A 121,896-nucleotide genomic window follows, 5' to 3' on the forward strand; every position below is an offset into this window, starting at 1 on the left:
ACATGTCTATATTGATAAGGATGGCCTACTCCGATCCTAATCTATGTTTGTATTGATGAGGATGGCCTACCCCTAACCTAATCCATGTTTGTATTGAAAAGGATGGCCTACCACAATCCTAATCCATGTTTGTATTGATCAAGATGGCCCACCCCTATCCTAATCCATGTTTGTATTGATAAGGATGGCCTAACACTATCCTTTTCCATGTTTGTATTGATAAGGATGGCCTACCCCGAACCTTATCCATGTTTGTATTGATCAGGATGGCCTACCACTATCCTAATCCATGTTTCTATTGATAAGGATGGCCTACCCCTATCCTTATCCATGTTTGTATTGATAAGGATGGCCGACACCTACCTTATCCATGTTTGTATTGATAAGGATGGCCTACCCCTGTCCTAATCCATGTTTGTATTGATAAGGATGGCCCACCCCTATCCTAATCCATGTTTGTATTGATGAGGATGGCCTACCCCTATCCTAATCCATGTTTGTATTGATAAGGATGGCCTACCACTGTCCTAATCCATGTTTGTATTGATAAGGATGGCCTAACACTATCCGTTTCCATGTTTATATTGATAAGGATGGCCTACCCCTATCCTAATCCATGTTTGTATTGATAAGAATGGCCTACCACTGTCCTAATCCATGTTTGTATTGATAAGGATGGCCTAACACTATACTTTTCCATGTTTATATTGATAAGGATGGCCTAACCCCTATCCTAATCCATGTTTGTATCGATAAGGATGGCCCACCCCTATCCTAATCCATGTTTGTATTGATAAGGATGGCCTACCACTGTCCTAATCCATGTTTGTATTGATAAGGATGGCCTAACACTATCCTTTTCCATGTTTATATTGATAAGGATGGCCTACCCCTATCCTAATCCATGTTTGTATTGATAAGGATGGCCTACCACTGTCCTAATCCATGTTTGTATTGATAAGGATGGCCTAACACTATCCTTTTCCATGTTTGTATTGATAAGGATGGCCTACCCCTATCCTAATCCATGTTTGTATTGATAAGGATGGCCTACCCCTATCCAAATCCATGTTTGTATTGACAAGGATGGCCTACCCCCATCCTAATCCATGTTTGTATTGATAAGGATGGCCCAGCCCTATCCTAATCCATGTTTGTATTGATAAGGATGGCCTACCACTGTCCTAATCCATGTTTGTATTGATAGGGATGGCCTAACACTATCCTTTTCCATGTTTACATTGATAAGGATGGCCTACCCCTATACTATTCCATGTTTGTATGGATAAGGATGGCCTACCACTGTCCTAATCCATGTTTGTATTGATAAGGATGGCCTACCCCTATCCAAATCCATGTTTGTATTGATAAGGATGGCCTACCCCGAACCTAATCCATGTTTGTATGGATAAGGATGGCCTACTCTATCCTAATACATGTCTATATTGATAAGGATGGTCTACTCCGATCCTAATCCATGTTTGTATTGATAAGGATGGCCTAACACTATGCTTTTCCATGTTTATATTGATAAGGATGGCCTACCCCTATCCTAATCCATGTTTGTATGGATAAGGATGGCCTACCACTGTCCTAATCCATGTTTGTATTGATAAGGATGGCCGACCCCTATCCAAATCCATGTTTGTATTGATAAGGATGGCCTACTCTATCCTAATACATGTCTATATTGATAAGGATGGTCTACTCGGATCCTAATCCATGTTTGTATTGATAAGGATGGCCTAAAACTATCCTTTTCCATGTTTATATTGATAAGGATGGCCTACCCCTATCCTAATCCATGTTTATATTGATAAGGATGGCCTACCACTATCCTAATACATGTCTATATTGATAAGGATGGTCTACTCCGATCCTAATCCATGTTTGTATTGACAAGGATGGCCTACCCCTATCCAAATCCATGTTTGTATTGATAAGGATGGCCTACCACTGTCCTAATCCATGTTTGTATTGATAGGGATGGCCTAACACTATCTTTTTCCATGTTTATATTGATAAGGATGGCCTACCCCTATCCTAATCCATGTTTGTATGGATAAGGATGGCCTACCACTGTCCTAATCCATGTTTGTATTGATAAGGATGGCCGACCCCTATCCAAATCCATGTTTGTATTGATAAGGATGGCCTACTCTATCCTAATACATGTCTATATTGATAAGGATGGTCTACTCGGATCCTAATCCATGTTTGTATTGATAAGGATGGCCTAAAACTATCCTTTTCCATGTTTATATTGATAAGGATGGCCTACCCCTATCCTAATCCATGTTTATATTGATAAGGATGGCCTACCACTATCCTAATACATGTCTATATTGATAAGGATGGTCTACTCCGATCCTAATCCATGTTTGTATTGACAAGGATGGCCTACCCCTATCCAAATCCATGTTTGTATTGATAAGGATGGCCTACCACTGTCCTAATCCATGTTTGTATTGATAGGGATGGCCTAACACTATCTTTTTCCATGTTTATATTGATAAGGATGGCCTACCCCTATCCTAATCCATGTTTGTATGGATAAGGATGGCCTACTCTATCCTAATACATGTCTATATTGATAAGGATGCTCTACTCCGTTCCTAATCCATGTTTGTATTGATAAGGATGGCCTAAAACTATCCTTTTCCATGTTTATATTGATAAGGATGGCCTTCCCCTATCCTAATCCATGTTTATATTGATAAGGATGGCCTACCCCTATCCTAATCCATGTTTGTATTGATAAGGGTGGCCTACCACTATCCTAATACATGTCTATATTGATAAGGATGGCCTACTCCGATCCTAATCTATGTTTGTATTGATGAGGATGGCCTACCCCTAACCTAATCCATGTTTGTATTGAAAAGGATGGCCTACCACAATCCTAATCCATGTTTGTATTGATCAAGATGGCCCACCCCTATCCTAATCCATGTTTGTATTGATAAGGATGGCCTAACACTATCCTTTTCCATGTTTGTATTGATAAGGATGGCCTACCCCGAACCTTATCCATGTTTGTATTGATCAGGATGGCCTACCACTATCCTAATCCATGTTTCTATTGATAAGGATGGCCTACCCCTATCCTTATCCATGTTTGTATTGATAAGGATGGCCGACACCTACCTTATCCATGTTTGTATTGATAAGGATGGCCTACCCCTATCCTAATCCATGTTTGTATTGATAAGGATGGCCTACCCCTATCCTAATCCATGTTTGTATTGATAAGGATGGCCCACACCTATCCTAATCCATGTTTGTATTGATAAGGATGGCCTACCCCTATCCTAATCCATGTTTATATTGATAAGGATGGCCTACCACTGTCCTAATCCATGTTTGTATTGATAAGGATGGCCCACCCCTATCCTAATCCATGTTTGTATTGATAAGGATGGCCTACCCCTATCCTAATCCATGTTTATATTGATAAGGATGGCCTAACCCCTATCCTAATCCATGTTTGTATCGATAAGGATGGCCCACCCCTATCCTAATCCATGTTTGTATTGATAAGGATGGCCTACCACTGTCATAATCCATGTTTGTATTGATAAGGATGGCCTAACACTATCCTTTTCCATGTTTATATTGATAAGGATGGCCTACCCCTATCCTAATCCATGTTTGTATTGATAAGGATGGCCTACCACTGTCCTAATCCATGTTTGTATTGATAAGGATGGCCTACCACTGTCCTAATCCATGTTTGTATTGTTAAGGATGGCCTAACACTATCCTTTTCCATGTTTGTATTGATAAGGATGGCCTACCCCTATCCTAATCCATGTTTGTATTGATAAGGATGGCCTACCCCTATCCAAATCCATGTTTGTATTGACAAGGATGGCCTACCCCCATCCTAATCCATATTTGTATTGATAAGGATGGCCCAGCCCTATCCTAATCCATGTTTGTATTGATAAGGATGGCCTACCACTGTCCTAATCCATGTTTGTATTGATAGGGATGGCCTAACACTATCCTTTTCCATGTTTACATTAATAAGGATGGCCTACCCCTATCCTATTCCATGTTTGTATGGATAAGGATGGCCTACCACTGTCCTAATCCATGTTTGTATTGATAAGGATGGCCTACCCCTATCCAAATCCATGTTTGTATTGATAAGGATGGCCTACACCGAACCTAATCCATGTTTGTATGGATAAGGATGGCCTACTCTATCCTAATACATGTCTATATTGATAAGGATGGTCTACTCCGATCCTAATCCATGTTTGTATTGATAAGGATGGCCTAACACTATGCTTTTCCATGTTTATATTGATAAGGATGGCCTACCCCTATCCTAATCCATGTTTGTATGGATAAGGATGGCCTACCACTGTCCTAATCCATGTTTGTATTGATAAGGATGGCCGACCCCTATCCAAATCCATGTTTGTATTGATAAGGATGGCCTACTCTATCCTAATACATGTCTATATTGATAAGGATGGTCTACTCGGATCCTAATCCATGTTTGTATTGATAAGGATGGCCTAAAACTATCCTTTTCCATGTTTATATTGATAAGGATGGCCTACCCCTATCCTAATCCATGTTTATATTGATAAGGATGGCCTACCACTATCCTAATACATGTCTATATTGATAAGGATGGTCTACTCCGATCCTAATCCATGTTTGTATTGACAAGGATGGCCTACCCCTATCCAAATCCATGTTTGTATTGATAAGGATGGCCTACCACTGTCCTAATCCATGTTTGTATTGATAGGGATGGCCTAACACTATCTTTTTCCATGTTTATATTGATAAGGATGGCCTACCCCTATCCTAATCCATGTTTGTATGGATAAGGATGGCCTACTCTATCCTAATACATGTCTATATTGATAAGGATGGTCTACTCCGATCCTAATCCATGTTTGTATTGATAAGGATGGCGTAAAACTATCCTTTTCCATATTTATATTGATAAGGATGGCCTTCCCCTATCCTAATCCATGTTTATATTGATAAGGATGGCCTACCCCTATCCTAATCCATGTTTGTATTGATAAGGGTGGCCTACCACTATCCTAATACATGTCTATATTGATAAGGATGGCCTACTCCGATCCTAATCTATGTTTGTATTGATGAGGATGGCCTACCCCTAACCTAATCCATGTTTGTATTGAAAAGGATGGCCTACCACAATCCTAATCCATGTTTGTATTGATCAAGATGGCCCACCCCTATCCTAATCCATGTTTGTATTGATAAGGATGGCCTAACACTATCCTTTTCCATGTTTGTATTGATAAGGATGGCCTACCCCGAACCTTATCCATGTTTGTATTGATCAGGATGGCCTACCACTATCCTAATCCATGTTTCTATTGATAAGGATGGCCTACCCCTATCCTTATCCATGTTTGTATTGATAAGGATGGCCGACACCTACCTTATCCATGTTTGTATTGATAAGGATGGCCTACCCCTGTCCTAATCCATGTTTGTATTGATAAGGATGGCCCACCCCTATCCTAATCCATGTTTGTATTGATGAGGATGGCCTACCCCTATCCTAATCCATGTTTGTATTGATAAGGATGGCCTACCACTGTCCTAATCCATGTTTGTATTGATAAGGATGGCCTAACACTATCCGTTTCCATGTTTATATTGATAAGGATGGCCTACCCCTATCCTAATCCATGTTTGTATTGATAAGAATGGCCTACCACTGTCCTAATCCATGTTTGTATTGATAAGGATGGCCTAACACTATACTTTTCCATGTTTATATTGATAAGGATGGCCTAACCCCTATCCTAATCCATGTTTGTATCGATAAGGATGGCCCACCCCTATCCTAATCCATGTTTGTATTGATAAGGATGGCCTACCACTGTCCTAATCCATGTTTGTATTGATAAGGATGGCCTAACACTATCCTTTTCCATGTTTATATTGATAAGGATGGCCTACCCCTATCCTAATCCATGTTTGTATTGATAAGGATGGCCTACCACTGTCCTAATCCATGTTTGTATTGATAAGGATGGCCTAACACTATCCTTTTCCATGTTTGTATTGATAAGGATGGCCTACCCCTATCCTAATCCATGTTTGTATTGATAAGGATGGCCTACCCCTATCCAAATCCATGTTTGTATTGACAAAGATGGCCTACCCCCATCCTAATCCATGTTTGTATTGATAAGGATGGCCCAGCCCTATCCTAATCCATGTTTGTATTGATAAGGATGGCCTACCACTGTCCTAATCCATGTTTGTATTGATAGGGATGGCCTAACACTATCCTTTTCCATGTTTACATTGATAAGGATGGCCTACCCCTATACTATTCCATGTTTGTATGGATAAGGATGGCCTACCACTGTCCTAATCCATGTTTGTATTGATAAGGATGGCCTACCCCTATCCAAATCCATGTTTGTATTGATAAGGATGGCCTACCCCGAACCTAATCCATGTTTGTATGGATAAGGATGGCCTACTCTATCCTAATACATGTCTATATTGATAAGGATGGTCTACTCCGATCCTAATCCATGTTTGTATTGATAAGGATGGCCTAACACTATGCTTTTCCATGTTTATATTGATAAGGATGGCCTACCCCTATCCTAATCCATGTTTGTATGGATAAGGATGGCCTACCACTGTCCTAATCCATGTTTGTATTGATAAGGATGGCCGACCCCTATCCAAATCCATGTTTGTATTGATAAGGATGGCCTACTCTATCCTAATACATGTCTATATTGATAAGGATGGTCTACTCGGATCCTAATCCATGTTTGTATTGATAAGGATGGCCTAAAACTATCCTTTTCCATGTTTATATTGATAAGGATGGCCTACCCCTATCCTAATCCATGTTTATATTGATAAGGATGGCCTACCACTATCCTAATACATGTCTATATTGATAAGGATGGTCTACTCCGATCCTAATCCATGTTTGTATTGACAAGGATGGCCTACCCCTATCCAAATCCATGTTTGTATTGATAAGGATGGCCTACCACTGTCCTAATCCATGTTTGTATTGATAGGGATGGCCTAACACTATCTTTTTCCATGTTTATATTGATAAGGATGGCCTACCCCTATCCTAATCCATGTTTGTATGGATAAGGATGGCCTACCACTGTCCTAATCCATGTTTGTATTGATAAGGATGGCCGACCCCTATCCAAATCCATGTTTGTATTGATAAGGATGGCCTACTCTATCCTAATACATGTCTATATTGATAAGGATGGTCTACTCGGATCCTAATCCATGTTTGTATTGATAAGGATGGCCTAAAACTATCCTTTTCCATGTTTATATTGATAAGGATGGCCTACCCCTATCCTAATCCATGTTTATATTGATAAGGATGGCCTACCACTATCCTAATACATGTCTATATTGATAAGGATGGTCTACTCCGATCCTAATCCATGTTTGTATTGACAAGGATGGCCTACCCCTATCCAAATCCATGTTTGTATTGATAAGGATGGCCTACCACTGTCCTAATCCATGTTTGTATTGATAGGGATGGCCTAACACTATCTTTTTCCATGTTTATATTGATAAGGATGGCCTACCCCTATCCTAATCCATGTTTGTATGGATAAGGATGGCCTACTCTATCCTAATACATGTCTATATTGATAAGGATGCTCTACTCCGTTCCTAATCCATGTTTGTATTGATAAGGATGGCCTAAAACTATCCTTTTCCATGTTTATATTGATAAGGATGGCCTTCCCCTATCCTAATCCATGTTTATATTGATAAGGATGGCCTACCCCTATCCTAATCCATGTTTGTATTGATAAGGGTGGCCTACCACTATCCTAATACATGTCTATATTGATAAGGATGGCCTACTCCGATCCTAATCTATGTTTGTATTGATGAGGATGGCCTACCCCTAACCTAATCCATGTTTGTATTGAAAAGGATGGCCTACCACAATCCTAATCCATGTTTGTATTGATCAAGATGGCCCACCCCTATCCTAATCCATGTTTGTATTGATAAGGATGGCCTAACACTATCCTTTTCCATGTTTGTATTGATAAGGATGGCCTACCCCGAACCTTATCCATGTTTGTATTGATCAGGATGGCCTACCACTATCCTAATCCATGTTTCTATTGATCAGGATGGCCTACCCCTATCCTTATCCATGTTTGTATTGATAAGGATGGCCGACACCTACCTTATCCATGTTTGTATTGATAAGGATGGCCTACCCCTATCCTAATCCATGTTTGTATTGATAAGGATGGCCTACCCCTATCCTAATCCATGTTTGTATTGATAAGGATGGCCCACACCTATCCTAATCCATGTTTGTATTGATAAGGATGGCCTACCCCTATCCTAATCCATGTTTATATTGATAAGGATGGCCTACCACTGTCCTAATCCATGTTTGTATTGATAAGGATGGCCCACCCCTATCCTAATCCATGTTTGTATTGATAAGGATGGCCTACCCCTATCCTAATCCATGTTTGTATTGATAAGGATGGCCTACCACTATCCTAATCCATGTTTGTATTGATAAGGATGGCCTAACACTATCCTTTTCCATGTTTGTATTGATAAGGATGGCCTACCCCGAACCTAAACTATGTTTGTATTGAGAAGGATGGCCTACCACTGTCCTAATCCATGTTTGTATTGATAAGGATGGCCTAACACTATCCTTTTCCATGTTTGTATTGATAAGGATGGCCTACCCCGAACCTAAACCATGTTTGTATTGATAAGGATGGCCTACCACTGTCCGAATCCATGTTTGTATTGATAAGGATGGCCTACCCCTATCCAAATCCATGTTTGTATTGATAAGGATGGCCTACCACTGTCATAATCCATGTTTGTATTGATAAGGATGGCCTACCCCTATCCAAATCCATGTTTGTATTGATAAGGATGGCCTAACACTATCCTTTTCCATGTTTGTATTGATAAGGATGGCCTACCCCGAACCTAATCCATGTTTGTATTGATCAGGATGGCCCACCACTATCCTAATCCATGTTTGTATTGATAAGGATGGCCTACCCCTGTCCTAATCCATGTTTGTATTGATAAGGATGGCCCACCCCAATCCTAATCCATATTTGTATTGATAAGGATGGCCTACCCCTATCCTAATCCATGTTTGTATTGATAAGGATGGCCTACCCCTGTCCTAATCCATGTTTGTATTGATAAGGATGGCCCACCCCTATCCTAATCCATGTTTGTATTGATGAGGATGGCCTACCCCTATCCTAATCCATGTTTGTATTGATAAGGATGGCCTACCACTGTCCTAATCCATGTTTGTATTGATAAGGATGGCCTAACACTATCCGTTTCCATGTTTATATTGATAAGGATGGCCTACCCCTATCCTAATCCATGTTTGTATTGATAAGAATGGCCTACCACTGTCCGAATCCATGTTTGTATTGATAAGGATGGCCTAACACTATACTTTTCCATGTTTATATTGATAAGGATGGCCTAACCCCTATCCTAATCCATGTTTGTATCGATAAGGATGGCCCACCCCTATCCTAATCCATGTTTGTATTGATAAGGATGGCCTACCACTGTCCTAATCCATGTTTGTATTGATAAGGATGGCCTAACACTATCCTTTTCCATGTTTACATTGATAAGGATGGCCTACCCCTATCCTATTCCATGTTTGTATGGATAAGGATGGCCTACCACTGTCCTAATCCATGTTTGTATTGATAAGGATGGCCTACCCCTATCCAAATCCATGTTTGTATTGATAAGGATGGCCTACCCCGAACCTAATCCATGTTTGTATGGATAAGGATGGCCTACTCTATCCTAATACATGTCTATATTGATAAGGATGGTCTACTCCGATCCTAATCCATGTTTGTATTGATAAGGATGGCCTAACACTATGCTTTTCCATGTTTATATTGATAAGGATGGCCTACCCCTATCCTAATCCATGTTTGTATGGATAAGGATGGCCTACCACTGTCCTAATCCATGTTTGTATTGATAAGGATGGCCGACCCCTATCCAAATCCATGTTTGTATTGATAAGGATGGCCTACTCTATCCTAATACATGTCTATATTGATAAGGATGGTCTACTCGGATCCTAATCCATGTTTGTATTGATAAGGATGGCCTAAAACTATCCTTTTCCATGTTTCTATTGATAAGGATGGCCTACCCCTATCCTAATCCATGTTTATATTGATAAGGATGGCCTACCACTATCCTAATACATGTCTATATTGATAAGGATGGTCTACTCCGATCCTAATCCATGTTTGTATTGACAAGGATGGCCTACCCCTATCCAAATCCATGTTTGTATTGATAAGGATGGCCTACCACTGTCCTAATCCATGTTTGTATTGATAGGGATGGCCTAACACTATCTTTTTCCATGTTTATATTGATAAGGATGGCCTACCCCTATCCTAATCCATGTTTGTATGGATAAGGATGGCCTACTCTATCCTAATACATGTCTATATTGATAAGGATGGTCTACTCCGATTCTAATCCATGTTTGTATTGATAAGGATGGCCTAAAACTATCCTTTTCCATGTTTATATTGATAAGGATGGCCTTCCCCTATCCTAATCCATGTTTATATTGATAAGGATGGCCTACCCCTATCCTAATCCATGTTTGTATTGATAAGGGTGGCCTACCACTATCCTAATACATGTCTATATTGATAAGGATGGCCTACTCCGATCCTAATCTATGTTTGTATTGATGAGGATGGCCTACCCCTAACCTAATCCATGTTTGTATTGAAAAGGATGGCCTACCACAATCCTAATCCATGTTTGTATTGATCAAGATGGCCCAACCCTATCCTAATCCATGTTTGTATTGATAAGGATGGCCTATGCCAAACCTAATCCATGTTTGTATTGATAAGGATGGCCTAACACTATCCTTTTCCATGTTTGTATTGATAAGGATGGCCTACCCCGAACCTAATCCATGTTTGTATTGATCAGGATGGCCCACCACTATCCTAATCCATGTTTGTATCGATAAGGATGGCCTACCCCTGTCCTAATCCATGTTTGTATTGATAAGGATGGCCCACCCCTATCCTAATCCATGTTTGTATTGATAAGGATGGCCTACCCCTATCCTAATCCATGTTTGTATTGATAAGAATGGCCTACCACTGTCCTAATCCATGTTTGTATTGATAAGGATGGCCTACCCCGATCCTAATCCATGTTTGTATTTTTAAAGATGGACCTCCACTATCCTAATCCATGTTTGTATTGATAAGGATGGCCTACCCCGATCCAAATCCATGTTTGTATTGATAAGGATGGCCTACCACTATCCTAATCCATGTTTATATTGATAAGGATGGCCCACCCCTATCCTAATCCATGTTTGTATTGATAAGGATGGCCTAACACTATCCTTTTCCATGTTTGTATTGATAAGGATGGCCTACCCCGAACCTAATCCATGTTTGTATTGATCAGGATGGCCCACCACTATCCTAATCCATGTTTCTATTGATAAGGATGGCCTACCCCTCTCCTTATCCATGTTTGTATTGATAAGGATGGCCTACCCCTATCCTAATCCATGTTTGTATTGACAAGGATGGCCTACCCCTATCCTAATCCATGTTTGTATTGATAAGGATGGCCCACACCTATCCTAATCCATGTTTGTATTGATAAGGATGGCCTACCCCTATCCTAATCCATGTTTGTATTGATAAGGATGGCCTACCCCTATCCTAATCCATGTTTGTATTGATAAGGATGGCCTACCACTATTCTAATCCATGTTTGTATTGATAAGGATGGCCTAACACTATCCTTTTCCATGTTTGTATTGATAAGGATGGCCTACCCCGAACCTAAACTATGTTTGTATTGATAAGGATGGCCTACCACTGTCCTAATCCATGTTTGTATTGATAAGGATGGCCTAACACTATCATTTTCCATGTTTGTATTGATAAGGATGGCCTACCCCGAACCTAATCCATGTTTGTATTGATAAGGATGGCCTACCACTGTCCGAATCCATGTTTCTATTGATAAGGATGGCCTACCACTGTCATAATCCATGTTTGTATTGATAAGGATGGCCTACCCCTATCCAAATCCATGTTTGTATTGATAAGGATGTCCTAACACTATCCTTTTCCATGTTTGTATTGATAAGGATGGCCTACCCCGAACCTAATCCATGTTTGTATTGATCAGGATGGCCCACCACTTTCCTAATCCATGTTTGTATTGATAAGGATGGCCTACCCCTGTCCTAATCCATGTTTGTATTGATAAGGATGGCCCACCCCAATCCTAATCCATATTTGTATTGATAAGGATGGCCTACCCCTATCCTAATCTATGTTTGTATTGATAAGGATGGCCTACCCCTGTCCTAATCCATGTTTGTATTGATAAGGATGGCCCACCCCTATCCTAATCCATGTTTGTATTGATGAGGATGGCCTACCCCTATCCTAATCCATGTTTGTATTGATAAGGATGGCCTACCACTGTCCTAATCCATGTTTGTATTGATAAGGATGGCCTAACACTATCCGTTTCCATGTTTATATTGATAAGGATGGCCTACCCCTATCCTAATCCATGTTTGTATTGATAAGAATGGCCTACCACTGTCCTAATCCATGTTTGTATTGATAAGGATGGCCTAACACTATCCTTTTCCATGTTTATATTGATAAGGATGGCCTACCCCTATCCTAATCCATGTTTGTATTGATAAGGATGGCCTAACACTATGCTTTTCCATGTTTATATTGATAAGGATGGCCTACCCCTATCCTAATCCATGTTTGTATGGATAAGGATGGCCTACCACTGTCCTAATCCATGTTTGTATTGATAAGGATGGCCGACCCCTATCCAAATCCATGTTTGTATTGATAAGGATGGCCTACTCTATCCTAATACATGTCTATATTGATAAGGATGGTCTACTCGGATCCTAATCCATGTTTGTATTGATAAGGATGGCCTAAAACTATCCTTTTCCATGTTTCTATTGATAAGGATGGCCTACCCCTATCCTAATCCATGTTTATATTGATAAGGATGGCCTACCACTATCCTAATACATGTCTATATTGATAAGGATGGTCTACTCCGATCCTAATCCATGTTTGTATTGACAAGGATGGCCTACCCCTATCCAAATCCATGTTTGTATTGATAAGGATGGCCTACCACTGTCCTAATCCATGTTTGTATTGATAGGGATGGCCTAACACTATCTTTTTCCATGTTTATATTGATAAGGATGGCCTACCCCTATCCTAATCCATGTTTGTATGGATAAGGATGGCCTACTCTATCCTAATACATGTCTATATTGATAAGGATGGTCTACTCCGATTCTAATCCATGTTTGTATTGATAAGGATGGCCTAAAACTATCCTTTTCCATGTTTATATTGATAAGGATGGCCTTCCCCTATCCTAATCCATGTTTATATTGATAAGGATGGCCTACCCCTATCCTAATCCATGTTTGTATTGATAAGGGTGGCCTACCACTATCCTAATACATGTCTATATTGATAAGGATGGCCTACTCCGATCCTAATCTATGTTTGTATTGATGAGGATGGCCTACCCCTAACCTAATCCATGTTTGTATTGAAAAGGATGGCCTACCACAATCCTAATCCATGTTTGTATTGATCAAGATGGCCCAACCCTATCCTAATCCATGTTTGTATTGATAAGGATGGCCTATGCCAAACCTAATCCATGTTTGTATTGATAAGGATGGCCTAACACTATCCTTTTCCATGTTTGTATTGATAAGGATGGCCTACCCCGAACCTAATCCATGTTTGTATTGATCAGGATGGCCCACCACTATCCTAATCCATGTTTGTATCGATAAGGATGGCCTACCCCTGTCCTAATCCATGTTTGTATTGATAAGGATGGCCCACCCCTATCCTAATCCATGTTTGTATTGATAAGGATGGCCTACCCCTATCCTAATCCATGTTTGTATTGATAAGAATGGCCTACCACTGTCCTAATCCATGTTTGTATTGATAAGGATGGCCTACCCCGATCCTAATCCATGTTTGTATTTTTAAAGATGGACCTCCACTATCCTAATCCATGTTTGTATTGATAAGGATGGCCTACCCCGATCCAAATCCATGTTTGTATTGATAAGGATGGCCTACCACTATCCTAATCCATGTTTATATTGATAAGGATGGCCCACCCCTATCCTAATCCATGTTTGTATTGATAAGGATGGCCTAACACTATCCTTTTCCATGTTTGTATTGATAAGGATGGCCTACCCCGAACCTAATCCATGTTTGTATTGATCAGGATGGCCCACCACTATCCTAATCCATGTTTCTATTGATAAGGATGGCCTACCCCTCTCCTTATCCATGTTTGTATTGATAAGGATGGCCTACCCCTATCCTAATCCATGTTTGTATTGACAAGGATGGCCTACCCCTATCCTAATCCATGTTTGTATTGATAAGGATGGCCCACACCTATCCTAATCCATGTTTGTATTGATAAGGATGGCCTACCCCTATCCTAATCCATGTTTGTATTGATAAGGATGGCCTACCCCTATCCTAATCCATGTTTGTATTGATAAGGATGGCCTACCACTATTCTAATCCATGTTTGTATTGATAAGGATGGCCTAACACTATCCTTTTCCATGTTTGTATTGATAAGGATGGCCTACCCCGAACCTAAACTATGTTTGTATTGATAAGGATGGCCTACCACTGTCCTAATCCATGTTTGTATTGATAAGGATGGCCTAACACTATCATTTTCCATGTTTGTATTGATAAGGATGGCCTACCCCGAACCTAATCCATGTTTGTATTGATAAGGATGGCCTACCACTGTCCGAATCCATGTTTCTATTGATAAGGATGGCCTACCACTGTCATAATCCATGTTTGTATTGATAAGGATGGCCTACCCCTATCCAAATCCATGTTTGTATTGATAAGGATGTCCTAACACTATCCTTTTCCATGTTTGTATTGATAAGGATGGCCTACCCCGAACCTAATCCATGTTTGTATTGATCAGGATGGCCCACCACTTTCCTAATCCATGTTTGTATTGATAAGGATGGCCTACCCCTGTCCTAATCCATGTTTGTATTGATAAGGATGGCCCACCCCAATCCTAATCCATATTTGTATTGATAAGGATGGCCTACCCCTATCCTAATCTATGTTTGTATTGATAAGGATGGCCTACCCCTGTCCTAATCCATGTTTGTATTGATAAGGATGGCCCACCCCTATCCTAATCCATGTTTGTATTGATGAGGATGGCCTACCCCTATCCTAATCCATGTTTGTATTGATAAGGATGGCCTACCACTGTCCTAATCCATGTTTGTATTGATAAGGATGGCCTAACACTATCCGTTTCCATGTTTATATTGATAAGGATGGCCTACCCCTATCCTAATCCATGTTTGTATTGATAAGAATGGCCTACCACTGTCCTAATCCATGTTTGTATTGATAAGGATGGCCTAACACTATCCTTTTCCATGTTTATATTGATAAGGATGGCCTACCCCTATCCTAATCCATGTTTGTATTGATAAGGATGGCCTACCCCTATCCTAATCCATGTTTGTATTGACAAGGATGGCCTACCCCCATCCTAATCCATGTTTGTATTGATAAGAATGGCCCAGCCCTATCCTAATCCATGTTTGTATTAATAAGGATGGCCTACCACTGTCCTAATCCATGTTTGTATTGATAGGGATGGCCTAACACTATCCTTTTCCATGTTTACATTGATAAGGATGGCCTACCCCTATCCTATTCCATGTTTGTATGGATAAGGATGGCCTACCACTGTCCTAATCCATGTTTGTATTGATAAGGATGGCCTACCCCTATCCAAATCCATGTTTGTATGGATAAGGATGGCCTACTCTATCCTAATACATGTCTATATTGATAAGGATGGTCTACTCCGATCCTAATCCATGTTTGTATTGATAAGGATGGCCTAACACTATGCTTTTCCATGTTTATATTGATAAGGATGGCCTACCCCTATCCTAATCCATGTTTGTATTGATAAGGATGGCCCACACCTATCCTAATCCATGTTTGTATTGATAAGGATGGCCTACCCCTATCCTAATCCATGTTTATATTGATAAGGATGGCCTACCACTGTCCTAATCCATGTTTGTATTGATAAGGATGACCCACCCCTATCCTAATCCATGTTTGTATTGATAAGGATGGCCTACCACTATTCTAATCCATGTTTGTATTGATAAGGATGGCCTAACACTATCCTTTTCCATGTTTGTATTGATAAGGATGGCCTACCCCGAACCTAAACTATGTTTGTATTGATAAGGATGGCCTACCACTGTCCTAATCCATGTTTGTATTGATAAGGATGGCCTAACACTATCATTTTCCATGTTTGTATTGATAAGGATGGCCTACCCCGAACCTAATCCATGTTTGTATTGATAAGGATGGCCTACCACTGTCCGAATCCATGTTTCTATTGATAAGGATGGCCTACCACTGTCATAATCCATGTTTGTATTGATAAGGATGGCCTACCCCTATCCAAATCCATGTTTGTATTGATAAGGATGTCCTAACACTATCCTTTTCCATGTTTGTATTGATAAGGATGGCCTACCCCGAACCTAATCCATGTTTGTATTGATCAGGATGGCCCACCACTTTCCTAATCCATGTTTGTATTGATAAGGATGGCCTACCCCTGTCCTAATCCATGTTTGTATTGATAAGGATGGCCCACCCCAATCCTAATCCATATTTGTATTGATAAGGATGGCCTACCCCTATCCTAATCTATGTTTGTATTGATAAGGATGGCCTACCCCTGTCCTAATCCATGTTTGTATTGATAAGGATGGCCCACCCCTATCCTAATCCATGTTTATATTGATAAGGATGGCCTACCACTATTTTTTTCCATGTTTGTATTGATAAGGATGGCCTACCCCGAACCTAATCCATGTTTGTATTGATAAGGATGGCCTACCACTGTCCGAATCCATGTTTCTATTGATAAGGATGGCCTACCACTGTCATAATCCATGTTTGTATTGATAAGGATGGCCTACCCCTATCCAAATCCATGTTTGTATTGATAAGGATGTCCTAACACTATCCTTTTCCATGTTTGTATTGATAAGGATGGCCTACCCCGAACCTAATCCATGTTTGTATTGATCAGGATGGCCCACCACTTTCCTAATCCATGTTTGTATTGATAAGGATGGCCTACCCCTGTCCTAATCCATGTTTGTATTGATAAGGATGGCCCACCCCAATCCTAATCCATATTTGTATTGATAAGGATGGCCTACCCCTATCCTAATCTATGTTTGTATTGATAAGGATGGCCTACCCCTGTCCTAATCCATGTTTGTATTGATAAGGATGGCCCACCCCTATCCTAATCCATGTTTGTATTGATGAGGATGGCCTACCCCTATCCTAATCCATGTTTGTATTGATAAGGATGGCCTACCACTGTCCTAATCCATGTTTGTATTGATAAGGATGGCCTAACACTATCCGTTTCCATGTTTATATTGATAAGGATGGCCTACCCCTATCCTAATCCATGTTTGTATTGATAAGAATGGCCTACCACTGTCCTAATCCATGTTTGTATTGATAAGGATGGCCTAACACTATCCTTTTCCATGTTTATATTGATAAGGATGGCCTACCCCTATCCTAATCCATGTTTGTATTGATAAGGATGGCCTACCCCTATCCTAATCCATGTTTGTATTGACAAGGATGGCCTACCCCCATCCTAATCCATGTTTGTATTGATAAGAATGGCCCAGCCCTATCCTAATCCATGTTTGTATTAATAAGGATGGCCTACCACTGTCCTAATCCATGTTTGTATTGATAGGGATGGCCTAACACTATCCTTTTCCATGTTTACATTGATAAGGATGGCCTACCCCTATCCTATTCCATGTTTGTATGGATAAGGATGGCCTACCACTGTCCTAATCCATGTTTGTATTGATAAGGATGGCCTACCCCTATCCAAATCCATGTTTGTATGGATAAGGATGGCCTACTCTATCCTAATACATGTCTATATTGATAAGGATGGTCTACTCCGATCCTAATCCATGTTTGTATTGATAAGGATGGCCTAACACTATGCTTTTCCATGTTTATATTGATAAGGATGGCCTACCCCTATCCTAATCCATGTTTGTATTGATAAGGATGGCCCACACCTATCCTAATCCATGTTTGTATTGATAAGGATGGCCTACCCCTATCCTAATCCATGTTTATATTGATAAGGATGGCCTACCACTGTCCTAATCCATGTTTGTATTGATAAGGATGGCCCACCCCTATCCTAATCCATGTTTGTATTGATAAGGATGGCCTACCACTATTCTAATCCATGTTTGTATTGATAAGGATGGCCTAACACTATCCTTTTCCATGTTTGTATTGATAAGGATGGCCTACCCCGAACCTAAACTATGTTTGTATTGATAAGGATGGCCTACCACTGTCCTAATCCATGTTTGTATTGATAAGGATGGCCTAACACTATCATTTTCCATGTTTGTATTGATAAGGATGGCCTACCCCGAACCTAATCCATGTTTGTATTGATAAGGATGGCCTACCACTGTCCGAATCCATGTTTCTATTGATAAGGATGGCCTACCACTGTCATAATCCATGTTTGTATTGATAAGGATGGCCTACCCCTATCCAAATCCATGTTTGTATTGATAAGGATGTCCTAACACTATCCTTTTCCATGTTTGTATTGATAAGGATGGCCTACCCCGAACCTAATCCATGTTTGTATTGATCAGGATGGCCCACCACTTTCCTAATCCATGTTTGTATTGATAAGGATGGCCTACCCCTGTCCTAATCCATGTTTGTATTGATAAGGATGGCCCACCCCAATCCTAATCCATATTTGTATTGATAAGGATGGCCTACCCCTATCCTAATCTATGTTTGTATTGATAAGGATGGCCTACCCCTGTCCTAATCCATGTTTGTATTGATAAGGATGGCCCACCCCTATCCTAATCCATGTTTATATTGATAAGGATGGCCTACCACTATCCTAATACATGTCTATATTGATAAGGATGGTCTACTCCGATCCTAATCCATGTTTGTATTGACAAGGATGGCCTACCCCTATCCAAATCCATGTTTGTATTGATAAGGATGACCTACTACTGTCCTAACCCATGTTTGTATTGATAAGGATGGCCTAACACTATACTTTTCCATGTTTATATTGATAAGGATGGCCTACCCCTATCCAAATCCATGTTTGTATTGATAAGGATCGCCTACCCCTATCCTAATCCATGTTGAGATGGATAAGGATGGACAACCACAATTCTAATCCATGTTTGTATTGATAAGGATGGCCCACCCCTGTCCTAATCCATGTTTGTATTGATAAGGATGGCCTAGCACTATCCTAATCCATGTTTGTATTGATAAGGATGGCCTACCCCGAACCTAATCCATGTTTGTATTGATCAGGATGGCCTACCCCTATCCTTTTCCATGTTTACATTGATAAGGATGGCCTACCCCTATCCTAATCCATGTTTGTATTGATAAGGATGGCCAACCACTATCCTAATCCATGTTTGTATTGATAAGGATGGCCTACCACTGTCCTAATCCATGTTTGTATTGATAAGGATGGCCTACCCCTATCCTAATCCATGTTTGTATTGATAAGGATGGCCTACCACTATCCTAATCCATGTTTATATTGATAAGGATGGACAACCACAATCCTAATCCATGTTTGTATTGATCAGGATGGCCCACCCCTATCCTAATCCATGTTTGTATTGATAAGGATGGCCGAACACTATCCTTTTCCATGTTTGTATTGATAAGGATGGCATACCCCTATCCTAATCCATGTTTGTATTGATATGGATGGCCTACCCCTGTCCTAATCCATGTTTGTATTGATAAGGATGGCCTACCCCGAACCTAATCCATGTTTGTATTGATCAGGATGGCCTACCCCTATCCTTTTCCATGTTTACATTGATAATGATGGCTTACCCCTGTCCTAATCCATGTTTGTATTGATAAGGATGGCCCACCGCTGTCCTAATTCATGTTTGTATTGATAAGGATGGCCTACCACTATCCTAATCCATGTTAAAATTGATAAGGATGGACAACCACAATCCTAATCCATGTTTGTATTGATCAGGATGGCCCACCCCTATCCTAATCCATGTTTGTATTGATAAGGATGGCCTACCCCTGTCCTAATCCATGTTTGTATTGATAAGGATGGCCCACCCCTGTCCTAATCCATGTTTGTATTGGTAAGGATGGCCTACCCCTATCCTAATCCATGTTTGTATTGATAAGGATGGCCTACCCCTATCCTAATCCATATTTGTATTGATAAGGATGGCCTCCCCCTATCCTAATCCATGTTTGTATTGATAAGGATGGCCTACCCCGATCCTAATCCATGTTTGTATTGTTAAAGATGGACCTCCACTATCCGAATCCATGTTTGTATTGATAAGGATGGCCTACTCTATCCTTATACATGTCTATATTGATAAGGATGGTCTACTCCGATCCTAATCCATGTTTGTTTTGATAAGGATGGCCTACCCCTATCCTAATCCATGTTTGTATTGATAAGGATGGCCTAACACTATCCTTTTCCATGTTTGTATTGATAAGGATGGCCTACCACTATCCTAATCCATGTTTGTATTGATCAGGATGGACAACCCCTGTACTAATCCATGTTTGTATTGATAAGGATGGCCTACCACTGTCCTAATCCATGTTTATATTGATAAGGATGGCCTACCCCTATCCTAATCCATGTTTGTATTGATAAGGATGGCCTACTCCTATCCTAATCCATGTTTGTATTGATAAGGATGGCCTACCCCTATCCTAATCCATGTTTGTATTGATAAGGATGGCCTACCCCTATCCTAATCCATGTTTGTATTGATAAGGATGGCCTACCCCTATCCTAATCCATGTTTGTATTGATAAGGATGGCCTACCCCGATCCTAATCCATGTTTGTATTGTTAAAGATGGACCTCCACTATCCTAATCCATGTTTGTATTGATAAGGATGGCCTACCACTGTCCTAATCCATGTTTGTATTGATAAGGATGGCCTACCCCGATCCTAATCCATGTTTGTATTGATAAGGATGGCCTACCCCGAACCTAATCCATGTTTGTATTGATAAGGATGGCCTACCCCTATCCTAATCCATGTTTGTATTGATAAGGATGTACAACCCCAATCCTAATCCATGTTTGTATTGATCAGGATGGCCCACCCCTATCCTAATCCATGTTTGTATTGATAAGGATGGCCTATGCCGAACCTAATCCATGTTTGTATTGATAAGGATGGCCTAACACTATCCTTTTCCATGTTTATATTGATAAGGATGGCCTACCCCGAACCTAATCCATGTTTGTATTGATAAGGATGGCCTACCCCTATCCTAATCCATGTTTGTATTGATAAGGATGTACAACCCCAATCCTAATCCATGTTTGTATTGATCAGGATGGCCCACCCCTATCCTAATCCATGTTTGTATTGATAAGGATGGCCTACCCCTATCCTAATCCATGTTTGTATTGATAAGGATGTACAACCCCAATCCTAATCCATGTTTGTATTGATCAGGATGGCCCACCCCTATCCTAATCCACGTTTGTATTGATTAGGATGGCCTACCCCCATCCTAATCCACGTTTGTATTGATTAGGATGGCCTACCCCCATCCTAAACCATGTTTGTATTGATTAGGATGGCCCACCCCTATCCAAATCCATGTTCTTATTGATAAGGACGAGGTACGTGTGTTGCATGTGGGCAGCAGGGATGAGGGTGGGATTTCAGACAGGGTCAGCTCTTGATTATCATTAAAGGGCTAGATGATGTCATCAACAGTGCTGTCAAGCAGCACCTGCTCAGCAATAACCTGCTCAGGGATGCCCATTTTGGGTTCCCGCAGGGTCACTCAGCTACAGCCTTGGGTCAAACATGGACAAAAGAGCTGAATTCAGAGGAGAGGGGAGAGGGACATCCTTTGACATCAAGGCTGAATTCGACCAAGTGTGGCATCAAGGAGTGTTGGCAAAGCTAGAATCAATGGGAATCTGGGGGCAAACTGTCCACTGGCCAGAGAGGTACCTGACATACAGGAAGATGGTTGTGGTTGTTGTAGATCAGTCATCTCAGCTTCAGGACATCTCTTCAGGAGTTCCTCAGGGTAGTGTCCGAGACCCAACCATCTTCAACTGCTTCATTAATGCCCTTCCCTCTGTCATTATGTCTGAAGTGGGGATGTTCACTGACGGTTTCACAATATTCAGCAACATTCGCAACTCCTCAGATACTGAAGCAGTCCGTGTTCAAATGCAGCAAGATCTGGACAATATCCAGGCTAAGGCTGACAGTGGCAAGTAACATTCATGCCACACAGATGCCAGGCAATGACCATCATAATAAGAGACAATCTAACCACTGTCCTTTGGTGTTCAATGTTGTCACCAGCACTGAATCTCCCATTATCCCCAACATCTTTGGGGTTACCATTGACAAGAATCACAACAGGACTCACCACATAAACACAGTGGCTACAAGAGCAGGTCAGAGGCTGGGAATACTGCAGTGAGTAACTCCTCTCCTGACTCCCCAAAGCCTGTTCACCATCTACAAGACAGAAGTCCAGAGTGTGATGGAATACTCCCTACTTGCCTGGATGGGGGCAGCTCCAACAACACTCAAGAAGCTTGACACCATCCAGGGCAAAGCAGCCGCTTGACTGGTACCACATCCACAAACATCCACTCCCTCTACTACCGACGCTCAGTAGCAGCAGTGTATACTATCTACAAGATGCACTGCAGAAATTCACCAAAGACGCTCAGACAGCACCTTCCAAACTCACAACCACTTCCATCTAGAAGGGCAAGGGCAGCAGATACCTGGAAACACCACCCCCTGCAGGTTCCCCTCCAAGCTACTCATCATGCTGACTTGGAAATATATTGCTGTTCCTTCAGTGTCACTGGGTCAAAATCCCAAATTCTCTCCCTGCAGTGGTTCAGGAAGACAACTAGGGATAGGCAATAAATGCTGACACAGTCAGTGACACCTACATCCTCTGAATGAGTAAAAAAGAACTCATTTGTTGAGATGCTCCATTTTTAGTTTATTTAAATTTGCAAATATCCAGTAATGAATAATATTAAACAAAAATGAAGGTGTTACTATTAAAAATAATCATTTAGTTTGCTATTCAGCAGATTAAGTTCTTTCAAAGTTGTTTAAGTTGATTGTTAAGTAGACTTAGACTTCAACTCATGCACAAAGTCTGAGCAACGTAACTGTCAGAATGCAGCCTCACATAGTCCAAATATGCTTGTTCTTGTAAGTGTTACCTGTCCTGACACAGATCGATGAGCTGGTGTCTGAGTGTTCGAGTGAAAATGTGACTGATCCCATTGAGTCCCTCTGGAATCGGTGCCCAGTTAAATCCTTTGATATGTCCCAACAATTTCAGAAGGGTCTCGGATGCATTAACGTAATTGTTTTCTGGCCTGGTGCTTTTGTGTTCCTGAATTGGAAAGCAATTTAAGGCCAGGCTGAGTTCTTTCCTCAGTTAGAATTTAACTTGAGACTATCCAAACTAGTGTAATATAGAATTTGTCCACAGGCAGAAAAGACATTTCTTAAACTATTCCTTCAAACACATGTCCCATATATCAGACAATTTTAAAATTAAATTACTTTAATTAGTCCTTTACTTAATAACAACTGGAATGAAATCATGGCAATATGTTCCTGCTACAGTTTGAAATCTAAGTTCTATTATTACCCTGATCTCCCATCAGAAGGCAGTATATTATTTTAATGTGGGCTATATCTGGGCTATATCTGGTCCTGAAGGTGCGGTTATTAACTCCATTACATAAGACACATCCATTAGGAACTGGAGGAGACCCTAGGCCCTAAAGCCTGCTTTAGAATCATAGCTGGCCTGATTACTCAATATTCTTACGGACACCCGTTTGGTTATCTCTGCCTTAAAAATATTCAGTCCCTTTTGAGGATAAGTTCCAAACAACTAACGACCCTCTGAGAGAAAAGGTTTTTCCTTTTTCCTGTCCTCAGTGGATGACATCTTCCTTTCAAACAGTGTCCCCCAGTTCTAGGTTCTCCTACATTTGCCACAATTTAAATTAATTTTATATAAATTGGACATTGTTCGTGATTTCCCTTTTGTTCATTTCAGGTTCAAGGGCAGAAGAGTTTTCCGGTGAGGTGTTACCTTTAAACTTTTATCTAAATGCCCTTCCCTTTGTCTAACTCTATTGGACCACACTTGGACTGAGGCTATTAGAGACCTTCATTGCAAGTTCCCCGACAATATTTTTCTGAAGCCCTTGGCAGATGTGAATGATGACCCTTGATCCAGTTTCTCCTCAGTTCCTTTGCTAAATGTGCAAGGGACCTCTGAGCTACCTTGGGTTTAAGTTGAGACGGGAGGTGGTAGAAGGACAGATGATAGCAATGTTTACGAGGCATTTAGACAGACACACGGACAGGGAGCAAATAGAGAGGTACGGACACGTGCAAGACCAGGTTTTCAGGGAGAGGTGGGCACCACAGGGCATGGAGTGTTTGATTTCCACCTCTATTTTGATTTAATCGCTGTCCTCCCCTTCACTGTTTGATTGTGCAGCATTGTCTTTTGGTGAGAAGGGCACTGCTTGTCACTGGCCACTCGGGTGTTTCCTTTCTTCCTGGTGGTGGGGAATGAGTAAAGATCTGTACACCTGTTGTCTTTCACCTGCTGGGGGTGCTGGGGAAAATAAACACTACGGCAGTTAGGCAGTAGTGTGGGGGTCATTATAATAGAATTTAAAGAATATGGACCATGTGCAGGAAGATGGGGTTAGTTTAGAATGGCATCTCAGTCAGCACAGGCATGGTGGGCCGAAGGGCCTTTACTGTTCTATGTGCTGCGTACTATGATGAGAGAATTCACAAGAAGTCACATTATGGCACTCATTATAGTGCCTGAGCTGCTTGTGCACTGAACTGTTTGAAATATCATTCTATCAAAATCAGGAAAGAGGTATGTGTTCCTGAATCATTCAGAAAAATGCAACTTAATGTATTTACAGAGTTTCTGATCATGTCAGAAATATGTCCCTTTTTTGATAGTATTCTGTGGTAAATAATTAATCTTTTTATGAGTTTTTCCAGCAATTTTCTGTTTTATTTTTGTTTGGTTCAGATTTCCAGCATCTGCAGTTCTTTTAAATTTACGTTTTTAAACCACTAGTAATGTCATTTGTTAAAGAATACTGGAATCAAAGTACTTACGTTTACATCTTCAAGTTTGTGGCAACATTGATGAAATCATCGAAGCATAATTCTTCATAATTTTTTTAATCATTCACAGGATGAGGGTGTCGCTGGCTAGGCAGCATTTATTGCCCACCTCCCTAATTACCCAGAGGGCAGTTAAGAGTCACATTGCTGAGGGTATGGAGCCACATATAGGGTAAGAATGGTAAGTTTCCTTCCTTAGAGGACATTAATGACCCAGGTGGGTTTTCCTGACAATCAGCAATGGATTCATGGTCATCATATTTCCATAATTATATTGAAGTCAAATTCCACCATCTGCCATGGCAGGATTCAAGCCCAAATCCCTCGAACATTACCTGGGTTTCTGGATTAATAAGCAAATGATATTTCCATTTGGCCATCACTTAATATATCATTTCAAATACGAAGGGATGTTGGCTGGAAACTAAAAGAAAATAAATTACTTCTGTCATAATTCTTGCCAAGGAAGGAAAGTTACAATAATTATTATTTGAAGTTATCCCCCGAAGAAGTTAATATTTCTAAACATTTGTACAGATTTCTTGATAATATGGTACTTCCTAAAAATAATGTGCTCTTGTCCTAAATGTGTATATCAAAATATTAAGATCAGCAAAGACTTTCTGATTAAATGTCCTCAAGAAATATCAGAAACACAGAGGGCTGATAAACCTCCAGTGCGGATCACAGCCCAACTGGACAGCTGCCTTTGATGTTGCTGTTTCTTTGTGTAGTGAGAGCGAGCCTGTCTAAACCCACTGCAGGATCAAGGTGTTCCCTCCTATGGTTAGATGGCAAATTACAGAAACTCTTCAAACCCAATCCAGCTGCAAAAGCCTCAATGATTATTGTAATATCTTATTGCTCAGCCAGAATTTTCTTTCAAACTAAATGTTCAGTAATGTTCATTGCTGGTTCCCCGCATGATTACAAAGTAAACCATTTATAACTCCCTATGTAATATCAATTCCTAAGTCAGTCATATTTTTCTTTGATCAGCGTTGTAAGTAATGTTTGTGTATTTAAACTATCATCTCATGGTTATTATTCAGTGATGCTACTGAAGGGTTAAGAATCTCTGTTTTGGCTGCAATTCATATCCAAGTGAATTATCAAAGTGCTCAAGTGCCTGGTCATTTTTTATTTCAGTAAATGCAAAACCCTTCTTTGAACTCATGGAATTGAACAAAATTTTAGAAAGTAATTTCTTTTCAAAAATGGCATTAAAATAGTCCCTGATCATGTTGCAGTGAGAAATGACCACTTCTGGAGTCAGTGTGAATCGAGGAAGCAAAGATGGTTTTATTCACAGGATGTGGGTGTTGATGGCTGGGCCAGTGTTTATTACCCAGAGGACAGTTTAGAGTCAACCACATTGCTGTGGCTCTGCAGTTACATGTTGGCCAGACCAGGTAAAGTTGGCAGATTTCCTTCCCTGAAGGACATCAGCAAACCAGATGGGGTTTTCCTGACAACAGTCACCATTAGACTCTTAATTTCAATTTTTAATGAGTTTTTGTGAAGATTTGTAGCTCAGGTTGAGGTTTTGAATGTAGGTTTGCTCGCTGAGCTGGAAGGTTCATTTCCAGACGTTTCATCACCCTGCTAGGTAACATCTTCAGTGGGCCTCAGGCGACTGAAATTGAATTGAAATGCCACAATCCAATATGGCAATTCACCAGAACAGTACATGGATAAATGGATTAATAATCAAGTGACAATACCACTATACCATCTCGCCCCACCCCTCACCTCCCCCTCCCCAGCCCTGAGCATACACTAAGAAGATCATATCAGATTACAAAAGAACTTTTCAGTGAGACTGATTTTACAGCGCACATTGATAATGCTCAACGTAGTGCAAACCCCTGTTTATCTCAGCCTTTAACCTTGGGTTTGTTAGTTTCTATGGTAACATAACCTGGCTTTCAGTTCCTTTATTCCCTTAGCCTGTGTGCTACAGGATAATATACTTACACTATTGGCTGTTATTGCTACAAAATGGAAGAAATTAAGTATAACTACAGCACTGACTTCACCACGATCATGCACTTTAATGTTATTAACCTCTTCCCCCACAGCCTCTACTTCAGTCCCTCCTTCTGAGCCCCTGATCAATTGGGATAGTCTGAGATCCTGTCCCTGATAATTGTTCCATGGATGCTGCAGGAATCTGATGGATTTCTGGATAGGCTGGGACTTTTTCCCAGAAGCGTAGGAGACTGAGGGGTGATCCTACAGGGATCTGTAAAATCATGAGGAGTGTCAATTAGGTAGCAACGCCCCATTGTAGGGGAGTCTAAAACTAGAGGCCTCTTGGAGTTTCGAGGGCATTTTGCACCATTAGCAAGACCATTCCTCTGATGGCATCATAAATGATTAATGACTTGTTCCTGCCGGAGGGGGAGATACGGAGTGAACTGTGTAAAAGGTGAGGTTGCTGCCTGCAGGATTAAGGGTACTCACGGTGAAAGGGACAGGGATCTGAAAGCAAAGAGTTTGAACGTTATTACACTCCAATCTTTCCTACAGGAACCTTGTGGTGCCTGCCTGGGGAAGGTTTGTACTCGTTTCAAGGATACTTCAGGAGTACTAACCCTGGCCGCGGTAGCAGATGCTTCAGGGTATTACAGGAGCAGGTGATGTCGCTCTGAAATTCAGAGCAACATTTGCACATTGTCACCCTTCAAGCCTGATCCTTCATATGGCACTAATGCCGATCCTTCTCCAGGCCCCATTGTTCAGATCAATGTTCCTCTGAATTTGTTCCATTGATCTATTCTCGCAATGCAGACATCTGAACTCAGTCATGTTCACTATCACTTGGTTTAAGCAGCTAAAACTTCTGCTATAGCTGTGTAATGGTCCATTCCTGGCTTTCACCCTGTGAATTAATAAGAATCTAGTCTTTTCACGTCCTCATCTGTAGACCAAGCCCAAATCCTACATCCTTAATATCTGACCTATTGTCGTTGGTAAGGTCCTGATCCAAAATGTCACATGGTCTTCTGCTGGTGAGGTTGGTCAGTTGGGGGTCAAGCCTTTGTGTGACATCACCTTTAATTCCAAATTTCAACGGCTCCCATCCTCAGAGACAGTGAGAGGAACTTGCTGGGTTTATGATATTTAAAGCATCATCTATCACTAAAGATAATTCACAATATTTATGCAACATTCCTTCACAATATGGTGTCTCCAATCCCAACTCCCAGACCACTGGGACGGATTGTTCTCTGCCATGATCTTTGTTCCTGAGATGGCGTGCCCCCCACTACCTCCCCCACTCTTCCACAAAGACTGACCAAACACACAAATATAATCTAAAATGACACAAAGAACTACAGGATACTGGAAATCCGAACACAACAGAAAGTGCTGGAGAAACTCAGCAGGTCTGGCAGCATCTGTGGAGAGAAAACAGAGTTAATGTTTCAAGACCAGTGCCTCTTCTTCAGAACTGGATTGGATTGGAAATGTTAACTCTGCTTTCTGTCTCCACAGCTGCTGGCAGACCTGCTGAGTTTCTCCAGCACTTTCTGTTCTTGTTAAAGGATGTCCACTGTTTGAGCTGCTGTGCTACATTTCCTTTAGCCCATGTTTCCAGTCGTTAATATGTTTCATGTTGGCCTGGTCCACAGGGGTCTGAGTTACAAATGGTGCCTGAGGTGACTGGGAGCCATCGTTGTGCAGGGGATGGTTCCAGGAGAAAGTGAGGTCTGCAGATGCTGGAGATCAAAGTTGAAACTTTATTGCTGGAACAGCACAGCAGGTCAGGCAGCATCCAGGGAACAGGAGATTCGACGTTTCGGGCACAAGCCCTTCTTCAGGAATGAAGAAGGGCTTGTGCCCGAAACGTCGAATCTCCTGTTCCCTGGATGCTGCCTGACCTGCTGTGCTGTTCCAGCAATAAAGTTTCAACAAGGGGATGGTTCCACCAGGGTTAGGGAAAGGAGATGTGATGCTAGGTCAGGGCAGTGCCACCTGAATTAGGTTGTCTCCATTGATCTTTCTCCATGGAATCACCTGAATAATGTAATGCCCACTCTGCTGGGGATCCCACTGGAACTCAGATTCCTTCCACATTCCCCACCGCCACCTTTGGGTAGTGATAAGGACTGAGTTAGGGGCAGAGAGTGCCTTTATCAATGCTGATGCTGGGGGCTTCCTGTGCTGCTGTTATACTCAGGAGAGTGACCCTTGACCACTCCTACCCTCCATAAGATCGTGAAATCATAACTGATAGGAGCAGGAGTAGGCCATTCAGCCCCTCAAGACTACCCCAACATTCTCTAAGATCACTGATCTACCCAGATCTCCAGTACTGTTTTGTGCCAGCCCCTCATTGCTTTGAACTCTTTCTATTTCTGAAACCTTTTTACCGCCTCTTCAACTACTTCCAGTCAGCGAACTTCCACAACTCTCTGGGACAGAGAAGTCCTCACATTAACTATCAACTATGTCCCTTAGGTCCAGAATCCCCAGCAGTAAAAACATTTACCTAGTCAGGCTCCATCAAAATCTTGTATATTTTAATAAGATCATCCTTCATTTCTAAACTCTCATGAATAACGGTCTAAGTGGAATCCAATGATTTTGTTCCATCTCTCCACCATCCCTGGACCTACCTCCTTTAAATCTTTTGAATACAGGTCGTCGATTCCTGGTGATCTGTCTGTATTTAATGTCATTAGCTTGTCAAATATTTTGTCCCCCATGATAGAGACTGTTACAAAAACCTTCCTCCCAATAGCCACTTGTTTATCTGATCTCTTCAGGAAGTTTATAGTGCCCTCCACCATAAAGACCAATGCAAAATAATGGTTTAAATTATCTGTCATTTCCCTGTTCCCTGTTATCAAATCCCCAGTTCTGCACTTGCTTTAGCTGCTCTCCTTTTGTACACGTACAGAAGCTCTTGCTGTTTTTATGTTTCTTGTCAACTTACTGTGACAATCTGTTTTCTCCCTGTTTGTTGGCATTTTAGTCATCTGGTGTTGGGTCTTAAACAAATCCCAATCACCTGGGCCACCATTTCAGGCTGCCATTGTTCTGAGAATTTATTTGAAATAAAACCATTCCATGAACTGGCTGGTTACTAATCTGTTGTCAGAAGCAGACTCTGTGTTCGAAGGTAGTGCCTGTGACCGATGTTTCAGCTCCCTTGCCCTGCTGTAACCAGACACAAACAGAGCTCCCTGATTATTACCCCCTCAGCCTGGCCCTGCCATATCAGGTGAGCTGGGCCAGTCAGACAGCCATGCTGTACAGAAAGGGCTCTTCAGCTTTTCCATCTTGAACACAACCAGAGACTCTGTCCTTCCCTCGCTCATTTCCTGATCCACTTTGCCCTGTCACTCCCTGACTGCTGACCCCAACTCATTTAATTATTCACACAATGTTATCATGTCTATTTTAACTGTATCTCTCTTACCCAAAGCACTGGGCCAAGTGCAGGTAAGTGATGCTGGAATTGTATAAACCATTGGTTAGTTCAAGTATTGTGTGCAGTTCTGGATTCCACATTATTGAGGGGGGGATGTGATAGCATTGGAGAGGGGGTAGAGGGACATTTCCCAAGATGTTGTCTGGGCTGGAGAGTTTCAATGATGGAGAGAGATTGGACAAACTGGTATTATTTGGTTATTTTCCTTAGAGCAGAGGGACAGGATTGAGGTGTAGAACATGAGGGGCATGGACAGGGTGGAGGGATCAATGACCATGGGGCATAGATTTAAAGAAAGAGACAGGAAGTTTCGAGGGAATGGAAAAGAAACCCTTTCATAAACAATTTCTCATTCCCACTCTGGGGTCCCTACTCTCTGACCCTACAGGGTTACACTACTGTTACAGACTTTGTTTATTTTCTAAACCCTTCACAAAAAGTAACCAACACCCATATGCTATTATTTTAAAAGACAAACTCTAAAAAAATGGTAAAATGTATAAAATAGACACCTTTCATCACAAATTAAAATTGGCATTGGATACCAGAAGAATCATGGGAGTGGTTCAGTGATTCCCAAAGGCAGGTCTATGGGAGTGAACCCTATCGGAGGGACACTGTCAGTGAGACACACCATCGTTGTACAGTATTTGGTGAAGATGATGAAGGTTGTGGAGTTAGACAGTTTTATGGAAGGGAAAATGGAGCGATTGCCTGTAGACTGTTGTATACGATTGATTTCCAATTGCTGCTCAGTGTAAAATTTCATCTATTTTAAAAAATCCCCATTTTTACATCTTCATTCCCTTCAACAGAATAAGTATTTGGTGGTTTGTGTCTTGGGTGCCTGATTGACAATATCTGGTTTATAATGATCTGTAATGACTGATCTAGTCAAGCTTGATCCACGATGCCTGACCTATAATGTCAAATCTATAATGCCTGATTTATAATGCCTGACCTATAGTGATAGATGTATAATGTTGGATCCATAGTGCCTGGTATGTTTTCCAGGCAGGAATTTGGAGAGCCAACCGTTTGCATTATAAATTGACCATTCTAAATTGCCCATAGTGTTAGGTGCATTAGTCAGGGGTAAATGTAGGGGAATGGGTCTGGGTGGGTTACTCTTTGGAGGGTCAGTGTGAACTTGTTGGGCCAAATGGCTTGTTTCCACACTGCAGGGAATCTAATCAAATCTAATCTCATCAAAATCAAAATTTCTTTAACATAGATAAAGCAAAAGTGAATATTAATTCCTTGGAATAACTATCGCAGATATAAAGTAGCACTTGGACACGAATGTGGCTTCATGCTGTAAAGCAAGTGTGTTAGAGGTGAGATGAGATTAGGAAAGTCATTAAATCGCTGCAAATGTTGTATCTCCTTCAACACAATATGATGTTAAGTGAGGAAAACTCAATGTTGCGTCATCTCCTGGAAGGTATTCGATCAGCATAGATAATCCAATTTTTGCAAAATGTTAATTAGAAATTAATCCCATTTGATGTATTAAAGCTGTTGGGAACATTTTTCAGTGACATTATTTAATTGTTCATCTGGGATCAAGTCCTAAAGACAAATAAAACAGCAAATGGTATCTACAACTCCCTCTAATTCACAAGCCCAGCTCTCAGATGTTATTCACTATACATCAGAATGAACAAGGCATCACTGTATGAACTAACTATAGTCCGATAATGGTTATGAACAGCTTTCCATATTCAGGTTTATTCAACAATCCCCTGCATTAAAAGCAGCATTCTCATTGGGAGGGAATGTTAATTGGCTACATTGACAAAATGTGAAAGGTCATATGATTGGTGATGAGGTTGCTTAAACCAACCAATAATTGCATCAACTTAAAAACATTCAAATATGTCCAACCTCATCTGCTGGCATCCTGCAAAAAAACTCAACTGCAAACATTGGTGTCAGAGGCAGAATAACCTCTGCTCCAGGGAATGTCTACCCTTGCTAAATGGAATTTCAAATTTCTGCTGAATTTTCTGGATGAACTATTCATGCCTTCCCAGGAACCTGTGAAACATCTTAACCCCAGCTGCACTTCTTCATCAGAAATAAACAGCTTCAGAGGAACAAAATACAAAGGGACATTTATCAAAGATGTAACTCACTGATTTTTCAATATTCAATTCTGACATTCAGATACATACTTGAAATACATCCAGATTGACAGAAGATCTCAGTCACTTTAAAGGAATGCAAATTTCAAGGCCATTAGTGGCTGATTAGCACTCAGTGAGAAATTGTGCCACATTTTGGTGTCAAAAAGCAATCTGTCAATATTGAATGATTGTTTGGTAGATTGGAGAGTTGGATATGTAGTAGCTTCCTATAAACACCTAAAAAACTCAGCTCTCCTGCATTGACAGGCCCTGTTAAACCTTGATAGGGAGACTAGGGAGACAATGATGAATCTTAGCATTTGCTCAGCTAGGTCTGGTTGATGAATGTGAATGTCCAGCATTTCATTGATGAGTGTTTGGTTAGAGCACTGCACTCGTGATCCTCTTTAATGATCAATACGTCACCCTCCTGCTATCTGAGCAATATGCAGGGCAGGTTCAAATAGCCAGGGTTCTCCTTCAAAGTGTTCAAGTCAAACTTGGGTAATGACCATTTACTTCAGACTCCCAGGAAAGGTAACCCTGCAACTAAATCCAAAGGTAAAGCTGTGAATCCTGCTGCTCTGCACCGTGAAGCTTAGCTCTGCCAAATGATAATGTGCTTATAAAAATATTGATTATATGAATAACTTCCATTTTTCATAGAATGTCCAGTCAAGCATTTTTGCAGTAATCTGCCTAATGTATTGAATTAGTAATTGCATTTATCTTGTGAGAATGCTGTAATTATTTCTGAAAACTTCAGGATATTTCAAACTACATAACTGAGCAGAAATAGGGACTAACTTTGTAAACTTTTCCTGCTCACTATAGTTTGTAAATGAGTTGCTTTGCTTTCAGAGGAGCTGTGGAAAATGCATTGCTTTAAACTTATGCCATTTATGCATTGTGACAGGCAGCTTGTATCTTTTTACTTTCCTACTTTTAACTGCTGCTGTGCACTCTAAACGTTAAACGTGTTTGTATACAAGCAGAAATCCAGCCAGCTAAAAGCATCGGCAAAGCAGATCTGTGGAGCAGAATGTAGACATATTAATACAGAAACAACCCTGCTGTGGTCTTTCCTATTTATTTTTGAGGATTCTACTCAGTGAATTCCAGATAAAAATGTACCTTGATCAAAACAATCTCCTAATTAAACATCTGGCAGAGTAAAATAATGGAGGTTATAACTGCCAGTTCTGAATTTGTCGGTACAAAGGCATGATTTACGCTTTTCACTGTGGTGCATGTGTGTATTAGCTTCTGGTCCAATCCATGTCATCTACACCTTCTTGGCCCCAAGCTCAAAGCAGAATTTAGAAAGGAGAAATTTGATCCATGTGGCAACAATATAAAATCAAATTCACATCCGAGATTTGAGTAGATCCGATGCATTTTTCCCTGAGGTAGATTGGCTTCAGGACTAGACCTCACCTATTCACTGTCTTTCTGAGAGTGTGGTACTGTTGAGACTAAACAGTTTCTGAATCTAAACAAACATCACCACTGCAACAAATTCCTTCAGTGCATCTCTAAAGGTATGTATGATTTGAAACCTTCCTTGTTAAATTGACAAAGTCCATTGTTTAACAAGTGTCTGTGTGTTTTGCAGATTGCATTGTGCCATGCACCCTTTCAGCACGGTCTGTTTCATCACTTTGTTGGGAGCTGTGGTGCCCCAGAGCAGGTCCAATTCAAAAGCAATATCTCGGAATTCCAACTCAAATAGGAGGACTCCAAATCTGAGTAGAGCATCAACACAACCTGTCACTAATGAAGACCCTCAGCATGTTAACCTCACTGCTTCAGAAGGCAGCAATAACAATCTGGTGTCTCATGTCAGGACTCTTGCTCAGAGTCTGTCCCAATGCTCAAAATCAGCTTCTCCTGATGAGCTGAAACTCACTTTCCTAAGGAACACAGCGGTGACATGCAATGATGGAACTCCAGCTGGGTATAACATTCATTTTAGACGCATAAAATATAGACAAATTCACATAGCTAATGTTTGATTAAAATAAAGATTAAAATATTCACTCTGGCATTCATGAAATAGAATCAAATTAACATAACATGTGCCTTGTCTTGGATTTTATATTGACTTTTATTGCCTTGTTAATTTGCAGATTTTACATAAGGGAGTCAAAAGGGAGCAAGCGATGGTTAATATTTTTGGAAGGTATGCAAAATATGGTAAATTAATAGATGTAGACCTTTTATATGAAAATTATTCTATCAATATGGATCATCATGAATGTTGTAAATTATTGATGGAATTATTACAAATGGGCTCACTAACTAGAAACCTGTTGTGTCCACAGATGATGCAATGTGAATTGATGAGATTTTTAGACAGTTTATTATTATGTTGTTGTAAACACTTGAACACATTGGAAATTCCAGTCTTTGATTACCATCATGCATTACCATTGTTCCCATGCCCACTCCTTTTAATTAACCCATTTAACACCAGTCGGTGATCCTGCCCATGAGAACATAAAAGAAGGCAATTTTAACCTGACTAGTCAGTTAGGAAACGGGTGAAATGTTGGTTTTGCTTCCTGCCTGATTTCACTGTACATTGAAGCCAATGCTTAATATTGCTGTAAATCTCATCTGATCCCATGGGATTTTCAACTGTAGAGTTACCTCAAGGTTATGTGCTTGTGAAGTCAGAATTTCTTGGAGCTTTCTGTGTGACTGGCATGGACGAGTCTGTGGGAGAGTCAAGAGAGTGGAGCTCTGATTCAGTGTAGATTGCAACTTTAATCTGTCTGATGCCAGGGCAGGGTGGCACAATGGCTCAGTGGTTAGCACTGCTGCCTCTTAGCACCAGGGACCTGGGTTTGATTCCAGCCTCGGGTGAGGATGCGTGTGGAGCTTGCACATTCTCCCTGTGTCTTTGGAAGATTGGTTGAACAGCCTGCTTCCGCACTGTCGGGATTCTATGACAGACTTGCACTGTACCAGTATTTGACAGTGGTTATTTTGAAATGTGAAAAAGAAAAGATTTGTTTCCTGCCCGCAGATATTTCACATAACGTAGAATTACAAGTTCTGGGGAGGGTTCCCTGGATGGTATCTGGCGTCAGGTTGCAGATATAGCACATGGCATGATCTCTGTGTTGTGTTGGGTCTTTATGTTCCACTCCTAAGGCTTGAGCAGGTAATTTATGCAGGAACCCTCAGAGCTCCACCATCACAGGATATGGGTGTCAATGGCTAGATCAGTATTTGTTTTCCGTTCCTAATTGCCTGGGAGGAGGGTTCTGGTGAGCTGAACTGCTGCTCTTCATGTGGTGAAGGGTCACCCATAGTGCTGCTGGTGAAGGAGTTCCAGGATTTTGATCTGAACAAATGGTTGTATATGCTCTGGGTCATTGTGTGAAATGTTCAGCTACTCCCTTAGGTGAAAGTAAAATGGTAATTTAAAAGGTTCTTCCCAGTGTCTTGATGAACATTTGCCTCACGAGCAATTCCACCAAAAACAGATGACCTGACCATATTCATGTTACTCCTCGGTCGCTGCATTTTCTTCATTGAAATAACAACAGCATTCTCACCTGAGTGTTGAGGGTTGCCCTCAATTCATGTGCAACCAGATAAAAACAGCAGAAAGAACATCTGAAAAAAATCAACTTGGTCAAGATAGGAGAATTAATCGTAGGATCATAGAATCCCTACAGTATGGAACAGGCCATTCTGCCCATCCCACCCAGTCCCAACTCCCCCTGTAACCCTGCATTTCCCATGGCTATTCCCATTTCCCATTACTGTGATCTAAAGTTAGTTAAACTATTTGCATCAGTTTTGCAGCCAAATATGTAATTGTAAGTTGAAAATAAAGTATTTTATTGAGAGAAGTTGTTGATGGAAAAAGAATGGTTGTCTAGTTATAACAAGATTTGTCTGTAACTTTAATTTGATACGCTGAGTTGTGTACGATTGTAGTAAAGTGAAGGGTCAAAAACAAGGGCTCATTTTAAAATTAAATATTAAGTAAAACATTTCCATTTGAACAAAAAGAGAATATTATTAGTTATATAAAGAGTTGTATTATTAAAAAGATATGCTATATAAAGAGTTATACAGATAATTATATTACTAAAGAGTTATATAATTAGAGTTATAATTAAAGTTATATTATATAAAATGTTATATTATTAAAGAGTTATATTGTATAAAGAGTTATATTATTAATGTTATATAATATAGGAAGTTAAAGTATTAAAGACCTTCGCCCGGAGGCCCCATTGAAAATGTTACCTCTCAGGGTGACAAAACGTCTGGAAATGAACCTTCCAGCTCAGCGAGCAAACCTACACCCATTAAAGTGCTATTTTATTTGAGTTATGTTATACAAAGAGTTATATTATTAAAGAATTATATTATTAAAGAGTTATATAAAGTTATATCATTAAAGAGTTATATTATTAGTTATCTAAAAAGTTATTAGAGTTATGTTATATAAAGAGTTATATTAAATGGAGAAGTATATTATTAAATAGTCACATAATTAAAGGAACATATTATATAAATAGTTTCATTATTAAAGCATTGTATTATTAGTTATATTATATAAGGAGTTATATTATTAGAGTTATATAATTAACGAGTTATATAAAGAGTTTTATTATTAAAGAGTTATGTTATATAAAGAGTTATATTATTAATCAATTGCATTATTAGAATTATATTGTATAAAGAGTTATAGGTTCCCTGCAGTATGGAAACAGGCCCTTTGGCCCAGCAAGTCCACAACGAATCTCCGAAGAGTATTCCACCCAGACCCATTCCCCTCCCCTATTATCCTATATTTACCCCTGACTAATACACCTAACCGACACATCCCTGAACATTTTGGGATATTTTAGCATGGCCAATTCACCTAACCTGCACATCTTTGGAGTATGGGAGGAAACCCAGAGGAACCCCACGCAGACACGGGGAGAAAGTGCAAACTCCACACAGTCAGTCACTCACGGCTGGAATTGAACCCAGGTCCCTAGTGCTGTGAGGCAGCAGTGCTAACCACTGAGCCACTGTACCACCCCTACATGTTTTGTAAAGAGTGACATTATATAAAGAGTTATATTATTAAAGACTTATCTGGTCGTAGAAAATTTGATTATTGGCAAGAATATTGAAATATTCTTAAAAATCATACTTTTGTCAAATCAAAATTTGGCTGAGTTTAATTAATTTTGTGAAGCTCTGTTTCTGTAATGAATAAACTGTGTTACATTGGATAAATATTCTTGGTTACGTGAGGGAGGGGTTCAGCATCATTAATTCACTTCTTTTTCTTTTGGAAATGAACATAGGTGGCTGGTGTTGTTACAATAAAGAAAGTTGTGATGCAAGATACAGCACCACTCGTCAGCTCATGAGCTCTGCTGAGTGGCCACTCACACAGAGAGGTAACCATATTATCCAATTTCTGAATTTACTGCGGCTGAGAAACTAACAGTTCCTGCTGTCCACTTGATTTGCCCGAATCTGATGAATACACGAGAGCTTTGGTACAGAAAGTTACAGTCGATGGGAGGTCACTAGGATCTATGTCACAACAATATCCTGTTGCTCACTCAGTCAGATTGAGGTGCTGTTATTGATGGATAAAGCAGTCCATTCAGAGTTAGATCACAAAGACAAATCAATTGAGATGAAGGAAGAGAAACAAAAATAGACAGAAAGAAAAAGTTTCTCAAATGTTCGTCCTTTCAAAACAATCTGCAACAACTTTGGAGAAACCGGGGAGGTGATGGCCTATTGATACAGTCAGTTCTGCTATAACGTGTGTTTCCTCAACACAACCAGGGTTTAATGTGACTGAAGAATTTAGAATGTTATTTGTAGAACGTGAACTTTCCTTACCTGCATTGGCTATAACACTATTCTGGTCCCATTGCACAAATTTATTATAACATGGGATTGCATACGAATGGAACTATCACGTTATATCAGAACAGTCTGTATTATCATCAAACTACTGATCCAGAAACTCAGCTAATGCTCTGGGGACCCGGGTCAAATCCTGCCATAGCAGACGGTCAAATCTCAATTCAATCAAAAAATCCAGAATTAAGAATCGAATAGTGACCATGAAACCCTTGCTGATTGTTAGAAAAATCCATTGGGTTCACTAACACCCTTCAGCCAGGAAACCCATCATACTTGCCTGGTCTGGCCAACATGTGACTCCAGACCCACAGCAATGTGGTTGACTCTCAACTGCCCTCTATGGCCTAGCAAGCCACTCAGTTGTACCAATCACTACAAAGTCTCAAAGAAATGGAACTGGATGGATCACCTGGGATTGACCTGGGCACCGGAAAAGACAACAGCAGAAACAACCCTGTCGACCCTCCTGACTAACATCTGGGGGCTAGTGCCATCACTGGGAGAGCTGTCTCACAGACTAGTCAAGCAACAGCCTGACACAGTCATGCTGATGGAATCATCCCTTACAGACAATGTCCCAGACACCACCATCACCATCCCTGGATATTGGGAGCAAGAGAATCGACATTTCAGGCATAAGTCCTTCATTCCTGATGAAGGGCTTATCCCGAAATGTCGACTCTCCCGCTCCTTGGATGCTGCCTGACCTGCTGCACTTTTCCAGCTCCACACTCTGACTATTATTTCCAGCATCTACAGTCCTCACTTTCTCCATCCCTGAATATGTTCTGTCCCACGGGCAGGACAGACAAGGAGAGGTGGCAGCACAGTGTGATACTGTCAGGAGGGAGCTGCCTGGGAGTCCTCAACATTGACTCTGGACCCCATGAAGTCTCATGGCTCCAGGTTAAACATGGGGGGCAAGGAAACCTCCTGCTGATACTGATCTCCCTCAGCAGATGAATCAGTACTCCTCCCTGTTGAATAATATTTACAGGAAGTATTGAGGATGGCAAGGACACAAAATGTACTCTGGGTGGGGGATTTCAATGTCCACCACCAAGAATGGCTCAGCAGCAGAATGACTGATCGAGCTGGTCGGGTCCTAAAGGACATAGCTGCTAGACTGGGTCTGCGGCAGGTGGTGAGGGAATCAACAAGAGGGAAAAACATACCAGACCTCATCCTTACCAATCTGCCAGCTGCAGATGCATCAGTACATGACAGTATAAGTAAGAGTGACCATCGAACAGTCCTTGTGGAGACAAAGTCCCACCTTCACAATGTGAATACCCTTCATCGTGTTGTGTGTCATGACCCCCGTGCTAAATGGGACAGACTTTGAACAGATTGAGCAACTCAAGACTGGGTGATCCCTGAGGCACTGTGGGCCATCAACAGCAACAGAACTGTACTCCAGCATAATCTGTAACCTCATGGGCCGGCATATCCCCCAGTCAACCATTACCATCAAGCCAGGGGGTCAGCTCTGGTTCAATGGAGAGTGCAGGAGGGCATGTCAGGAGCAGCACCAGGTTTAACTAAAAGTGAGGTGTCAACCTGATAAAGTACCAAACAGGACTACTTGCATGCGAAACAGCATGAACAGCAAGTGATAGACAGAGCTAAGTGATCCCACAAACAATGGATCAGATCCAAGTTCTGCAGTGCCACATCCAGTTGTGAATGATGGTGGATGTTTAAACAACTCACTGGAGGGGGAGGCTCCACAAATATCCCCCTCCTCATTGATGGAGGAGCCTAGCACAGGACAAAGCAGCCCACTTGATTGGCACCATATCCAAAAACATCCACTTCCTCCACCACCAATGCTCAGAAGCAGCAGTGTGTACCATCTCCAAGATACACTACAAATTCACCAAAGATCTTTAGATAGCACCTTCCAAACCCATAACCAGTGTCATGGGATCAAAATCCTGGAATTCCATCCCTAAGGACATTGTGGGTCTACCTACTGCACATGGACTGCAGCGGTTCAAGAAGGCAGTTCACTCTCACCCTCAAGGTGCACCTAGGGACAGGCAATAAAAGCTGGGCCCAGCCAGTAACACTCACATCCCACAAATGAATTAAAAAATTTGAAACAATAAGATTCCAGACTTTGTAAAGTTTGTTTTCAGCTCTTCATCAGCAGTTGAAATGTACAATTCATTTAAAAAAGAATATTTCAGCTGAAATACAGAAGCCCAACCATTTGATACTGAATTCAGTTCCTACCAGACACAGGCAGTAACCTCATATCTTGCCCTGCATTTGAAAGGGAGATTTGACAAGGAGACAGCATTTCTGGGAAGCTAATGGCAATTCAGAAAGCAGCCCCTGGATTTTCACGTTTGTCTGTGAATGCCTGTCTAATTTACTATGAAATTTGCACATAAATAACATTCAGCTCCATCAGCCTCATTGTTACACCGACAATAAATTCTGGGCCATTATTTCCTTTGGTGCTGTGCCTGTCTAAGACAAAGGAAGCCTTTATAAATAGATCGTTTTTGCAGTTAATGGAGAGCTGTTATAATTATGAGGAAATATGAATTCTGATGATTGTGAGGAATGACATTGTCTGTTATTGATTGTTGTGGCAGGTTCTGGGATTCTGTCGGCTCAGCCAGAGGAGAACCCACTCTGGTGGAATGCTAACACTGTGTAAGTTTCTCTTTTAATTTCTCAGCTATGAGAATGTGCTTCGCATTAGGAGAGATAACACAGGGCAGAAATTCAAATGGAACAAGTGAACTGGCATATCTGCTAAATTGTTCCAAATGAAACTATGACTAAAATTGTTTAGCGTTTAAGGTAAACATTTGAGAGAAAATCTTCCCTGCCCTTCCTGCATTGAGTCATTTCGGTTTCCCCTACAGTAGGTGGAACTCTAGCCAGACAGTGAACAAACAATCTACACCTTATTCTGACCAATGTCACTCGAACCAGCTGTTTGGAAAGACATATTGACTCAACCTGTGACCCATTCTCCCAGCAATCAGCATCTAACATTCGAAAAGCATGCAGCAACCACATGTTGGCTGAAATTAACTGAGAACAGCAGGTACCAGCAGCAAGAGGATTCCCTCAGGGGTAAAGGCAAAATAAGAGCACAGGTTTTCCCTGGTTAGACTCACGTACTCCCAGTCACAAGGAAGTCCCTAGCAAAGGATTGCAACCCACCTTAGCAGGAGGAATACATGGAACAGGATGGAGGGACTGGAATCAAGGTCTGTTCATGTGAAAATGAAGGGTGACTTCATGACAGGTTCCTAGCCTCTGTGGAACTATTTCACAGGATACATCATGAACAGAGTGAAAGGAAAGACAAGTAATTTACTAAGAGGACTTATACATTTAATGGTAAGGTCCTGGGGAGTGTTGCTGAATGAAAGACCTTAGAATGCAGGTTCCTTGAAAGTGGAGTCGCAGTTAGATCGGACAGTGAAGAAGGCATTTGGTATGCTTTCCTTTATTGGTCAGAATATTGAGTACAGGAGTTGGGATGTCATATTGCGGCTGTACAGGACATTGGTTAGGCCACTTTTGGAATATTGTGTGCATTTCTGGTCTCCTTCCTATCGGAAGGATGTTGTGAAACTTGAAAGGGTTCAGAAAAGATTTATAAGGATGTTGCCAGAATTGGAAGTTGAGCTATGGGGAAAGGCTGAATAGACTGGAGCTGTTTTCCCTGGAGCATCGGAGGCCAAATGATGACCTTATGAAGGTTTATAAAATCATGAGGGGCATGGATAGGATAAATAGACATTTCCCCTCCCCCCACCCTGTCTCAGTCAAATCCATCAAATTCAGCACCGCCTTCCTAACCTGCAATCTTCTTCCCGACCTCTCCGCCCCCACCCCAGTCTGACCTATCACCCTCACCTTGACCTCTTTCCACCTATCACATTTCCGACGCCCCTCCCCCAAGTCCCTCCTCCCTACCTTTTATCTTAGCCTGCTGGACAAACTTTCCTCATTCCTGAAGAAGGGCTTATGCCCGAAATGTCGATTCTCCTGTTCCCTGGATGCTGCCTGACCTGCTGCGCCTTTCCAGCAACACATTTCCAGCTCTGATCTCCAGCATCTGCAGACCTCACTTTCTCCTCAAGGGTAGGGGAGCCCAGAACTAGAGGGCATAGGTTTAGGGTGTGAGGGGAAAGATATAAAAGGGACCTAAGGGGCAACATTTTCACGCAGAGGGTGGTGTGAGTTGCCAGAAGAAGTGGTGGAAGCTGGTACAATTGCAACATTTAAAAGGCATCTGGATGGGTATATGTATTGGAAAAGTTAAGAACAAAGAACAAAGAAAATTACAGCACAGAGACAGGCCTTTCGGCCCTCCAAGCCTGCGCCCATCTAGATCCTCTATCTAAACCTGTCGCCTATTTTCTAAGGATCTGTATCCCTCTGCTCCCTGCCCATTCATGTATCTGTCTAGATACATCTTAAAGCATGCTATCATTCCCGTCCCTACCACCTCCGCTGGCAACACATTCCAGGCTCCCAGCACCTCTGTATGAAGCACTTTTCACGCATATCTCCCTTAAGTTGTTCCCCTGTCACCTTGAACTTGTGACCCCTAGTAATTGAGTCTCCCACTCCGGGAAAAAGCTTCTTGCTATCCATCCTGTCTATATCTCCCATGATTTTGTAGACATCCATCAGGTCCCCCCTCAACCTCCTTCTTTCCAATGAAAATAATCCTAATCTACTCAACCTCTCCTCATAGCTAGTGCCCTCCAGACCAGGCAACATCCTGGTGAACCTCTTCTGCATCCTTTCCAAAGCATCCACATCCTTTTGGTAATGAGGTGACCAGAACTGTATGCAGTATTCCAAATGGGGCTGGACCAAAGTCTTATACAACTGTAACATGACCTGCCAACTCTTGTACTCAATACCCTGTCCAATGAAGGAAAGCATGCCGTATGCCTTTTTGACCGCTCTATGGACCTGTTTTGCCACCTTCAGGTAAAATGGACCTGAACATCCAGATCTCTCTGTACATCAATTTTCCCCAGAGCTTTTCCATTTACCATATAGTTCACTCTTGTGTTGGATCTTCCAAAATACATCGCCTCGCATTTGTCTGGATTAAACTCCATCTGCCGTTTCTCTGCCCATCTCTCCAATCTATCTATATTCTGCTGTATTCTCTGACAGTGCCCTTCACTATCTGCTACTCCATCCATCTTAGTGTCATCTGCAAACTAGCTAATCAGACCACCTACACCTTCCTCCAGATCATTTATGTAGATCACAAACAGCAGTGGTCCCAGCACGGACTCCTGTGTCACAGGTCTCCATTTAGAGAAACTCCCTTCCACTACCACTCTCTGTCTCCTGTTGCCCAGCCAGTTCTCTATCTATCTTGCTAGAACACCCTGCACACCATGTGAATTCACTTTCTCCATCAGCCTACTATGGGGAACTTTACCCAACACCTTACTAAAATCCATGCATATGATATCTACATCCCTTCCCCCATCAATCAACTTTGTCACTTCCTTAAAAAATTCTGTTAGAGTAAAACTTTTTCAATAAATATATATACATATATGTAAAAAGAATAAAAAATTTTCAATATATTAAAAAAAACTTCCATTAAGTTGGTAAGGCTTGATCTTCCCTGCACAAAACCATGGTGCCTATCACTGATAAGCCTATTTTCTTCCAAATGTTAGCAGATCCTATCCCTCAGTATCTTCTCCAGCAGCTTCCCTACCACTGATGTCAAGCTCACCGGTCTATAATTACCTGGATTATCCCTGCTACCCTTCTTAAACAAGGGGACAACATTAACAATTCTCCACTCCTCGGGACCTCACCCGTGTTCAAGGATCCTGCAAAGATATCTGTTAAGGCCCAGCTATTTCCTTTCTTGCTTCCCTCAAAACCTGGGATTGATCCCATCCGGACCTGGGGACTTGTCCACCTTAATGCCTTTTAGAATACCCAACACTTCCTCCCTCCTTATGCCGACTTGATCTAGAGTAATCAATGTCTATCCCTAACCTCAACATCGATCATGTCCCTCACCTCATGTGAATACTGATACAAAGTACTCATTAAGAATCTCACCTATTTTCTCTGACTGCATGCATAACTTTCTTCCTTTGCTCTTGAGTGGGCCAAACCTTCCGTTAATTACCCTCTTGCTACTTATATACAAATAAAAGGCTTTGGGATTTGCCTTAACCCTGTTTGCTAAAGATATTTCATGACCCCTTTTAGCCCTCTTAATTCCTCGTTTCAGACTGGTCTGACTTCCCCGAAATTCTTCCAAAGCGTTGTCTGTTTTCAGTTGTCTGGACCTTATGTATGCTTCTTTTTTCCTCTTAGCTAGTCTCATAATTTCACCTGTCATCCATGGTTCCCTAATCTTGTCATTTCTATCCCTTATTTTCACAGACACGTCTGTCCCATACCGTAATCAACCTCTCTTTAAAAACCTCCCACATATCAAATGTGGATTTCCCTTCAAACAGCTGCTTCCAATCCACATTCCCCAGCTCCTGCTGAATTTTGCTATAGTTGGCCTTCCCCCAGTTTAGCACTCTTCCTTTAGGACCACTCTTGTCTTTGTCCATGAGTGTTCTAAAACTTATGGAATTGTGATCACTATTCCCAAAGTAATCCCCTACTGAAACTTCAACAACCTGGCCAGGCTCACTCCCCAACACAAGTCCAGTGTGGCCCCTTCCCGAGTTGGACTATTTACAGACTGCTCAAAAAAACCCTCCTGGATGCTCCTTACAAATTCTGCTCCATCTAAACCTCTGACACTAAGTGAATCTCAGTTAATGTTGGGAAAATTAAAATCTCCTATCACCACCCTGTTGCTCCAACATCTCTCCATAATTTGTTTACATATTTGTACCTCTGTCTCACGCTCCCTGTTGGGAGGCCTGTAGTACAGCTCCAACATTGTTACTGCACCCTTCCTATTTCTGAGCTCTGCCCATATTGCCTCACCGCTCGAGTCTTCCATAGTGCCCACCTTCAGCACAGCTGGGATATCCTCTCTGACCAGTATTGAACTCCTCCACCCCTTTTACCTCCCACTCTCTCCTGCCTGAAGCATTGATATCCTGGGATATTTAGTTGCCAATCATGAGGAATGTGGGCCAAATGCTGGCAAATCGGACTGCACTAATGTCGGATATCTGGTTGGCATAGACGAGTTGGACCGAAGGGTCTGTATCTATGCTGTACAACTCTATGACTTTTAATAAACTTAACACATCCCACAGTGGATGCTACAATATAACAGGGAACATATTTTCATGTTTCTGAGTAAAATTAATAGTTTTTGTTCTTAAATTGAGTAGGGTATCACTTATCTTCATAATGATAATGGACTGATTTTTTAGAATTAAACTTTGAACTTCAAACGGAGCTTTTACATCAACAAAATAATAATTTCAGCAATATAATAATTTAATGCTGAATGATTGAAGAACACATGGAAGTCATTACAGATCAGAATACAAATATGACCCCGTAACTGGGGATTGGGCCACGGTGAGATCAAAATGACTGAAGTTGCCTGTTGGTTGGTTTTCATACCACATCATTTTCTTTTGAATTTCAGGTGAATTACTGGGTCAGATACAGATGTTTAAAATAATCACTTTTTGTGTGCACTCCGTTGAATAATTTTGTTTATTTTTCAATAAGCAAACCCCTTTTATTCCCTCAGCGACTCGAAGTTTCACAGTGAATTGACATTTTTCAATATCACTTTGAAAGTTTAAAGTAATTGGCATCCAAATTTTGAAATAACAAGCATCCATTGAATTTGTCGTCTTTGTGAAAACCCTGCATTGTGATGAGCAGCAGTCAGCTGTATGTTTGAATGAGATTGCAATCTCTTTGATGTTTTTACACTGAATAAACTCAGGGGGCAGACCTCAGTCAGACAGAAATCCTGGCAATATTTCCTTTCTCTATAAAAGGTTCAGTATTGAAAAAGGTCAGTGAAAATATGTGGAGAACATCTCTTGGGTTATTGAACTCAAAATTCTCAAATGAAATAGAAAAGTTATGATAAAGCCAATTGATATTTCCCTTGTAGCTAAGGAGTTGAAATAATTCGATCGGAGCATGAAGTGATACAGAATTTGTCTTGTTTGTTTTGAACAACTTCAAATACTATTTGTTCTCAGAGAGGTACAAGTGTTTTCATGTGATGGAACTTCACAGTAAGGTTTTTCTCTAATACTCCCTGGGTAAATCTTTGTGAGTACAGAGGATTGGAACAAAGATGTCTGCATTTAGTTGCCGGAGTCAACTGTTTTGTTCAGATGTAGAAACAACTTTTCAGAATGGTTCTCGGGATGAAACATGCCTGTGGTGAGGACAGTTTACAGCGGTTGGAACTGTCTTCCTTGGAGAGGAGGTGGCTGAGAGGAGATTTGATCGAGGTTTAAATCATGAGCAGGGCCTGGATAAATGTGAAAGGGTGGAGCAGTTCTGGTTTGGAAAAAGGAACAACAACAAGAGGATATAGACTTAAAGTGATCTGCAAACGAAAAGCAAGGGTAAAGTGAGGCAAACCAGCAAGTGTTTCGGCTGTGGGATGCACTGCCTGGAATGTGGTGGAGGCAGGTTGACCTGAGGCATTCCAGAGGAACATTGGATAATTGTTTGAATGGAAATAATGTGCAGGGATGTGGGGAGAAAGCAGCACGGGGTAAGTGTTGCTTGTTTGAAGAGCAGGTGCAGGCATGATGGACTCACTGGTCTTCTTTGGCGCTATAGCAATTCTGTGAGATTGCCCCGAGGTTAAATGCTTGGCAGCTGCCTCTGGGTAGTTCCTGATGTGAGTCAGAGGGAAATGGAGTCGAAGCTGTGATTCTGGGTGTCAGTCTCTCTTGCTTAGTCTGTGTTTCCAGGATTTACCCAACAAAAGTTCAAACACTTGCCCCTGGAGCAGGCTCGGGTTTTGTAATGACGTCTTGACAGTGTGGGGCTGGAAAAGCACAAAAGCACTTCATCAGGTTTCCTGCTTACACCCAAAACGTTCATTCTCTTGCTCCTCGGACGCTGCCTGACTTGCTGTGCTTTTCCAGCCCCACACTCTCGACTCTTATCTCCAGCATCTGCAGGCCTCGCATTCTCCTTTTGTAATGAGGTGGTTAAGGGGCAGTTGTGGTTTCACCAGGCTCTGATCTCATTCCCTTGGGTAGTCGTCAGTTGGTGGCTATTCCTGTGGTCGGCCTGTCTTGCTGCTCAGTAATTGGAGATAGCACTGACAGCAGGAGGAGGCCATTCAGCCCTTTGTGCCTGCCCCACCATTCAGTGGGATCATCGCTGATAACCATGGGGACAGTGAGGATGTGGGTTTAGAAAGATAAAAAACATAAGAAAAAGAGTAGACCATTCAGCCCATCAACCCTGTTCCTCCATTTATTACAGTCATGGCTGCTGAAACACTTCAAAGCCTTTCACAGACCTCACCTCTAAAACCCATTATGCCATTGGTCATCTATCCACCTTTAGACTCAAACTCTGCACCTTGACTGCCCCCAGTGGGGGAGAATTCCACAGATTCACCACCCTCTGAGTCAAATAAAATCTCCTCATCCCTGATCTAAATAGCATCCCGTTTATTTTTACGTAGTGTCCCCTGGTTCTAGACTCCTCAGACAAGTGAAACAATTCTACCCAGTGTCAAGGTTGGGCTAACCCTATACCTAACACAAGCCCCAACACAACTCTAATCCAATGCATCTCCGTGGTCTATCCCTTTAAGTATTCTGCATGTTTCAATGAGGTCATCTCTCATTCTTTGAAACTCTGGTGAGTACAGGCCCAGTTTCCCCACGCTCTCGCAACAGCACATTCCCACCATCCTTGGTATGGTGAATCTTTGTAGCACTTCTTCTGTGGTTCCTGAAATAAGGAAACCAAACGTCACACAGTACTCCAGCTCCTATAAAATTGGAGCAAGTCTTCAATATTTCTGTTCTCAAATCCTCTTACAATCCAGTCACCTTCCTAATAACTTGCTGCAGCTGCATGTTAGCCATCACATATAAACCCACACACACTCACACACAGACACACACACACACTCACACTCATAGACACACACAAACACACACACACATAAACCCACACACACTCACACACAGACACACACACACACTCACACTCATAGACACACACAAACACACACACACATAAACCCACACACACTCACGCACAGACACACACACATTCACACACAGACACACACACACACTCACACTCATAGACACACACAAACACACACACACATAAACCCACACACACTCACGCACAGACACACACACATTCACACACAGACACACACACACACTCACACTCACAGACACACACACACATAAACCCACACACACTCACACTCACAGACACACACACACTCACACACACACAAATAAACCCACACACACGCTCACGCACAGACACACACACACTCACACACACACACACATAAGCCCACACACGCTCACGCACAGACACACACACACATAAACTCACGCACAGACACACACACACTCACACACACACACACACATAAACCCACACACACTCACACACAGACACACACACACTCACACACATAAACCCACACACACTCACGCACAGACACACACACACTCACCCACACACACATAAACCCACACACACTCACGCACAGACACACACACACTCACACACACACACATAAACCCACACACACTCACGCACAGACACACACACACACATAAACCCACACACACTCACGCACAGACACACACACACTCACACACACACACTCACGCACAGACACACACACACTCACACACACACACATGAACCCACACACACTCACACTCACAGACACACACACACTCACACACACACATAAACCCACACACACACTCACGCACAGACACACATACACACTCACGCTCACACACATAAACCCACACACAGACACACACACACTCACACACACACATAAACCCACACACACTCACACTCACAGACACACACACACTCACACACACACACATAAACCCACACACACATAAACCCACACACACTCACGCACAGACACACACACACTCACACACAGACACACATACACTCACAATCACAGACACACACACACTCACGCACATAAACCCACACACACTCACGCACAGACACACACACACACACATAAACCCACACACACTCACACACAGACACACACACACACACTCACACTCACACACATAAACCTACACACACTCATGCACAGACACACACACACTCACACACAGACACACACACACTCACAGACACACACACACTCACACACATAAACCCACACACAGACACACACACACTCACGCACATATACCCACACACACTCACGCACAGACACACACACACACTCAGACACACACACACTCACACATAAACCCACACACACTCATGCACAGACACACACACACACACACTCACACATATAAACCCACACTCAGACACTCACACATAAACCCACACACACTCACACACAGACACACACACTCACACACATAAACTCACACACAGACACACACACACTCACACACACATAAACCCACACACACTCACACATAAACCCATACACACTCACACACAGACACACACACACACTCACACATAAACCCACACACACACACAGACACACACACACACTCACACACATAAACCCACACACAGACACACACACTCACACATAAACCCACACACACTCACACACAGACACACACACACTCACACACATAAACTCACACACATAAACCCACACACACACGCACACACACAGACACACACACAGACACACACATAGATGCACACACAGACACACAACTCACTCATGCACACAGACACATGCGCACGCACACACTCACACACACATAAACCCACACACACACAGACGCACACACAGACACATGCGCACGCACACACTCACACACACATAAACCCACACACACACAGACGCACACACAGATACATGCGCACGCACACACTCACACACACATAAACCCACACACACACAGACGCACACACAGACACATGCGCACGCACACACTCACACACACATAAACCCACACACACACAGACGCACACACAGACACATGCGCACGCACACACTCACACACACATAAACCCACACACACACAGACGCACACACAGATACATGCGCACGCACACACTCACACACACATAAACCCACACACACACATAAATAGACCAACACAAACACATGCACACGAACACACTCACACACACATAAACCCACACACACACAGACGCACACACAGACACATGCGCACGCACACACTCACACACACATAAACCCACACACACTCACGCACACAGACACATGCACACACACACATAAATAGACCAACACAGACACACACACACACAAAGACACACACACACATACACAGACACACACACGGACACACACGGACACACACACACACCTCAGACCCAGGGCACAGTAACAGATAGGTCACTGAAGCTTTTGGGTAATATGGTTCTGTCCTTTCTGAGATCAGTCATATCTTGGGGGTTGGGTTTGGCGGGAGGGGCGGGGCTGGGAGCACAGGGGTCTTGTTGTATGTCTCACCATCAGAGGCATGCTCCCAGACCAAGTCATTGTATTTCTGTTGAATGTAGTTAGTGTTTTCCAACCAAGGCTTCCTACCTGATAATATTCTGCCAATTTCTTCAGTGTTGGGAAACATTGGGAAGTGCCCATTGACATAAATATCATTTTATCAAATTGAAATATAGCTAACCTGTTTCCTTGAGGCAATCTTTGGGCTTGTCTTCTACTGGACAACAACCTACCTTACTTATCTCTTTGTGTGATCTTTACCCCAAAGTGTTGGCAAGGATTGTTATTGTGTACAGTCTGTCCGGCCATGCCTTAACATGTGTCCTTAAGAACTGAATGAACTCTACTGGTCACTTGGGTCAGGGTTGATCTTCTCTTCTTAGGATTGAGCTGCATTGTTTCTGGACCCCTACTTCACTAACTATCTGAATGGCCTTCTCTAAGTCTTCTTTGGACTGTAATAAATCTGACAAAGACTCATTAGTAATGTATTCAACTATTTGGTCTGTTAAGAATTCTGCCTTTAAGTCACCACGGTTGAACAAATCACTAATCTGTTGCAACCTTGAATGAAATAATGTATGCATTCCCGAAATCTTGCTGGTTATGAGATTAAAAACAGTTGTGGAGGCTTTTAAAATCTCCGCGAATATGTCTGTTGCTGCTTTTACACAGGACATCACCTGTCATGCTAAGTGTATGCTTAAGTAGATCTGCGTGTGGAGGTTCAAACTTAGTGTTCAGTTTAGAAGCTATTCTATGCCTTATGAATTGTTTTCTCCAGGATGTCCAATCCTGTTCTGTATACCCCATCACTAAATTAAATCTGTACATATTCTTGTGTTGGATACAGGAAATAGTAATTTGAAATATATTTAATAAACTGTTCATTTCTATATTTATGAAACAGGTTTGTACCTTATTGTTCAAGTGATGTATGGAGTGGAATTGCATCAAAAACCCGCCAAGGTATATTTTTTGAGATGTTATAAGGAGAAACAAATAAAACTGTTTCTGTGCATTAATGTGGGTATTTCCTTTCCAGTTAATTATGCGTTTATGGGCTCATTGATTGTCAGGGAGGTGATTAAAGATTTAGTTCCAAGAGGTGTTAAATTGGCGAAAGTGGTCATGCTCGCTGGAACCAGGTAAGTGAGTTTCACTCTTATCAATTGTCCAAGCTGCACTGTGTTTTACAGAGGGATTTCATTTACTAACTGCAGGTACTGTTGTTTATTTCACTTTAGAATAAATGACTGAATTCATCAATTGTCATCACTGCTGTTAAATGTGATGATGAGAGGGTGACTATTTAAATATTAATGTCTTCTACTTACAATTTTATTTTGTCATCCTGAGATTCTCAATAGGACTGAACCATCTGTTCAAACTTCACTGAAACAGACTTGGCTTCCTCATAGTGCTGACAGCTGGGTTTTGTTCTTTTACAAAAAAAACATTTTTAGGACAGGGACATGTTACCAATACATTGTCACCAGAGTCAGTGAATTCCATCCTGGCGGGGTTATTACGCTGCAGCCATTGCTGCTCACCATGTTGTACAATGGGTCTTCACCATGGCTCAGTGTGTCATGGAAACAAGCTGGACTCGGCACCATGTGTCCTTAGAGAGATCTTCAAACCTGTTCTGTCTACAATGGGCGAGGAAACACAGCTAGCAGTCGAACTAATAGCAATTCAGGGTCTAAAACAAGCTGCAGTTTATTACATCAGTGTTGCATTAATAAGGTTGAGCATGTTCCTAAAGTAGAGACCAACGATACCAGGGTCTTGAGAGGGACGGAGCTAAGATGTTCAATCTTTTCTCACTCAAACACAAAATGGAAATAGACTGAGAAAATTAATACACTCTGCAGCATTACCCTCCAGCAGCATTAACTCCAGCTGCATTAACCTCCAGCAGCATTAACCTCCAGCAGCATTAACCTCCAGCAGCAATAACCCCCAACAGCATTAATCTCCAGCTGCATTAACCTCCAGCAGCATTAACCTCCAGCAGCATTACCCTCCAGCAGCATTAACCTCCAGCAGCATTAATCTCCAGCAGCAATAACCCCCAACAGCATTAATCTCCAGCTGCATTAACCTCCAGCAGCATTACCCTCCAGCAGCATTAATCTCCAGCAGCAATAACCCCCAACAGCATTAATCTCCAGCTGCATTAACCTCCAGCAGCATTAACCTCCAGCAGCATTACCCTCCAGCAGCATTAATCTCCAGCAGCATTAACCCCCAACAGCATTAACCTCCAGCAGCATTACCCTCCAGCAGCATTAACCTCCAGCAGCAATAACCCCCAACAGCATTAATCTCCAGCAGCATTAACCTCCAGCAGCATTACCCTCCAGCAGCATTAACCTCCAGCAGCATTACCCTCCAGCAGCATTAATCTCCAGCAGCAATAACCCCCAACAGCATTAATCTCCAGCTGCATTAACCTCCAGCAGCATTAACCTCCAGCAGCATTAACCTGCAGCAGCATGAACACCCAACAGCATTAACCTCCAGCAGCATTAACCTCCAGCAGCATTAACCTCCAGCAGCATTAACACCCAACAGCATTAACCTCCAGCAGCATTAACCTCCAGCAACATTAACCTCCAGCAGCATTAACCTCCAGCAGCAATAACCCCCAACAGCATTAACCTCCAGCAGCATTAACCTCCAGCAACATTAACCTCCAGCAACATTAACCTCCAGCAGTATTAACCTCCAGCAGCATTAACACCCAACAGCATTAACCTCCAGCAGCATTAACACCCAACAGCATTAACCTCCAGCAGCATTAACCTCCAGCAGTATTAACCTCCAGCAGCATTAACCCCCAACAGCATTAACCTCCAGCAGCAATAACACCCAACAGCATTAACCTCCAGCAGCATTAACCTCCAGCAGCAATAACACCCAACAGCATTACCCTCCAGCAGCATTAACCTCCAGCAGCATTAACCTCCAGCAGCATTAACCTCCAGCAACATTAACCTCCAGCAACATTAACCTCCAGCAGTATTAACCTCCAACAGCATTAACCTCCAGCAGCATTAACCTCCAGCAGCAATAACACCCAACAGCATTACCCTCCAGCAGCATTAACCTCCAGCAGCATTAACCTCCAGCAACATTAACCTCCAGCAACATTAACCTCCAGCAGTATTAACCTCCAGCAGCATTAGCCCCCAACAGCATTAACCTCCAGCAGCATTAACCCCCAGCAGCATTAAACCCCAGCAGCATTAACCCCCAGCAGCATTAAACCCCAGCAGTATTAATGTCCAGCAGCATTGAACTCCAGCAACAATAACTGCCCTCAGCATTAAGTTCCAGCAGAATTAAACTCCAGTAGCATTACCCTCCAGCAGCATTAACCCCCAGTAGCATTACCCTCCAGCAGCATTAACCCCCAGCAGCATTACCCTCCAGCAGCATTAACCTCTAGTAGCATTAAACTACAGAAGCATTAACCTCGAGTAACATTAATGTCCAGCAGTATTAATGTCCAGCAACATTAACCTGCAGCAGCATTAACCTCCACAGCATTAATGTCCAGCAGGATTAACCCCCAGCAGTATTAACTTGTGGTAGCATTACCGTCCAGCAGGTTTTAGCATGGCCAATTCACCTGACCCTGCACATCTTTGGACTGTGGGAGGAAACCGGAGCACCCGGAGGAAACCCACGCAGACACAGGGAGAACGTGCAAACTCCACACAGACAGTCACCCGAGGGTGGAAATCGAGCCCAGGACCCTGGCGCCGTGAGGCAGCAGTGCTAACCACTGAGCCACCGTGCTACCCCAGCTGCTAAATATCACTGGCTTCCAATCCCTTGTAGGGTCAGCACTTACTTTATCTATTATAAAGAGCGTCCGGCATCTCCATATCTCCCCCATTGTCCAGCCAGAAATGGAAATATTCAACAAAACGTTACCAATTTAATTCCTGACCCTCTCCTAGCCATTCTGAGGTGTTCAAAATAATAAATTAGAAAATTCCCTTAAAACATTCTCCTAAAAATAAACAGATTCTGCATTAAATCAATTCATCTTGCAGAAGATTTTAACTTAATTCTTGATTAATTCCTAATTAATTATCCATTATAATTAGGGATATAAGTTGTGTAAGATCTGGCATATGGGACCCAAATTAACTAAAAATAGACAGTCAACTATTCCAAAGTAATTCCAGGATAATTTATTAAGAAGCAGAAATGTGGCTCTAATAGACCAGATAAATATCCTGGGCAAGGATACAGTGTGGGCCAGTGGGCTCACTGATACCAGACAGTGAGCTCAGGGGTTGACACAAAGTGTGCCTAATCTCAGTAATCTATGAGGCAGCATCCTGCTCCCCGGCTGACTGATCGCTGACTCAACCTCTGTCTTCCTGGTCTGTCCACCTCTCAAAGAATGGATCACTCTGACAAGCAGTGTCCCCTGTAAGGAGAGAACTATCCCCTGTCACTGAGCCTCTTCCTGGGGACCTGGTGAGTCCATCCGATAGACACAAGACAGGGATCTACCCATCAGAATGGTCAGCCCCCATTTTACCCGGCTCCCAGCTCAAGCTTAATTTACAGTTTGCTAGCCTGTGGCATAGTGGCAGTGTCCCTGCCTCTGAGACAGGAGGTCTAGGTTAAAGACCCATCAGCTCAAGAGGTGTATCATAACATCCCTGAGCAAGTTAATTAGAAAATATCTACAGTTTATCACGAACAATTGCTGGTTCTTACCCCTGATTTATAAACCGTCATACTTACAAATGAGATCCTACACAAGGGTGCATTAATTGTAAAGATTTGATGTATGAACAGTTCCTCAGACTCCGATTGGCTATTTTATACTGGCCTGCATACTTACAAACAGACTCAAGAACTGAATGTGTTCACTGCTCAGGGACTGCCTGCACTTGTCAAGATAACGGGATGTACAAAACGATCCCAGAACCTTGGAATGTCAGCACGCAAAGGTTACCGGTGACCGAGACAATTCCAGGGAATCTCCATAGATTCTCTGAAGATGTGGCCTCATACTGTGCGGATCAAATTCTCATTCTCACTTTTATACCTATTCGCAAAAGGCTCATTTAATTAAGGCAGATTTCTTACAACTGATACAGAGGAGATAATGGTGTTGTGGTAATGTCACTAGGTTTATAATCCAGAGGTTCAGGATAATTGTCTCCAGGTATGGATTGATATCACACCACGCACAGTTAAATGGCATTAAAATTCAAGGAATAAACCATGGCTCATAGATTACCGAAAACTAATCTCAGTAATGGTGACCATGGAATCATTGCTGATTGTCATAAAAACCCATCTGGCTTACAAATGTACTTCAGGGAAGGAAATCTGCCGTCCTTACCTGATCTGGCCCAGACCCACAATAATGTCGCTGACTCTTAACTACCCTCTGAAATGACTGAGCAAGCCACTCTGTTTAGGTATGGGCATCAAATACCCTCTATCCCCTGAAAGAACAAAATAAAAATAAGTACAATTAAAAGGGAAGGATAGTCACACCTCAGGTACAAGAAGGAGGTAGATGGGTTACAATCAGGGGACGGAAAGGGAACCGACAGGCAGTGCAGGGACCCCCTGTGGCTGTTCTCCTCAACAACGAGTACACTGTTTTGGATACTGTGGGGGGAGACAACTTACCCAGGGGTAAGCAATGGGGCACAGGTCTCTGGCACAGAGTCTGTCCGTGTTGCTCAAACGGGAAGGGGGGAGATGAGCAGAGTATTACTCATTGGGGACTCCATAGTTAGGGGGACAGATAGGAGGTTCTGTGGGAATGAGAGAGACTCATGGTTAGCGTATTGCCTCCCAGATGCCAGGGTTCATTTTGTCTTGGATCGTGTTTTCAGGATCCTTAAGGGGGAGGGGGAGCAGCCCCAAGTCATAGTCCAAATAGGTAACAACGACATAGGTAGGAAAAGGGATGGGGATTTAAGGCAGAAATTCAGGGAGCTAGGGTGGAAGCTTAGAGCTAGAACAAACAGAGTTGTTATCTCTGGTTTGTTGCCCGTGCCACGTGCTAGTGAAACGAGGAATAGAGAGAGAGAGGAGTTGAACAAGTGGCTACAGGGATGGTGCTGGAGGGAAGGATTTGGGTTGCTCAATAATTGGAGCTCATTCTGGGTTAGGTGGGACCTCTACGAATGGGACAGTCTTCACCTGAACCAGACAGGTACCAATATCCTGGGAGGGGGGAAATATGCTAATGCTCTTCGGGAGGGTTTAAACTAATTCAGCAGGGGGATGGGAACCGAAATTGTGGTTCCAGTGTCCAGGTGGTTGAGAGCAGTGAGGTCAGAGATAGGGTTTCAAGGTTGCAAGAGTTCACCAGCAAGCAGGAAGGTGGTTTGAAGTGTGTCTACTTCAACACCAGGAGCATCCAGAATAAGGTGGGTGAACTTGCAGCATGGGTTGGTACCTGGGACTTTGATGTTGTGGCCATTTCAGAGACATGGATAGAGCAGGGACAGGAATGGTTGTTGCAGGTTCTGGGATCTAGATGTTCCAATAAGAACAGGGAAGGTGGTAAAAGAGGGGAAGGTGTGGCATTGTTGGTCAAGGACAGTATTACGGTGTCAGAAAGGACATTTGAAGTCTTATCTACTGAGTTAGTATGGGCTGAATTTAGAAACAGGAAAGGAGAGGTCACCCTGTTGGGAGTTTTCTATAGGCCTCCAAATACTTCCAGAGATGTAGAGGAAAGGATAGCAAAGATATATCTGGATAGGAGCGAGAGTAATAGGATAATTGTTATGGGGTTTTTAACTTTCCAAATATTGACTGGAAATGCTCTAGTTTGAGGACTTTAGATGGGTCAGTTTTTTGTCCAATTTGTGCAGGAGGGCTTCCTGACGCAGTATGTAGACAGGCCAACAAGGGACAAGACCACATTGGATTTGGAACTGGGTAATGAACCAGGCCAGGTGTTAGATTTGGAGGTAGGTGAGCACTTTGGTGATAGTGACCACACTTCAGTTATGTTTACTTTAGTGATTGAAAGGGATAGGTATATACTGCAGGGCAAGAGTTATAGCTGAGGGAAAGGCAATTATGATGTGATTAGGCAAGATTTAGGATGTATAGGATGGGGAAGGAAACTGCAGGAGATGGGCACAATTGAAATTTGAAGCTTATTCAAGGAACAGCTACTGCGTGTCCTTGATAATTATGTCCCTGTCAGGCAGGGAGGAAGTGGTAGAGCGAGGGAGCCGTGGCTTTCTAAGGAAGTTGAATCTCTTGTCAATAGGAAGAAGAAGGCTTATGTTAGGACGAGACGTGTTGGCTCAGTAAGGGCGCTTGAGAGTTACATGTCAGCCAGGAAAGACCTAAAGAGAGAGCTAAGAAGAGACAGGAAGGGACATGAGAAGTCATTGGCAGATAGGATCAAGGAAAACCTTAAAGCTTTCTATAGATGTGTCAGGAATAAACAATGACGAGAGTAAGATTATGGCCAATCAAGGACAGTAGTGGAAAGTTGTGCGTGGAGTCAGAGGAGATAAGGGAATTGCTAAATGAATATTTTTTGTCAGTATTCACACTGGAAAAAGACAATGTTGTTGAGGAGAATACCGAGATACAGGCGACTAAACTAGATGGGATTGAGGTTCACAAGGAGGAGGTGTTAGCAATTCTGGAAAGTGTGAAAATAGATAAACCCCCTAGGATGGATGGGATTTATTTTAGGATTCTCTGGGAAGCCAGGGAGGAGATTGCAGAGCCTTTGGCTTTGATCTTTATGTTGACATTGTCTACAGGAGTAGTGCCAGAAGAGTGGGGGATAGCAAATGTGGTTCCCCTGTTCAAGAAGGGGAGTCTGGACAATCCTGGTAATTATAGGCCAGTGAGCCTTACTTTGGCTGTGGGTAAGGTGTTGGAAAGGGTTATAAGAGATAGGATTTATAATCATCTACAGAGGAATAAGTTGATAAGGGATAGTCAGCATGGTTTGTGAAGGGTAGGTCATGCCTCACAAACCTTACTGAGTTCTTTGAGAAGGTGACCACCCAGATGGATGAGGGCATGGCGGTTGATGTGGTGTATATGGATTTCAGTAAGGTGTTTGACAAGGTTCCCTACGGTAGGCTATTGCAGAAAATACAGAGGCATGGGATTGAGGGTTATTTAGCAGTTTGTCAGAAAATGGCTAGCTGAAAGAAGACAGAGGTGGTGGTTGATGGGAAATATTCATCCTGGAATTGAGTTGCTAGTGGTGCATCGCAAGGATCTGTTTTGGGGCCACTGCTGTTTGTCATTTTTATAAATGACCTGGATCAGAGCTTAGAAGGATGGGTTAGTGAATTTGGGGATGACATGAAGGTCGGTGGAGTTGTGGACAGTGCAGAAGGATGTTGCAGGTTACAGAGGGACATAGATAAGCTGCAGAGCTGGGCCGAGAGGTGGCAAATGGAGTTTAATGCAGAAAACTGTGAGGAGATTCACTTTGGAAGGATCAGCAAGAATAAAACGTACTGGGCTTATGGTAAGATTTTTGGTAGTGTGCATGAGCAGAGGGATCTCAGTGTCCATGTACATAGATCCCTGAAATGTTGCCACCCAGGTTGATAGGGTTGTTAAGAAGGCATATGGTGTGTTGGCATTTATTGGTCAGAGGATTGAGTTTCAGAGCCACAGGGTCATGCTTCAGCTGTACAAAGCTCTGGTGCGGCCGCAGTTGGAGTATTGTGTACAGTTCTGGTCACCGCATTACAGGAAGGATGTGGAAACTGTGGAAAGGGTGCAGAGGGAATTTACCAGGATGTTGCCTGATATGGAGGGAAGGTCTTACGAGGAAAGGCTGAGGGATTTGAGGTTGTTTTTGTTAGAGAGGAGATTGAGAATTGACAATTGAGACATCTAAGATAATCAGAGGGTTAGGTAGGGTGGACAGTGAGAGCTTTTTTGCTCGGATGGTGATGGCTAGCACGAGGGGACATAGCTTTAAACTGAGGGGTGATAGATATAGGACAGATGTCAGAGGTAGTTTCTTTACTCAGAGAGTAGTAGGGGTGTGGAACGCCCTGCCTGCAACAGTAGTAGACTCACCAAGTTTAAGGGCATTTAAATGGTCATTGAATAAACATATGGATGATAATGGAATAGTGTAGGATAGATGGGCTTCAGATTGGTTCCACAGGTCAGCACAACATCGGGGGCCGAAGGGTCTGTACTGCGCTGTTATGTTCTATGTTCTATGTAGAAGGTTTATTTTTATAAAAGATGATGAACCCAATCATTTTGAAATCTTTTAAATGCCTGGTCCATATAAAATTAGATAAGATTGTGATGGTCAGCTGAGTAGTTTAGCCCAAACAGATGTGATTATATTGGAGACAACGTGATTTCTGAAGAAGGTTAGTTTTTCACAACACGTGGGTGAGTGCAATGTGAATATGTTAATGGCGGAGTGGTAAAGGATTAGGATGAGGCTCCAAACTCCCAGTCAATGCTACTATCTCCAATTCATCATGAGAATAACTGACTTTCTGTTTCCCCTCCCCCTGTAGAGAATGTCTTCTCTGTAGTTTCTCCAGAGTTAAAACTGGGGCTGATGATGCCCCACCACATTGCAGGGTAACATCCGGGCCCTGGTTTGTTATACTGGGCTACATTCCCCGTTATATCCCAGAGCCCAGAGGGCTATGTTCGTATTCACTATGAGACATTGCCCCCTGTATCTCTCCATTAAATCCCCTCGGACATTCCTGTTCAATCATCTGAACAATGTTATTGGAAAAACATAATCAAGCCACAATAGAAATCTATGCATTTTATCCACAAAGAAGAAAAAATGTAGAAGCATTAGCAGCTTGACCAGAGCGGGGTGGTGGGGGGGTGGTGGGGGGGCGGATGCTGGGGAGTTTGGTCAGAGACCTCAGCACAGTTATAGGTGGGGGTCAGGTTTGAGGGATGGGGAAGTGGGGTGAGGGGGCAGGTTATGAAGAGTGGGGGGTGTGCAGTGATCGCACCTGAAGGGGGTAACAACTCCTCCTCCTTTCCTACCATACCTTCAGGTTGTGCACTGCTGCTTCCCTCCCCTGGTCACATGTTTCCATGCAGCTTGGCTGGAATACAATCCTCCACCCAGTCCACCAAACGGCAAGAGAGGATCCCAATGGGTCGAAGAGGTAATCTGACTGCTTAGCTCCTCCCCATGCCCTACCTGGAGTGGGGGCTCCTCCCCATGCCCTACCTGGAGTGGGGGCTCCTCCCCATGCCCTACCTGGAGTGGGGGCCCCTCCCCATGCCCTACCTGGAGTGGGGGCTCCTCCCCATGCCCTACCTGGAGTGGGGGCCCCTCCCCATGCCCTACCTAGAGTGGGGGCCCCTCCCCATGCCCTACCTGGAGTGGGGGCCCCTCCCCATGCCCTACCTGGAGTGGGGGCTCCTCCCCATGCCCTACCCGGAGTGGGGGCCCCTCCCCATGCCCTACCTGGAGTGGGGCCCCTCCCCATGCCCTAGCCAGAGTGGGGGCCCCTCCCCATGCCCTACCTGGAGTGGGGGCCCCTCCCCATGCCCTACCTGGAGTGGGGGCCCCTCCCCATGCCCTACCCGGAGTGGGGGCCCCTCCCCATGCCCTACCTGGAGTGGGGGCCCTCCTCATGCCCTACCCGGAGTGGGGAGGGAGTTGGGATGGTGGGTCGTGTTGGGCTGACCCACTCACTGTATTTCATATATCCTGCCCATCTTCAAGTTCACCGTCAGGGTGGGGGCAGGGGTACAAAAGGCAACACCACCCCCATCTGCTAAATTCAGTCTTAACTTTACTCCTTCAATTGAGAAACATGTCAATGAACAGTCACTCTCTTCCCTCTGACATTAGGTTTCCTTTCCAATGTCTCCCATTGCAAAATAAAACTGAGAACCTCTTCATTTCCAGATTCAGGATTCACTACTGCATCTTCTTTTCCCAGGCCATTCCAATTTGTAATTTCTCCGTTTTCCTTTGTTGGAAGGGGAACATATTCCCTCCATTTCTTACAGTGGATTTGCCAGAAATCTGGTTGTTTTCCCTTGCTCTTTCCAAGAGACTATCCAAGGTACCACTGTGGACCTGGAATAAGTCAGTTGTTCTTTATTTTCTCAGTGTGAAAGGGATTGTGAGCCCAACCAATTCCCAAACCATCCCACTCAACTATCCCTTTTAAACATAACTGTCATCTCAGCTGACCCACAAAATTATTGGCATTACCTTGTGGCTTTCTAATGCCATGGAAGTTGAGCTGTAAGTTTGGATTGTAAATGGTGTGAAGCTTAAAGCTGGAGGTTTTGTGGGCAATGGCTCAGAGCTCCATGTTTGAGTCCCTCTCTGAGAGCTGATCACCACACAAGGTGAATTCACTGCGTAGCCTGAGATGTTGTCTTTCAACTTTCAGGGCCTTATGGTACACCTTTGGCAGGTGGTAAGAGCAGGAGAATTTCCAGCCCGTCAAGAGCCGTGTGATGGGGGTCTCCATGACAACAGCTTCCCCGTGTTAAAGGGCTCCATGCGCTGTGAGTGTCAAAGTGACCTCCTGACATTCAGAAACCTAAAGGGGATGCTTTCCCGTCTCAGAGCCAGCCCAGGGTTGGTTGGGGAGTTGGGGGGTGGGGGTGGGGTGGGGGGTGGGGGAGATTGCAGTTTGGGAGCACTGAGCAAAGGAAACTGATTGGAGAAGATAACGTTGGATCATGTGATTCTAGTTTCCTCACATCAGACCTTCAGGAAATGGATCATCGAGTATTTTAATGGAATTAATATTTACAACAAGAATAAAAATGCATTAAAAAGTTTTTGAGCTAACAAATGAAATTTGTAAGAAATGTCTGTGAATGTTCTTCACAATTTTGCAACTTTCAAGAATATAATCTAAATACAGTCAATAATCTATATGTATAGACCCATATGAGGTATATAATCTATATGTTATATATCAATGAGTGTATAATCTGTACATAACGTAGCTTCACGAGGTATGCAATCTTTAAGAAACATATCCACATGAGGTACATATTCTATATGTGTAATATCTATGTGAGGGATATAATCTATATGTAACATATCTCCATGAGGTATCTGTTTGAGAAGTGTTGTATCTCCATGAGGTGTATGATCTGCTTGCAGTGCTGGTGGAACCGGAGTGTTGCTGAACATCGAGCGAGTGGCCAATCTCCTGGCCCAGTTGGGAGCCGATGTCCAGGTCCGTGGCTTGGTGGATTCTGGGTGGTTCCTGGACAATAAACAACCACGACAGACCGAATGCTCAGGTGAAACCACCTGCAGTCCAAACCATGTCATTAAAAAAGGACTCAGGTAAACTACGAAATGACAAATATACTCTTTATCTTCCAAAAGCCTCTGAACCTTCAGGAGATGGGAGGAGAGGTGAAGATTGTTCTGGGTGTAACAGAATGTTGACTCACTCTGATGTGTTATCTTTAAACATTAATGCAATTTACCGAATGTCTATAGCTTCATAAAGAATGAGAAACAAAGAACAAAGAACAGATAATTACAGCACACGAACAGGCCCTTCGGCCCTCCAAGCCTGCGCTGATCCAGATCCTCTATCTAAACCTGTCGCCTATTTTCTAAGAATCTGTATCCCTCTGCTCTCTGCCCATTCATGTATCTGTCTAGATACATCTTAAATGATGCCATTGTGCCCGTCCCTACCACCTCTGCTGGCAACGCGTTCCAGGCCCCCACCACCCTCTGTGTAAAGAATCTCCCACACGTATCTCCCTTAAACTGTTCCCCTCTCACCTTGACCTCATGACCCCTAGTAATTGATCCTCCACTCTGGGAAAAGATTCTTGCTATCCATCCTGTCTATACCTCTCATGATTTTATAGACCTCAATCAGGTCCCCCCCACCCCCCCTCACCTCCGTCTTTCTAATGAAAATAATCCTAATCTACTTAACCTCTCTTCATAGCCAGCACCCTCTATACCAGGCAATGTCCCGGTGAACCACCTCTGCACCCTCCCCAAAGCATCCACATCCTTTTGGTAATGTGGTGACCAGAACTGTACGCAGTATTCCAAATGGGGCTGAACCAAAGTCCCATACAACTGTAACATGACCTGCCAACTCTTGTACTCAATACCCCGTCCGATGAAGGAAAGCGTGCCGTATGCCTTCTTGACCACTCTATCGAACTGCATTACCACCTTCAGGGAACAATGGACCTGAACACCCAGACCACTCTGTACATCAATTTTCCCCAGGGGTTTTCCATTTACCGTATAGTTCGCTCTTGAATTGGATCTTCCAAAATACATCGCCTCACATTTCCCCAGATTGAACTCCATCTGCCGTTTCTCTGCCCATCTCTCCAATCTATCTATATTCTGCTGTATTCTCTGACAGTGCCCTTCACTATCTGCTACTCCACCCATCTTAGTGTCATCTGCAAACTAGCTAATCAGACCACCTATACCTTCCTCCAGATCATTTATGTAGATCACAAACAGCAGTGGTCCCAGCACGGACTCCTGTGTCACAGGTCTTCAGTTAGAGAAATAGTGTGATTTTGTTATTCACTGGGAAGGAGCTGAGTGCTGATCCTGTTTCACTGGAAAGGCTCTGGCTCCTTATCAGAAGCTGTGTTGATTCCTCCTGGTCTCAGCGACATTGGTGAAATGGAGAAAGTAACTGTTAGCAAGATCCCACAAGAAGTGTCAAGGACATGGTGAAAGAGCAAGGCAGAAGGATGGAGCTAGCCAGGGGACAGAGGGAGGGGGAGGGGGAGGGGAAGAGAGAGAGGGGGGGAGGGGGAGGGAGGGAGGGGAGGAGGAGGGAGAGAGACGGAGGGGGAAGGGGAGGGAGAGGGAGGGGGAGGGAGGGAGGGGAGGAGGAGGGAGAGAGACAGAGGGGGAAGGGGAGGGAGAGGGAGGGGGAGGGAGGGGGAGAGAGAGGGAGGGGGAGAGAGAGGGGGAGAGAGAGAGAGGGGAGAAGAGAGAGGGAGGGGAAGGGGAGGGAGGGGGAGAGAGAGAGAGAGGGAGGGGGAGAGAGAGAGGGAGGGGGAGGGGGAAGGGGAGAGATGGGGGAGAGGGAGGGGTAGGGGTAGGGAGGGGGGAGAGAGAGAGAGAGGGAGGGGAGGGAGGAAGGGGGAGAGAGAGAGAGAGGGAGGGGAGGAAGGGGGAGGGGGAGGAAGTGGGAGGGAGGGGGAGGAAGTGGGCGGGAGGGGGAGGGAGGGGAAGGAAGGGGGTAGAAGGTTGCTCCATATAAATACTGACAGCCTTCCTAAAAGAGTGCTCCCACAAAATCCTACAGTGTGGAAACAGGCCCAACACATCCACATTGACCCTCCGAACAGTAACCCACCCAGGCCCATTTCCCTAACAAATGCTCCTAAGCTACATATTCCAACAGTACAGGCAATTTCCCATGGCCAATTCACCCTAACCTGCACACCTTTGGACAGTGGGAGGAAACCCACGCAGAAACAGGGAGATTGTGCAAACTCCACACAGACAGTCACCAGGGGCTCAAATCGAACCTAAGTCCCTGGCACTGTGAAGTAACAGTGCTAATCACCATGCTTCTACAAATGGTTCAAATACTGATAATAGAGACTTTTTCCCAGGGTGGAAATGTCTCTCATGAGGGGTTATGACTTTAAGGTGATTGGGAGAAAATTTAAAGGAGATGTCAGAGGTTGGTTCTTCACACAGAGAGTGGTGGGTGTGTGGAATGCACTGCCAGCGGTGGGAGTAGAGTCAGAGACTTTCGGGACATTTAGTGACTCTTGGATAGGCACATGGATGATAGTACAATGAAAGGTATATACATTGGTCTGATCTTAGAGTAGGATAAAGGAATAGCACAACATCAAGGGCCGAAGGGTCTGTACTGTACTGTACTGTTTTATGTTCAATGTTCTACCGAGTGGTTCCACTTTAAACACAATGGATTTGTGCAGCCGTTTCTGTTTTATGTCCATCTCCCATATGACAGGCTGTAGGCAACACACCTTCCCCATGCTACACATGCACCCACTGCCATCCTGGCACCAACCTGGCACAGGCATATACCTGGGCTTATACAAACTGTTGGGTTCTCTCCCTGCTGAGAACCATCCTCATGTATGCAGTGTGCACCAAACAGGTCACACTCAGGTTCCTTCAGCTTAAACCAACAAGATTTTAAAGGACAGCTTTCAGAATTTTTGCTGATTTTTCTATTAACGAGTATCATATTCTCACAGCCTCAATCCCAACAGCCCCTATCCCATCAGTCCCAATCCCATCAGCCCCAATCCCATCAGTTACCAATCCCATCAGCCCCTATCCCATCAGCCCCTATCCTATCAGCCCCAGTCCCATCAGTCCCAATCCCATCAGCCCCAATCTCATCAGCCCCTATCCCATCAGTCCCAATTCCATCAGCCCCAATCCCATCAGTCCCAATCCCATCAGTTCCAATCCCATCAGTCCCAATCCCATCAGCCCCAATCCCATCAGCCCCAATCCCATCAGCCCCTATCTCATCAGCTCCAATCCCATCAGCCCCAATCCCATCAGCCCCAATCCCATCAGCCCCTTTCCCATCAGCCCCTGTCCCATCAGCCCCAATCCCATCAGTCCCAGTCCCATCAGCCCCAATCCCATCAGCCCCAATCCCATCAGCCCCTGTCCCATCAGCCCCAATCCCATCAGCCCCAATCCCATCAGCCCTAATCCCATCAGCCCCTTCCCCATCAGCCCCAATCCCATCAGTCCCAGTCCCATCAGCCCCAATCCCATCAGTCCCAATCCCATCAGTCCAAATCCCATCAGTCCCAGTCCCATCAGCCCCAATCCCATCAGTCCCAATCCCATCAGCCCCAATCCCATCAGCCCCAATCCCATCAGCCCCTTTCCCATCAGCCCCTGTCCCATCAGCCCCAATCCCATCAGTCCCAGCCCCATCAGCCCCAATCCCATCAGTCCCAATCCCATCAGTCCCAATCCCATCAGTCCCAGTCCCATCAGTCCCAATCCCATCAGTCCCAATCCCATCAGCCCCTATCCCATCAGTCCCAATCCCATCAGCCCCAGTCCCATCAGTCCCAATCCCATCAGTTCCAATCCCATCAGCCCCAATCCCATCAGCCCCAATCCCATCAGTCCCAATCCCATCAGCCCCAATCTCATCAGCCATTATCCCATCAGTCCCAATCCCATCAGCCCCAATCCCATCAGTCCCAATCCCATCAGTTCCAATCCCATCAGTCCCAATCCCATCAGCCCCATCCCATCAGCCCCAATCCCATCAGCCCCAATCCCATCAGGCCCTATCTCATCAGCCCCAAACCCATCAGTCCCAATCCCATCAGCCCCAATCCCATCAGCCCCTTTCCCATCAGCTCCTATGCAATCAGCCCCAATCCCATCAGTCCCAGTCCCATCAGCCCCAATCCCATCAGCCCCAATCCCATCAGCCCCTATCTCATCAGCTCCAATCCCATCAGTCCCAATCCCATCAGCCCCTTTCCCATCAGCCCCTTTCCCATCAGCCCCAATCCCATCAGTCCCAGTCCCATCAGCCCCAATCCCATCAGTCCCAATCCCATCAGCCCCTATCCCATCAGCCCCAATCCCATCAGCCCCAATCCCATCAGCCCCTCTCCCATCAGTCCCAATCCCATCAGTCCCAATCCCAGCAGCCCCTATCCCATCAGCCCCAATCCCATCAGCCCCTATCCCATCAGTCCCAATCCCATCAGTCCCAATCCCAGCAGCCCCTATCCCATCAGCCCCAATCCCATCAGTCCCAATCCAATCAGTCAATAGACAAGACAATAGACAATAGGTGCAGGAGTAGGCCATTCTGCCCTTCGAGCCTGCACCGCCATTCAATATGATCATGGCTGATCATCCTCTATCAGTATCCTGTTCCTGCCTTATCTCCATAACCCTTGATTCCACTATCCTTGAGAGCTCTATCCAACTCTTTCTTAAATGAATCCAGAGACTGGGCCTTCACTGCCCTCTGGGGCAGAGCATTCCACACAGCCACCACTCTCTGGGTGAAGACGTTTCTCCTCATCTCTGTCCTAAATGGTCTACCCCATATTTTTAAGCTGTGTCCTCTGGTTCGGGACTCACCCATCAGCGGAAACATATTTCCTGCCTCCAGAGTGTCCAATCCTTTAATAATCTTATATGTCTCAATCAGATCCCCTCTCAGTCTTCTCAACTCAAGGGTATACAAGCCCAGTCGCTCCAGTCTTTCAGTGTAAGGTAATCCCGCCATTCCAAGAATTGACCTCGTGAACCTACGCTGCACTCCCTCAATAGCCAGAATGTCTTTTCTCAAATTTGGAGACCAGAACTGCACACAGTACTCCAGGTGTGGTCTCACAAGGGCCCTGTACACCTGAAGAAGAACCTCTTTGCTTCTATACTCAATCCCTCTTGTTATGAAGGCCAGCATGCTATTAGCTTTCTTCACTACCTGCTGTACCTGCATGCTTACCTTCATTGACTGGTGTACAAGAACACCCAGATCTCTTTGTACTGCCCCTTTACCTAAACTGATTCCCTTTAGGTAGTAATCTGCCTTCCTGCTCTTGCCACCAAAGTGGATAACCATACATTTATCCACATTAAACTGCATCTGCCATGCATCTGCCCACTCACCTAACCTATCCAGGTCACCCTGTAATCTCCTAACATCCTCATCACATTCCACCCTGCCACGCAGCTTGGTATCATCAGCAAATTTGCTAATCTTATTACTAATACCATTTTCTATATCATTAACATATATTGTAAAAAGCTGTGGTCCCAGCACGGATCCCTGCGGTACCCCACTGGTCACTGCCTGCCATTCTGAAATGGAGCCGTTTATCACGACTCTTTGTTTCCTATTAGCCAACCAATTTTCAATCCAATCTAGTACTTTGCCCCCAATACCATGCGCCCTAATTTTGCTCACTAACCTCCTATGTGGGACTTTATCAAAAGCTTTCTGAAAGTCCAGGTACACTACATCTATTGGATCTCCCTCGTCCATCTTCAGAGTTACATCCTCAAAAAATTCAAGAAGATTAGTCAAGCATGATTTCCCCTTCATAAATCCATGCTGACTCTGTCCTATCCTGTTACTACTATCCAGATGTGTCGTAATTTCATCCTTTATAATAGACTCCAGCATCTTTCCCACCACTGAGGTCAGACTAACTGGTATATAATTTCCTGCTTTCTCTCTCCCAACTTTCTTAAAAAGTGGGGTACAACATTAGCCACCCTCCAATCCGCAGGAACTGACCCTGAATCTATCGAACTCTGGAAAATAATCACCAACGCGTCCACGATTTCCCGAGCCACCTCCTTCAGTACCCTGGGATGCAGACCATCAGGCCCCGGGGACTTATCAACCTTCAGACCTAACAGTCTCTCCAACACCAATTCCTGGCAAATATAAATTCCCTTAAGTTCAGGTCCTTCAGGGAGATTGCTTGTGTCTTCCCCAGTGAACACAGATCTGAAGTACCAGTTCAATTCTTCTGCCATTTCTTTGTTCCCCGTAATATATTCCCCTGTTTCTGTCTTCAAGGGCCCAATTTTAGTCTTAACCATTTTTTTGCCTTTCACATTCCTAAAAAAGCTTTTACTATCCTCCTTTATATTATTGGCCAGTTTACCTTCGTACCTCATTTTCTCTCTGCATATTTCCTTCTTACTAATCCTCTGTTGCTCTTTAAAAGCTTCCCAGTCCTCAGTTTTCCCACTTATCTTTGCTGTGTTATACTTTTTCTCTTTTAACTTTATATGTTTCTTAACTTCCCTCGTCAGCCACGGCCGCCCATGCCTCCTCCTGGGATCTTTCTTCCTTTTTGGAATGAACTGATCCTGCAACTTCTGCATTATACACAGAAATATCCGCCATTGTTCCTCCACTGTCATCCCTGCTAAGGTATTGCACCATTGAACTTTGGCCAGCTCCCCCCTCTTGCTCCATAGTTCCCTTTATTCAACAGAAATATTGTCACTTCCGATTGTACCCTCTCCCTCTCAAATTGCAGATTGAAGCTTATTGTATTATGGTCACTACTTCCCAATGGCTCCTTCACTTCGAGGTCTCTGACCAATTCTGGTTTGTTACACAATATCAGATCCAGAATTGCTTTCTCCCTGGTCGGCTCCAGCACCAGCTGCTCTAAGAATCCATCTCGGAGGCACTCCACAAAGTCTCTTTCTTGAGGTCCAATACCATCCTGATTCTCCCAGTCTACCTGCATGTTAAAATCCCCCATAACAACTGTAGTAACATCTTTGCGACAGGCCAATTTCAGCTCCTGATTTAATTTACATCCGACATCCAGACTATTGTTTGGGGGCCTGTAGATAACTCCCAAGAGGGTCTTTTTACCCTTAGTATTTCGCAGCTCTACCACACTGACTCTACATCCCCTGACTCTAGGTCGCCCCGCGCAAGGGACTGAATATCCTCCCTTACCAACAAGACCACCCCACCCCCTCTGCCCGTCAGTCTGTCCTTACGATAGCATGTGTAGCCTTGAATATTCATTTCCCAGGCCCTGTCCACTTCAAGCCACATCTCCGTTATCTCCACAATATCGTAGCTGCCAATTTCCAAAAGAGCCTCAAGCTCATCCATCTTATGTCTAATGCTTCGTGCATTCATATATAGTATTTTTAATTTGTTACTGCCCTCACCCTTCCCATCAACCCATATTTCACTCAACCTTACAGCATGATCCCTTTCTGAGTTTTCTGCCTCATTGATACAGTTGTCTTTCTTGACTTCCCTTGTTCTAACTTTCCCTTCAATTTCCTTCTTAAACATCCAGTCCCAATCCCATCAATCCCAATCCCATCAGACCCTATCCCATCAGTCCCAATCCCATCAGTCCCAATCCCAACAGCCCCTATCCCATCAGCCCCAATCCCATCAGTCTCAATCCCATCAGCACCCCCTTGTCTAATCCCATCAGCCCCAATCCCATCAGTCCCAATCCCATCAGCCCCTATCCCACCAGCCCCTATCCCATCAGCCCCTTTCCCATCAGCCCCAATCCCATCAGCCCCAATCCCATTAGTCCCAATCCCAACAGCCCCTATCCCATCAGTCCCAATCCCATCAGCCCCAATCCCATCAGCCCCTATCCCATCAGCCCCTTTCCCATCAGCCCCAATCCCATCAGCCCCAATCCCATTAGTCCCAATCCCAACAGCCCCTATCCCATCAGCCCCAATCCCATCAGCCCCAATCCCATCAGCCCCTATCCCATCAGTCCCAATCCCATCAGCCCAATCCCATCAGCCCCAATCCCAATAGCCCCAATCCCATCAGTCCCAATCTCATCAGCCCCAATCCCATCAGCCCCAATCCCCTCAGCCCCAATCCCATCAGCCCCAATCCCACCAGTCCCAATTCCATCAGCCCCAATCCCATCAGCCCCAATCCCATCAGCCCCAATCCCAACAGCCCCTATCCCATCAGTCCCAATCCCATCAGCCCTAATTCCATCAGCCCAATCCCATCAGTCCCAATTCCATCAGTCCCAATCCCATCAGCCCCAATCCCATCAGCCCCATCCCATCAGCCCCATCCCATCAGTCCCAATCCCATCAGTCCCAATCCCATCAGCCCCTATCCCATCAGCCCCAATCACATCAGCCCCAATCCCATCAGTCCCAATCCCATCAGCCCCAATCCCATCAGTCCCTATCCCATCAGTCCCAATCCCATCAGCCCCTATCCAATCAGCATCCCCTCCTGTCCAATACCATCTATGGTAAATTCATGCAGGGAAACCAGATTGGAATTCGTATTTGACCTTGAGTGGACAGTTTGTAACTGCTTTTATGTTGCTGGGTTCGACATCACTGTAAATGTGTGAGGCCCCTATAGTATTGACCCACCCACTGGGAGACAATCATTCCCCTGAGCTTTCTGTTGAAATGAAGCTGTGGCTGTAGGGGCTGAAGGTCCTCACTGTTCCAGAAATAGGAAGACTAGACCATTCAGCCCATCAAGCCTGTATAAATCTAGATTGACGCATTCCAAGCCAATGATTGGAACTGCGGGAAATTCAACCTCCCACACCTCCATCCAAATTGCTATTGCTCTCAAAATTGCAACAGCAAAGTGAAAAATGAAGATGAGATGTTAGTTGTCGTTATTATTGTGTTGATTGTGTTTATGAATGGTGAGTTTGAGTTTTTAAAATGGTTCAAAATGTGGTAATGAATATCAACAGTTGTTCTGAAGTTTTACAGTGAGCTAATGGGATCTTTCTGTGCAGAATGTGGAATAGTGTTGTTCCGGAGAGATGCAGACAGCGTTATAGACCAGGAGAAGAGTGGCAATGCTTCTTTGGCTACAGGATGTATCCGTTCCTAAAATGTAAATGAAATTTGAAACTTTGCAGATTTCTGAACCTGTCGGAGGCTGGAGTAGCTGATCTAGCTAATATCTGCTCCTGTTGCAGCCCCCGTGTTTGTGGTCCAGTGGCTGTTTGATGAAGAGCAGTTGAAAATGGAGAATATTCAACTGGGAAGTCACTCCCTCACAGAAAGCCAATGGAATTATATCCAGAATCTGGGCAGAGACCTGAGAAACTCATTACGGGATGTAACGTGAGTAATGATACAATTTTAAGTATTTGTGTTTGGGTGGGAGATCATGCTAATCAGTGAGAATGGGGAAGTCCGATATCTAAATGGTGCAAACAAGTGACTCCCATTCTAAATGTATCATCATAGCCCAAGGTACTCCTCTGCCTGCCTCAAACTCCAGGAAATGGTTTTGAGTTATTATTACAGGGTACTCCAGGGTGTAAAAAGGAGGAGATATGTGAGGTGGAGGAGAGAGGCAACAAGATAACATCTGGCCCTCACATGAATTGATGGATCATGTAGATAGAATCGCGACAGGGTGGAAAAAGGCCATTTGGCCCATCGAGTCTGCACCCACCATCTGAAGAATATCCCACTCGGATCTCAGTCCCCATAACACCACATTTCCTATGGCTAATCCACACTTCCCAATAAACTATGGACAACTTAGCATGGCTAATTCACCCTAATCTGAAAATGTGTTGCTGGAAAAGCGCAGCTGGTCAGGCAGCATCCAAGGAGCAGGAGAATTGACATTTCGGCCTGACCCCTTCTTCGGGCTCATGCCCGAAACGTCGATTCTCCTGTTCCCTGGATGCTGCCTGACCTGCTGCGCTTTTCCAGCAACATATTTTCAGCTCTGATCTCCAGCATCTGCAGTCCTCACTTTCTCCCAATCCACCCTAATGTGCACATCTTTGGGCTGTAGGAGGAAACCAGAGCACCTGGAAGAAACCCACACAGACCCAGAGAGAACATGCAAACTCCACACAGATAGTTGCTCGAGGGTAGAATTGAACCCAGGACCCAGGACCCTGGGCTCAGGTAACCACTGAGCCACCATGCTGCCCTGTGTGAGAAGGGTACACTGTACTGAAGGTGCTGTTGAAGAATTGTTCCAGCTTCTGCTGTTGGGTCAGTTCTTTCTGTAGCTGTGAATGTTCTCCCAGCACCGAGCTCAGGAGACAATGGGGAGGTTAGGTGGACCGTCCCAGTAACCAACCAATCAGATAACTCATAGAACCCGAGAGTTCATCCAATTTCTCACAACAATACGGCTGCAGCAGAATAACTGTTCATGTTCATCACCCTACTGGCTGGCTCAAGATGCCATAAAGGGGACAGGTGACATATTTTAGGGTTTGACAGTCAATCCTTTCCATAGAGTATGAGCACAGAAGGGGACAAATCCCTTCAATATAGAACATAGAACATAGAACATAGAAGAATACAGCGCAGTACAGGCCCTTGGGCCCTCGATGTTGCGCCGATCCAAGCCCACCTAAACTACACTAACCCACTATCCTCCATATACCTATCCAATGCCCTCTTAAATGCCCATAAAGAGGGAGAGTCCACTACTGTTACTGGCAGGGCATTCCATGAACTAACGACTCGCTGAGTGAAGAACCTACCCCTAACATCAGTCCTATATCTACCCCCCCTTAATTTAAAGCTATAAATATATGCAGGAGAACTTTCTGGAATTGTACATATCTAGTCTGACCAGGGAGGGAGCTGTTCTGGACATAAGTCAGGCCCAGTGGAGAAGGTCAGAGTAAGTACAGCCACTCCCAGAATATTTTTTATTTATTCATGGGATAAAGGTGTCACTGGCTAGGCAGCATTTATTGAGGAGAAAGTGAGGTCTGCAGATGCTGGAGATCAAAGTTGAAACTTTATTGCTGGAACAGGACAGCAGGTCAGGCAGCATCCAGGGAACAGGAGATTCGACGTTTCGGGCACAGGCTCTTCTTCAGGAATGTTCTCCCAGCACCGAGCTCAGGAGACAATGTGGAGGTTAGGTGGACCGTCCCAGTAACCAACCCATCAGATAACTCATAGAACCCGAGAGTTCATCCAATTTCTCACAACAATACGGCTGCAGCAGAATAACTGTTTATGTTCATCACCCTACTGGCTGGCTCAAGATGCCATAAAGGGGGCAGGTGACATATTCCTGAAGAAGGGCCTGTGCCCGAAACGTCGAATCTCCTGTTCCCTGGATGCTGCCTGACCTGCTGTGCTGTTCCAGCAATAAAGCATTTATTGCCCATCCTTAATTACCCAGAGGGCAGTTAAGAGTCAACCCCATTGCTGTGGGTCAGGAGTCACATGTAGGCCAGACTAGGTAAGGATGGAGATTCCTTCCCTAAAGGACATCAGTGATCCAGATGGGTTTATTTTCAACAATCAATTTATGGTTACCATTAGATTCTTAATTCCAGATTTTTAAAAATTGAATTTAAATTCCACCATGACAGTGATTTGAACCCAGGTCCCCAGAATATTATTTGGGTGTCTGGGTTAACAATCCAGCGATCGGCTTCCCTATAATATTCATGTTTGCCTGTGGTGAGGTGCCAAGCACCCCCACCTGGAAAATCCAGATTTGTTCAGTTTTGCCATGACGCCTTTATCCTGAAGAAATCTGGCCACTCCTAGCAATGCTCACACTCTGTTACCAAGGACAACGTGTCCAGCTGAAGGCCACCACGGTGATATTGTGACTGTGACAAACGTTGAGGGTTTTGAGGATCTGGAACTGTCCTTATTGATAAGCGCTGAGGATATCCCACAAGTTTGCCACTTTCTGTGATATCAATAACTTCCAAAGACATTGTTGATGGAAATTCCTGGGAGGTTGAGGTGGAGATGCAGAAAGTAGAACATGAGCAGGACCTTCATTTGGAAATGGACTTGGACATATTTCTGAGGGGCATGTGAAAGCCTCCAACCAACAATGGGCTCTCATTGGATCCCCAGTTTGCTCCATCATCCCATTGTTTTCTGGAAAGGACTATTTCTTCAACATTGTATCTACCACAGAACCTTAGTGAACTCTAGGCCTGTCTGAATACATGAGAATGGAATAGTGTACCTTCACTGAGGCATTCATGAGGGTTTAGAGTCATAGAGATGTACAGCACGGAAACAGACCCTTCGGTCCAACCCGTCCATGCTGACCAGATATCCCAACCCAATCTAGTCCCACCTGCCAGCACCCGACCTATATCCCTCTAAACCCTTCCTATTCATATACCCATCCAGATACCTCTTAAATATTGCAATTGTACCAGCCTCCACCACACCCTCTGGCAGCTCATTCCATACACGTACCACCCTTATTTGTAATGAAATGGTGTGCATGATATGAGGAAAAGGGAGGAGTCAGGCACTAGTGGATAGAACTGGTACAGGGGCTGAATGGCCTCCTTCAGTGTTGTAACTACTCAGTGATTCACTTTTATTATAACTGATTCCTGTCTAGCCAATAACTTGCACTTCCCTTGGCCACCTGAACCTAGCTCCAGCATCAGAGAGTGAACAGTGGCTCCTGGGGTAGGTGGGTTTAGGGGGAGTGAGCTGGACCACTTCTTATTGCATCTAGTGAGCCCCTGCCTGGTCAGCAGGAATGTGTCTCCTGTCAGTAACACTCACGTAGTTCTGGGGAAATAAGTTAGCAGCTGAGAATGGGGCTTCTGTCTTGAGAAACAACAAGTTGATTCCAATGAGCTGCAAGACCTTTCGTCTGATCATGGGATATTTGACTTAATGCTGTTGTCAGATTTTGCAAAACTGAACAACAGCAATCTATGAACTGGCTCCAAGCTCCTGAAGTTGGTCAATGTAAAAGGGAGTCTCTGTGCTCCCTGGCATCTTCAGAAAGAGATTGGGGGAGATGGGGATGTGAGAGATGTTACAGGTTTCAGTTCTGTTGTATCAATGGATGCAATGAAGAGAATCCCTTCTATTGTGTGCACAGGCCAAAGGGATGTCAACTCCTCAGCCTCATCAGGGATTGACAGAACATGCTGAAACATTCCCAGAGCACCAGATGTTGGCTGTGATCAGATAATTGCAAACAGACTGTAAAGAAACAACAGCAGGTTTGAGTATAGCTGACGTTTTGGGATAAGTCTTTTTGAATGACCACCTACCCCCAGAATTACTTCTTGCAAAAAAAGTTACCTCAAACTTTCTTTGAGAAAGAAGTGTTTAGAAAATGTTGGAGTTCTGGAAGAGTAGGAGATAGAAACAAACATTTTATAGATTCCCAGCATCCATAGTATTGGCCTTTCTTTATGAGGTAGAGGTTTGGCTTAGCCTGGACCAACAGGTAATAGGGGGTCGATCTCTCATTGTACCTGGAGCATGGTGTTCAGTTCCCGAATGCAATAATCTGTCTTTACCTTAGCTGCCTGGTATTGTTTGGAGGAGGAATAGCACTTAGCGAACTGAAGAGGACACTGCTGTTGAACATTAAGTATCTCGACAGTTGTTAGGACCATTTTCGCTGTGAGACTACATCGATTTTTTCAGTTTAATATTCTGAGGAACAGTTTGCTCAATAATGAAGGGTAAATGCTACTGTGAATCACCAGCCCAGAATCTACCATCACAGACTGCTGGAGACTTCGACACAACTGACATAACCACAAAGTACTCATTAGAAAAATTTGCAATCTCTTTTTCAAAATTCATCTGCTGTCACTCGAACTTGAAAAGTCTTGGGTAGTTGCATCATGAGAAAAAACTTAAAATATGAGTTAGCTGTTTTCTGCAGATTGCAACAGCAACAGTTTGCCTGATATCACTCAAACGGTGTAGAACACACATGGTCATTTCATTTGACATTGTCTAAGATGCCTTAGCAAGGAACAATATATTTTGAGTGTTTCTATATACTGTTTTAAGGTTTATTGCATAATATTTGTAGATAATTCGAATTCTCTCTATTTTAGAGCTGTTTTTGCCCCAGCATGTCTTGCACACACCATGATCTTGAAAAGGTAAGGTATTAAAATGTTAAATAAGTTGAAAACTTGCACAAAGTAGCATTGGATTTGTATTCTTCTGTGGTGAATTAGCTCATTAAACAGTTTCCAGAGGACATTTATTTCCTCTGCTGTTTCTGTCAGAGCACATCTGCACTCGATCACTCATACATTCCACAATGCAGTTCGACAGGAGATTAGGCCTGTACTGTCGCGCTATTTTTAAACTTCAGGCTATCATTTCAGTTCAGTTAATCATTGCCTCACTAAAGTGAAGTAACAAATTATGTTAAATGAATGAATTTAAATTTTGCAAGATTGCAGTGAATATTCTAGTCTGAGTTGTAAATGAACATAGAACATAGAACATTACAGCGCAGTATAGGCCCTTGGGCCCTCGATGTTGCGCCAACCTGTCATACTAATCTGAAGCCCATCTAACCTACACTATTCCATGTTGGTTGATATGCTTGTCCAATGATGACTTAAATGTACTTAAAGTTGGCGAATCTACTACCGTTGCAGGCAAAACATTCCATACCCTTACTACTCTGAATAAAGAAACTACCTCTGACATCTGTCCTATATCTATCACCCCTCAATTTAAAGCTATGCCCCCTCGTACTCGCCGTCACCATACTTGGAAAAAGGCTTTCCCTGTCCACCCTACCTAACCCTCTGATTATCTTATATGTCTCTATTAAATCATCTCTCAATCTTCTTCTCTCTAACGAAAACAGCCTCAAGTCCCTCAGCCTTTCCTCATAAGACCTTCCCTCCATACCAGGCAACATCCTAGTAAATCTTCTCTACACCCTTTCCAAAGCTTCCACATCCTTCTTATAATGCGGTGACCAGAACTGTACACAATACTCCCAAATGCGTCTGCACCAGAGTTTTGTACAGCTGCAGCATAACCTCATGGTTCCGGAACTTGATCCCTCTATTAATAAAAGCTAAAACACTGTATGCCTTCTTAACAACTCTGTCAACCTGGGTGGCAACTTTCAAGGATCTGTGTACCTGGACACTGAGATCTCTCTGCTCATCTACACTACCAAGAATCTTACCATTAGCCCAGTACTTTGCATTCCGGTTACTCTGACCAAAATGAATCACCTCACACTTGTCCGCATTAAACTCCATTTGCCACCTCTCAGCCCAGCTCTGCAGCTTATCTATGTCTTTCTGTAACTTACAACATCCTTCGTCACTATCCACAACTCCACCGACCTTAGTGTCATCTGCAAATTTACGAACCCACCCTTCTACACCCTCATCCAGGTCGTTTATAAAAATGATGAACAGCAGTGGACCCAACACCGACCCTTGCGGTACACCACAAGTAACTGGACTCCAGGATGAACGTTACCCATCAACCACCACCCTCTGTCTTCTTTCAGCAAGCCAATTACTGATCCAAACTGCTATATCTCTCTCAATCCCATGCCTCCGCATTTTGTACAATAGCCTACTGTGGGGAACCTTATCGAACCCCTTGCTGAAATCCATATACACCACATCAACCGGTTTACTCTCATCTACCTGTTTGGTCACCTTCTCAAAGAACTCAATAAAGTTTGTGAGGCACGACCTATCCTTCACAAAACCGTGCTGACTATCCCTAATCAAATTATTCTTTTCTAGATGATTATAAATCCTATCTCTTATAACCTTTTCCAACACTTTACCAACAACTGAAGTAAGGCTCACTGGTCTATAATTACCGGGGTTGTCTCTACTCCCCTTCTTGAACAGGGGAACCACGTTTGCTATCCTCTAGTCTTCTGGCACTATTTCTGGTGACAATGATGATGTAAAGATCAATGCCAAAGGCTCGGCAATCTCCTCCCTGCCTTCCCAGAGGATCCTAGGATAAATCCCATCCGGCCCAGGGGACTTATCTATTTTCACACTCTGCAGGATTTCTAATACCTCCTCCTTGTGAACCTCAATCCCCCCCAGTCTAGTAGCCTGTATCTCAGTAATCTCCTCGACAACATTGTCATTTTCTAGAGTGAATACTGTTGAAAAATATTCATTTAGTGCTTCCCCTATCTCCTCTGACTCCAAACACAACTTCCCACTACTATCCTTGAGTGGCCCTAATCTTACTGTCGTCATTCTTTTATTCCTTAAATACCTATAGAAAGCCTTAGGGTTTACCCTGATCCTATCCACCAACACCCTCTCATATCTTCTCCTGGCTCTTCTGAGCTCTCTCTTTAGGTCTTTCCTGGCTACGTTGTAATCCTCAAGCGCCCTAACTGAGCCTTCACATCTCATCCTAACATAAGCTGCCTTCTTCCTCTTGACCAGAGATTCCACTTCCTTCATAAACCACAGCTCCCACGCTCTACAGCTTCCTCCCTGCCTGACAGGTACATACTTATCTAGGACACACAGGACCTTTTCCTTGAATAAGCTCCACGTTTCTAATGTCCCCATCCCCTGCAGTCCTTCCCCATCCTATGCTTCCGAAATCTTGCCTAATCGCATCATAATCGCGGAACGGTGGTACAGTGGTTAGCACTGCTGCCTCACAGTGCCAGAGACCCGGGTTCAATTCCCGCCTCAGGTGACTGTCTGTGTGGAGTTTGTACATTCTCCCCGTGTCTGCGTGGGTTTCCTCCGGGTGCTCCGGTTTCGTCCCACAGTCCAAAAAAAAATGTGCAGGTTAGGTGAATTGGCCATACTAAATTGCCCGTAGAGTTAGGTGTAGGGGTAAATGTAGGTGAATGGGTCTGGATGGGTTGCTCTTCGGAGGGTCAGTGTGGACTTGTTGGGCCGAAGGGCCTGTTTCCACACTGTAAGTAATCTAATCTAATTGCCTTTCCCCCAGCTGTAACTCTTGCCCAGTGGTATTCACCTATCCCTTTCTATCACTAAAGTAAACATAACAGAATTGTGATCGCTATCACCAAAGTGCTCACCTACTTCCAAGTCTAACACCTGGCCGGGTCCATTACTCAGTACCAAATCTAATGAGGCTTTGCTCCTTGTTGGCCTGTCTACATATTTACATTACATGTAAATATTTGGTGCTGTTGTTATTAGTTTTGGACCACAATATCAAAGAGTTTTGACTTTTCAAGATCAACCTGAAACATTTTTGACGGTCTTCAATGGAAGACACGAGGCTCATTTTGATGCTTAAAATGCGTCATAGAAAATGAATTCTGTTCATCAAAACAATCACATGTATACTACACTCTTTGCAGAAAGAGGAAGGTCTCTGAGTGCTTTATAAAAGGTGATCGCAGGGCAGGAGAGAAAGGGGGCATTGTGTGGGTTCAACAGAATGACTTTAAGAAGTCTTCTGCAATTATGAAGGGAGTTTGCAAGAGATAAAGGCACAGCAGCCACTGGGGGAGTCAGCAAGAAGAAATCACCGGAGTTGATGGAGCAGAGTTTGTTGGTCGGGATGTACAACTCTGGGTATATCAAGCAAATTGAAGGAAGGGTCATTGAGCGAGCTATCAGGCAGCACTTAATAATCAATAACGTACTCACAGACACTCAGCTTGGGTTCTGCAAAGAGCACTCAACTCCTGACCTCACTACAGCTTTGGTTCAAAAATGGACATAAGAGCTGAATTCCAGAGGGGAGGGGAGAGTGACAGCCCTTGACATCAAGGCTACATTTGACCAAGTGTGGCATCACAGAGCCCTGGCAAAACTGGAATCAGTGGGTATCAGGGGGCAAACTCTCAACTGGCCGGAGTCAGACCTGAGACATAGGAAGGTGGTCGTGGTTATTGAATGTCAGTCATCTCAGCTCCAGGACATCTCTGTAGGAGCTCCTCAGGGGAGTGTCCTAGGCCCAACCATCTTCAGCTGCTTCATCAATGATTTTCCCTCTGTCATAAACTCAGAAATGGGGATGTTCACCGATGATTATACAATGTTCAGTACCATTTGCAACTCATAGAGTAATAGAGTCATGCAACACAGAAATAGACCTTTCAGTCCAACTCATTACTGTTGACCAAGTTTCCCAAACTAAACTAGCCCCACCTGCATGCGTTTGGCCCAAATCTTTCTAAAATTTCTTCTTCATGATCCTGTCCAAATATTTTTTAAATGCTGCAATTGTACCTGCATCTACCACTACCTCTGGCAGTTCATTCCACGCATGAACCATCCTCTGTATGAAAATATTGATCCATAGCTCCCTTTTAAATTTTTCACCTCTCACCTTAAAAATATTCCCTCTAGTTTTGAACTCCCACACCATAGGGAAAAGACCTTTGCTATTCACCTTATCTGTGCCCCTCATGATTTTATAAACGTCTATATGGTCACCCCTCAGCCTCCTACATTCCAGGGAAAAACGTACCAGACTATTCGGCCAGTCCTTATAACTCAAACCTTCCATTTCCAGCAACATCCTGGTCAATCTTTTCTGAACCCTATCCAATTTGAGTAATATCCTTCCCATAGAGGGTGACCAGAACTATACACAGTGCTCCAAAAATGGCCTCACCAACATCCTGTACAACCTCAACATGATGTCCCAACTCTTATCCTCAATGGCCTGGACAATAAAGACTAGCATGCTAAACACCTTCTTTACCACTCTGTCTGCCCAAGATGCAACTTTCAAAGAACTATTACCTGCACTATTAGGTCTCTCTATTCCACAATCAACTGTATAATTCCTACCCTTGTTTATTTTAACAAAATACAACACCTCACATTTATCAAATTAAACTCCATCTGCCACTCCTTGGCACATTGACCCAAATGATCAAGATCCTTTTTTAATCCCAGATAATCTTCTTCACTGTCCACTATACCACCACGTTTTGTTCATCTGCAAATTTACTGACCATTACTCATCCAAATTGTTTATGTAAATGGCGAACAATAGTGGAACACCACTGGTCTGAGGCCTCCGGTCTGAAACACAACCCTCCACCACCACCCTCTGTCTCCTACTGTTAAGCCAATCTTGTATCCAACTGGCCATTAACTCCTCAGGTAAGATCCAGCAACAACATGCACGATCAGGCAGATCAGTGGCAAGTACCATTTATGGCAGTACCAGGCAATGATCGATGCAATAAGACAGAATCTAACCATTGTCCCTTGATGTTCAGTGATGTTGCCATCATGGAATATTGCAGCTGTTTTGAACTTTAGTTGGGCCACATTTGGAATATTGTGTTCAGATCTGGTCGCCACATCACCAGAAAGGCGTGGAGGCTTTGGAGAGGTTACAGGAATGGTTTACCAGAATATTGCCTGGTCTAGACGGTATTAGCAATGAGGAGTGATTTGGAGATGCCAGTGTTGGACTGGGGTGTACAAAGTTAAAAATCACACAACACCAGGTTAGAGTCCAACAGGTTTCATTGGAAGCACTAGCTTTCAGAGCGATGCTCCTTCATCAGGTGGTTGTGCTATGAGGAGAGATTGGACAAGTTTCACTTGAACATTGGAGGATAAGGGATGACCTGAAAGAAGTTTACAAAATGATGACAGGGATGCACAGAATGGAGAGTCAGAATCTTTTTTCCCAGGGTAGAAGTATCAATTAATATGGGCCCAGGTTTAAGATAAAAAGGGAGTAGATTTAAAGGAGGCGTGAGAGGCAGGTGCCTTACATAGAGGGTGGGAAGTACCTGGAACATGGTGCCAGAGGAGGTGGGGGAGGGTGGCAGGTGTGAACACAATAGCAACGTTTAAGAAGCATCTTGACAGATACATGAATAAGCAGGGAATAGAGGAATACGGACTGCATAAAGGCCAAAGGTTTTTAGTTTAGAAAGGCATCATGTGTTGGCACAGACTTGGTGGGCTGAAGGGCCTGTTCCTGTGCTGTACTGTTCTTTGCTGTTGTTCTTTGAATCCCCTACTATCAACTTCCTGAGGGTGACCATTGACCTGACACTGAACTGGCCTTGCCACAGAAATACAATAGTTACAAGAGCAGGTCAGAGACTGAGAATGCTGCAGCAAGTAACTCATCTCCTGTCTCCTCAAATCCTGGGTAGCATCTACAAGACACAATCAGGGCCAGAAAGTTAGTGGCTGGAGATTAAGTATTGGAGATGCCTCACCTGATTTTAGTTTCCTGTTCTCCAACCCCAGCTCAAACTGGATTACCCAGCTGTGAGACTTGGTAAGAGTAGGATACTGATGGTGTAGGACTTGGTGTGGAAGACGTTTCAGGATGTAGCCTTCCAGTCAGGTTGGAGTGACAGGGGGCTGATCACCTACAAAGAGAGAATTCCAGTAATCCCAACAGGAATTCATCAAACTAACAGACTAGTGTCTCAGTAACACTGGTAGGAGCAGAGGAGGGAAATATTCTGGACGTAAAAATGGCCATTTTGTTGATATTGGTCATGGAAAGAAGGTAAATCAGTTGAAGTCAAAGTCAGTAGTCACACAACACCAGGTTATAATCCAACAGGTTCATTTGAAATCAAAAGATTTCTGATGACTTCATCTGACAAAGGAGCAGCGCTCTGAAAGCTTGTGATTTCAAATAAACCTGTTGGACTATAACCTAGCATCGTGTGACTTCTGACCTTGTCTACCCCAGTCCAACACCAGCACTTCCACAACAGTTGAGGTCACTAGGATGCCAAGTGCTCTCCCTGGGGACAGAGCTGTGAGTGTGGGAGGAGTGAGTTGATGAAGTCCTGAGCTCTACCTGCAAGGAGTTCCCGATACCTCATCAAACATTTTTGTCCAGTTTTAAAATAATGTAAACCTGATTCTTTAAACATCTGGTTCATTTTTTATTTGAAAAAGAAGCTCTGTAAAATTATGTTGTCAGCTAAAAATGATAGGTCACATTCTGGAAATGTTTTAATGGTTTATGTTTGTTGTCATGTGCACATCTCTGAATATATTTGAACATGTTTAATTCCTATTCTAAGGTAACCCCACATTGTCCTTTCTCAAACTTGGTGTCAAGGAAGTAAGAATGCTAAATCTCATTATTAATCATAATATTTGTCTCTTTGGGAATTTCAGTCAGTAATTAATAGCTCTTGCAAGAACCTTCGATAGTAAGAACCTGGGAAAAATGTCAAATTAATTTAAGATCACTATAATTGAAATATTTCAATATATTTTACCACTCACGTTGTGCAATCAGCCTAAAGGACATTCATACAAATTGTCCCAAAGATAATTTACACATTTTTGACAATTAGTTTTGTCTTGATATCCCTCCATCATCCCAGCAATCGCACAGTTACCCAAAACCCAAGGATCTTGCACTGCATTTACACTAAACATGATCACGACAGAACAGCTTCTGTTCCACAATATGTAACACCAATGCAAATTCAGAATCAAATAACACAAATGGTAAACTAATATATTTAAACTCAATTTTCACTCCCAGAAAGGGGTGGCTTGGTAACAGGTCAGCAGGGAAAATGCAGAAATCTAAAGCAGGAACTTAACCTGCTTCCAAAACAGTCACTTCCTGTATTAAGGAGAGCAACCAATCCACTTACAGAAACTGGAATGGAGATTTAAATATGAAAAAGAGGGTGCATACCTTCATTTTACGTGACTTTAATTATAACCAATGGGTCTGAGGTCATGCTATCGGTGCCTCTCCTGCAGTACCTATAGGACAGGAGTGCCAATAGTAAATGGGTACAATCCCATCATGCTCAGTCTGTCAGCTCAGTCTATCATCCATGTCCTCCCCTCAACATCACCATCTGATACCCTCTGCCACCCTGTGATAGACCACTAGGGGAGCTTCCATCATCTGGATCTCCCTGGTATCAGGATCCCATCTCTCTATGATCAAGACCCCATCCCCACACAATTCTCTCACCTTCCCCAATTCGGTTTCAACCTGTAAAAGGCTGCCTGATGGTGGGAAATACATTATAAGGAGGCAAGCATATAGTCCTGCTGGAATAGCTCTTGTGGTGTAGTGGTAGTGTCCCTACCTCTGATCCACAAGACTGGGGTTCAAGTCACACACTCCCAAGGTATGTGGTAACCTCACTGATCAGGAATTCTGGGTTTTCCCTTGCTCTCTGAAAGACACCATTTCCATTTTACAGTCAGGCCTGTGTCTGTAAATACACAGTTGCTCTCCAACGCAAAAGGAGAATGAAGCCACAGGACCTTCTTAAAGTGTGATGACGTGATAGCCAAGTCGAAGCAAGACTTCATCTAATTTAAACATCACTAACAGCATTGTGGGGTCAACCCACAGCACATGGACTGCAGCGGTTCAAGAAGGCAGCTCACCCCCACCTTCTCAAGGGGCAACTAGGGACAGGCAATAAATGCTGGGCCAAGCCAGTGACACCCACATCCCACAAGCAAATTCTTACCCCAAGATGTAACAGTCTAGTCTTTATGTTTATACTGTATTTTTTCTAACATTCCATGACATTTTCCTGTTCTATGTACCCAGATCCATTATGCTGTTTGTATTGTTAGTGGTTTCAGCTCTTAGTAATATGGAAAATACCTTCTAACATCTAATGTAGCTGAAGTCACACATCTTCAATGGTCTTTAGGAAGGACTTTATCAAATCATTTCTGCAAGTCTATATAAATAACATTCCCCCTTCCACTACACAGCCATTCAAATTCAGTATGATTCATCAGGCATGGCCTACCTTTTACAAGTGCATAATGGTTCTCTCTGACTAGCAGCAGATTCTCCAGGTATTGAGTCACTCTGTCCTCGGTGATAAATTTCAGTAATTTCTCGACAGCACATGTTGAGCCAACTGCTCCAGATTTCCCTTGCTTTTCTTAGAGAGCTGTTGTAATGAAGGATTTGGTCTATATTTAACTTTTCAGATCGTGTTTGACAACCTAACACATTTTTGTGACAACTTGTTTCTTGGATAATGGAGGTTCCATGGATTTTTCTCAAACTACTGCCAACCGTGGCTGAAGGATTGCTGGAAAGGCTGGACAAATAGTTGTCTGTTTAATTTCTCCAGGGTTTTCACTGAAGTTTCACAACTTGGGGGGAGCTCCAGGGAAATTGTCAGCATAGAAGCACTCATCCACTTGACTACACACTTTATTTAAATCCCTATGATAAGGGGAGTGTTAACTCTCAATCCACTCTCAATGCAAAAATACCAAAAACAACTTACACATAAGGTCACAAAACATTGCTGTATTGTAAATTAGATTAGTTATAATTTCAAACTAAATTGTACAATTGGATTCAAACATAAAGGTAAAGTTACCTTAGCCTCATTACAGAGAGAGCGCGTGCTAGTGATGGTTAAATCTCAGGCAAGGGGACAGTCCAGTGTGGTGACCTCAGCTGGTGGAGGAATTGAACCCACACTGTTGGTATCATAAACCAGCCATGCAACCAACTGAGCTAACCAACCTGGAAACAAAGCACCGATTCTTCATGATTCTTCATGATTAGTGAACTCCTAAAGTAGAACTGCAGTGGAATACTGACCTTGAATGTTTACCTGAAACTTCTGCAGCAGTTTTAGTTTGCCACATTAACCAATGTGTTAAAGTTGAAAGCCAAGGAAGACCAACTCTACCTAAAGACGACTATAAATTTAAGAACGAAACCAACAAATGCTGGTGATGACTGCGGGTCAGGTAGCATCCACGGAGACGACAGCGGGTCAGGTAGCATCCACGGAGACGACAGCGGGTCAGGTAGCATCCACGGAGACGACAGCGGGTCAGGTAGCATCCACGGAGACAGAGAGAGAGAGTGAGAGCTAATGTTTTGAGTCTAGATGACTCTTCATCAGAGCTGTGATGACTCAAAACATTGGCTTGCTCTCTCTCCCTGGATGGATGCTGCCTGATCCACTGTGATCTCCAGCACTTTTTGTCTTCAGCATAGATTCCAGCACCTGCAGTAATCTGCATGGACAATGATTCTAACAATCCTCCTCTATTATTGTTCTAGCAACTGGCTGGACTTCCAGGTAAGAGGAGCTGCCTTGAATAGGGCTTTACAGTGTTGGGACCGCAGTCTGCAAGAGACCAGGAACTCAACGTCCTCAGTGAGAAACTGCTCCTTTCACTTCATTGATCAGTGCCGGTTACCGCATTGTAACCCCACGTGCCCAGCTCTTCACGATCAGGTCACAGGGCAAGAGGTGAACATGATTCAGCTGCTGATGGATATGGGCTTTGATATTCAGAGAATAGCACAGCAGCTGGGAATGGAACCCAGTCACTTGCTGGGAATGCTCAGTAATGGAGGCTAAACTCTTCAAACTAATCTCATTGTTTTCCTCTGTGCAGGAAGATTTACAGTAAAAACAAACCTGTATTTCAGTCACAGCATTGCTTGGTTAACAAAGCTGGAATTTTAAATTAGCATGCTCAGTTATTTAGAAACTATTCTAGTTTAGTATAACAATATATTTTTAACCTAGCATTGTTCAATGTGGTTCAACTCCTTTACTGTCAATGTGCCTTTTTTTTGTGAAAAGTGATGGGTTTAATTTGTACTTAACATTTCTGTAAACTGTATTCTTCACTTTTGTTGAGTATTTGGCTTTGATCATTTCTAATCTAGAATGATATCAAAGCAACCCATAAATTACTGGTATTAAATAAGCAAAACTAAATCACGTCTTTTATTAATGATTAAGACAAGTCTGTTTGTAACTAACAGTCAGAAGTCACATGACACCAGGCTCGAGGTGAACAGGTTTATTTGAAATCACAAGCTTTGCAAGAGCTGCCCCTTTGTCAGGTGAAGTCTGATGAAGGGGCAGCGCTCTGAAAGCTTGTGATTTCAAAGAAATCTGTTGGACTAGAACCTGGTGTCATGTGACTTCTGCCCATCCCAGTCCAACACCGGCACCTCCACATCATGTAACCAGCAGTTAAGGGGTTAAAAGTACAGATTCATTGTTGTCATTTCCAACTATTTTGTTGCTGCTATTTGCGTTTAGAGTCAAGGAAAAATATAATTCCAATTAATTTTATTCATTGTTTTCCTGGTTTAGTATGACATGTTTAATTGAAAAAGGACTGAATTCTCTACATCCAATTCAATCAAGTTCAGTCAAAAATGGGATTTACCTTAATTGAAGAAAAATTATTTCCTGAAATGCCATAAACCAGTAACAATCTTTCCTAAGTTTACATACAAGGGAAACATTCGCATGGTCAGTGATTGAATAGGAATTCCATTAAAACATTGACCTGTTTCTAAAGCAATGATCCTGGAATTATGTTACTTTTCCAATTAAAGAATGTTGCCTTGAAATTAACAGAAGCCAAGAGCCCAGTGGTTTAGCCTGTAACAGCATCCTTCTGTATCTGTGCGTCACTTATCTTATCAGTCTGGGAGGCAGTGGGAGAAATCAGCATAATGAGACCTTGGTGAGATCTTACATACCATTAAAGAAAAGCCAAATCCATTAGGAAACAAAAAAACTGAAAGAACTGTGTTTTGCTGTAAATCAGAAACAAAAACAGAAATTGTTGGAAAAGCTCAGCAGGTCTGACAGCATCTGTGGAGAGAAAGCACAGTTAATGTTTCAGAACTGAGGAAGGGTCACTCAACCCAAAACATTAACTCTGATTTCTTGCAGTAGATGCTGCCAAACCTGCTGAGCTTCTCCAGCAATATCCATTTGGAAACTTACTCCATACCAATTACACACACTAATAACAAACATTAGAAAAAGTGACAGCCACCACAGCTCGCTCTCTTATGAGAGTGGGAACTAATTGATAGTGGGTTTAACCTGAAGGTCAAATAATGGGCAAGTCATGAGCTTTTACACTGCCTTCAGCCATGGGAGGGATTGTACCCACACTGTTGGCTCAACATTACATTGTGAAACCAGCAGCCTAGCCCCCTGAGCTCTGTATGATTACCACAATGTGATATCACTTACAAGCATTAACATATATGATTCAGTAACTATGCTGCCTTCCTTAGACTGTAATCAGGTGAAGGTATTTGTAACCTAATATGCTCACTTAACTCATTGTGACTACCTGAGCTGTTAGTTGTAATATCATTTAAAATAAATTCACTGCAGCAGGGAAGGAGTGGTTTTCTGTTATTGATTTTGAATGGGATCACATTTTACAGGAGAGTGAGGCCAATGGAACTTTACAGAAATGAAAGTATCTGCAAGGCAGCAATGGACAGCTGCTCATGTTCCATTATCGTGGGGGAGTCAGAGGACAAGGAGGGAAAGAGTGAAAGAGAATGACCCAGCTATCATCCTGCAGAGAGCAAGCTACTCTGGAAGGGAGTCCTTCCCCAGTGATGGAGCCAGGGTGATCAGTCAGCGTTTGTATCAGGCCCTGTGGTCACACACAGACATGTGGAATAGCACCAACTGTAGACCATTCAGCCCCTTCAGGATGCTGTGGCATTCTATAAAATCCTGGCTGATTTGATTGTATTGAGAATTCCACATTCCTATCCATCCCTGATAACCCTGAAGTCCCCTGCTGATCAAGAACCTATCCATTTGTGTTTTAAAATTATTCAATGACCCCCATCTCCACCACCTTCTGAGGCAGAGATCTCCAAACAGTTCCAAAAATATCTGGGACAAAGAGTCTAATGATGACCATGACATCATTTCCATTTATCAGAAACCCCCACCTGGCTCACTAACATCCTTCAGGGAAGGAAACTGCCATCCTTACCTGGTCTGGCCTACATGTGACTCCAGACGCACAGCCTTAACTGCCTCTGGGCAATAAGGGATGGGCAATAAATGCTCCTGAGCCAGTGATGCCCTTATCCTGTGCATGAATGAATAAAAAAATTCACCATATTTCACAGGGTTTTGGCTGTGGCTGAGGATGTGGTGATCTGGAACCAGGGAAACAGCCTCTGTGTAAGGGGCTGACCATCCACTAACGTAGAAGCTGCCATCTAATACCATCATGGCTGATCATCGTACTCAGTCCCCTGTTCATACTTTCTCCCCAAACCCTTTGATCCCTTTCACCCTAAGAACTGTACCCATCTCCTTCTGGAATACATTGACTGCTTTCTGTGCGAGTGAATTCCACAGGCTCACCACACTCTGGGCAGCACGGAGACCCGGTTTTAATTCCCACCTCAGGCGACTGACTGTGTGGAGTTTGCATGTTCTCCCCGTGTCTGCGTGGGTTTCCTCAGGGTGTTCCGGTTTCCTCCCACAGTCCAAAGATGTGCAGGTTAGGTGAATTGGCCATGCTAAATTGCCCATAGTGTTAGGTGAAGGGGTAAATGTAGGGGAATGGGTCTGGGTGGATTGCGCTTCGGTGGGTCGGTGTGGACTTGTTGGGCCGAAGGGCCTGTTTCAACACTGTAAGTAATCTAAATTTAAGTAATCTTTCCTCCTCATCTCAGTCCCAAATGGTTTATTCTTGATGTCATAGAATGCCTGCTGTGCAGAAAGAGGCCATTCAGCCCATTGAATCTGCATTGACACTCTGAAGAGTATCCCATCCCCCACCCTATCCCAGTGTTTCCCATGGCCAATCCATTTACCCTGTACGTAAAGTAACAGAGATATACAGCACGGAAACAGACCCTTCAGTCCAACTCATCCATGCTGACCAGATATCCCAATCTAATCTAGTCCCATTTGCCAGCACTTGGCCCATGTCCCCATCCAGATGCCTTTTAAATGTTGTAATTGTACCAGCCTCCATCACTCCCTCTGGCAGTTCATTTCATACACGTACCACCCTCTGCGTGATAAAGTTGCCCCTTAGGTCCCTTTTATATCTTTCCCCACTCGGCCTAAACCTATGCCCTCCAGTTCTGGACTCTCCCACCCCAGGGAGGAGATTTTGTCTATTTATCCTATCCATGCCCCTCATGATTTTATAAACTTCTATAAAGTCATCCCTCAGCTTCCGATGCTCCAGGGAAAACAGCCTCAGCCTGTTCAGCCTCTCCCTGTAGCTCAAACCCTCCCACCTTGCCAATATCCTGGTAAATCTTTTCAGAACCCTTTCAAGTTTCACAATATCCTTCCAATATTCCAGAAGTACTAACCACTGATCTACAGTGAACATAGAACATAGAACATAGAACAATACAGCACAGAACAGGCCCTTCGGCCCACGATGTTGTGCCAAACATTTGTCCTAGCTTAAGCACCCATCCATGTACCTATCCAATTGCCGCTTAAAGGTCACCAATGATTCTGACTCTGCCACTCCCACAGGCAGCACATTCCATGCCCCCACCACTCTCTGATTAAAGAACCTACCCCTGACATCCCCCCCATACCTTCCACCCTTCACCTTAAATTTATGTCCCCTTGTAACACTCTGTTGTACCCGGGGAAAAAGTTTCTGACTGTCTACTCTATCTATTCCTCTGATCATCTTATACACCTCTATCAAGTCACCCCTCATCCTTCTCCGTTTCAATGAGAAAAGGCCTAGCACTCTCAATCTATCCTTGTATGACCTATTCTCCATTCCAGGCAACATCTTGGTAAATCTTCTCTGCACCCTCTCCAAAGCTTCCACATCTTTCCTAAAGTGAGGCGACCAGAACTGCACACAGTACTCCAAATGTGGTCTAACCAAAGTCCTGTACAGCTGTAACATCACTTCACGACTCTTGAATTCAATCCCTCTGCTAATGAAAGCTAATACACCATAGGCCTTCTTACAAGCTCTATCCACCTGATTGGCAACTTTCAAAGATCTATGAACATAGACCCCAAGATCCCTCTGCTCCTCCACCTCACTAAGAACCCTACCATTAACCCTGTATTCCGCATTCTTATTTGTCTTTCCAAAATGCACAACCTCACACTTGGCAGGGTTGAACTCCATCTGCCACTCCTCAGCCTAGCTCTGCATCATATCTCAGTCCCTTTGCAGCCGACAACAGCCCTCCTCACTATCCACAACTCCACCAATCTTCGTATCATCTGCAAATTTACTGACCCACCCTTCGACTCCCTCATCCAAGTCATTAATAAAAATTACAAACAGCAGAGGACCCAGAACTGATCCCTGCGGAACTCCACTTGTAACTGGGCTCCAGGCTGAATATTTGCCATCTACCACCACTCTCTGACTTCGACCGATTAGCCAGTTTTCTATCCAATTGGCCAAATTTCCCTCTATCCCATGCCTCCTGACTTTCTGCATAAGCCTACCATGGGGAACCTTATCAAATGCCTTACTAAAATCCATGTACACTACATGCACTGCTCTACCCTCATCCCCATGCTTGGTCACCTCCTCAAAGAATTCAATCAGACTTGTAAGGCAAGACCTACCCTTCACAAATCCGTGCTGGCTGTCCCTAATCAAGCAGTGTCTTTCCAGATACTCATAAATCCTATCCCTCAGTACCCTTTAAATTACTTTGCCTATCACCGAAGTAAGACTAACTGGCCTGTAATTCCCGGGGTTATCCCTATTCCCTTTTTTGAACAGGGCACAACATTCGCCACTCTCCAGTCCCCTGGTACCACCCCTGTTGACAGTGAAGACGAAAAGATCATTGCCAACGGTTCTGCAATTTCCTCTCTTGCTTCCCACATAATCCCAGGATATATCCTATCAGGCCCGGGGGACTTGTCTATCCTCAAGTTGTTCAAAATGTCCAACACATCTTCCTTCCTAACAAGTATCTCCTCTAGCTTACCAGTCCGTTTCACACTCTCCTCTTCAACAATACGGTCCCTCTCGTTTGTAAATACTGAAGAAAAGTACTCATTCAAGACCTCTCCTATCTCTTCCGACTCAATACACAGTCTCCCACTACTGTCCTTGATTGGACCTACACTCGTTCTCGTCATTCTCATGCTTCTCACATACGCATAAAATGCCTTGGGGTTATCCTTGATCCTATCCGCCAAAGATTTTTCATGCCCTCTCTTAGCTCTCCTAATCCCTTTCTTCAGCTCCCTTCAGGCAATTCTGTATCCCTCCACTGCTCTGTCTGAACCTTGTTTCCTCAACCTTATGTAAGCCTCCTTCTTCCTCTTTATAAGACATTCAACCTCCCTCGTCAACCAAGGTTCCCTCACACGACCATTTCTTTCCTGTCTGACTGGTACATACATATCAAGGACACGTCGTATCTGTTCCTTGAAAAAGTTCCACATTTCCACGACATCCTTCCCCGACATCCTATGCTCCCAACTTATGCTCCTCAGATCCTGTCTTACAGCATCGTAATTACCCTTCCCCCAATTGTAAAACCTACCCTGTTGTACGCAGCCATCTCTCTCCATAACCAAGGTGAAAGTCACAGAATTGTGGTCACCATCACCAAAATGTTCACCCACTAACAAGCCCATCACTTGTCCCGGTTCATTATCAAGTACCAAATCCAATATGGCCTCCCCTCTGGTTGGACAATCTACATACTGAGTTACAAAAGCTTCCTGGACACACTGCACAAACACCGCCCCGTCCAATCTACTTGATCTAAAGAGCTTCCAATCAATATTTGGGAAGTTGAAATCACCGATGACTACTACCCTGTGGCTTCTGCATCTTTCCAAAATCTGTTTCCCAATCTGTTTCTCCACATCTCTGCTGCTATTGGGGGGCCTATAGTAAACACCCAACAAGGTGACTGCACTTTTCCTATTTCTGACTTCAGCCCATATTACCTCCAAAGGCAGATCCCCCTTGAACTGCCTTTCTGCAGCCGTTATACCATTTCTAATTAGCAATGCCACCCCCCCTCCTTTTTTAACCCCCTCCCTAATCTTACTGAAACATCTGTAACCAGGAACCTCCAACAACCATTCCTGTCCCTCTTCTATCCACGTTTCCGTGATGGCCACAACATCGTAGTCCCAGGTACAGATCCATGCCTTAAGTTCACCCACCTTATTTCTGATACTCCTTGCGTTGAAGTATACACACTTGAACCCATCTCTGTGTCCGCAAGTATTCCCTGTCAGTGCTACCTTCTTCACAGACTCCCTACATTCTTGGACATCCTGACAAACAGCTAGCCTACTTGCTGGACTACAAGTCCGGATCCCATCCCCCTGCCAAATTAGTTTAAACCCCCCCGAAGAGTGCTAGCAAACCTACCCCCCAGGATATTGGTGCCCTTCTGGTTCAGGTGCAACCCGTCCTGCTTGTACAGGTCCCACCTTCCCCAGAATGCAGTCCAATTGTCCAAATACCTGAAGCCCTCCCTCCTACACCATCCTTACAGCCACGTGTTCAACTGCACTCTCTCCCTATTCCTTGCCTCACTGTCACGTGGCACCGGCAACAACCCAGAGATGACAACTCTGTCCGTCCTAGCTTTTAGCTTCCAGCCTAACTCCCTGAGCTCTTGAATGACCTCCCCACCCCTCTTCCTACCTATGTCGTTGGTGCCAATGTGCACCATGACTTCTGGCTGCATACCCTCCCCTTTAAGGATTCTGAAGACACGGTCCGAGACGTCTCGGACCCTGGCACCCGGGAGGCAACAAACCATCCGAGAGTCTCGCCCATGCCCACAGAACCTCCTGTCTGTCCCTCTAACTATAGAGTCTCCTATAACTAGCCTTGTCTCCCCCTTTCTCTTCTGGGCTTCAGAGCCGGACCTCGCGCCACAGACCCGGTCACTGCAGCTTACCCCTGCTAGGTCGTCCCCCCCAACAGTATCCAAAGCGGTATACTTATTGTTTAGGGGAACGACCACAGGGGATCCCTGCACTGCCTGCTTCCTCCCCTTCCCACCTCTAACTGTTACCCAGTTACTGGATCAGTGGTGCTGGAAGAGCACAGCAATTCAGGCAGCATCCGAGGACAGGCAAAATCAACGTTTCGGGCAAAAGCCCTTCATCAGGAATAAAGGCAGAGAGCCTGAAGCGTGGAGAGATAAGCTAGAGGAGGGTGGGGGTGGGGAGAGAGTGGCATAGAGTACAATAGGTCAGTGGGGAAGGAGATGAAGGTGATAGGTCAGGGAGGAGAGGGTGGAGTGGATAGGTGGAAAAGGAGCTAGGCAGGTCGGACAGGTCCGGACAAGTCAGGGGATCGAGTTGCTGGAGGTTAGAAACTAGGATGAGGTGGGGGAAGGGGAAATGAGGAAACTGTTGAAATCCACATTGATGCCCTGGGGTTGAAGTGTTCCAAGGCGGAAGATGAGGCGTTCTTCCTCCAGGCGTCTGGTGGTGAGGGAGCGGCAGTGGAGGAGGCCCAGCACCTCCATATCCTCGGCAGAGTGGGAGGGGGAGTTGAAATGTTGAGCCACGGAGCGATTTGGTTGATTGGTGCGGGTGTCTCGGAGATGTTCCCTAAAGCGCTCTGCTAGGAGGCGTCCAGTCTCCTCTACATTGGGGAGACTGGGCGCCTCCTAGCAGAGCGCTTTAGGGAACATCTCCGAGACACCCGCACCAATCAACCAAATCGCTCCGTAGCTCAACATTTCAACTCCCCCTCCCACTCTGCCGAGGATATGGAGGTGCTGGGCCTCCTCCACCGCCGCTCCCTCACCACCAGACGCCTGGAGGAAGAACGCCTCATCTTCCGCCTCGGAACACTTCAACCCCAGGGCATCAATGTGGATTTCAACAGTTTCCTCATTTCCCCTTCCCCCACCTCATCCTACCTTCTAACCTCCAGCAACTCGATCCCCTGACCTGTCCAGACTTGTCCTACCTGCCTAGCTCCTTTTCCACCTATCCACTCCACCCTCTCCTCCCTGACCTATCACCTTCATCTCCTTTCCCACTGACCTATTGTACTCTATGCCACTCTCTCCCCACCCCCACCCTCCTCTAGTTTATCTCTCCACGCTTCAGGCTCTCTGCCTTTATTCCTGATGAAGGGCTTTTGCCCGAAACGTCGATTTTGCCTGTCTTCGGATGCTGCCTGAATTGCTGTGCTCTTCCAGCACCACTGATCCAGAATCTGGTTTCCAGCATCTGCAGTCATTGTTTTTACCCTGTTACCCAGCTACCTCTGTTCTCTGGCGTAACTATGTCCCTGTAGCTTCTATCTATCACCTTCTCAGCCTCTCGAATAATCCTCAGTTCATCCAACTCCAGTTCCAGTTCCCTAACTCGTTCTGTGAGGAGCAGGACCTGACTGCATTTCCTACAGATGAAGTCGGCAGGAGTATCGGTGGTCACCCCTACCTCGAACATCCTGCAGGAGGAACATTCCACTGCCTGCGCTGCCATTACTCTACACCTCGTCTCCGAAAACAAGAACACTGAGTAGCTTACCTGTGGACTTTAAAATTAGGTTAGAGGAGGAGGATGGGAGGGAGGCCCTACTATGTTGGGCCTGGGGTCTAGAACACACCCACTCAAATATCAATCACTTACCTTCCCGGCCAGCTCTGTGCTCCAACTTCACTTCCGCCCAGCTCGCGCCGCTCTCTACTGTGAAAAGTGCTGCCCTAAATCCTGTCCAGGATTCCTTGACAATTGAAAGAAATTTTTAAACTATTTATACGAAAGCAGACACAAAAGAAGAGAAAGAAGCCTGATGTAAAACATCTCCCTGACAGGATCCAGTGATGATATGAAACAGGCCGCTCTGCATCTCCTAGCCCTTCCAGCACAAACACTGGAGTGACTCCAGTCACACCAATCCTTCAGCTTGTCAATCATTTTTGACACTCTTCCAAGATTTCTGCTTCTTTCGAGTTCTGTACATTTTTAAACAAACTCCACTCATGTACACCCCTGCCCTTCAATAGTCTGCCTAAACATTCACACCTGTCAATAAAATTAAGTGTCTTCAAGCAGAAGGAACTGTCCTCTCTCTGTGTGACCTGTTCACCTTTAAGTATTAAGAGAAGAAGGAAGCAGAGGAACTATGAGCTATCTGTACAAGATTGAGGAGAGTTAGCTCCAGCTCATCATAATGCTTTATTCCAAATGGGACAATAGTAGAATGATAAATTAGTGCTAAGGACCCAGAGGGAACCCAGTGCTCCTCACACACTGAGGATTAAGTTGATATTTTCCCATGACCCAAACTGAGCCTGTCCCAGTAGCGCTGGGTTAGGTCAACTAATTCCCAACAGAAATGTGTCGTGACCAATTCTGCAAAAGAGAAAAATCACATAATGGGGCTCAACGTTGGAGTGTTTAAAGATAAAATTCCTTACTTAAATGCATCAATTTAAATATCAAGGGCAATTTTAGTCATTCACAATGTAGTTTACACAAGGAACTGAGGTTTGTACAACTCCATACAGCATCAAGTGCTTACAACTTTGCAATGATACAATTAGGCGAAGTTTTAACACCTCCAAAACCCAACAATGTGTCCAGAGTAAAATATGTATCTCTGCTTACACCGGAATAATTGTAAAATCAAATTAAAATTCAGAAGGTTTATTACATTTTCAATATGAGATCATGGTTTGAAAACAAAGCACAGATTTGATACATTTTACTGATTTATGTCCAGCTTAGTAGGTTTTATGAATAGTTTACTTTATATATGATTCTTTCAACATCCACACACTTCCAAATACTTTTCTAACATTTATTCCACTTGTTTATGGATCTGACTATAATTACATACTGTGCACAATTATCCTTTAATGTGGAACTGGTCCTTAGAGAAAAATGTGAAATCCTACCCTTTTATTCAGAATAAAAATCTTTCTGTACATTTGCCAGAAGTACTTTAAACCAGAATGTGATTTGGGTAAATAAAGGATGGAGTTAAGAAGCAGCTGTTAGGCCCCATTCTCATTATTAAACAGGAGAATCGGATGTATAAAACACCATGTCTCATGTTACACTATGTTCATTCTCGAACATGTGAAAGAGTTTTATGAAAATGTCAGATCCTATTCTAAAACAATATTTTTAAATAAAACAGAATGGTCAGATGCAGATTGTTAAATATTTAGATCTGGATATTCTTCATCCTTTTGTAAAAAAGAGAGGCCTTGAATGTGACCTAATTTTTTTTAAAATTATCCATAGAATTTATGAAAGTACATTAAATGTGAGATTACGTAAACTGCAATACTGTACAATGTAATTTCTTCCACTCAATGGCAGGCAGTACTGCACTCAACAGATGGGAGGGCATAGATATAAATTCCATTTCTGCTTCATGACTGCAGCTTAATTTCCTGGGCTGGGGGGGGGGTCATGAGTTTTCACATTGGGAGACCACCAGAAACAAGAATGGTCAATTCTGTTGCTGCTATATCAAAGGAAATGTGAACCAGGTTAAACGGGTGAACACATCCCCACAGACTAGGCCAGAACATTAATGATACATCTCAGCCACAACTGAATTTTGTTCACTTTGGCCAGTTTGTTGGAGACCATTGCTATGACTTGAATGGGAAGAGGGTATTGATAATCAAAGTCTGTTATTTGACAAATCATCACAAATGCATAAATACCCCATTAAACTGCCAGATTATCGATTTGCCTGAAGGATTGCTATTCAGGACAAAAATAATTCATGCAAGATTTCTTCGTTAATGGGATAACTATTTATTGTTAACAAACGTATTATTTAACAAATGGCAGAGAAAAAGAACTGATCACTAATCTTCTACTTAAATTATGCCCCTTTAAAATCCAAAGGACAGACACACTCCTTCACAAATAAGGCAGACGACAGAGAGACAGTTTCACATAATTGTTCTGTTTGGAAAAGTATAGGCAGAGCTGAAATATCCAGACAACAAGGTAGAGAATCACTTCCCATAGTTCTTTTGATTTGAGCAATAATGGGTTTCTTTGATCCAATAGTTGATCAGGTAGACTGAGATCTTCTTTTGCATGAGAATTCCTCGAGTCACTAGATTTGTTTTACTTTTCACTTCCTCAGAGAGAAAAGAGAGAGAGGGATTTTTTTTAGATTCCCTACAGTGTAGAAACAGGCCCTTCAGCCCAACCAGTCCACACTGACCCTCCAAAGAGCAACCCACCCAGACCCATTCACCTACATTTACCCCTAACACTATGGGCAATTTAGCATGGCCAATTCAACTAACCTACACATCCTTAGACTGTGGGAGGAAACCGGAGCACCCGGAGGAAACCCACGCAGATACGGGGAGAACATGCAAACTCCACACAGTCAGTCGCCTGAGGCGGGAATTGAACCCGGGTCTCTGGTGCTGTGAGGCAGCAGTGCTAACCACTGTGCTGTCCACTGTGTGAAAATAAAAAGTGCTGGAGATTAGTGGGTCAGGCAGCATCCATGGAGATAGAGCAAGCTAACGTTTCGAATTTAGATGACTCTTCATCTGAGATCTGATTTAGACTCGAACCATTAGCTCACTCTCTCCCTACAGATGCTGCCTGAGCCACTGTGATCTCCAGGATTTGTTGTTTTCATTACAAATTCCAGCATCTGCAGGAACTTGCTCTGACAGTTTCTGTTTGCCAGCCCTGGTGTTTCTGCCGGTGCTGTCCTCAGGCTGACAGCTGTCATCAAGCTCTTCCTCTCATTCCTGTCTCATTCCTGATGAAGGGCTTTTGCCCAAAACGTCGATTCTCCTGCTCCTCGGATGCTGCCTGACCTGCTGTGCTTTTCCAGCACCACTCTAATCAAGCTCGTCCTTCCCTATCATAGATTCCAGGTGCTGCTCTGTCTCAATAATATAACACCTTCACTGCTCCAAAAGCAACATAGCTGATTTCTGCTAAAATTCAAACCGTGTCATTTTTGGTGAATTGCAGCAGATGGGGAGATACTAAATGAGTATTTCGCATCAGTGTTTACTGTGGAGAAGATCATGGAAGAAACAAAATGTAGGGAAATAGATGGTGACATCTTGAAAAATGTCCATATTACAGAGGAGGAAGTGCTGGATGTTTTGAAATGCATAAAAGTGGATAAATCCCCAGGACCTGATCAGGTGTACCCTAGAACTCTGTGGGAAGTTAGAGAAGTGATTGCTGGGCCCCTTGCTGAGATATTTGTATCATCGATAGTCACAGGTGAGGTGCTGGAAGACTGGAGGTTGGCTAACGTGGTGCCATTGTTTAAGGAGGGCAGTAAAGACAAGCCAGGGAACTATAGACCAGTGAGCCTGATGTCGGTGCTGGGCAAGTTGTTGGAAGGAACCCTGAGGGACAGGATGTACATGTATTTGGAAAGGCAAGGACTGATTAGGGATAGTCAACATGGTTTTGTGTGTGGGAAATCATGTCTCACAATCTTGATTGAGTTTTTTGAAGAAGTAATAAAGAAGATTGATGAGGGCAGAGCAGTGGATGTGATCTATATGGAGTTCAGTAAGGCATTCAACAAGGTTCCCCATGGGAGACTGATTAGCAAGGTTAGATTTCATGGAATACAGGGAGAACTAGCCATTTGGATACAGAACTGGCTCAAAGGTAGAAGACAGAGGGTGGTGGTGGAGGGTGGTTTTTCAGACTGGAGGTCTGTGACCAGTGGAGTGTCACAAGGATCGGTGCTGGGTCCACTGCTTTTTGTCATTTATATAAATGATTTGGACGTGAGCATAGGAGGTACAGTTAGTAAGTTTATGGATGACACCAAAATTGGAGGTGTAATGGACAGCGAAGAAGATTACCTCAGATTACAACAGGGCCAATGGGCTGAGAAGTGGCAGATGGAGTTTAATTCAGATAAATGTAAGGTGCTGCATTTTGGGAAAGCAAGTCTTAACAGGACTTATACACTTAATGGTAAGGTCCTAGGGAGTGTTACTGAACAAAGAGACCTTGGAGTACAGGTTCATAGCTCCTTGAAAGTGGAGTTGCAGATAGATAGGATAGTGAAGAAGGCGTTTGGTATGCTTTCCTTTATTGGTCAGAGTATTGAGTACAGGAGTTGGGAGGTCATGTTGCGGCTGTACAGGACATTGGGTTAGGCCATTGTTGGAATATTGCATGCAATTCTGGTCTCCTTCCTATTGGAAGGACGTTGTGAAACTTGAAAGGGTTCAGAAAAGATTTCCAAGGATGTTGCCAGGGTTGGAGTATTTGAGCTACAGGGAGAGGCTGAACAGGCTGGGGCTGTTTTCCCTGGAGCGTCGGAGGCTGAGGGGTGACCTTATAGAGGTTTATAAAATCATGAGGGGCATGGATAGGATAAATAGGCAAGTCTTTTCCCTGGGGTGGGGGTGTCCTGAACGAGAGGGCATAGCTTTAGGGTGAGAGGGGAAAGATATAAAAGGGACCTAAGTTGCAACTTTTTCACGCAGAGGGTGGTACGTGAATGGAATGAGCTGTCAGAGGAAGTGGAGGATGCTGGTACAATTGCAACATTTATAAGTTGTATGGATGGGTACATGAATAGGAAGGGTTTGGAGGGATATGGGCCAAGTGCTGGCAAATGGGACTAGATTGGATTAGGATATCTGGTTGACATGCACAAGTTAGACCAAAGGCTCTGTTTCCATGCTGTACATCTCTATGACTCTATTGACTGTTCCTCCCCATTAATCATAGCAAGCTTCTCTTTGCAAGTTGCCCCCTTTTCTCAGTACCACTTCTCTATGGCACCCCACTCGTCCTTTCTTCCTTCTCAGTAGAGACAGAAGCATTTATCACTGCCAGGAATCAGCATTCCCAGCATCACCTCGATTTCTAAAGCGCAGCCATACATGAGCTGGAATTCTGTCTGCCAGCAGTTACCCTTCATAATTTAGTCGCAGGAAAACCAGCCAAGCATTTAGAAATCCAGAATATAATCAATCAGAGACCCATGCCTTTGTGAAAAGGAAATCAAGCCTGACAATTTATTCCAGTTCACTGAGGAGGTAACATGCAGGTTGTTGACTTGCTCGCTGAGCTGGTAAGTTTGTTTAGAGATGTTTCATCACTGTACTGAGTAACATCATCAGTGCACCTCTCGTGAAGTGTTAGTGTTCTGTCCCACTTGCTATTTATGTGTGTCGGTTTGCTGAGGTGGGTAGTATCATTTCCAGTTTTATTTCTTAGTGGTTGGTATATGGGGTCTAATCTGCATTTTTGTTATTGGAGTGTCAGGTTGATAAAGGGAAACTAGTAGGTGTAATATATTTGGATTTATAAAAGGCATTTGATAAGGTACCTCACATGAGGCTACTTAATAAGATAAGAGCCCATTGGTGTTAGGGGCAGTATATCAACATGGATCAGCGAACTATTAAGTTCCAAGAATTGGGATAAAGTGACATTTTCAACCTGATAACCTGTAACTAGTGGCGTGCCACAGGGATCAACGCTGGGGTCATGCTTATGAACAGAAGAAATGAATGAGTTAAATGAGAAAAGAGCAAGTTTGCAGATGGTACAAAAATAGATTGGAAGACAAGCAATGAGGATGATACCAGGAGTTAACAGAGGGATACAGACAGGTTAAGGGAATGACCGATGGGATATACTGTGGGATAACGTCAAGTTATGGATGAGTTGGACCAAAGGCTCTGTTTCTGTGCTGTATAATCTCTATAACTCGGACAGAGACATTGTTTTATAGTTCAGATTTCCGGAGAATTGGGCAGGCACACATGGTGTGTGGGATACAAGGTGAAGAAGTATTGTAAACATGTTTTTGTGGAAATAATGAGGAGGGGATGGAATTAGAGGGAGCAGGTTTGATGTAGCTGCAAAAACAGAGAAAGCTGAGTATTCAGAGACAACAGTCTGAGGATAGCTTCTAAAGTCAATCAGCTGACAAGAAAACACACCAAATCTCTGCCTTGTGAACTGATAAATAGAGTACAAGCACCAAGAAATTAACCTACAGCTTTACACTGGGTGGGTGGGTCTCAGTATTTCACCCAGGTCTGAATGTAACATTTGCACAAAGCTGTCCAGAGCTGTGAGGGGATGTGATGGGATTGGCTGCAATATCCCAGCAGGACAGAGGGGAATTGTGCAAAAACCTGAGAAGATCAGTCTGTAAGTCCTGGAGCAGATTGAGTTTATTAGTAATCTAATAGTGGTGTCCAAGCTGATGAGGTCCTCTATATCCGCAGGGTTGTGAATGTTCTTTTATTCAGTTGTGAGATGTGGGCATCACTGACTGGTCAGTTTTTTATTACTCATCCCTAATTGTCCCTTGAGAAGGTGGGGGTAAGCTGCCTTCTTGAACCACTGCAGTCCATGTGCTGTGGGTTGACCCACAATGCCCTGTGGGAGGGAGTTCCGGGACTGTGACCCACGCACTGGCAGTTCAGAAGAAGTGCCAAATAAGCAGCAGCACCTATTGGTCCATGTGACTCCATTCTGAGGTTTACTCTTATCTTCTGTTGGTTGAAGAGGGTTTCCGTGGGGCACCTGTGATTTCCCTTTATACTTCAAATTGTCAAAGATAAAATCTTCTTTCACATTTGACAGGATTTGCAGCCTGTTTCACAATTTAACAGGAACAGGAAGAGGCCATTCAGCCCCTCATGCTTGTTCCATGCTTTGCTTATGTTGTTGTCAGTGTCCAAATTATACTGACACTCCCCCCTGTCCCTTACATCCTATGTCATAAATCTGACTGGTACAGTGGTTCGGTGGTTATCACTGCTACCTCACAGCACCAGGGACTCAGGTTCAATCCCAGCCTCGGGCTGTGGCTGTTGGTCTGTGTGGAGATTGCACATTCTCCCCGTGTCTGCGGGGGTTTCCTCCGGGTGCTCCGGATTCCTCCCACAGTCCAAAGATGTGCAGGTTAGGGTGGATCAGCTAAATTACCCCATAGTGTTCAGGGATATGCAGGTTAGGGTGGATTGACCATGGGAAATGTGGGTTACAGGGTAGGAGCTGGGACCAGGTGGGTTCTTTTTGGAGGGTTGGTGTGGAGCCAATGGGCCAAATGGTTTCTTTCTACACTGTAGGGTTCAGCGACTTCAGTAATGATCTGAGGACCCAGGATTGAATCCAGCCAGAGCTGATGGTACAACTTGGATTCAATTAAGGTGGCATGGTGGCTCAGTGGTTAGCACTACTGCCTCACAGCACCAGGGACCCAGGTTCAATTCCAGCCTCGGGCGACTGTCTGTGTGGAGTTTGAACATTCTCCCTGTGTCTGCGTGAGTTTCCTCCGGGTGCTCCGATTTCCTCCCACTGTCCAAAGATGTGCAAGTCAAGTGAATTGGCCATGTTAAACTGCCCGTAGTGTTAGGTGCATTAGTCAGGGGTAAATGATATAGGGTAGGGGAATGGGTCTGGGTGGGTTACTCTTCGGAGGGTCGGTGTGAACTTGTTGGGCTGAAGGGCCTGTTTTCACACTGTAGGGAATCTAATCTAATCTAAAAAACTCCCTTAGTATTAAGTGTCGATAGATTCCAAAGACTAGTGGATCAAATCAAACTACATATCCCTTTGAGTGTGTTAAGAATGATCAGCAAGCTGTTTGTGATGCACAGAATCCCTAGTGTCGAAGCAGACCACTGAGTCCACACTAACTCTCCCTGCACACACCCACCCCTGTCTTCACTGTAACCCCACATTCCCATAACTAATCCAACTACCCTGCACATTATTGGGCTGTGAGAGAAAATGACAGCACCCGGAGGGAATCCATGCAGACACGGGGAGAAACATGCAAACTCCACCTGAGGCTGCAAGACTCAGAGACTGGGTCCTCTTTAAGAAAGGTGTGTGAGAGAGAAGGGGGTGTGTGGGGAAGTAGGGGGAGGGGGTGTGTGGGGAAGTAGGGGGGGTGGGGGAGTGGGGGAGGAGGAGGTGGTTGGGGGGGGTGCAAGAATGTGGAGGTACGCTGTGTGTGGGGGGATGCTCCAGGATCCTGGGGCACTTTACCTCAACACTGAGCAGCTTGTGATAACTGCGGCCTCTCCCCATACCCCCCACTACACACACCCACATACACCTAGACCCCTCACACACACATATCCAGACTCCTCTCACACACTCCCAGAGCCCTCTCTCTCACACACACACTCAGACCCCTCTCACACACACACAGACCCCTCTTTCACACACACACACAGACTCCTCTCTCTCACACACACACTCAGACCCCTCTCACACACACACAGACCCCTCTTTCACACACACACACAGACTCCTCTCTCTCACACACACAGACCCCTCTCTCCCACACACACAGACCCCTCTTTCACACACACACACAGACTCCTCTCTCTCACACACACAGACCCCTCTCTCACACACACACAGACCCCTCTTTCACACACACGCACAGACCCCTCTCTCACACACACACCCAGCCTCCTCACACACACATATCCAGACTTCTCACACACACACACCCAGAACCCTCTCTCTCACACACACACTCAGACCCCTCTCTCACACACACACACACCCCTCTTTCACACACACATAGACCCCTCTCTCTCACATACACACACACACACAGACCCCTCTCTCTCACACACACAGACCCCTCTTTCACACACACAGACCCCTCTCTCACACACACAGACCCCTCTCTCTCACACACAGACCCCTCTCTCTCACACACACAGACCCCTCTCTCTCACACACAGACCCCTCTCTCTCACACACACAGACCCCTCTCTCTCACACACACAGACCCCTCTCTCTCACACACACAGACCCCTCTCTCTCACACACAGACCCCTCTCTCTCTCACACACAGACCTCTCTCTCACACACACAGACCTCTCTCTCACACACACAGACCCCTCTCTCTTACACACACAGACCCCTCTTTCACACACACACACAGACCCCTCTCTCACACACACACAGACCCCTCTCTCACACACACACAGACCTCTCTCTCACACACACACACAGAGACCCCTCTCTCTTACACACACAGACCTCTCTCTCACACACACACACACAGACCCCTCTCTCTTACACACACAGACCCCTCTTTCACACACACACACAGACCCCTCTTTCACACACACACACAGACCCCTCTCTCACACACACACAGACCCCTCTCACACACACACACAGACCCCTCTCTCACACACGCACAGACCTCTCTCTCACACACACACAGAGACCCCTCTTGATATGGAGGAGCCGGTGTTGGATTCGGGTGAACAAAGTTAAAAAGTCTCGCAACATCAGGTTAGAGTCCGAATAAACCTGTGGACTATCACCTGGTGTTGTGAGATTTTAATTCACACCCACAGACTCCTCTCTCTCTCTCTCTCACACACACACACACAGACTCCTCTCTCTCTCACACACACACACACACACACACACAGACTCCTCTTTTTCTCACACACACACAGACCCCTCTCTCTCTCACACACACAGACCCCTCTCTCTCACACACACAGACCCCTCTCTCTCACACACACACACAGACAGACGCCGGGTTGGGATGAGGGTCGGGGTAAGGGTTCAGGGTAACAGTCTCGGGCCCCAGTCCCTGAGCAGAAACACACGCCGCTTCCTCCTCGCTCCGACACTTAGTGACGCGGATCCTCGCAACAGGAAGTTTCAAAGTTTCAGCAACTTCAGCCCGAGAGAGAGAGAGAGAGGAGGGAGAGAGAAGGAGGGAGGGAGAGAGAAGGAGGGAGGGGGAGAGAGAGAGAAGGAGGGAGGGAGAGAGAAGGAGGGAGGGAGAGAGAAGGAGGGAGGGGGAGAGAGAGAGAAGGAGGGAGGGAGAGAGAAGGAGGGAGGGAGAGAGAAGGAGGGAGGGGGAGAGAGAGAGAAGGAGGGAGGGAGAGAGAAGGAGGGAGGGAGAGAGAAGGAGGGAGGGGGAGGGAGAGAGAAGGAGGGAGGGGGAGAGAGAGAGAAGGAGGGAGGGAGAGAGAAGGAGGGAGGGGGAGAGAAGGAGGGAGGGGGAGAGAAGGAGGGAGGGGGAGAGAAGGAGGGAGGGGAGAGAAGGAGGGAGGGGGAGAGAAGGAGGGAGGGGGAGGGGGAGAGAAGGAGGGAGGGGGAGAGAAGGAGGGAGGGGGAGGGGGAGAGAAGGGGGGAGGGGGAGAGAAGGAGGGAGGGGGAGGGGGAGAGAAGGGGGGAGGGGGAGAGAAGGAGGGAGGGGGAGGGGGAGAGAAGGAGGGAGGGGGAGGGAGAGAGAAGGAGGGAGGGAGGGAGAGAGAAGGAGGGAGGGAGGGAGAGAGAAGGAGGGAGGGAGGGAGGGAGAGAGAAGGAGGGAGGGAGGGAGGGAGAGGGGAGGGAGGGAGGGAGAGAGGGGAGGGAGGGAGAGAGAGGAGGGGAGGGAGAGAGAGGAGGCAGAGAGAGAGAAGGAAGGAGAGAGAGAGGAGGGAGGGAAAGAGAAGGAGGCAGAGAAGGAGGGAGGGAGAGAAGCGAGGGACAGAGAAAAGGGAGAGGGAGGGCGGTGGGGCTCTGTTCCGATGCCGGCTCCCGGGGCTGGCTGGCGGGGGGACTCTGGGGATTGAGCTCAGAGCCGTGACGCCATGCCCGGCCATTCGGGCCGTCGCTGCCGCCTGTTCTGGCTCCTGGCGAGCTGCCTGAGTGCCGCCTTCCTGTGCCTGAGGAGCGAGCTGGCCACTCAGCCCGAAGAGGAGCCTAGCCCATTGCCTGTGCTGCAGCTGTCCCTGGCTTTCCTGCTCTGTTACTCTCTGATCAAATCCTGGTGTCCAGTGTGTCCTCACCAGCCTTGCCCTGTGCTGGCACCGTCCGCCTCTCTCGCCAGGAAGGCCGCCCTGGAGAGTTACTATGAGCAGCGGCTGAAAGTCTCCCCCCATGTGCTGGGTCACAGCCGGGCCCATGTCAGTCAGATTGTGGGTGAGCTGCTCAGGGTGGGCAGGGCTGAGCAGGACGGGGGCACACTGGCATTCCGTGGAGATTTCCTGCAGATTGGCAGCACCTGGGAACAACATCAGACCAACAGCCCGGACTGCTTCGACCTCCTGGTGCCCATAAAAGTGCCCCAAGTCCTGCAGCTGGACGCCAGCTTCCAGCCGGGCGCCCAGTCCGTGCCCCTCTCCCTGGGGGGTACAGCCATCTGCAGAGTGATGCCATGCAGTAAGCCGGAGGGGGCACGCTGCAGGAGGGAGTTCCTGGAGAGTTTCTGTGTCCGCTTTGAGAAGCAGCGGGCCCTGTCCTCTGCCCAGGTACTCAGCTGGTTCCATGCCAAGGTCCTGCGCTGCCTGAGGGTCATCCGCTTCCAGTGGGAACAGCGCTGCTCCATCAGCCTGGTCCCTCACCGAGACCAGCTCATCCTCAAACTGCTGCCCAGAGCGGACTATCTTTGCTGCCACATCTCCCTGTCTGTCAGGCTGATCCCTGCTCTGCATGTCGGGGATTCCGTCTTCCTGGTGGCTGAGAGTTACAGAGGGAAGGATTTACTGCTCCCTGCTCTCACACCGGGCACCCTCTGGGCTGTGTACCTCTCCAAACACGAGCACAAGTTTCTGAACTGGCTCAGAGCGCAAACGCCGAGCAATTCCTGCCACCTCAAGTGTCTGCAGTTGATGAAAGTTCTCCGGGACCTGGGCTGCAGGGAGTTTGACCAGCGGTTCTCAGTTCAGTGGAACACCATCCTGTGTACCTACAACATGAAGACGGCGCTTTTCCACTTGCTCCTGAAAGGTCCCCTGGATGCCTGGGATGAGAGATTCCTCATGGAGAGGCTGCAAGACCTGGTCCTGTTTTGGAGGGAGCGGTTACAGAAACAGGAACTGATGCATTTTTTCCTGGGGAATAAGAACGTCCCGGATTTCCTCACGGTGCCCAGGAAGATTAAGGAAGTGTTGCCGGTGAATCTGCTGGCGGGCTTTGATGCTGCTCTCTTGGACCTGGTCTCCTTTCAGCTGCTGAAAACATGGAATTGTGCCCATCTCATTATGAAGCTACACAATCACAAACACTCTCCGAGAAACTACTAAGAGACGCCGAAATCTGAAACTGCCTTCAATATAGCAAATGTCAACCCGCCCTACTGCTCCTCTCTGCTAGGTCGGTCATTTTAATTTATTGCATGTCATTTTAAGTGACACATCAGTATTATGTCTGATCTGGTCAAAACATTGTGTCTCAAAAACATGTCTCCCCCACAGCCACTTCAGATTCCAAAAGTTATCTCCTGTTTCTCTCTCTCTCTCTGCATTGAAGCTGCCAGACCTGCTGAGTTTTTTCAGCAATTTCACTATTTGTTTCATTACTTTAACTGTTCTCTGTTCAGGAAGAAAGCAAGTCAGTATTTTATATCAAAAATGGTTTTATTTGAATGTGTACATTTTTAACACATAATTTATTATTTTGTTAATAAATAATTTGAAGGATTTCCTTGCTTTCTGCTGTTTTCTATCAATGCTTAGGGTCAGCAGTGGGGCATTATTCAAATGAAGCTTGAACTAACAACACAAGCTTTTGTATGTGATGTGGTGATACTGATGACAAAATATCGGTGAGAAAAGCAACTCAAAAGGCACAGGTTGGTGGTGACGCATTCCAGGATTTTCTCTCACCATCTCTCACATTTTGTGCTGCTGTGTAAGATTTGTTTTATCATAATGTTTCATTTCACTCTCATTCAGGGCACTACCTGAATGGGTGGGTGGCACAGTGGTTAGCACTGCTGCCTCACAGCGCCAGAGACCCGGGTTCAATTCCCGCCTCAGGCGACTGACTGTGTGGAGTTTGCACGTTCTCCCCGTGTCTGCGTGGGTTTCCTCCGGGTGCTCCGGTTTCCTCCCACAGTCCAAAGATGTGCAGGGTCAGGTGAATTGGCCATGCTAAATTGCCCGTAGTGTTAGGTAAGGGGCAAATGTAGGGGTATGGGTGGGTTGCGCTTCGGCGGGTCGGTGTGGACTTGTTGGGCTGAAGGGCCTGTTTTCACACTGTAATGTAATGTAATCTAATCTAATCTACCGACAAGAAATTCTCAAGGTCAAAAAATGTATCAGAGGAGAGTGCTGATTGGTTGGCAAGTGGATTCTGATTGTAGAGAGTTTATTGTACAGAATACACCAGTTAGACGATGACTGACAGTTAACTGTCAAGCTTTGTTTAAATGTAATCCTGGAAGGTTGACTGTATGCAAAGTCAGAAATTGCATGACCCCAGGTTATGGTCCAAAGGTTTATTTGAAATCACAAGCTTTCGGAGCACTGCTCCTTTGTCAGGTGGGGTGATGGCAGTCCATCCCTGACACCTCCGCATAATGACTCTAGTCAAGGCATTGTTCGGAGGAATTAGCTTTCACCTTTTCAATTCAGTTTAAACAAGCATAGAGTGTATATGTTTTGTTATCATCTTCAAAGATCAGGGAGCTCTGGATTAATATTGGTAGTTTGCAGTGAACACAGGAACCCGATAAAGTTTGGCTGTCAGCTGTCAGTCATCATCGAGCTGGTATCTTCTCCATGGAAATGCTTCTACCAATCAGAGTCTGCTTGCCAACCAGTGAGTGTGTTTCTCCCATGCAGTGTAAACCTGCTGTTTCCCCTTTAGTTTGATATTTCTTGTGACTTGTTCTGACCAGTGCAAGATGGAAAACTCAGTTAAAATATCTTTTAGCAGCCCTCCAATTCTGTCCTACCAAAACAATAATTGTACAAATCATTAAAACATGTCAGTGTCGTAACCTTCTGCTGCCCCCGCAGGATCCCCCATAAACAGAAAACCTGCAACCGAGAATTGCCTTCAGCCTGGAATTGTGTAACACCATTGTGCCTTTTCTATCTCTTTGCCACATGACCCATTGTGCTGGTTTTGCATTTACAGATCCTGTTCTGGCTTATTTATCTAATAATGACTTTCTCGGGATGGGTCGATGCAGTGAGCAGTAATTCTGAGGCTTTGCTGAGATGCTTGGTAGAGATGAATGGTGCTGAACCTCCAGCCACTAAAACAGGCGAGGACAACTTCCAGTAATCCAAGGCCCATTCCATGATCGTATCTAGTATCTGCCCATTATTCACAACTATTTGGCAGTTTGATCAATTTAAATATATGATTTTCATCCCTTAATGCTTAAATGGATTGCATATTAACAACATGTGGACAACTGGTACATTTTTAAATAATTTATATTTGATTCCAGCATGCTGGTATTTGAATTATTTTTCATTTTCTGCAATTAATTTATAAATCCAAATGTTTGTTTGGTCTCACCCGTAGTCATATCTTAACGGTCACGGTGTTTATCCAGGTATCTGAGTTAAACAAAGTGAATACCTGTGTGTGTGTGTGTGTGGGTGAATGGGTGTGTGTGTGTGTGTGTGTGGGTGGGTGGGTGTGTGTGTGGGTGTGTGTGTGGGTGGAGGGGATGCAAAGAAGTTCATAAGCCACTGTCAGTGGCAAAATATGATCCATGGAAGCATCAATGTGTTACAAATCGCTCTCTAATGTGATTGCAAGTAATGTATTGAAAATTGATTGTGAAATGCTGAATGCATGGAATGTCAGTAGCTTAAGCATCACATTTTGATAAGTTGTCTGATTTGTACGGAATATCTGCTACAATGCAATGCAGACTGTGTTACAATCAGTTTGGCCTGTCTCAGTGTTTTAGGTTAAACTGCTCATAACCAGTTTCATGTTCTTATAACTTCCATTTTATTTACTCTGTGTGTTTTAGTCTTTCATTTCCCATTCATACTTTCAAACTTATTGATGACATGACCTTCTCAATATATTAGAGGAAGTGGTAGATGCACAGGTACAGGTACAACATTTAAAAGACATTGGACAGGTATGTGAATAGGAAAGATTTGGAGGGATATGGGCCAAATACAGGCAAATGGGAAACAAAAACAGAAGTTGCTGGAAAAGCTCAGCAGATCTGGCAGCATTTGTGAAGAGAAATCAAAGTTAATATTTCGGATCTGGTGACCCTTCCTCTGAACGTTTCTGAGGAAGGGTCACTTAACACAAAATGTTAATTCTATTTCTCTCCACAGATGCTGCCAGACCTGCTGAGCTTTTCCTGCAATTTCTGTTTTTATTTCTGATTTACAGCATCCGCAGTCAGTTTGGGAAACCTGGTCAGCAGTGACAAGGTGGACCGAACAACATAGAACAATACAGCGTAGAACAGGCCCTTCGGCCCTCGATGTTGCGCCGAGCTGTGAACTATTCTAAGCTCGTCCTCCTACACTATCCCAAAATCATCCATGTGCTTATCCAAGGATTGTTTAAATCTCCCTAATGTGGCTGAGTTAACTACACTGGCAGGTAAGGCATTCCACGCCCTTACCACTCTCTGTGTAAAGAACCTGCCTCTGACATCTGTCTTAAATCTATCACCCCTCAATTTGCAGCTATGCCCCCTCGTACAAGCTGACGTCATCATCCTAGGAAAAAGACTTTCACTATCTACCCAATCTAATCCTCTGATCATCTTGTATGTCTCTATCAAATCCCCTCTTAGCCACCTTCTTTCCAATGAGAACAGACCCAAGTCTCTCAGCCTTTCCTCATAAGACCTTCCCCCCCAGACCAGGCAACATCCAGGTAAATCTCCTCTGCACCTTTTCCAATGCTTCCACATCCTTCCCGAAATATGGGGACCAGAACTGTACACAATATTCCAAGTGTGGCCGCACCAGCATTTTGTATAGTCGCAGCATGACATCATGGCTCCGGAACTCAATCCCTCTACCAATAAAGCCTAACACACCGTATGCCTTCTTAACAGCACTAACAATCTGGGTGGCAACTTTCAGGAATCTATGTACGTGGACTCCAAGATCCCTCTGCACATCCACACTACCAAGATCTTTCCATTGACCAAGTACTCTGCCTTCCTGCTAATCTTCCCAAATTGCATCACCTCACATTTAGCTGCATTGAACTCCATTTGCTACCTCTCAGCCCAATTCTGCAGTTTATCCAAGTCCCCCTGCAACCTGTAACATTCTTCCACACTGTCCACTACTCCACTGACTTTAGTGTCGTCTGCAAACTTACTAATCCATCCACCTATGCCTGCGTCTAAGTCATTTATAAAAATGACAAACAGCAGTGGTCACAAAACAGATCCTTGTGGCACACCACTAGTAACTGGACTCAGGCTGAATATTTTCCATCAACCACCACTCGCTGCCTTCTTTCAGAAAGCCAGTTTCTAATCCAAGCTGCTAAATCACCCTCAATCCCATGCCTCTGCATTTTCTCCAACAGCCTACCATGTGGACCCTTATCAAAGGCTTTACTGAAGTCCATGTACACCATGTCAACTACCCTACCCTCATCCACATGCTTGGTCACCTTCTCAAAAAACTCAATGAGGTTTGTGAGACATGACCTGCCTTTGATGAAACAATGTTGACTATCTGCAATCAAATTGTTGCTTGCTAGATGATTATAAATCTTATCTCTTATAATCCTTTCCAAAACATTTCCTACAACAGAAGTAAAGCTCACTGGTCTGTTTGTTTCTGTGCTGTATGACTCTATGACAACCATGATAATGGATATAGGGGCATATTAACAGGAGCGTGGTTCATTCTGTTATTTCTCTCTTGTTGTATATATCTTCCAGGTAGTCAAATAACACAAGAGTCATACTTAATGCAGACACACTGAGATTAGGAGTTTGTTCAGATTTTCTTGAGATGCTGTTAGAATTTGGAAGTTTGTGATCACAGGTGACACTACTTGCAGGAAATTTTCAGATATTTTATTCAGCTGTTAACCAGCAGATTAGCTAGTTCTGAAGAAAGGTCATTGGACTCGAAGGTCACTTGACTCTATCTCTCTCTCCACAGATGCTGCCAGACCTGTTGAGTTTCTCCAGTAATTTCTGTTTTGGTTTCAGATCTTCAGTTCTCTGTTTTATTGTAGCTCAGATACATTGGTTAATTAAACAGCGATATGTACAACCTGTGATAATAGAGGATGGTTGACATAGCAGAGGACAAACAAGCAGTTCATGAGGAGTGTGTCACTCTCATTAAAGTTGTGAAGACAGCAACTTGCTCTCTAACCAAAGTGGGAAAGTCTTTCCTCAACTGTTTCTGGTCCATCTTCCATTGAAAGAAGACAGCTCCCTGATAATGACTTCTCTCCTGCCTCCGAGCAGATGTGGATAAGCTCTATTTTTTGGCAATTGACACTCTCTCAATCACCTGTCTTAATCCTCGAGCCAATGAGCATAGGATAGCTACTTTCAATGTCTGAATAACTGATGTCCCTCTGCCCATCTTCATCCAAAGGTTAGTTTTCATTGTTCTCGGGAGAAATATTTTTCTGAACATCAGATTGCTTATAAGGTACTGGCGCCAGATAATTATTTGATGACAACTGCTGGAGTACAGTGGCCTGGTGGTTTTATTGGCATCTTGTTTTGTTGTTTATTAGAAATTGTTTCTGTTTGCAGAAAGGAAGGAAGTGCTGAGGCAGCCGTTATATGAAGTCTCATGCTACACAGGAAATACTAAAACGGTTCAGTTTTAAAGTGATTCCAATTTCTGATAATAGGCAATTTTCTTCAGCAAGGGAAACATTTGGACTTAATTTGTACATAAAACAAATCCCTAGGCTCTTGGAATATCCTGTTCAATCGATAAAGGCCCTTTTAATTTCTGTTACGTTTTTCAGTAAAATATGCAAACAATCAGTTGGTAAACATAGACTTTGTGTGGCTATGATGATTGGCATATTCCTTGCTAAACATAGATGGAAAACTCCATGCACTAAGGCAGTCAGAAGGCCGTGTACTGAGAGGTAGGTGCTGATGATGGTTTCTATCAGGAGGTAAGACTGTGGAACGATTTGTAAAACACGATAGTGACTCATAGAGATGTACAGCATGGAAACAGACCCTTTGGTCCAACTCATCCATGCCAACCAGGTATCCTAAATTAATCTAGTCCCATTTACCAGCACTTGACCCATATCCCTCTAAACCCTTCCTATTCTTACACCCATCCAGATACCTTTTAAAAGTTATAATTGTACCAGCCTCCACCAATTCCTCTGGCAGCTCATGCCATACACACACCATCCTCTGCGTGAAAATGTTGCCCCTTAGGTCACTTTTATATCTTCCCCCTCTCACTGTAAACCCATGCCCTCTAGTTCTGGACTCCCCCACCCTAGGGAAAAGACCTTGTCTGTTTACCCTATCCATGCCCTTCATGATTTTATAAACCTCTAACAAGGTCACCTTTCAGCCTCTCACACTCCAGGGAAAACAGCCCCAGCCTGTTCAGCATATCCCTATAGCTCAAACCCTCCAACCCTGGCAACATCCTTGTAAATCTTTACTGGACCCTTTCAAGTTTCACAACATCCTTCCGATAGAATGGAGACCAGAAATGCCCGCAATATTCCAACAGTGGCCTATACACCTGCAACATGACCTCCCAATTCCTATACTCAGTGCTCTGACCAATAAAGGAAAGCATACCAAACGCCTTCTTCACTATCCTATCTACCTGTGACTCCACTTTCAAGGAGCTATGAACCTGATATGGGAGCTATGAACAAGGTCTCTTTGTTTAGCTCTCCTTTGAATTCAGTGAACCAGTTTAAGTTGGGGAAGTCTGCAAGACTTTCTTCAGGATAGAATGAAGGTAGTGAAGGTTTGGGAGAGTTTAAATTTATTGAGGCCAGAACTGAAGCCTCAAAGTGTGAAAGAAGTTGAGTGGATAGAAGGAGGAAGGTCTTGGTGCAGCTTGCCTGCTCCCTTGCTGCTGCTGCCACGTTGCTGAGGTATAAATGGGCATTTCTAATCACGGGTGGATTGTGAACAATCCTGTTTGGCCTGGATTAACATCGAAGCTGCAATTTGGAATCAGGAGTTGAGTGTAATGATGGTAGTGGAGACTTAGAAATCCTCTATGTTTAAAATTTTAAATCTGTGTTGGAAAAGATTTGTTGCGTATCTATCACTTGAATAAACACCCGTAGAGTAGATTGGTGGGAAGATAGAGTGAACATCATAGGTATTAATTTGGAAACTTGTTATGTGTCTGTGGAAGTTGCTACTGAATAGTAGCGAGTAACAGACCAAAAGGATTGGGCTAAGGCTGGAGTCAGATTTATCTAAACCTTTCACACCCTCCCAAGAGCATCCGGGCAATTTAAAGGAACTTTGGAAACCCAATATCCATTAAGGAGAGAATCTGCTTAAGTATACTGCTTAGTTACAGAATTGAGAAAACTGGCTCTCACCATATATGCTCTCTGAATCAGGGGATGCTCAAACATTCAAGACAGAATTATTGAAAGTTTTTCAATTGCACTCACTGTGTGCAGTGTACAATTCCTGCTCAGGAACATGCATCCACCCTCCTGAGTTAATGAGTATTTACTTTGTAAGTAGATGATGTGTAATATTAATTAGAAGCTGCAATATGGGCTCTCTGTATGTGTTTAGTTTTATAAAACAGGATTGTACAGGAGGAACTGAGAGCAATGACGCATCAGCTGAGGCATTTCTGACTTGAAGAAAGCCAAATGTGCTCCCAGTACAGAAAACCCAATTTCCTTCAAAATAAAAAAAACTTCTTCTAATATTTCTACACTTCCAAATTTAATAAAAGATTGGACAATGGGAAGAATCCTATGGAGGTACAGGAAAAGGTTAAACTTTGCTGCTATCGAAAATAAAGAGCTATTTTTAAAAGTTAGCTGTTGCTTTATCGAACTGAAAACTACAAAGTCGTGACGTGGTCTGACAAAAATATTCAGGGTCGATTGTATGTTGGACATGATCAGAGCAGCTTTTCTTAGCTGAGCCAGAAGTTTTGATCTTTCAAGGTGTTTATGGTTTTTGCTCAGAGTTCCCGGCTAACAGATTTTTGGGTTTGCAGTGTTTATTTTTGCAGATTTTGATTTGCATCAAATGTAATTGCTTTCCCTGGGATTGGGACTGGGACACATCAATGCTTTCAATGAGACTGTTTATGTTCACGCAACCTCCCAGATGTCGCCCACTTGTCGAGACTATTGCTTTCCTGTTGGTTGGCAGGCGATAGTGTCTCTCCTTGGACCTTGCCATGTTCACAAACTATTTCCTTCACAGCCTGAACAGCTATCGGTTGCTGGCCTGAGGATTCAATTTCTGTCCCTGTTTTTCCTGCTAAGAGGTTGCAAGAAAGTTTGGATTCAGCCAAGGAAAAGATTCCAGTGGAAAAAAAGTTTTTGTACCACTAAAAAGTTTATTTTAATTTCAATGCTTTGACAATCTCTCATAGTAACACAGAGATATATTCAGGCTATATTCAGGATTTCAAATATTCAGTTTTCTGGGTTTTTTTTCAATGCTTCTGAAATGCACTTACTCTCTCTTCCAGGAGAGCTCTTAGTGGGTCAACACAAAACTACACAACTTTTTATATTTGATGCTATTTTATGACAGTGTACAGTTCATTGACTGTAACATTCAATTTAGTTGTCTGGTTACTAATATTTTGCATAGTACAGCACCACTACATGATAGATCTGAGTCACCCAGTACAGCCTTGGACGTGTCTAGCTTCTGAAATATTTCTGCTCAACTCTTCTACGGTCGAGATATTTTGAAAACAGTATAAACCTTTTTTTTACAGAGTCGTTGAATCCGGACAGTGTGGAAACAGACCATTTGGCCCAACAAGTCTATACCAATCCTCAGAAGAATATCCTACCCTGACCCATTCCCCTATCCTATTACTCTGCATTTACCCCTGACTATTGCACATAACCAACTCATCCCTGAACATTACAGGCAATTTAGCATGGCCAATTCACCTAACCTGCACATCTTTTGACAGTGGGAGGAAACCAGAGCACTCAGAGGAAACCCACGCAGACACGGGGAGAATGTGCAAACTCTACACAGACAGTTGCCTGAGGGTGGAATCGAACATGAGTCCCTGCCACTGTGAGGCAGCAAGTAAGTTATTCTTTCAGGATGTCTGGAAAAATATGAACTTATTAGTGATAGGCAACATGGGAAGATTGTGTCTCACAAATTTGACTGAGTTTTTTGAGAAAGTGACAAAGCTGATTGATGAAGGCAGGGCTGTAGTTGGTGTCTCCATGAACTTTAGCGCGGCCTTTAATAAGATCCCTCATGGCAGGCTGATACAAAAGGTGAAATCATTTGCCATCTTCAGTGAGCTGGTAAGATGGATACAGGACTGGCTTTGTCATGGAAGACAAAGAGTAGCGATGGAAAGGTGTTTTTCTGAGTGAAGGTCTGTGCCCATTGGTGTTATTGAATCCTTCACCCTGGGAAAAAGCTTGTCTCTGTCCACCTGTCTATACCCTTCATGATTGTGTAGACCTCTATCAGGTCCCCCCTCAATCTCCTTTTTTCTAATGAAAACAATCCTAACCTACTCAACCTCTTTTCATAGCTATTATCTTCCATACCAGGCAACATCCTCGTAAACCTTCTCTGCACCCTCTCCAAAGCGTCCACATCCTTTTGGTAATGTGGCGAACCAACATCTTGTACAATTTTAACATGACCTTCCAGCTCTTATATGCAATACCCTGTCCGATGAAGGCAAGCATTCCATATGCCTTCTTGACCACTCTATCCACCTATGCAGCCACCGTCAGGGTATGTGGACCTGCAGTCCCAGATCTCTCTGCTCATCAACTTTTCCCAAGGCTCTTCTGTTTTTAGTACAGTTTGCTCCAGAATTAGACTTCCCAAAATACATCACCTCACATTTGCCTGGATTGTACTCCATCTACCACATCTCCGCCCAACTCTCCAGTCTATCTATATTCTCCTGTATTTTTTGACAGTCCCCTATGCTTTCTGCTACTCCACCAATCTTTGTGTCACCTGCAAACTTACTGATCAGACTAACAGTGCCCTCTTCCAATCATTTATTTCTATCACTGTGCATTTTGCTATCACAATGCGAATTCACGAACATGATTGACGATTTGGTGGCAGTAAAGGGCAAACTTTTAAAACGTGTGTTGGCTTAAACGTGTTTACATTGCCAACACTTTAAGTGCTGTTTCTAAAGCCCAATTTTTCTATAATGTGGGGTTGCACAAGAACACATCGCGTTGTAGAAGAACTACATGTACATTTACAATAATGCATTCTACACCAATAATGTGGTGTGTGAGAATTGCAGACAGCAGATGAGATGCAATATAACTGAACTTGTGAGATGATTAAACTAATAATTTATAAAAGATAAGTTAGTTCCACCAGCAGAAATAATTATAATATATCACCCATATAATAATCAGTTTATTGCGCCACGATAATTTGCATTTACATAGAACTTTAACATAATGAAACATTCCAATGCACTTCACAGACATATTATAAAACAAAGTATGATCCCAAACCACAGGAGGAGATTTCAGCTTCAAGGACCAAAAGCTTGATGAAAGAAGTAAGTTTTAGCAATTGTCTTAAAGGGGAAAAGTGAGATGCAGAGGATCAGGGAGGGGTTTCCAGAGTTTGGTGACCAGGTCACTAACAATGCGGCAATTCTCAGACCCAAGTGGCCAGAATGAGAGGAGTCTAAATATTTCAGAGGGTTGTGGGATTGGAGGAGATCTCAGAGACAGGGAGGGACGAGGTGGAGGAGGAGAGATTTGGAAACAATGATGAGAACTTTAAAATTGAGGTGTGGCTTGACTCGCAGCCAATGTAGGTCAGAAAGCACGGTGGTAATAGGGGAGCAGGCTCATTCGGAGTTAAAAGGCAGTGTCCTGGGTGACCTCAAGTTTGTGGACTCCACAGGAAACAAAGCAATGGATGAAGGTTTCAGCTGTAGATGAGCTGAGTCTGTTGAAATTGATCGATATTATGAAGATAGACATAAGTGGCTTTGGACAGGCTCAATTCAGTGCCTGGGAAAGTAAGCAGGTTAACTCCTTCCCAGTTAGTTGGCAGGGAGATGAATCAGTGTCTCGGGAACTAGAATGAAATAATTATTTTTAAGTTTTACCCCCTTATTTATGAACATTGAACTAGAGCTTTGCAATTAACGACACTTTTAAGAAGCTTTATGTTTTGTTGGAAAAAAAATCTATGAGGTGCACATAGGGTGGCAAGTAACCAGAGAGATCATTAGAAACTAGAAGTGGAAGAAAAAAATGTGGAGATAAAGGGGTTACTAAACAGAGACAGTGAGCAGAATAAATGCTTGTGAAATAATAACAAAAAAAAAGACATGAGGAAAAAGGGAAATAGATGCACTAATGAACATGATTTTCACCACAGGGGAAGTTAAAAGAAAGACTCAGTTTCCATTTGTGCATCATCTGAATTAAATTCAGCACTTGGATATACAGAAATGTAATACTAAGTATTTAATGGGGTCACTTTGTCTTTTCAGTTGTGTTAAACAGTTTTTAGTATTGCTGAGAAAATACATTTTTGTGAAGCTTTACACTCATCAGGACACTTTTGCAAGAATACTAATTCAAGGGGAAAATCAATATTGATGCTGCATGAGAGAAGAATGATGATTGGTTAGCATGTGAACTGCAATTGGAAGAGGCATTACAGTGGAGAATAAACTCATTAATACAGATTGGCATTTAATGTCCAGGCTTTATTTAATTCTAAACAGGCTGGTTGACTGATTAGGCAGGGCACTGCACTGAGAAGTGAACGAGGAAATGATTGTCACTTATTTTGTCGAGTTGAACCAGGCTGTGGGTTCGTGTTCCTTCTGTCTGCAAACAGCAGGGCCTTGTGTATTAGTACATGTAGATTCCAGTCCATGCAGGCACACCACACTGCAAACCCCACAGACAGTCCTGAACTGGTGACAGTGCATTTCCTCACACACTCAGGATCATTGAGCAAATGCTGTCCGGTTTCAGAATCCTACTTAATGTTGCATGCTATGTTACAAGTTTTCCTATTGAGGGCTGGTTGAGTACAGACAACGCCATCCTTGTTGTGAACAGCCAAAATGATGTGCTGTTTGGTGTGATCTGCTTATGTTTAGGATATCAAGAGTGTGGTGCTGGAAAAGCTCTTCATCAGGAAGGGCTTTTGCCCGAAACATTGATTTTCCTGCTCCTCGGATGCTGTCTGACCTGCTAACACTGGACTCTCGACTCTACTCTCCAGCAACTGCAGTCCTCACTTTTACCCTGTGTTTAGAATCACACTGGCACTGCAATTCATATCCCACATTATTCTTTAGTGTGACAGGCAGAAAGCATTGTTGATTAATGGCAGCATCTGGAAGTGGTGAACACCACTCATGGTGCT

The 121,896-nt window shown here is 43.9% G+C and overlaps 2 protein-coding genes across 2 annotated transcripts; both read left to right on the forward strand.

The window, feature by feature from the left end:
• Window positions 1-34,735: 34,735 nt before the first annotated feature.
• notum2 (notum pectinacetylesterase 2) lies at window positions 34,736-88,562 on the forward strand. The gene is made up of 11 exons (XM_087998079.1): window positions 34,736-35,064; window positions 35,237-35,289; window positions 38,435-38,530; window positions 41,621-41,681; window positions 52,562-52,620; window positions 52,697-52,799; window positions 63,791-63,979; window positions 72,931-73,031; window positions 73,117-73,264; window positions 77,989-78,036; window positions 87,923-88,562. Exons 1-11 carry the CDS (start codon window positions 34,736-34,738, stop codon window positions 88,224-88,226), a joined length of 1,491 nt encoding a protein of 496 aa, XP_087854205.1. The 3' UTR covers window positions 88,227-88,562.
• Window positions 88,563-108,083: 19,521 nt separating this feature from the next.
• itpripl2 (ITPRIP like 2) lies at window positions 108,084-110,034 on the forward strand. Its single transcript, XM_043711047.2, has one exon. The coding sequence runs from the start codon at window positions 108,203-108,205 to the stop codon at window positions 109,634-109,636; it is 1,434 nt and encodes a 477-aa protein (XP_043566982.2). The 5' UTR covers window positions 108,084-108,202; the 3' UTR covers window positions 109,637-110,034.
• Window positions 110,035-121,896: the final 11,862 nt, after the last annotated feature.

This window comes from Chiloscyllium plagiosum, unplaced genomic scaffold (assembly GCF_037043375.1).
Source record: "Chiloscyllium plagiosum isolate Xiang-an unplaced genomic scaffold, Cpla_swu_hap1 HiC_scaffold_20, whole genome shotgun sequence".
Taxonomy (NCBI): domain Eukaryota; kingdom Metazoa; phylum Chordata; class Chondrichthyes; order Orectolobiformes; family Hemiscylliidae; genus Chiloscyllium; species Chiloscyllium plagiosum.

Coding starts and splice junctions, on each gene's coding strand:
- notum2 (XM_087998079.1), top strand. CDS start 34,736: ATGCACCCTTTCAGCACGGTCTGTTTCATCACTTTGTTGGGAGCTGTG. Junction 41,682..52,561: donor TGGTGGAATGCTAACACTGT/GTAAGTTTCTCT, acceptor TTTATGAAACAG/GTTTGTACCTTATTGTTCAA. Junction 73,265..77,988: donor AACTCATTACGGGATGTAAC/GTGAGTAATGAT, acceptor TCTCTATTTTAG/AGCTGTTTTTGCCCCAGCAT.
- itpripl2 (XM_043711047.2), top strand. CDS start 108,203: ATGCCCGGCCATTCGGGCCGTCGCTGCCGCCTGTTCTGGCTCCTGGCG.